At 37.0% G+C, this 144,179-nt stretch overlaps 1 pseudogene; it reads left to right on the forward strand.

The window, feature by feature from the left end:
- The first annotated feature begins 12,937 nt into the window (after positions 1 to 12,937).
- On the forward strand, positions 12,938 to 104,717 carry LOC131899998 (protein PPP4R3C-like; annotated as a pseudogene).
- The last annotated feature ends 39,462 nt before the right edge of the window (positions 104,718 to 144,179 follow it).

A 144,179-nucleotide genomic window follows, 5' to 3' on the forward strand; every position in this document is an offset into this window, starting at 1 on the left:
ATTTAGAACATGTTCATCTTGCATGACTTAAAGTATATACATATTGAACAACTACTGCTCTCCTTTTCTCTACACCCAGACAAATACCATTCTCCATTTTGTTTCTGTGAATTTAGTTAACTTAGATACCGTATGTAAGTGGGCTTTTCTAGTAGTTGTCTTTTTATGATTATCGTATGCTATGGACTAGATATAGTTTGAGTGAAGTCCGTCAAGGGTTCATATGTTGGAACCTTCTTCAGTGTGGGGATGTTGATAGGTGATGAAAACATTAGTAGTGGAGTATACTAGAAGGTGATTGTGTCAAGTGGGTCACTTTTTTGGGAATGTAATGTGTAGTACTTGTGAGACTCCATTTAGTTCTTTGATGGTGCATTGTGAGAGTAAGCCTGACTCTTGAGTTCCTTTCTTGTTTCTTGTTTTCCTGTGGTTCTGTCCCTCCTGTGTGTATTTCAGCCTTAACGCCACCTAGCAGGAGGTTATGAAGCTAAGAGGACAAACAGATGAAAATATCTGATCTTGTAGTTTCAGCCTTTAAATAAACCTGCTTTCCTTAGAAAATAGCAAGCTTTGAGTGTTTTATTTTAATATTAATTTAGTATTTTGTCCTCAAATTTGATTCCTGGGATGTCATATGATCCACATGACAGGATTTCCTTCTTTTTGTCGGGCAGGGATAAGAATTCATGGATGTAGTTCAGTGAGCCTTGAACTTTCTGTGTAATCGAGAATAACCTTAGATTTCTGATCTTCCTGCCTCCATCTCCAGAGTGCTGGAAATACAGATATGCATTACCCTTCCCGTGTTCTGAAATGATAGGGATCAAACTGTAGCAGGCTTTCTTTTGGGCCACCAACCAGCTCCCAAATCATGATATGGAGACTTGTTATTAGTTATGAATGCTCGGCCTTATCTTAGCGGCCTTATCTTAGCTCTCTTTTGGATCTGTTTCTCTTTATCTACGTTTTTGCCTTGGGGCTTTTACCTTTCATTCATTTTGTGTATCTTACCTTCCTGTTTCCTCTGGCTGGCTGGCGGCTGGCTGGCTTCTGGCCCCAAGCGTCTCCTTATCTTTCACCCTCTTCTCTTCCTACTTATACTCTGTGCCTTCCAGCCCCGCATGTCCCTCTACTGCCTAGCTACTTATTGGCTGTTCATGTTGTGGATTTTTTTTTTTTTTTTTGGTTTTCATTTTTCGAGACAGGATGTCTCTGTTTAGTCCTTGCTGTCCTGGGACTCACCTTGTAGACCAGGCTGGCCTCGAACTCAGAGATCCACTTGCCCCTGCCACCGGAGTGCTGGGGATTAAAAGCGCTGCCGCCACCACCATGCACCTGTTTTTTTTTTTTTTTTTCTTTTCACCATTCGAGTTTTTATTAGACCAATCAGGTTCCTTGTGCAGGCCAGGTAAAACAGCAACACATCTTTACATAATTAAACAAATGCAGCATAAACAAAACAACACACTTTTATATAGTTGAAGTAATATTCCACATCAAATCAAGGGCTTCATGCGTGAAGCACTCTACCAAATGTGCTACATCTCCAACCATAGGATTTCCTTATATTAAGATGCTGAATGAGATTCCACTGTTGTTTATTCATCTATCCATAAACATTAAGCTTATTTCTGTACCTTGACTATTGGGAATGATGGTATACTGAACATGAATGGAAAAATATTACTTTAAGAGCCTGTTTTCAGTTATTTTAGATACATATTCAGAAGTGAGATAACTAGAGCATATAAAATGTTTGCTTTCTTATTTCTGAGAAAATTGCACACTACTTTCCATGATGGTCATTCCATAGTAAATTTTTACAAAATATGTTTAAGGATAACACTCACTCCAGAGATATTGAAATTATTATTTTTTATTTATTTTATGGTGGTTATCCTAGTAGAAGTTATGTGAGATCTCACTGAAGCTTTGCCTTATTTCATTTTCCTTATTTTTATTTTTTTCCATTATTTATGTATATGATTAGTGATTTTGTTGTTAATGTGTTTGTGAATGTGTGTTTGCATGCATGATTCACGTGTGGAGGACAGAGGACAGTCTGTGGGAGCTGGTTTTTTTCTTCTGCTTTTGTGGCTCATGGGATTGAACTTTGGTCTTCAGGTTTAGCATCAATCACCCTTACCAATTGAGCCATCTTGCTGGCCTATTGATTGGCAATTTTTTTAGTGAAGTTGAATATATTTTCTTATAATGCTTAGTTTTATATGGTCTTTGTAGAAATGTCTGTTTGAGCCTTTGCCCATTTTATTGTTTTCATTTTTTTCTTCAGACAGGGTTTCCTTTAATATCCCTGGCTAGCCTTGAACTCACTCTGTGGACCAGGTTTGCCTCAATCTCACAGAGATACACCTGGTTCTGTCTCCTGAGTGTTGGGATTAAAGGCAAAAGGCATGTACCATTGCCCAGCTTGTTTTCAATTTTTAACATGTTTTTAATTGAAATAGAATTACTATCACTTTCTCTCTCCAATCCTTCCCAGATACCCTCCATTGAATATCTCCCATGTCCCCTTCAACTGTTGTTAATAGCCTCTTATTATTTGATTATTATTATTACATATATGTGTATGTATATGCACACACACAGCATACTGACTCATTTCTTGATGTTGGGGTTTATATTGTTTCAAGGCTGAGCATTCTGCATTGGACAACCAATAGAGGGCTCTTCCCTGGGAGAGCTAATTTTTCTTTCTGCAGTTATTAGTTGCTTGTGGTTCTTTGTCTAGATCACATAATGACATTTTCCAACAAATTCTCCTGATTACTCTCTTCTGCTTAATTAGAGATCTTCTACTCTGTGTGTGTGTGTGTGTGTGTGTGTGTGTGTGTGTATGTGTTGTATGCATGTGAGTCTGCTAGGGTAAAAGCATATACTGTCATGTGCTGCTTTTTATGTAAGTAGTGAAGTTTTGAACTCTGGTCCTCAGGTTTTCACCCAAGGACCTTTTCCCATTGAGCCACCTTCCCATCCCTTTTCTACTTGAAAAATGTGGTTGTTTACAACGGCAAATTTCCCTCTGTGATGTGTGATTTATTTTTTGCGTCACGTGTTTTCCAAACATGTTACTTTACTTCCACATATTTGTGAAATTTTTCATTTTCTTCACATATATTGTCTTCTTTCTAATTTCATTCTACCCTGCCTAGAAAAGTTGTTTGGTATGAGGTCAGATATTTGTTAAGACTTTTTTTGGGCCTAACATGATCTATCTTAGAGTATTTTCTGTGTGCTTAATACCAAACTCTTCAGTGGTTTATTCTCTATATGTCAGTTAGACTCAGTTGTTTTATGCTCTTGGTCACTCTTCTGTTTTCTTATAGATATCTGTCTGATTATTCTACCCATTATTTAGAATAAAGTTTTAAAATTGGTACATCTTCGTGGTGAATTTAATTAGGCGTCTCTCTTGGTCTATTTTTTAAATGCTCAGACCCCCCCCCCCCCCCGGTCTCCCTCCATTGCCTTCCATTCCTTGGTGCTGCATCAATAAGCTGCTATTTTCAGCAGCCCACTGTTGTCCTAAGTATACTGGTTCCCTGTTATCAACACCATGCATGGCAAGACAAATACAGTACCTCAGATAGCCTCAGGGCACTAGATGTAAGAAACATTCTACTTCCCCTGAAAGAGAGGCCATGAGCAGATGTTTGTCTTAGCCTTTCTTGCCTCTGGCTGCACCACAAATCTCCTTTGCTGTCTGAAGTTCCTATACATATAAATGATATTGGTTTATGTCAGTATTATAAGAAACAGGAAATAATGAAAGTGTACTGCTAAACTCCTGCAAACTAAGAATGTTGAGTGTATACCCTTTCTAAGCTATTCCATCTGGTGTGTGAGTCACTATTAAAGAAAACCAGCGTTTTGTTTTTTTGAGACAGGGTTTCTCTGTGTAGCTTTGTGCCTTTCCTGGAACTCACTTGGTAGCCCAGGCTGGCCTCGAACTCACAGATATCCACCTGCCTCTGCCTCCCCAGTGCTGGGATTAAAGGTGTGCGCCACCACCGCCCGGTAAAACCAGTGTTTCTTACCCAGCTTGTTGCATTGTTTTTGCTCACCTTGGGTACTGTAACCTCTTGTTCCACACGTTCTCATGAAGGTATTAAAATTCTTCTAGTTTTGTAGAGTGAGTACTTCAGGAGGGCAACAAGATCTGGGACGTCCTGTTACATCATCTTGCTGATACCGTTCCTGTAAAAACTAGTGTTTTTTTTGGATGTACAAATCATAAAATGGAACATGTGAGATGATCATCTACAAAAGCAAGCCTTTTGAGGTACTAATTGGAAGTGTACTCATGTTACACGTGGAATGTCCATCTTAGTGCTAATCAATCATCCATCATACCTCACTAGCACTTATTTTTGTAGTGAATACATGTTCAAGTATTTTTGCCTTCTATAAAAGTGATATGTGAAATTATAATAATCAGGTGATCTACATGATACTGAAAGCAATAGACTTGCCAAGTAGGAAGTAAATTAATGGAAGTAGTTTATATTTTTATTTTAAAAGTAAAGCCATGCACATGTCCACCAAAGATATTTGAAATGACATTCATCTTTAAGTAAAACCAAAGAACTGAAATGAATTTTTAAGTATATTTTTGAAATTCTGAAATATTTTATTTAACCATTTTTAGCTTTCATCCCTATTTATTTAGAATTGTAAAAATGTCCAGCCCCTGGTGACAGTGGTAAAGGTCAAATGAAACTGAGTAGTAAAATTATATACACTACTAAAATATACTACCTAAATATATTTAATAAATAATTAAAGGATGCAAATGTATTTAATTTTATATTGAATAGAAATATAAAGACAGAATAAACTATTTCTATTATCTTAAGTTAAAACATAAATAGAATAAAACATTTATAACTTTATTTTAATATGAAGGAAGGAAAGGGTATTCATTTTCAAAAAATATACAATCACAAAAGTAAAATATTGTGTAATTCAATACTAATCTTGAAAATAACTACTTGGGTATGAGACGAATTGCCAAATGGTCTTATTAATAAAAAACCTGGAGCCACATATTGGGGTGAATGCTGAAAGATCAGAGAGACAGAACAAGCCACAGCCAACCTCACCTCACCAAATCCTCAGCCAATCCTATTTCCTCAGACTGAAAGCCTCTGAGTCCTCACCCAGAAGGCTCTTAGCTGAACTGCTGAAAAGCTTCTAGTTCCTGGTCCTCATGCCTTGTATACTTTCTGCATCCTGCTATCACTTCCTGAGATTAAAGGAGTGTGTCCTTCCCAAGAAAAGACCTGGAATCTCAAGTGCTGTGATTAAAGGTATGTGCCACCACGCCTGGCTCTGTTCCCAGTGTGGCCTTGAACTCACAGAGATCCAGGTGAATCTCTACTTCCAGGGTGATAGGATTAAAGGTGTGTGCCACCACTGTCTGGCCTCTATGTCTAATCTAGTGGCTGGCTCTGTCCTCTGATCCCCAGATAAGTTTTATTTGTTAGAGCACAAATTAAATATCACCACATTTGGGTAGTCACATGCATACAGAAAGAAATTGGGGGAACATTTTTTTGAGACTAGATGTTAATAGATTAGGTTAAAATTGAATAAAATCATAAAATTGGATCAAGCCAAAAGCATTTGTATATACACACAATGCACAAATTCCACATTTAGTGTTGCAACTCCTAATGATAGAGGTTTAGCAGTTTGTTTGATTTTTCTGACTGAAAAATATCAAAAGATAGCCTATATCAAGACTGTTAGAAATACCATCTGTGCATTGGCTTTATGTAGAAGGAAGTCAAAAGCTCAGAAAGGATGGAATATTGTAGTATATTTGTCATTTAAGACTTACCCTCACCAATAAGATATATAAGATAGAACATTCACTGAAATTATTGAGAGTAGATTTGTGGTAATATACTGGAATTGTTGAATAGCTCTATGATTGCTCTTGTGTACAGGCCAGAAATCACATATAGATTGTTGTCATTGAACTGGGAAACATATACAAAATAGGATTAATTAGATATCAGGGAGGTAGGGACCAAGTAAAATGGGTAAGGCCAGTTTTGTTACCTTCGTTGTCAATGAAGCAGTCAGAATACTCTTAACTCAAATGGACCCATGGCATTGAAAAGTCTATGATATCTTCACTGGTTTCAGTTAGACCAGTGGTTCTTTCTTTTAATTAAGATATTTTTTATTCATTTTACATAACAATCACAGATCCCTCTCTCTTCCCTCCTCCCACCTCCCAGGCCTCCCACTTTTAACCCACCTCCCTATCCCCTCCTCCAAAAAGGTAAGGCCTCCCATGGGGAGTCAGCAGAGCCTGGTACATTCAGTTGAGGCAGGTCCAAGCCCCCCCTCCCGCATCAGGGCTGTGTAAGGTGTCCAACCATAAGTAGTGAGTGAGCTCCAAAAAGCCAGCTCACGCACCAGGGATGGATCCTAATCCTACTGCCAGGGGACCCCTTAAGCAGATCAAGCTACACAACTGTCTTGCTTATGCAAAGAGGCCCTAGTCCAGTCCCATGGAGGCTCCACAGCTGTTGGTTTAAAGTTTCATCATGGGGATAGGGAGAAAGCTGGTGCTAGGGAAGTTCCAAGGAATTCACAAGGATGACCCCAGCTTAGACTGCTAGTAATAGTGGAGAGGGTGTCTGAGTTGGCCTACCCGGGTAAACAGATTGGTGGATACTCTGTCATCATAGAACCTTCATCCAGTAACTGATGGAAGCAGACGCAGAGATCCACAGCCAAGCACCAGGCTGAGTTCCAGGAGTCCAGTAGAAGAGAGGGAAGAGGGATTTTATGAGAAAGGCGCATCAAGATTACGATGGGGAAACCTACAGAGACAGACAAACCAAGCTAGTGGGAACTCATGAACTTTAGACCAGTGGTTCTTAACCTTCCTAATGCTTCAACCGTTTAATACAGCTCTTCTTGTTGTGGTGACCCCCAACCATAAAATTATTTTCATTGCTACTTCACAATTCTAATTTTGCTAATGTTTTGAATCATTATATAAATATCCATGTTTTCCTATGGTCTTAAGCAACCCCTATGAAAGGGTCATTTTACCCCCAAAGGGATCATAATCCACAAGTTAGGAGCCACTGAATTAAGCTATTTTTTCTTAGTTTAGACCTTTCTGCATGAAAATTATGGCCACTCAATTAATGATCAAAATGAGCCCCGTTTTAGATCCAGAATACCTTGAATGGAGAGAGAAGGCCTTTATGGAAGAACCTAGATATGATGCCAAAATTCACAAGTAATTTGTTTTCTAGCATTTCTCAAATAGAAATAAACCCCTTTACCAATGTAATTACATTAAAGGAAAGAAAATAATCATATCTTTCAGAGATTACTGGGTGTTGACTGAGCTAATTTCAAAACATTACTGTGATGCACTTGTTAGAGTCAAGACTTAAAATGGTCATGTGATCAATGGAAGTTTAGTACAGTTCTATCTCACAATATGTGTGATATGTTTTTAAGTAAGTCTGATAGCTTTTTCTCTAGTTTAGGAATACACAATTGATTTAGGTATATGTGGCAGAATCCACATATTGTTTCCACGACCTATAATGTTGTTTCTGTTGAGGAGGACCAAGTGGAAACCAATAGAATATCTTCAACTGAGGAAGATAATAGTAAAAACACAGTATTACATTCTTGAAAGAACTCCAGAAATCACTGCAGTTATCCCTCAGTTTCTGAGAACTCATTTCAGGAATCCTTACAGATACCAAAATCATCAAAGGCTCAAGGTCCTCATATAAAATACTATATTTCAGGATAACCCATATATTCTTTGCATATGTATCAAATGCTCTCTAGATTTTTGATATTATTTAATAATGCATCTACACATCACAAATATTCATGGATTTATCATGGTGTTCAATGTATATAAAACTCAAATCTTGCTTTACAGACATGCTCAGATTTAAAAAAAATATTCTATGCATAAGTGGTTACATTTAAAACAATTGCTGTGAAGATTTATATGTATTTTAACACTCTCCAAGTGCACAAGACCTAGAACTTAAAACTAGTTCAATTAGTGAGGATGAAACACAAAATAATACATGAGGTACCTCCATTGATTTATATGTATTTAAGGCAGTAACAAAAGAAAAACCTATCTTTGCTTCAGCAACATTGGGCTTTTGTGTGGTTGCCTTAACACAAAATCTCTTGCTGGCTCGACCAACAGTCCAAAGGTTACTGGTTTGAAGTCAAGTCACTGTTCTACCTATTGTACCCATGGCACCTCATTACAAGTTGGATTATTTCAACAAGGATATGACTTTATGATGTGCCCATCAATATTCCATATAGCCTTAAAAATAGTGCTTCCAGGTTCTGTCCAATATTGCACAGTTCCAGAGGCCTCTTACAGTGGACATGCGAAGAGACATGAAAATACTCTACATAATTTACATAAAAGTAAGTTACAAAAGGGTTTGTGTATTGTTATATAACTGAATATTCTTTTTGTCTGTAGCCTCAGAAAAAATCCACCTAGATAATTACGTTATGGGCCAAACTTGTATATTATGAAAATATTTTGAGATGATCTAGCCTCACAACATATGGCATATATTCTATAGACTTCTGTATGTTCTATGTGTTCAGGGTGACTTTCTGTCATATATGCCTTAGAAACAACTTGTTCTAACAAAATGAAAATGAAAAATGTAAATCAGTTTAAGATTATAGAAATATTTAAATCTACCCTACAAAACTATAGATAAGAAAATAATTCTGAGCATATTCATCAGAAGCCCATGAGAGGCTATTACCTTTTATTAAAGTAGTTCGGACAGCCTTTGTAAAAAAAATTATGTAAGAATCCAATTGGTCTAAAAGAAAGGCTCGATGTTAAATATATTCAATATGATGTGATAATTCAATCTACTGTTTTTAAGACACCTTACCATATGGAACTTGCTTCCAAGGAAAACATTATAATTCTTCTGTGTCTTCAGAATCATGTTTTGATGGGTGTGTGTTCTTTTCTGTCTATGATTTCTTTTAACAGAGTGGAAGGGAGCTTTCACATCAAGTTCCCAGTACCAAAAGTCTCACAATACTTTCATACTCAGGGTGTCTTCAGCAATTAGGAATTCTTTAATCAGAATGTTAAAAATAACAGTGAAAATAGAATATCATTTGTTAGAATATCTGTATAAGTAAGCGTGTTAATAGAAAATTCAGTGAAACTATGGAGGAATAACTGTACATGGACTCCCATACTAGCTGCTGTCTTGTATTCTTTCAGTTGAGTATGCATGGAGAGGCAGTTTCTAATATTGAAAAAATGAACAGTCTTTCTTATGTGGTAGTTATTTGACGTCTTTATCCCCCATGTGGAGCTTAATAATTCAAATAATAATTCATATGATTGTTTTGTTTCAGACATATGTCATTTCACACCGAGTTACTATATCAGAGGTCATGGATGCAAATTTTTATGGGGCTTACAACGTATCACAAGACTCAGAGACAGAAATGACTCTCAGATTGGTCTCAGAATGACTAGAATTTCAAAGTCTTCCTTTCATATTCAAAGAAAAAGTCCAGCTTCAACAATTCCCAAGCACTTTCTTCTCCAACTTATCTCTTGTGTATTCAAGAGCCATCTCCCACTAGCTAGTTTGGAATAGTTGTTGTGAGCTCCTTGTTCTCCTGTGTTTCCTACCTTAGTTTCAAGATTGGTGCTGAATCACTATTGTTGTTCAAGGATAAGTTGAATCAATTTTTAGATATGAAAAATGAGAAAATGTTCTTTTAACAATCAGTTTTCAGGACTTTTTGTTACATAGAGATAGGAGAGGTGTATTCTCTATTTCTGTGAGGCAATGCTTCAATGCGTTTTCTTAAAAATGCATGACACATCTTTAAAGCTAAAGTATGTTTCTTGTAGACGACAGATGGGTAGACTTTAATTTTTCATCCATTCAGTCAGCTTGTCTTTTGAAATTGAGGTCATTAATTTTTACAATTATTCTTGGTGTATGTGTTAATTGCTGCAGACACCATGTTGTTAATCTTTGGTGGTGTTTGTATTCTCAGTGATGCTTTTGTGTTGTAGTGATCATGACTTCATATTTCTTTCCACAGTCTGTGCTCATTTCTCTCTTTAGCCTGAAATATTGCTCCCTGTATTTTCTTAAGGTTTGATTTGTTGGATATAATTTTTAAGGATATTTATATTATGGAGAGTTTTTCTTTCTCCTTCAACTGTGGCAGATAGTTTTGCTTATTATATTAGTCTAGTCTGGCCGTCATAGTCCTTTAGGACTTGGGATGCCTTACTCCAGGCTCTTCTGCCTTTCAAGGTTTCCACTGAGAAATCAGCTGTTATTCTTATGGGTTTTCCTTTATATATGACTTGTGTTTGTTTTTTGGGGGGGTTGAGACAAGGTTTCTCTGTGCAGCTTTGGCACCTTTCCTGGAACTCACTCTGTAGCCCAGTCTGGCCTCGAACTCACAGATATTCACCTGCTTCTGCTTCCCGCGTGTTGGGATTAAAGGCATGCACCACCACCACCCAGCTTGACATGTGTTTTTTTTCTGTTGAAGCTTTCCTGCACTTTCTTTGTTCTGTATACTTTATATTTTAATTATGATATGCTGTGGAGATGAATTTTTCTGGTCTAGCCTTTTTGGTGTTTTGGGTGCTTTTGTATCCTTATTTTGGGGAAATTTTCTTTTATGATCTTTTTGAAGAACCTAGTCTATGCCATTTTAACTTGGGATTCTTTTTTTTAGTTAAATTTATTTTGCATCCCAACTGCTGTTTCCCTGCCCTCCTCTTCTCCCATTCCCTCCTGCATCTCCTTTCTTTCCCCTCCCTCAATCCACTCCTGTTTCTGTTCAGAAAGGAGCAGGCCTCCCATGGATATCAACAAAACATGGTATATCTAGTTGCAGTAGGACTAAGTATATTCCCTGTATTAAGGCTGGGCAAGGCAACCCAGCATGAGGAATAGGTTCCCGAAAGCCAGCCGGAGTGTTAGGGACAGCCCCTGCTCCCATCGTCAGGAGTCTCACAAGTGGACACAGCTGTCATATATATGTGTAGAGGGTCTAGGTCTGTCCCATGCAAGCTCCCTAGTTGTTGGTTCAGGTTCTGTGAGCTCCTTTGAGCCCAGGTTAGTTGTTTCTGTGGGTTTTCTCGTGATATCCTTGACCCCCAGGCTTAACTTGGGTTCTTGTCCCTCACCTATGTCTATAATTCAAAGATTTCATCTGTTCATGGTGTTTCACATTTCCTGAATATATTCCTTTCTTGTGTACTTCTTTAAATGTTCTAATATTGTTTGCTTATTTAGTTTAGGCCCTCTACTTTCTGGTTGAGTCTTGATAGTCTCTCTTCTGCCTTATTCATTCTACTTGTAAGGCTTTTATTTTACTTTTCTAGTTGTATTATTGGCTTTTTCAATTACATCTTCATTTCAGCTTGAGTTCTCCTCAATGTTTATCTTTATTGGACTCCATTTATAAGTCCTAGATTATCTTTATCATTTCTATCAGCCTTATGTTTGTGTTTCTTGGACATCACTCAGTCATTTACTTTCCTTTAGTTTATTTTTTTCTTAACTTAATTGAGATGTTATTTTGTATCTTCTTTAAGCTCAATGAATTCTGTGAAGAAGTTTATGATTGTTTTTTTAAATTCTGTGTCCTGGGTTTCATTGAGGTAATTCTTATTGGCAAACATTTCTATAGGAGTGGTAAGTTTTAGAAGGAGCCTACTGGCTTGATCTTTTATGTTGTTTCTATTTTTGAAATCTGCCTGGACATGTGGACTTATTTTGTTATTTATATGTCTGATATGGGCAGAGTAGGTTTGGTCATAATAAGTTGTGCAGGTAGATTGGACCTAGAGATTTGAAATGGCTTAGGAAGAATGAAGTCAAGTGGAAAGAGGGTATTTGGTTGGTATGCAGGATGTTCATCCTGGTCCAAGCCTAGAGTATAGGGGTAGATCTCCTTGGGTTGAGAGGTTGGTTATATATCTTGGGGGTGTTCTATGTGTTAAGGGGCAGAGAGTGTGGGTTCTGGCAGAAGCCCATAGGTTGCTTGCAGTGTAGGCAGGGTTGGCCAGATTAAGCCAGAGCACTGCATGTGGGACCTACATAAGTTCTGGCCAGTTGGGGAGGGTGTGTAGATGTGAGGGTCAGGCAGACTTTGTCCTAAACCCTATTGCTGAGGACATCTTGTACTTCAGACAAAGGCCTCCTAGGCCCATGAGGTGAGGACCAGCTTTCACGGTATCAAAAGGTACTATGCATGCTTCCAAAGAAGAGAAGTAACAAACAGTCTGCCCAGCTATGATGCCTATAAATCACAAAAAATGGCTAGCATGCTGTGGCAACCTTAAGTGTATATTAGTGACATACGTATAATGGCAGTAGCCAACAGCTCTCTAACTGGACTCAATAACCACTCAACAAGATGGAACACATTTCTAGTACTAAAAAATTGGACAACTACCCAGTGTTAGTACAGTCATGGACCTTGGAGAACCTGCAACCATCATTTTACTAAGCAAGCATAATCCATAATTATATTCTAAATATTTGCCTTTATAGCCACAGATAAATATAGTTTTTATCCCTCATCAAGGGAACTTCTCTTTGCAATATACAGAGACCATTACTGAAAACCACAGCCAACCAAGATGCATAGATGTGGGGCCCAGTCCCAGAAGATACATCTACAAACAAATCTCACTCATAATGCTCTGGGATCACTGTAGAAAGAGGGAGTGAAAAGATTGTGAGAGCCAAAGGAACAGGGAATTTGCAATGAGATTGTATCTCCCATTGGTGTCAGAAGTTTCACCCATAAAGTCTCACAGGAGCTGAGCAAGGACAACAATAGGCATACCAAAGTGGATGGGGAAATGGCCATGAGGCCCCAACCATATCCAGATAACTACAGGCAGCTAAATAGTGTTGAGAGCAAGGTAAGTAGTCTTACCCAGGGAAGAGCACATCAAATGATTATCTGATACAAATGGTCAGCCATGAAAACATAATACAGTAACATCATAGAGACTGAGCAGGTTATATTTATGTATTTAGGAAAGCAATATACATTATATATAAACATATACAAATATGTATGGAACAATAATTAATGAAAAAAGAGGCCATGAGAAAAAGAACAAGGAGGGGTATATGGGAAGGTTTAGATGGATGGAGGAAAAGGAATGAGGAAGTGATGTAACTGTATTATAATCTCAAGAATTAATTTTTAAAATACCACTTCTACTCAGAACAAACAAATGCTGAATGAAGCTCAGTTGTTACTATTAATGATCCCATCCCTCATTTGCAGAAAAACCTTTTACAAATATACGTGTGCTTTTTTCTGAAATGATTACTTAAAGCCGTAGATGAACAATAGGAAGGTGTTCATTATTCTCAAAAGTAGTAGAATATTGAAGACAGCACTGTGAAGATTCATTTTAGTGCTTCTATATTCATTTATCAAACACATACACAGATGTACAAATCTTTGTACCAACTTCTCATCTCTGACATCAGTGGGCCTCACAGTCAGAACTACCTCCTTACACATAATATAATTTTCTTATATGTGTTAGTCTAGGCTGTGTCACAGTAGAGAAGTTGGACCACAGTGTTTTATTGTGAACCCTGTCTTCTTTGTTTCCAGACCACTTAATCTACTTTATCTAAGGAAAATTCCTTTTCATACCCAGTGAGTATCTTAGAGATGCTAGAAGATTCAGTTTGTAAAATGGACAGATATTAAGGGTGCAATGAAACAGACTCTGTGACATTTTATTTACCACCACAACAACCCCGATCCATGCCCATACACCAAGATGCCAGTACTGACTATGTAGAATCATAGTCCAGAGTCCTTCCTATTTCCCAACTGCCCTCAGGCAGCGGTGACATTTTACATAACTATTGATGTTATAACTTGAAGTCTTATACACGTAATAATTAGACGTTTTCACCATATTTCTTAGTTAAGGAGGAATTGGCAATCAATGGCTGCCAAGGAAGGGAGAGTCAGTTTTCTTGAAGAATGTTCCCGCCTGAGTATACCCATGCTCCAGTGGACGGTCCTATACCCATACACATATAGCAGCATTAAGTGGGCTCAGTGGGTTTAAAATAACGGAGAAGATATGCATATATGAACATATCAATAAAACAGATAGTCAAAGAAATGGTACTCCTTTTTCTTCCCAGGATTATTTAAAGAAAATAAAATAGAAAGAGCATGCTAAATTTGAATAAATTATTATTTTCTTCACATTGTTTAAATCTTACAACTTTTATTTAATAATGTCAGTGCATCAATATACATATTAATTCTGGCTGACAACTTCTTGTTGGTATTAATATTGATAATGTTAGTGATAAAACACTAAGGGATCTAGAATAAGTACTGCACTAACAAAGGTCCTAGTCAAGCTCAAAGATGAACTTCTCGAAAGCCACACTACACTCTGATAGCATCAGAGTTTCAGTAGCCAGAGTAATGTCAGAACACAACAGTGGTTATTAAGTATTCTTATTTAGGGGAGAAATTTATTGAAAGATTAAATTTGTTTGTTTTGTCAGCAAGATCTTTTATTTAATTAGTGGAAGTGAACACTTAGGTGTTTCATAGTACCAATGAAGTCATTTATTGAGGGAGGAACAAGATCTCATCATCCATTGCTTTATTGTTGAGAAAGTAATTAACTTGAGGGAAATATTTCATTGATAACTAATATTGAAATACTTTTCCCTGTGCTCCTTCACATCTGTCATATACCATGAGAATGTGTATGTGTGCATGTGTGTACGTGTGTGTGTATTTTGTGTGTGTATATGTGTGTGTGGAGAGAGCAAAAGAGGGAGCAAGTATGAAATAATGAGAATTACCTATCTAGAATGAACCTTCTTCTTTTAATAATCATCTTCTAAAGTTGTACACTGTAGATAACTGAGCCAAGCATGTGAAAGTAACAAGTTTTGTTCATATATGTGTTAACTCCAATGAAATGATGACAGAACAAATATTATTCATAAAATGGATAAAAAGATACACTAAAGTTTCTTTAGCTTTCCAGAAATTCATACTGTGATGGGAGATAACAGTAAACAAACATCTAATATGCAACATAGTTTACCAAATGCAACTGATTCAATAATTAAAACACTTTAGTTTTCTTGGAATATAGATATTGATATGAAAGGGAAAGAAATTCATACTGCTTAAGTGCATTCATCATAGAAAATAGATATTTTATAAAGTATAGCCTCTTCAGTCATTTTTAGATTTTAGTAATGAAAATGAATTTTAAAGGAGAAGGAGGGAGGGAGGAGGAAGAAGAGAAGGAAGAAGAGGAGGAAGAACAAGTTAAAAAGTAAAAAGCTGGGAAACCATATAAAATCAAAGAAACATGAACACATTTAGATGTTATGAAGGAACAGTCTTGCGAAAAAAAAGAGTCTATTTTAGATACTTGAATAGATTTAAAAGTCTTAAGTATTTTAGAATCCTTAAATATTTCAGAGTAAAATCATGCTAACTGTAATTTATCTAGAAATTATCATGAAAAAAATGTTTGATTATATACCAGTGAAACCAGATAAAAGCTAAGGGGTCGGTTTATTGTAGTTTTGGCTCTATAATTATATATTTTTATATTTCTCTCATAAAAAAATAATAAATGTACCTATATGTAAAGAATTGAAGTGATGGTAAGAATGTTATGAAGACTACATGAGATAATGTAAATTAGCACCGAGCCCTTTGCCACTTACCAAACACTTAAAAAATCCATTTAAATAGTGCACATCCATACTTTCAGAGAAGACCTTCCCAAATTTTTATCTGTATTTCAAATACCTACTCTTCTTGTAAAAAGGTAGATTCTGACACAAAAAGGTCAGGATAATACTTGTGAAGAACAATGATGTAAAAACTGGGAACTTTCCATCATATCTACTGTGGAAAAATCATGTATGTGAAGGCTCTTGTGATAGGCATGTAAATAGCTACCATCAAACAACAGATATCAAATCAACATTTTAAGAGGAGTCAAAATTTACTTGAAGTGCTCCACAATTTTCAAACACCATGGTCTAGAGATGATTGTATAGATATATTTAAGCAAGCAGTCTATTTTTAAAAGAAAATGGTGAAAATATTTTACTTATTCTAGATAAAAAGTGAAATGATAGAAACTTAAAAAGATAAAAGACTAAGATTAAATAATCTACATTTGCATTTCTAGCTTCATTATTGTCCCCTCATATTTGTTTATAATACAGTTCACAGGTAGTCAATTGAACAGAATGAGGCTTCCTAGAGTTTCATTAATTCAGATTCACAACTGTATTCATTTCAGTTTCCTATGGAATTAAATAATCTTTTAATAAAGTTTGCTTATAGAATAATTCTATGTGACTATGTATTTGCAAGGAATAGAGAGCACTTTTTGCTATAAATGTAGCATGGTAATCAATGCTCATGGCAGAATCTGCTAAGTAGTAATTAGAGAAAAGGGCAAAAACATCAATTCATCAAAGCGTAGGCTAGAAAATATTTTCGTAGGTGTTCTTAAAACTTTTCTTGACATCCTTATTTTCATTTAGTAGGTGTTTTTATTCTCTTAGGTATAATGTTCATGAGCAATTAGGCTCCATGATTACAGAATCAAAACTCCCAGTGTGCACCGTAAAACCTCTTCTAAAGAAAATTTAACCTTGTATTGGAAGGTAAGAATAAGATGTAGAGAGGACAAGAAAAGTCTGAACTCATGAGCCTTGATGAATCCAGACTTCAGTTTGCTACTATTAGATAAAGTACTTTTTTCCAATGTTTTTTTTTTTAAACATGATGACCAATAACTGAAGAAACCTAACTGAATAATGGGTAGTTCACCCTTTGTTTTTGGGTCTTCATTCTGAAGGCTATAGTACCATGATAATTATGTCCAAATGTCTTAGGGTTTCTATTGCTGTGAAGAGACAACATGGCCATGGCAACTCTTATAAAGGAAAGACATTTAATTGGGGTGGCTTCCATTTTCAGAGGTTTATTCCATTATCATCTTGGTCTGACACGTGGCATGCAGGCAGACATGATGTTGGAGAGGTAACTAACAGTTCTACATCTTGATTTGCAGGCAACAGGAAATGGTCTGTATCACTTGGCATAGCTTGAGACCTTAAAGCCCACCTCCATAGTATCACACTGCCTCCCACAATATCACACCTACTCCAACAAGACCACACCTCCTAATAGTGCCACTCCTTTTGGGGGCCATTTTCTTTCAAACCACAACACCAATTAAAATTGCCTTTTTCCTTATTAATTTGTCTCTTTTCAATATTTTTTGTGTGTATCTATGTTTATGTGTGTACATGTCATAATGCTTGAATGGAAAACTTGCTGGAGTAGGTGCCATGCTTCTACCATGTGTCGGATCCAGAGGTTGAACTCAGGTAGTTAGCCTTGATAGAAAACATCTTTACTCTCTGAGCCATTTCATCAGTATTTATCTGTAGCTCAAGTTTTCTCTAGTCCTAACCAGTCCTGTGGACCTCGCAGCCGCTTACAAAATAATCACTCAGAAGCTTATATTAATTAAAACTGCTCAGCCATTATCTCAGGCATACCACTGACTAGCTCTTACACTTAAACTCAGCCCATTTCTGTTAATCTATATGTTGCCACATGTTCTGTGGCTTTACCTGTGTGCCTGTTACATGCTGCACCCTGGACGGCAGGCTGGCATCTCCTGACTCAGCCTTCCACTTTCCAGAATTCTCCTTGTCTGTTTATCCCGCCTATACTTCCTGCCTGACTACTGGCCAATCAGCATTTTATTAACCAATCAGAGCAACACATTCGCAGCATACAGAACATCCTACAGCATTTATCTAGTGCTATTTTTGTTTAATAAGTATTGTAGTTTATGATGCATTTGGATGGACAGGAAAGAGAACACTTACTACTTCCCCATAGTAACAATACAACATAAATGGAAATCTTATTTTAATAAGATCAAATAAATTATTTGGATATGATTTAATTATTCTACTACCCTTGTTTCTTCTTGAGATGAAATCATGCCAGAAAAAGAATTGAAATGCAATGAAATTATGTTAGAAAGTAGAGAAGACCTTTAAACTCCATGTCTATCCTTGAAAGCAGTGAAATTCTCTGACTTATAGTATCATTGTGAGCCATCCTTACAATTTTGTGAACAAGGTCCTTCCTGCCATTTGTTTCATATTCAATGAGACATTTTTTTCATGTACATCTCATTTTACTGGCAAATTTCTATTCATTCTTCTTGATCAGTTTCATGTATCAGCTATCCTGTGTGCAATCATAGCGATGCATTCTTCATCTTCTAGAAAAAGCCATGGCCTTTCTATGCTTCAGAAATAAAATAAATTAATAAGATTATATGTTTTAGGACACTGTGGGCCTTAGCAAAGATTACCCTTTTAAGGAACATACTATTGAGTGCAAGATTATACCAGTAATAGGTTCTCTTAAAGGAGCAAGAGATGTGTTTTTCTTATTTATCTAAATTATACATATATATGATATATATTTTATATAGAATATATAGAGAGTATATTTTTAATGAGATTTTTCTCATCCATATGGAAGAAATATATATCACATAATTAACAGTATCATTATGAGCTGGAAGAGCCCTATGTAGTTTCATGCTTACTATGAATGTGTCTATTTTGAATGCAGGCACTGTGGTCTATATTCTATGTGTCTACAGACCTATACTTTGCACTATTGATGAATTATGCCCCTGGAAAGAGTGAATGAAATAGTAAATTTAACTTGTAGAGAATCAAAGCTACAAAATGGCAAACTTTAATATTTTCTGTAACCTCTATATTCTATAATATATTCTGTTATCTGATTTCCTTTAATAGTGTGCATATATGAAATTATTATAGATATAGAAAAATTTTAAATACTGTTTTAATCTGGTATATGGCATTTGAGATGCTGCTCCTTAGTAAGATATTATTGCCACAATTTTAGGTGGGATTTTGTAGGCCAAATAATAATATCATTGATAAAGAATTCAGAGAGTCCTACCTAATAATAAGTAACCAAGTATTAGCAAATATCTCTTTTAAAATATTTAAATGAATTGTGTGTGTATGAATAAACGTTGAAGTCACAGGACAATTTGTGAGAATGGGCTCTCATCTTCTACCTTGTGGGTCCTGTGGATTGACCTTAGGTCATAAGACTTGATGGCAAATGCACCCAATGTGCCATCTCACTGGCCCATGTAGTTCTTTTGTTACAATATCTTTGCCAATTATTTTTTTTTCTGTAATTACAATGAAAAAATGGTGAAGCAGGAAACTTTATATCACTCAACAAGGGTAACAGATGAAACAAAACAAAAAAAATTAGTTTATTTGTGATCCTAGAATCTATTGAAACACAGAAATGAGAGAAATTCTGGTAAAGAAACTACTGAATAATGGTAAGAGAGTGCTGTGGCATTTAATCTACTGCCGTTCTTGACAGCAGCCATGAATGTAACAGTATGTATTCCTGTTAAGTTTCTGGTTGCAGATAAAGCAATATAAATCTTATTCTCAGCCAAAAGTAATTTTATGTTTTTATGTGTTTGATAGATCCAGAAAGGATCAACTCAAAAGCTTGGATTTATCTTGTGTGAGCCATTGCCAATGCTGACATAACTTTCTGAATACCTTATATTGAAAACAAATGTTAAATGCAAATATATTTGCGATAGCCACCTGAGATAAAGAGCAAATATTACTGCAGATCATATAATGAAAGACATAGTAAGAAGATAGAACAATTAAGGACTTTGAAAAGTCTTCAGACATGATAATCAGTAAGGCCACATACATGTAAAAAGCAAAATTCATGCGTTGGAAATACCTATGAACACCACAATCTTCCTCTACTAGATGATACTTAGAGACTGTGCAAGGGCTAAAATAGAGTTGTAAATAACCCAGCTAAATTGTGTACTGACACAAATACAATATGCAAAGACTGGAAGATAATGTGTTTATTTTTTGAGTACTCTCATATGGTGATATTTTATTTGTACTGAAATGCGGTTTTATTTGTATGTTAATAAATAAAGTTGCCTGGGGGTCAGAGCTAATAGCAAGCCATAGCAGAGCCAGGCGTTGGTGGTGCATGCCTTTAATCCCAGCTCTTGGGAGGCAGAGCTAGGTGGATCTCTGTGTGTTCAAGGATACAGCCAGCATGGAGACACACGCCTTTAATCTCAATACCAACCATAGAAGACCTGGAGGTCTGTACAGATGGGCAGTGACAAGGAGGTCATGTGGTTGGGTTTACAACCAATGAGAAGGCAGGATAGGAAGTCAATAAAAAGCACAAACACACAGGAAGTAGGTCTCTTTCCGAGAGGTAGGACAACAGCGACAGTGAAGGGTAAGGCTTTTAGCTCTTAGCTATTGCTCTGACCTCTTGGCTTTCATCTCTGTATTAGCTCTGTGTTTCTTATTTAAAAGACGGTTACATCTACACTCTCATTTAAAGGACTTGTCAGAACAATAAATAACCAGCAACCAAGTATTAACTTCATGGAAATGAATAATATTTTATTTACTCAAATGGCAAAACACATGCACTGTAGAAAATAAATCATTCAGTCTATTATTTGCATTAAATTTTGTGGCACATATCTACATTTCCTAAATTGAGGGAACTAAGGCAACAGAATCATGGATTCAAACTGAGGTAAAGTTTGACCCTCACCAATGTGGGCTGATAGAACCCAATCTGTTGAGACACTTGATAGAACAAGAAAGTGGATATTTACTGCCTTTTTAATATGAGACATTCATCACCCACTCTGAAATATAAGAGGTCCTGAGTCTTAGATTGCATGACTTAAACTATCACGCCCCCTTCTTAGGCTTCCATCCTCAGGCAGAACATAACACCATAGGTTCTTGGGGCTTTTCGGTCTATAGAGTTATGCTGAATTATATTATTATTATTAATATATTATAATATTATATGTATTATTATATTGTATTAGCTTTCCTGATTCTCCAACTTGAGGATGGCATAGAGTAAGGCACCTCACTTCCATAAGAACATGAGTTGATTCTCAAAATAAAACACATATACCCATGTGCATATATAGCATACTTCTATGAAAAACACTTATATACAGTATTAAGAGAGAGTAAAATGGCAGCCACAGTATGTAAGAAAATTATTTTTGTGTTGATTGCTGACATTTGATGATATTTATTTTTCAGGCTTTCTTTCTTTTCTAACCTTAGAATTTCTACAAATCTTTCTGAGAATTTCTTAGATTTATTCTTCTTGTGATAAATCTTTAAGATTTTATTTGAAAGTTTAAATGGAACAGCTAAACAAAACAAATGGCATTTCCTGATAGCAATAGTAGTAGAAATATTTCTGTTGAACATTCATTAAACTGCCCAAACTGTAATTACTTTACAGGTCATTTGGGGTATACATTATTACTTCTTACTAGAAGTTATGAATGTTGCTAGGTGTGATGACACATGCCTTTAATCCCACCATTTGGGCAGCATTTGGGAGCCAGGGGCAGGAGGATCTCTATGAGATCAAGGTCAGCCTGGTCTATATGGCGAGTTGAGTTCCAGGATGGCCAGGACGACACAGGGAGACCTTGTTTCAAAAAACAAACAAACAAACAAACAAACAAACAAACAATAAACCTAGGAATGTTGACTGCACATCATGAAGCACATTTACTTCAAATCTTAGACATGTTCAAGAACATCTTCATTGAACTGCCTGTTAGACATAAACATACTAGTAGTTTTCCAAAAGGAAAATATTGGAAATGTGTAGAAAAAAATGGTATTATTTTAAATATTAATCGACAAACCGTAATGATAACTTGTGAGTGGCTTGATTTGCAATATGTTTTAAGACTTAAAAATCATGTGTGTTTATGTGTATATGCATATACTTCTTATGAAGGTGCCTAAAGAAACCTGAAGAGGGTGTTGGAATCTGTTGGAGTTTGAGTTACAAGCAGTTGTGAGTATACAGATGTGACTGCTGGGAACTTAACTCTGGTACTCTGTGAGAACAAAAAGGAACCACAGTTGTCAAGCTGTATCTATTTAAAATTATTTCTATGATCACCTAAATAAATAAATCAGACTGATATTTAATACCCAGAGCATTTCAAAGTATGTTATAATCTACATAGAAATAATTTCATAATTAAGAATTAGGTTTGTGACTTCTATTATGGCTTTTATAAACCACAGAATTTGTCTTCTGTGACTCATAAAAATAAATTTCTTTTAATGAATCCAAGCCAATCTCTTCCATATACTAGTTCTACATGGGAGGTCTTTGTTTAATAAAAATGGAAATAAGCATCAAAACTTTAGAATTATAAGTAAATCTGTGCTGTTCAAGATTTAATTCTCATTTTGATACCTATTTCTGAAAGATCTGTACTCCTTTCTTTGTCACATGGTACTAGTTCAGAGTTGTTAAAATAAGTGTGTTCAGACTTATATATCTGCATGGTATTAAGCTTCTGAAGTTTTAAGTACAGAAATAATATTTAGTCTCTCTCTTTCTCTCTCACACACTCAAATACATTTGACTTAGGCAGTGAGATTAGGGTTTTGATAATTTTTTCATAAACCCAAACAGCAATCAATTATCTTTATAATCCAGTTAAAATGTAGCGACACTTAGTAAATTGTGCTCCTTTAGGTCTACAATATAATTAAAAGAAATGTTTTACACTTAATAGTTGTTTGAAGTGTGTTATAATTCTGTCTCATTCATAAAATTATTATGGTTTGGGGATATATAAAATGAGATATTCCATCTTTCTAAGCCAAGTAATTTTCATTTCATACACGACATGAGAGAATTGATACTTTAAAGGGAATTTAGTGGTAGAAGTGTGTTCATTTTTCTGATATTCACCACAGCTAGATGGAAATTTTTTTTTTATTCCAAATGAAAAAAAGAACACTCTTACTAGTTTCTGCCTGAAACAGATGTTTGGCCCTTGGTAGAGCCATTTGTAAGTTGGACATAAATAAGGTCTATGGAAATGGCACACAGTTTAACTTCTTACTAAACTTACTGGCATAGTAGGAATATGTAAAATCCAACCTAGGAAGCACCTTATATAATCTAGTTGTGTAGATAGCTACCTCTAAGGAAAAGATGTTAGGCACCTGGTGAGCATAAGTTCATTATGATACTCAGTGATAGTTTGAAGTGGGAAGTATCAAATTATATGAGTAGCATGTTGACATGCTTCATTGAAGATTGAAAATCTGATGAGAGTTAAAGCTAGACATTTTGAAAGAAGGGATGTGAACTGTAAAGACTTTAATTCACTTTTTCATTCATCCAAAATAATACAGACTGAAGTATGCTGAAGATAAAATATGAACAGTTTGGCTACCATTTATAGATAAATCAAATTAACCATTTATATAGTTAAATGGTAAGGTTTACCAAAAGCAAAAAAGTAAGTTTACAGTTTGAAAAAAAAAAAACTAAGAATCATGGGGGGAGGCATTATAAGCAGAACATAAGCTCTATTTTATAAATTAAGATTTATTTATAACATATGCCTACACTCCTTTTATCTGTGGAGTTACTGAGATAATTATTTCTAGCATATAATCTTTCTAAATGCCAAAGTGAAAAAAACCCCATACTTACAGTTTTAACATTGACTTACAACACTCACAAGACTCCTGGCTTGTCTGAACTGTCTGATTCCTTACTAATGTGTTATATTAGCACTGTCCCAACCTCCTGGAGACGGGCTGCATTTTGCAAGCAAAGAAATACAGACCTTCCATGACACTGAGCCAGCTGCAAGCTTTAGAACATTTGGAATGGTACAGTGGTTTTCTAGAGTATCCATCTTTAATGTTACTGGATAACATAAGACAGGTGCTTGTATACTGTCTGAGAGTATGTACAAGGGTTCTAATGAAGACTGGATATCTTGTATCTTTGTTTTTTCATCTAATAAACTCGCCTCTTGAGATAGTCCATCTACTTGGCCATTAATGGCTATTTATTTAAATCTATTCATGCAATTTTGTCCAGAACCATCCACTGGATTCTTATTTTTCCCTTCCTGGGACATTTTTCACATAACACTGAATGCTGAATACAGAATCCTTCACTGGTATCTTTGGATTTGAGTTTTCACACAATTACTTTCAAAGGCTCTAGCCAAAGCTGTTCCCAATAGCTGAAGTTATCTTCTTTGGCTTTATTCCAAAAACTGTGCTTCTCGAGTGAAGAAATGTTGTGCTGACCTCAGATCATTAAAGCCTGCCCAGAAATGCTCTATTATTCTGGACATCACTGTAGCTTTATTCAAGTAAGCTTGTAATATGAATTGCTATTCACACTAAATGTATAACAGGGAAGTACAAATTAACTAATTGTTATAGAAACATTTTCCCATCCTTTGTTGAAGCATTATTTTAAAAATTAATAAAATTGCAATAATTATGTAGGTTATTAGCACATATTACTTTGTGGGAGTAGCATAAACATTTATGAAAATGAAAGTTGAAAATATTTGTAAAAATATAAAATTTTCCTATGTGCTTTAACTCAATTTCAAACCTATTGAAAATTTTCTTTCATAAATAATACAAATACACCCTATGATTAATTTCTGAAGTGTTGACTTCAGTTTCATAAATCATCTTAATAAATAGAAAGCAATTTAGTTGTCCATTAGTAGGATAGTGGTTAAATTAATTTTGGCAAATATAGTAACTGTATAACCAATACTACTCATAAATTTAGATACTGAGATTGTCTTATTAAAATTAACATCACTTGAGTAATCCCTTCAAATGATAAATTTTCAAGTCACTCTTGTAGGACAGGAAAACAAAGAGATTATACAGTATTTTGTTTTGAGACAAGGGCTTGATATATAGTTTTTTTTTTTTTGGCCTGAAACTCTAATGTATTTCATGCTGGTCTGGACTTCAGTGTTCCATTGCCCATCCTTCCCAAATTTTGGGATTAAAGGCATGCATCAACAGGACAAGCTATATACTGTTTAATTCCCTAAATCTCTACCCAGTCCTTCACTCTAGAATTTGTACTGCCTCATTCAGAAAGAGAAAGAAGACTCTATTTAAGCATTCAGTAAGGATGGGAGTACCTCTAGGATGTGGCACTGACTCTTACATTGTCTATGGCAATATAGCTGGCCTACCTGCAATACTGGTTCAGGCTTACTGCTCTTCATTGAAAGTGGTCTTAAAGTGAGATGGGAAATAAAGTATACATGACAATATACTCATTAGTCTTACTCAAAGCTCTAGAATGGAAATTCTGGTTTCATTTTTCTGGTTCATCCTATGTACTTGAATGCCAAAGGAGTCTAAGTTGTTCAGGTCCTTTAACTTCACCAAATGTTTGGTGATGAACTTCTTGAATTCTGATCACATACCCATATAATTTACCCAGATTTATCTAAAATATATGTCTATAGTATTCAGGACATCCAAGGCATCCTTCTCAGTAACACAGTGGACCTTCATGAAGATCACATACAAATTAAAAATCAGAAGTCTTGTCTTGGACCTGCATTCTTTCCCCTTCACCATTTCCTTATCATAGGTGGGGCTGAGATTATTGACTGAAGCATAGAAGTGGTTGGCAGATTATATTTTCTTTACTTCAAAGTTAAATTCAGTTCTTTGTGCTCATAGGCTGTCTTGAGGAGATCAGGAGATCAGAGATGTCCTCTTTTGATGACTTGCATGACTTTTCAATCATCTGCTTTTTTGAATAGTTCAATCATATGAAACATGAACAGAGCAAATTAAAAGTCTAACCTTTCAGCTAATCCAAAGGATCTCTGGGCAGATTCTCAGTATCTGGTAGAGAATGCAAAATGCTGAGATGTTTTGGCCTCTTCCTGGCTTCTTGAGACATCTTATTTTGTTCAAGGTCATAGTTCCATTGGTAGTGGATGAGAATCATAAACAATGCACTGAGACCCAGGGAGATGCAAGTCACAGAGGTGCACAACTTCCAGAAACTGTAGCTGAGGCTTTCTTTTATGTATCCTCTTAAAGCATAGAAGAATATCCAATTCCTTGGAAGTCTAGTATTCTCCAGGGTGTTCAGAGTATCTACTCCTGGTATTTGATGAGAAAGATGTTCAAGCTATATCCAAACCTCAAAGTCAGTGGGCTTTGTTAGGCATTTGTGTTCCAGGATACGCATAGTTTTCTCTCTCCTTTGTGTAGATCTTCAGTGATGGTTTAGTCCAATAACTATTTTTTTCTTTTAAAAATCTCTAAATTAGAATTTTCAAAATTATTTTAAATGTATTTTATTTCTTTGAAAATTTCACATAGTACAATTTTATCATATTCACTAACCTTCTTCTTTTTTTTTTTTTTTTTTGGTTTTTCGAGACAGGGTTTCTCTGTGTAGCTTTGCGCCTGTCCTGGAACTCACTTGGTAGCCCAGGCTGGCCTCGAACTCACAGAGATCCGCCTGCCTATGCCTCCCGAGTGCTGGGATTAAAGGCGTGCGCCACCACCGCCCGGCCACTAACCCTCTTCTAACTCCTCTTAGACATATCTCTTTATCAACCCAACTTTCTCTTCTTTTTCTTTTGTTTTTAAAGCTAGGTTTCTCTGTTTAGTCCTTACTGTCCTGGAACTCACTTTGTAGACCAGGCTGGCCCTGAACTCAGAGATCCACCTGCCTCCTCTGCCTTCTGAGTGCTGGGATTAAAGGTGTGTGCCACCACTGCCCAACACCAACCCAACTTTCTATCTTTATATTTTTGAAAATTTTGAGTCCAATTTGAGCTGCCCATGTACTCCTAGGTGTAGAGATATCCACTGGAGCATGGTCCACTTACCAGGGTCCACATCCTTATATAAATGGATTCTCCCTCTCCTAGCAACCGTCAACTGACAGTGTCTCCTCAGCTATGAGTAAGACATTGTGCCTATATCCATGCATGGATTTTCTCTGACTTGAGCTTGCATAGGACTTATTCATCCTGTCACAACCACTGTGAATTCAGATGTCCATCTGCCATGTTGTATCCAGAAAACATTGTTTCCTTTTAGTCATCTACCTCTGCTGGCTTTTACAGTCTTTTTGCCTCCTTTTTCACTGTGATCATTAATCCTCATGGGAGTATGATATAGATGTCCTTTTAGGGTTAAGCACTCTGTAGTCTTTTTCCCTGCACCTTGATGACTAATGAGTCTCTGTTAACTGTCATGCACTGCAAAGAAAAAGAAAGGCTTCTCTGATGATGGTTAGAGTTGTGCTAATCTATGAATATAGTGATAAGTCCCTAGAAGCCAGTTTAATGCTATGTCTGTCTAGTATAATAATAGCGGTAGGTTCTTCCTAGTGCCTATGACCTATCTATCCACATGTTCTTGGCCATAACAATGGTGCCAGGTGTGGGTTCTTACCTTGTCAAGTAGATCTTTCATCCTATCAGAAAGTGGCTAGTTATTCTCCAAGCATTAGTGCCATGACTGTCATTATTGCAGCTCACAAGATCTGCATCTGTTAAGACTGATCACTTCTTTTCTCCTCCAACAGTTTGAGTAACATCTTGCAGAACCATGAAAGGTAGCCAGTAGGGATGAAGCTTCCAGGACAGTGCCAGCTTGACTTCTCCATGTTCTATGACTAAAGTATGTGGTATCTTCAGCAATAGAGTCTTACTGTCAAGTTCTTGAGGTTAACCAAGAACAAAGGCAGCAGTCTGTAATGTTTGGAGGTCTATGGGACCCTGCTGACAAATAATGGTAACCCATTTTTTTTTTGCACTGGGATTTTTGTTTGTGGTATCTTAACTAGGGCCATTTTCACCATGTTATAGGGTAAGTCCATTTAAATTCTTTATATATATATATATATGTGTGTGTGTATATATATATAGCTATCTAGCTTAGGAATCTTCTAGAGTAGTAAGTTTCCATATGACTTTTTCCACAGGTATTCAGTGTTAGTTTTTCTTCTCATACTATCTCCTCTATCTGTTCTCCCACTCCCACTCCATTGAACTCTTCCTGTTCCATTAGTATCCTTTCTCCATTCATACCACTCTTTTCTATCCACACTTCCTTGAAAGCTCCTCCTCATGTCCCCTCACTAGCTTCCTGACTTACATAGGTATTCCAAATGAAAGATGCACATGTAAAGATCCAAAGTTAGCATTCATAAATGCTAGAAAACATGTGATGTTTCTTCTCTTTCTGGGTCTGAGTTACCTTACTTAGAATGATTATTTCCATGTTCACATCCATTTACCTGTAAATTTCATTTTCTTTTCTTTTCTTTCTTTTTTTTTTGTTTGTTTTTTGAGACAGGGTTTCTCTGTGTAGCTTTGTGCCTTTCCTGGAACTCACTTGGTAGCCCAGGCTGGCCTCGAACTCACAGAGATCCGCCTGGCTCTGCCTCCCAAGTGCTGGGATTAAAGGCGTGCGCCACCACCGCCCGGCTCATTTTATTTTCTTAACAGCTGAAAAATATTCTGTTGTGTTAATGTACCACATTTCACTGTCCATTTATCAGTTGATGGACATCTAGGCTACTTCTACTTCCTGATTGTTGTGAATAGAGCAGCAATGACCATGGATGAGAAAGTAGCTCTGTAGTAGGATATATCATAATTTTAACAAGATTCCTTTTGGGATGTTAGGAAGTAAGTTGAAATTACTTCCTAACTGTTGAAATTTCAGATATTATTGTAATTTAGAAGCCTTTCTTTCATATCATTTGATGCTTAAATTCAAGACTTTTACCCTACCAGAATGCCAGACACATAAATGAGAAAATAACATGATAATTGTATTTGTGATGGTTAGAGAACTAGAGAAAAATGAAAAAGAAACCTTTGATTGCTTTTAGAGAAATGAAGGAAAGGTTCATAGACAGTGACAGTGGTTAACAATATGCTTACAGAAAAAAAGATTTACATCTAACTAAATTCTGCTGCGTAGATGTGGATAGTGTTAGAACGTAATTCTATAAATAACTATTTTTCTCAAATGAGTAAATACTTTCATATCTTTTCATTTTTACAAAATGGACCTGGAAAAGGATGGGAACATGAGAGATCAGGTTGGAGAAATAGAGGGGGAGTGTACTGAAAGAGACTACTAGAAGCAGGGGTGGGGGTGCATTTCAGGGTCAGGTAAAAACCTGGCACAAAGGAAGCTCCCAGGAATCCTCAAGGATGACCCCAGGTAAGATTCCTAGCAATAGTGGACATATAGCCTGAACTGGCCATCTTCTGTGGCCAGGCAAGACTTCCAGTGGAGGGAGTGGAATACCAACCCAGCCACGTAATCTTCAACCTACAGTCGTCCTGCCTGTGGGATGCACTAGGGTAAGGTGGCCTAGAGATTGAAGGAGTGGCCAACCAATGACTGGTCTAGCCTAAAACCTGTGTCAGGAGAGTAAGCCTACCTCTGATGCTGCCTGGAGCATAGATTGGTGCCTAGCCGAATTGTCATCAGAGAAGCTTAATCCAGCAACTGATGGAAACAGATGTATACCAACAGCCGAACATCAGGAATTCAGGAAATCCCACTGAAGAAAAGGAGATACGATTTTAAGAGCCAGATGGGTCAAGGATACTACAAGAAAACTCACAGAATCAACTAACCCGGGCTCATAGGGGCTCACAGAGACTGAACTGACAACCAGGGAGCCTCCATAGGACTGACCTAGGCACTATGCATGTATGTTACAGTTGTATAGCCTGGTCCTCTTATGGGATTCCTAACAGTGGGAACAGGGGCTATCTCCTACTCTTTTACTTGGGACCCTACTCCTCATACTGGGTCACTTTGCCCAGCCTTAATACATGGGCAAATACATGCTTAGTCTTACTGCAACTTGATATGCCATGCTTTGTTGATATTCATGGGAGACCTGCCCGTTCCTGAACAGAAAGGAAGGAGGAGTTGATTGGAGGATGGGAACAGAAAGGGGTGGGGGAGGAGGCACTGAGAGGAGAGGAGTGAGGGGAAAATGCAGCCAGGTTATAAAATTAATTGATTAAGTATTAATTAAAAGACAAAAGCAACTCTGAACTACATCTTAGTCAAATGTTATATATTTCTCCATCAATTTACACCAGTGCCTGCCTTAAATTCTGTCCAATGCATAATTTGCAATAGTTCATTTTGTCAGCTGTGAATTTACATTCTATGATACAGTATTTATACAGAATAATTAAATAGCTACTCCAAAACTGGGAAAAATTAATGTCCTGAGTAAATGTCTAAATTTTGTACTCATACAGCTACTGTCATGAAAGTAAGTTTAGTTTTAGTAAATGATCCTGTCTCTTTTTCCTTTATTAATCATACTTAGCTATGTAGCCCTTGCCTTTGATATGCTATATGCATTATTCTCAGTCTTTTGTGAAGCTATTGGAATGCATTATAAATCATACATTCACTAGAAGGAAATCTCAGTTTTAGATAAAAAAACTGAAGTGAAAGTAAAATAGAAACTTAAAACAAAGATTCACAGAGGCTTGGGAAACTTAACTAAGTGGACTACATAATCAGTTTGATTTCCCTACACTTCCAGGAAGGAATACTAGTCATTTGGTAATCCATTGCAGCTACCAGTGTTTTTCAAAAGCATTTCTCTCATCAGTCCAGAGTTGTGTGTAGTGTTGAGGTCTCCTGGGCTTTTCCATATTGGAGTTAGCATGTGTATTATTGTCCTTGTTTGGCTCATGGTTAGAAAGACATGTTAGTTAGACTTTATGGGTGTAGGTTAAAAACTAGGAGACACAGTCTCACAGTCAACCACCTATCCTCTGGCTCTTATAATGTTTCCACTCTTTTCCTCTGTGAGTCCTGAGCTTTAGTTGTGGGAGTTGTTTTGTAGTGCATTCATTATGGTTTTCTGTAATAATGAAACAAGAGGCCATGAATTTGAAAGAGAACAATAAGGGAAGTTTTATGGTAGAAGTGGGAATTTGGGAAATTATGTAATTACATTATAATCCTAAAAAAGAAGACAATAATTAAAAAAGCTTTATCATTAAAAAATTGTTATACTTAAGGCCAGATAATCTTGATATTAAAGTTTGCCATTTATTGGCCTTATAAAAAAGATAATGTGGTACAAAATGTGTTTTGTAGGACTTCAATGTAGTACATAAAGGCATGGAAATCTATGTTATTTCAGTTTGACCATTCTATAACATTCCTTTTTTAACTGCTGATACTCTGATTTGATGTATTACTATATTGTATTAATTTTACCAAAAATATCTTCAATGTGTCCTATTTGCCCCTTCTCACTTCTTTCAGTCTGATTAATGTCTAATCAACATTATAGTAACTGCCACAATGAATTTAAATAAGTCTTCTCTGCCGTATATCTTCTGTATTAGAAACAGCAGTTTTAAAATGCAAATTTGATAATATTGTTCTTCTTCTTAAAACATCCTAATAGTTTTCTGTAGCAGGAATCTTAGAAGGTCTTATTAATAAAATCAAACCTGGAGCCAGGTATTGGGGTGAATGCTGGAAGGTCAGAGAGACAGAACAAGCCACAGCTAACCTTACTTGGCCAACATCTCAGCTGGTCTTGTTTCCTCAGACTGGAAGCCTCTGTGTCCTCATATCCGAGTGGTTCTCAGCTGAACTGTGCTGCTCAAAACCTGAAAGCTTAACCAGCCAAATGCTTCTAGTTTCTGGTCCTCACGCCTTATATGCCTTTCTGCTTTCTACCACTACTCCCTGGGATTAAAGGCTTGCTTTCTGGGATTAAAGGTGTGAGTCACCATGCGTGGCTGTATCCTTGAACAGATGGATTTCTGCCTCTGGAATGCTAGGATTAAAGGCGTGTGCTACCACTGCCTAACTTCTATGTTTAATATTGTGGCTGTTCTGTCTCTGACCCCAGATAAGTTTATTAGGGTACACAATATTTTGGGGAACACAATACCACCACAGTTTTCCATGAAAATTATTATAGAATATAGACTACATATCGTTTCATGTGACCTTTCACAGTTTCATCTTGCCTATATATGCATCATTTACTCCACCGCTTTCTAAGCTTCCATGGTACCATCTTTTTACTAGTTTTTATAATAAATTGTACTGGTTGCCTTGGATTCTGTCTTTCTTGCTTATTCTAGCTAACTCCTTCTTATCTCATCATATCACTTCATTAAACTCTTCAGAATGTATAATACTTCTTATTGTACACCTTTGTAGCACATACATAGTTTGTAATTTTCATATTTATTTTGTGATGGTATAATTAAGATCTGCCATATCCTATTAATTGTGAAGCTAGATTAGAAATAAATACTGACTTTTGATTATTACAACTAATAAACATAAAACAACATCTAGAATATTTCAAGTTATATATAAATATTGATTGAATAGAGAATATTTCTAATCTTATGGTGACTTTGAGGGTATCTAGAATTTAGGATATATGGCATAAATTAGATAAAAATGAACAAATGATAAACTCTTTTCCTGGAATATTATTTAATCACTGTAAAGCTAAAACTTATTGCAATGAAATTTTAAATCTTAATTTCTCCAAGTTGTCTGTCCAAGGTGTGATTTTTTTTCAGCAGTAAGGTTTCAACTTTCTATTTCTGGAAGGCAGCCAAGGGCAATGGCAATACGCTATATAGTTTTTGGAGTCTCCTGTACTCTTCTGATCAATAAGTAGAAGAGAGGTTTCCCATGCTTGATTCTGAAAGGCAGCATTATTACCACAAGTCGAATAACTTCATTCAAAGATGTATACACATGTAGTTATGTATTATATATGTATTTTAAGTACCATAAAATTATGTGCTAAATTATGGCTTTTTCAAACATTCTTAGCGTTCTTTGGCTTATATTCCAATTGGTTATCCCAAATCATGTATTCATATGATCAACACTAAAATGGATTCAGCAAGTTGTATGTATATATGTATACGTGTGTGTAAGAATAATAATTTAAGAGGATGTTATGCAGTAGAAAGGTAGTAGGGGAAAAGGGAGGAGTTGGAGGAGAGTGTGGAGTGAAAATTATGTAAATAGAGTACTCATGTATGAAATATTAAAAACAATAAAATTTATAAATGTCATCTATTTATTGATAATCACTATACTCCCAATCTTAAAGCAATATGAATAATTGACATATTTATTTCTAATTTCATTGTTTGTTAAATGCAGAATGAAAATAATAATTCAACCTGCAAATAAGCTTTTCCTTACAGCCTCGAGATCAGCTAAGGCTGTACATTCAATGTGTATTTGCTTGTCTGATAGAAAGACAATTAAATGCTTAAATATTCTTTAAGATACAACAGAAAGGCAAAACTAATTTAAAAGTATTAGTATGCTATTCCACACAAATTAATGCAATTTTTTTAAAAAGACAGATTATAGTATAAGGACCAAGAAAATGTCCAAATATGTGACATTAATCCAGTACCGAAATCTATCTTTGAATCAACCAAGTGTGTGATTGTGAATTTTTAGGGAAGAATGGAATGAATTTGCTTAGCATTTGACTTTTAGAATTGAAAATAGAGTAACTCTCCAGATTCCAGAAGTTAGTATATTAGAGTAATTTTGTTGGTTTTTAAATATGTATTTTTATTATTTTATATGTGTGTGTTTGCCTGCATGTATGCATGTGTTCCATGTGTGTGTATGGTGCCCATGAAAAACAGAAAAGGGTGTGGCAGCCCCTGGAACAGGAGTAATAGACAATGAGCCCTCATATGGGTACTGGGTATCAATCTTGGGTTCTCTATAAGAGTAAGAAGTGCTCTTAACTTCTAAGCCGTCTCTCCAGCTCCATCTTCTTTTCTTCTGTTTCTTATTTGTTTGTTTTTGTTTTGTTTTATGTTTTACAGCACATTTCAGAGTTATAATGATTACATCTTTGTGAGTTACATTTTGCAGTAAACAGCAACATTGACTAGGGAATTGTTACTTTGTCTTCATTGTATATTTTGGTCCTTTAAGAAGTAGGAATATAAATTCAAAGCCTGCATTAAAATAACAGAAAAAGTGTAACATCAATATTTTATGTTATCCTCATATTTCTTTTGTAATTTAAAAAGAAGATATTGAATGAGAGGCATTTAATGGCAATAAATAAATATAGAGATTATTATCCTACTGTAAATGACATAGGTTCTACATATTACTTTTCAAAATGATGTGCATTATGTGATTAGTTATAATCTCATTTTAAATGTACATGTTTTTAAAATGCCCACACATATTCTCTATAGTTAGGGAAAGCATAGTAACTACATAAAGTGCTGACTTTATTTTAAACATTACTTATAACAAATACCACAGAATAAGAATCTAGATTTAGCATATTATCCTATTAGCTTTTTGACTTCCCAGTCTCTGGCCTAAATTGTTCAAATCAGTTGTCTTCAGATTATTCTTTTGCTTGCTTTGTTGCTAACAGAGGCCAAAGTATTCTATATATTCAATCTTTCCAGTCAGTTGAAGCTGAAAGTTACATTCATTGAACATACTTGAATGTTGCTTTTTTTTTCTGTCCAATGAACAGTGGGTCCTATTTTTTTTTTTGAGACAGGGTTTCTCTGTGTAACAACCCTGGCTTCACCAGAACTCACTTTGTAGATCAGGCTGGCATCAAACTCACAGAGATCCACCTGCCTCTGCCTCCTGAGTGCTGGGATTAAAGGTGTGCGCCACCACTGCCCGGCTGGTGGGGCCTTTTTAGTTCAATATATTCAGACTCAGACTATGAACTTTTTTTGCTTATTGTAGAGTGAAAGTTTTACATAATTCAGTGGTATAGTGTACTGATTAAATTTTATTGTCAACTTAACACAAACTAGAGACACCTGGGAAGAGAGACTCTCCATAGTCTAATTGCACAGATCATATTGAACTGTACTCATGTCTGTGAGAAAATATCTTGATTAATGATTAATGTAAGAAGGCACAACCCATTGTGATACTGTCCCCAGGCAGGTGGGTCTGAACTGTATAAGCAAATTAGCTGAGCATGAGCTAGAGAGTGAGAAAGCAGTAGCTGCTCTCCATAGTTTGTGATCTAGTTTCTTGCTTTGAGTTCCTGCCCTAACTTTCCTCAGTGATAGATTCTGACCTTGAAATACAGCTTCTTCCCACAAGTTGCTTTGGTCATGGTGTTTATCACAGCAACTTAAAGCAGACTAGGACATATATTCATAAAGTAACTACGTTCTAGCACTTTTAAAAACACTAAAATTTTCACTGTACAAAATTAACCATAGTAAAATGTAATCTATGAATTATGCAAAACATATAAAAATTTCTAGATACGCCTATATCACTATTGTTAATGTTCAGGATGTTATTTAAATGCACTTCTTTTGAGAGGAGTCTGAAGACTGTTTCTAGGTGAAGCCAATACTTCAATCCTGAGATCATATTTTCCAAGTAAAATTCTCAATTCTAAACATTTATCAAAGATAAAACAGCCTCAAAGCTAAAGTAAAATAAATGATATCAAAGTCATTATAACAGTTAAATCACAGGGCAATGGTTACCAGCAAATAAATTAACTATATATTCCTGGAGTATGGGACTTGGGGTGAGTTGGAGGTTTTCCTTATGTAGTTTGGAAATAGAAACCTTATCAGACACATGATTAACAAATATTTTCTACCAGTCCACTGTTTACCTTTGAACTCTATTCATTGCCTATTTTGCTGTTCATAAACTTTTCAGCTTTCTGTAGTCCCACTTGCCTATTTCTCCTTTTGCTGCCCTTATGATGCCATATTCAAATAAACACAACACCCAAATTCCGAAGAATGTCACCAGTGTTTTCTTCCAAATATCTTAAATATAAAAATGTTAGGTATTGTGTCTCAGAAATGTCCAAACTGAAAAATATCCAAATGTCTCAATTGAAATCCATATGGCTCTTTTTACAGCAGTAGAAAAGCCATTCCTCAAATGCATGTGGAACCAACAAACACCCACAATATCTAAAGAGAGCTATAGAACAAGAAAGCTATAGAGACAGTACGTTATCTGACTTGAAAAGACACTGTGGTACTCTAATTACCATCATAGCACTATCAAATAGGACGTAATTAAACGCAAAATAGCGAGTATAATGCAAAATGCAGATTAGTCTTTTAAATATTAATGGTGAGCCTAAAAATGAGTACTGCTCTTACAGAAGACCAGAATTAAGTTCTCAGCATTTAAGTTGGCCAGCTCACAGACATCTGTTGCAGGGTGTCAATTGCCCTCTTTTGGCCTCCATAGGCAAATATACTCATATGCACATACCCCACATAGACATGTATGCACAGACATATTTAAAATTAAAATCATTAAAGCAACACAGTTGTGGAGAAATTGAATATCTATATAGAAAATAATGTTACTAAGGCTAAAGGTATAGCCTGTTAGTAAAGTGAATGCTTAACGTGTGTGATGCCTGGGTGTAATTTCTACTTGAATTTTTTTATTAGACCAAGAACAATATTGAACCACTGAAACATTTATTTTAAATTTCACATTAAAGACGTAACCAAATGAATTAGCTTGTTTTGAATGATTGATTTTTTTAATATGCAAATATCTTACTACACACTTATTATGTATGTTTGCCAGTATAGCTAATAAAGTTTTTGCCTAATATATATGAGGTATGCAAAATATGTAAATATATAAATAACAGTGATAAAATAGAAGATTGGTAGTTTATATCATATATATGTTATTCTTCCCATTACTTTTGGATTTTCTCCCTTTTATTTCACACAATAGACTGAGGGCACCAAACTGAATATGAAAATGTTGGTTGAATAAAGCTGTCTTTTCATCTTACTGTGAGATATCCCCCTTTGGCAGACTGACCATGTCAGGCAAAGAGTTATTGTCACAGTTGCAAAACTTGCCTTTGGAGTCTTATGAATAATACCGTTCTGTTCTTTGAAACTGTGTGTCACCTAGATTAAGAGCTTTTCCATATATACCAGTTGAAGTTCTCATTTTCCTTAAAATTTTCTCATGAGACTATATTGGGATATTTGTTTACAAAAAAAAATTCTGGAGCCCATTCCACACACACTGAATCAGACTTCCCAGATGAGCTTGGCAATCTGTGCTGCTTCATCTAACACAAGTATCTTTTGAGGTTCAGAATGAGATTTATTTTAAACTGCAATTCATTGAGTCTAATAGTTTTTTGTGAGTGATGACAAAAGGCACATTTTGTGGTCATATGCTCTTTGACGTAGTATAATTATAAATAATTGTTTATTTCAGTGTATTTTTGTGGAATCCTGAACATTTATAACTTCACCATAAACTTAATGAAAATTGGCAATTATTAAATACACTGTTGATGAGTTTGTAATTTATATACTCTTTTTTTAAATTTTTATTTAATTTTTTTTATTTTCATTTTGCAATACAATTCAGTTCTACATATCAGCCATGGATTCCCTTGTTCTCCCCCCTCCCGCCCCCCTCACCTTTCCCCTAGCCAACCCCCCATTCCCACCTCCTCCAGGGCAAAGCCTCCCCTGCGGACTGAGATCAACTTGGTAGACTCAGTCCAGGTAGGTCCAGTCCCCTCCTCCCAGGCCGAGCCAAGCGACCCTGCATAGGCCCCAGGTTTCAAACAGCCAACTCATGCAATGAGCACAGGACCCGGTCCCACTGCCTGGATGCCTCCCAAACAGATCAAGCCAATCAACTGTCTCACCCATTCAGAGGGCCTGATCCAGTTGGTGACCCCTCAGCCATTGGTTCATAGTTCATGTGTTTCGGTTCGTTTGGCTATTTTTCTCTGTGCTTTATCCAACCTTGGTCTCAACAATTCTCGCTCATATAAACCCTCCTCATTCTCGCTAATTGGACTCTCAGAGATCCACCCAGGGCCTAGCCATGGATCTCTGCATCCAGATCCCTCAGTAGTTGGATGAGGTTTCTAGCATGACAATTAGGGTGTTTGGCCATCCCATCACCAGAGTAGGTCAGTTTGGGCTGTATCTCGACCATTGCCAGCAGTCTGTTGTGGGGGTATCTTTGTGGATTTCTGTGGGCCTCTCTAGCACTTTGTTTCTTCCTATTCTCATGTGGTCTTCATTTACCATGGTCTCCTATTCCTTGTTCTCCCTCTCTGTTGTTGATCCAGCTGGGATCTCCCGCTCCCCCAAGCTCTCTTTCCCTCGACCCTCGCCCTTCACTACCCCCACTCATGTCCAGGCTGTTCATGTAGATCGCTTCCATTTCTCTGTCATTGGGCGATCCTTGTGTCTTTGTTGGGGTCCTGTTTTCCAGGTAGCCTCCCTGGTGATGTGAGTAGCAGTCCAGTCATCCTTGTTCCACATCTAGTATCCTCCTAGGAGTGAGTACATACCATGTTTGTCTTTCTGAGTCTTGGTTACATCACTCAGGATGATTTTTTTCTAGATCCATCCATTTGTCTGCAAACCTCATGATGTCATTGTTTTTCTCTGCAGAGTAGTATTCCATTGTGTATATGTACCACATTTTGTTTATCCATTCTTCAGTTGAAGGGCATCTAGGTTGTTTCCATGTTCTGGCTATTACAAACAATGCTGATATGAACATAGCTGAACAAGTGCTCTTGTGGTGTGGTTGAGCATTCCTCGGGTATAAGCCCAAGAGTGGTATAGCTGGATCTTGGGGGAGATGGATTCCCAATTTTCTAAGAAAGTGCCATATTGATTTCCAAAGTGGTTGTACAAGCTTGCATTCATATCAGCAGTGGAGGAGAGTTCCCCTAGCTCCACATCCTCTCCAGCATAAGGTGTCTTCTGTGTTTTTGATCTTAGCCATTCTGACAGGTGTAAGGTGGTATCTCAGAGTTGTTTTGATTTGCATTTCCCTGATGATTAGGGATGTTGAGCAATTCCTTAAATGTCTTTTAGCCATTTGAGTTTCCTCTGTTGAGAATTCACTGTTTATTTCTATAGCCCATTTCTTTTTTTTTTAATTTTTATTTTGCAATACAATTCAGTTCTACATATCAGCCACAGATTCCCTTGTTCTCCCACCTCCCCCCCCTCACCTTCCCCCCAGCCCGCCCCCCATTCCAATCTCCTGCAGGGCAAAGCCTTCCCCACAGACTGAGATCAACCTGGTGGACTCAGTCCAGGTAGGTCCAGTCCCCTCCTCCCAGGCCGAGCCAAGGGACCCTGCATAGGCCCCAGGTTTCAAACAGCTGACTCATGCAATGAGCACAGGACCCGGTGCCACTGCCTGGATGCCTCCCAAACAGATCAGGCCAATCAACTGTCTCACCCACTCAGAGGGCCTGATCCACTCAGCAGAGAAAAACAATGACATCATGAGGTTTGCAGACAAATGGATGGATCTAGAAAAAATCATCCTGAGTGAGGTATCCCAGACTCAGAAAGACAAACATGGTATGTACTCACTCATAACAGGATACTAGATGTGGAACAAGGATGACTGGACTGCTACTCACATCACCAGGCAGGCTACCTGGAAAACAGGACCCCAACAAAGACACAGGGATCGCCCAATGACAGAGAAATGGAATGAGATCTACATGAACAGCCTGGACATGAGTGGGGGTAGTGAAGGGCGAGGGTCGAGGGAAAGAGAGCTTGGGTGAGTGGGAGATCCCAGCTGGATCAACAACAGAGAGGGAGAAAAAGGAATAGGAGACCATGGTAAATGAAGACCACATGAGAATAGGAAGAAACAAAGTGCTAGAGAGGCCCACAGAAATCCACAAAGATACCCCCACAACAGACTGCTGGCAATGGTCGAGAGACAGTCCGAACTGACCTACTCTGGTGATGGGATGGCCAAACACCCTAATTGTCGTGCTAGAAACCTCATCCAACTACTGAGGGATCTGGATGCAGAGATCCATGACTAGGCCCCAGGTGGATCTCTGGGAGTCCAATTAGCAAGAATGAGGAGGGTTTATATGAGAGAGAATTGTTGAGACTAAGGTCGGATAAAGCACAGAGACAAATAGCCAAACAAACGGAAACACATGAAATATAGCCCATTTCTTAATTGGACTGTTGGGCATTTTGATGTCTAATTTCTTGACAAATGTCTAATTTCCTTATATATTCTGGATATCAGTCCTCTGTCAGATGTGGGGTTGGTGAAGATCTTTTCCCATTCTGTAGGCTGTCGCTTTGCCTTTTTGACTGTATCCTTTGCTCTAGAAAAGCTTCTCAGTTTCAAGAGGTCCCATTGATTGATTCTTTCTCTCAGTGTCTGTGCTACTGGTGTTCTATTTAGGAAGTGGTCTCCTATGCCAATGCGTTCAAGACTACTTCCTACTTTCTCTTCTAGCAGGTTCAGAGTAGCTGGATTTATGTTGAGTTCCTTGATCCACTTGGACTTAAGTTTTGTGCACGGTGATAGATATGGATCTATTTGCAGCCTTCTACATGTTGATATCCAGTTATGCCAGCACCATTTGTTGAAGATGCTTTCTTTTTTCCATTGTGCACTTTTGGCTTCTTTGTCAAAAATTATATGTTCATAGGTGTGCGGATTAATGTCAGGGTCTTCAATTAGATTCCATTGGTCCACATGTCAGTTTTTATGCCAGTACCAAGCTGTTTTTATTACTGTAGCTCTATAGTAGAGCTTGAAGTCAGGGATCGTGATGCCTCCAGAGGTTGTGTTATTGTACAGGATTCCTTTGGCTATCCTGTTTTTTTTGTTTTTCCATATGAAGTTGAGTATTATTCTTTCCAGGTCTGTGAAGAATTGTGTTGGTATTTTGATGGGGATTGCATTGAATCTGTAGATTGCTTTTGGTAAGATTGCCATTTTTACTATGTTAGTCCTGCCTATCCATGAGCATAGGAGATCTTTCCATTTTTTGACATCTTCTTCAATTTCTTTTTTCAGGGACTTAAAGTTCTTGTCATATAGGTCCTTCACTTGCTTGGTTAGTGTTACCCCAAGGTATTTTATGTCATTTGTGGCTGTAGTAAAGGGTGATGTATCTCTGATTTCCTTCTCAGCTTCTTTGTCCATTGTATATAGGAGGGCTACTGATTTTTTTTTGAGTTGATCTTGTATCCTGCTATGTTGCTGAAGGTGTTTATAAGCTGTATCAGTTCCTTGGTGGAATCTTTGGGGTCGCTCAAGTATACTATCATGTCATCTGCAAATAGGGAAAGCTTGACTTCTTCCTTTCCAATTTGTATCCCCTTAATCTCCTTATGTTGTCTTATTGCTCTGGCTAGAACTTCAAGTACTATATTGAATAAGTATGGGGAGAGCGGACAGCCTTGCCTCGTTCCTGATTTTAGTGGAATTGCTTTGAGTTTCTCTCCATTTAATTTGATGTTGGCTGTTGGCTTGCTGTAAATTGCCTTTATTATGTTTAGGTATGTTCCCTGTATTCCTGATCGCTCCAAGACCTTTATCATGAAGGGGTGTTGGATTTTGTCAAATGCCTTTTCAGCATCTAGTGAGATGATCATGTGGTTTTTTTTTCTTTGAGTTTGTTTATATGGTGTATTACATTGACGGACTTTCATATGTTGAACCACCTTTGCATCCCTGGAATGAAGCCTACTTGATCATGGTGGATAATTGTTTTGATGTGTTCTTGGAGTCTCTTTGCCAGTATTTTATTGAGTATTTTTGCATCAATGTTCATGAGGGAGATCGGTCTGTAGTTCTCTTTCTTTGTTGTATCCTTGTTTGGTTTAGGAATCAGGGTAATTATAGCCTCATAGAAGGAGTTTGGTAATGTTCCTTCTGTTTCTATTGTGTGGAACAATTTAGAGAGTATTGGTATTAACTCTTCTTTGAAGATCTGGTAGAATTCTGCACTGAAACCATCTGGTCCTGGGCTTTTTTTGGTTGGGAGACTTTTAATGACTGTTTCTATTTCATTAGGGGTTATTGGACTATTTAAATAGTTTATCTGGTCTTGATTTAACTTAGGTATGTGGTACCTATCCAGAAACTTATCCATTTCTTTTAGGTTTTCCAGTTTTGTGGAATAGAAGTTTTTGAAGTATGACCTGATGATTCTCTGGATTTCCTCAATGTCTGTTGTTATGTCCCCCTTTTCATTTCTGATTTTGTTGATTTGGATGCTCTCTCTCTGTCTTTTGGTTAGTTTGGATAGGGCTTGTCTATCTTGTTGATTTTCTCAAAGAACCAACTCTTTGTTTCATTAATTTTTTGTATTGTTCTCTTTGTTTCTATTTTATTGATTTCAGCTCTCAGTTTGATAATTTCCTGGTATCTATTTTTCCTGGGAGACTTTGCTGCTTCTTGTTCTAGAACTTTCAGGTGTGCTGTTAAGTCACTAGTGTGAGATTTCTCCAGCTTATTTATGTGGGCGTTTAGTGCTATGAATTTCCCTCTTAGTACTGCTTTCATAGTGTCCCATAGGTTTGGATATGTGGTGTCTTCATTTTCGTTGATCTCTAGGAAGTCTTTAATTTCTTTCTTTATTTCTTCCTTAACCCATTGGTGATTCAGTTGGGTATTATTCAGTTTCCATGAGATTGTAGGTTTTCTGTAGTTTTTCTTGTTGTTGAAATCCAACTTTAGACCATGGTGGTCTGATAGAACACAGGAGGTTATTCCAATTGTTTTGTATCTGTTTAGATTTGTTTTGTGGCCAAGTATATGGTCGATTTTAGAGAAGGTTCCATGGGGTGCTGAGAAGGTATATTCTTTTTTGTTAGGATGGAATGTTCTGTAGATGTTGATTAAGTCCATTTGAATCATGACATCAGTTAAGTCCTTTATTTCTCTGTTAAGTTTCGATTTGGGAGATCTGTCCAGTGGTGAAAGTGGGGTGTTGAGGTCTCCCACTATTAATGTGTGGGGTTTTATATGCGGTTTAAGCTTTAGTAATGTTTCTTTTACATATGTGGGTGCCCTTGTTTGGGGCATAAATGTTCAGAATTGAGACTTCATCTTGGTGGATCTTTCCTGTGATGAGTATGTAATGCCCTTCTTGATCTCTTTTGATTGATATTAGTTTGAAGTCTATTTTGCTGGATATCAGGATGGCTACACCCGCTTGTTTCTTAAGACCGTTTGATTGGAAAGTCTTTTCCCAGCCTTTTATTTTTAGGTAGTGTCTATCTTTGAATTTGAGATGTGTTTCTTGTATGCAGCAGAAAGAAGGGTCCTGCTTTTGTATCCATTCTGTAAGCCTATGCCTTTTTATAGGTGAATTAAGTCCATTGATATTGAGGGATATTAATGACCAGTGATTGTTCATTCCTGTTATTTTTTGGTGGTGATGTGTATGTACTTCTCTTCGTTGGGGTTTACTGCTGTAGCTTTATCTATTGCCTGTGTTTTCGAGGGTGTATCTGACTTCCTTAGGTTGGAGTTTTCCTTCTAGTGCTTTCTGTAGGGCTGGGTTTGTGGATAAGTATTGTTTAAATCTGGCTTTGTCATGGAATGTCTTGTTCACTCCATCTATGATGATTGAAAGTTTTGCTGGGTATATTATTCTAGGCTGGCATCCATGGTCTCTTAGTGTCTACATTACATCTGTCCAGGTCCTTCTGGCTTTCAAAGTCTCCATTGAGAAATCGGGTGTTATTCTGATGGGTTTGCCTTTATACGTCACGTGGCCTTTTTCCTTTGCTGCTCTTAATATTCTTTCTTTATTCTGTACGTTTAGTTGTTTAATTATTATTTGGCGAGGGGACTTTTTTGGGGGTCTAGTCTGTTTGGTGTTCTATAGGCTTCTTGTATCCTCATAGGCATTTCCTTCTTTAAGTTGGGAAAGTTTTCTTCTATGATCTTGTTGAATATATTTTCTGTGCCCTTGAGTGGGTATTCTTCTCCTTCTTCTACCCCTATTATTCGTAGGTTTGGTCTTTTCATGGTGTCCCAAATTTCTTGGACATTTTGGTTCATGACTTTTTTGGCTTTAGTGTTCTCTTTGACTGATGAATCTATTTCTTCTACTGTATCTTCAACGCCAGAGATCCTCTCTTCCATCTTTTGCATTCTGTTGATTATACTTGCATCTGAAGTTCCCAATCGTTTACTCAGATTTTCTATTTCCAGCATTCCCTTCTTCATTTTTTCTATTTCCCTTTTCAGGTCTTGGACTGTTTCCTTCATTTGTTTCATTGATTTTTATTGATTTTCTTTCAGTACTTTATTGTTTTCTTCCAGGACTTTATTGATTTCTTCTAATTTGTTTGCCCTTTCCTCTAGTTGTTTACAGCGTTCTTCCCATTTATTTTTGTCTTTTCCTCTACACAAGCCTCTAGCTTCTTCATGATGTCATTCATAAGGCTGTTTTCTTCTGCTTCTTCCAATTTCTGATGTTCAGGTCTAGGTGTTGGAGGAGGGCTAGGTCCTGGTGATGCTGTATTGTTATTCATTTTGTTGTATGTGTTTCTGCCTTGACGTCTGCCCATCTCCTTGTGGTTCGTTCTTGGCCTTATCCGCACACTTGGTTCAGATAGAGCTGACAGATTCAGGAAGTCTCTCTCTCTTGTCCAGATGGGAGCTCTCTTGTCCAAATTGGAAGTCTGGGGCAGGATGGGAGCTCTTATCCAGAAGGGAAGTCCGGGGCAAGATGGGAGCTCTTATCCAGAAGGGAAGTCCGGGGCAGGATGAGAGCTCTTCTCTCTCTCTCTCTCTCTCTCTCTCTCTCTCTCTCTCTCTCTCTCTCTCTCTCTGTGTGTGTGTGTGTGTGTGTGTGTGTGTGTGCTCCAGAAGGGAAGTCCAGGGCAGGATGGGAGCTGGGGGCCGGCCTCTAAGTCTCAGGAAGTGGCTGGGGTCTGGGCGGATGGGCGTGGGGGCAGGGCATGGAGATTGCAGGGTCTGCCAGGGGTCTTGGAGAAGGGCATCCTTCCCGGTGGGTCTAGAAGTGAACCTGTCAGGTGGCCAGAACCTGGGGCCAAGTTGGGCAGGTCTTCCCAGGAGTGGCTGGTGCCCAGGGATGGGGTCTGGGCCCAGGTAGGGCACTCACCTGTGCTCCAGAAGGGAATTCCGGGGCAAGATGAGAGCTGGGGGCCGGCCTCTAAGTCTCAGGAAATGCTGGGGTCTGGGCGGATGGGCGTGGGGGCAGGGTGTGGAGATTGCAGGGTCTGCCAGGGGTCTTGGAGAAGGAGATCCTTCCCAGTGGGGCTAGAAGGGAACCTGCCCGGTGGCCAGAACCTGGGGCCAAGTTGGGTAGGTCTTCCCAGGAGTGGCTGGTGCTCAGGGATGGGGTCCGGGCCCAGCTAGCGCACTCAACTGTGCTCCAGAAGGGAAGTCCAGGGCAGAATGGGAAGTCCAGGGCAGGATGGACATATATACTCTTAATTAGATATTATCTATACTGAATAAATTTACTTTAAATTTACATACTGATTTTAGTTTAACTGATTAATTTATATTATTCACATCTTTATTAAAATCCATTGATTATATGTTCCTAGGTTTATGTACATAGAAACTGAATAAGTATGCACCTGATGGTATTTAAGTGTATTTATCTAATTTCTAAAGTCAATATTATGGCTTATAAAAAGTATGTAAATTTTCAATAAACAAGCAGAGATTTTAAAGCCTAAATTACTTTATAATTCTAATGCCTTTAAATGTAGAAAACTGTGACATTAAAGCAAGCATATTTTAATTTCCAGAAAAAATTGTATTCAATCCAGTATTTTAGGAACTCATATACTATATATGTTATGCAATGTTTGATAGTCTTTGGTGGTTGTGGGAGAAAGTATGAAAACAGATTCAGATTTTATTTTTATCTTAATTTGTCTTCTTAAATGCTCATATTATGCAGGACTAGAGAATTTAAAGACTTGTTTTCCCAATTGACTTTAATAATGATCTTAAATTTATGCATTGACAAAGGGGGCATTATATTCACTAGAAATATAGGAGATTTTTGATATCTATATTAACTAATTTAAAGATATGAAATGGTATGGCCATCAACAGACTCTTTGGTAAAGAGACCTAGAAAGCTAACTCTTCAATTCTTTACTTTTTCTTGAAATAGTTTACATTTATCTAGTTTTTAATAATTTACAGCACTACATACTAAGCAAGTTAAAGTTAAAAGCAATGACAAAAATATTTGTGAGCATTATTAATGAAAATGTTGATTCATTTTATTAAACATCAGAACTAAATATATTTTCATGATTTGAAATACAATTCAGAAATGATGTCTTACAAATTTTTGGTGGTTTCCTGACCCATTTTCCAGAAAGTGCTTCACTATATCCAATGTTAAAAAATTACTGAAGTCATAGAATCTATATATAAAAAATGAAATCCACTAGTATAAAAGCATTGATAATTTAATTTTTGGTAGGAAAAGAAAAATACTCAAGTACTCATCTAAAATAATTACAGACTCAGCATAATACACAGCTTAAGAAGTATGTCTACCATATATGTTATTAAGTATTATTTATTATTCTTTTGCATAAAGTCTCTTCCACTCGCACATATAATAGTAAGATTTCTCCATTCTCTCCTGCTTTCCGTGGATAAAGGCAACATAAAGATGCAGAGACACTGAATACAGAAAAAGGTAGAACATGTTCAAATGTAAGGCAATCAGGCTCCTGCAGATAAACTATGAAAGAATAACCCAGAGCCATTCATTTAAAGAATTGAGGATTCACTGTTATGTACTTCTGTGAAGGCTCACTTCCAGATCAAAGGCATGGATGATACATTAAAAGGCAAAAAGGTTCTCAAGGAAAAAGTCTGGTAATTTATATAAATCATATATCAAACCCTACTGTTAAGCACCAAATCTATACGTTGAATGGAGATAACATAGTCACCAGCTCACAGAAAATGCTTTCCTTTTAAGAATAGTTCCCCTTTCTCCTAAGTTCTTAAATATTTGCTTTATGAAACTTACTGAATTTGGGGCATGTAGTAGAAAAATACACATGTCTCTGTTCAAGACTCTGCAAATTTCCAGAAGTCAGTCCATATTGCCACCTTTCAGAGAAAAGAGCAAGTCTAAGACTGTCTTCTTTCTTTTAAAAAAATCTTTCCAGAAATACCAATAACCCTTCTCCATATAACCCAATTTGCACTTCGTAAGTAGATCACCAACCTGGCTGGAAATTAAACTGAGATATTGCTTCACCATTTTAAAATGAATAAATTAAATCAAGGTTTTGTGAGTGAAGAAGAAGGGTTAAATCTTCAGGGGGAGTATGAAAATTCAGTCACTTCTGCGAGTTCCTATAAAAACAGTTTTATCACCAGTCAATCAAAGTTAATTTAATATTTCATGGATGTGGCACTGTAGGCATAATGACGATTTTTTATCTTTAAGTGCGTCTCAATAAGATGACATTTGTTAATGCTACATAATCAGATTTAACACAAAAATGTTTAATATTTGTTTTTGAAGAGCATTATAGAATCATACAAAATAAAGGAAGGCAAATTTTAAATCATGGCCAGAATGGAAATACTGCATTATACCAATGGAAAACCTGGCTTTCTGTCAGTCAAATACTACTACTAAGAAAAGAAATGTTTAAAATCTGTACCTGAATTCAGATGTGTGGCTTCTTCCTATGGTCTTGGCACTTGGGAGGCTAAAGCAGGAAGATTGCTGTTTGTTAGTTGAAGGCCAGTCTGAGCTATAGGAGTTCCAAGCTAGCCTAGGATATTGGAAAAGCCCTCACTCAACAAAGCAAAGCAAAACAAACAAAACAAAACAAAATAAAGCAGAAACAGAAAAAAGTACAAGTGAAAGTCTATATTTGATTGCATTGTTTTGTTAAATTTTACAAATATCCATGTTACTTTATTTTCAGGCCCATGATGATGCAGCAGCTTTGTGTAAATACACAACTTATTTGGCAAAAAATCAAAAGAGAGGCAGTGTTGCTGAGCAATATTATCAGGTTTCTGTCTCTTACAGTTCCTATGGCAACACACATGAGAAAGAAGTCTACTTCAGCATGAATTTTTGAGCTCATAGTCTTTACCGTGACCATACAATGTGAAAATAAGTAAATAATACTACGATACTGTGTTGCTAACTTTAGATGTTGGTTGTAATTACAACATTACCAAGCCTTTAGCATTTGATTTTCCTTCTCAAAATAAATTGGGTTAATGTATCCCAAACTGTTCTATTTTCTCTTCATGAATGAGTCTTATGATACATAAATTAGCTTAGATGTTTTATTAAAATATGATAGGAATTATTATCATTCTAAATGATCCTATCTCTCAGTTGTAAAATAGATGATAGGATTTGCAGTCATTGAAAATTTTGCTGTGTGGAAATATAAAGCAGTTGCATAAGCAAGAACAATAAACAAGTTTTTATTCTAGTCAGTCCCATAGGAATTAGATGGCAGAGATCAGCATAAAGCCAGGTTTTAGCCAAAATTAAAGATTAATCAACAGATCAATTACATTGAGAAAGGAGCTCTCTGAAAATAATTTTTAAAGTATAATTTGTTGTTTTTATCAGTAGTATTTAGTTATGTGGTCATTCAATGAGTACACATGTGGTACCATCTCAACCACCCTTTATTACAGGAAAAACATAGCATAACCATGAATAGGTCTAGTCACAGACCTGGCCTTGCATGCCCCATCACAAAGTAGAAGGAAAAACTACTCAGCTGTGCAGTGTCTGCCATTGTACAAACCAGCATGGATTTGACATTAGACCCTATATGGGAAAGTGTTTGGTGAGTTAAGAGAACAGCTATTTAATAAACCAAATTTAATAGAAAGGAGGCAATTGGTAAGTAAGATCATCATGTACTGTGCTCTTTTTGCCCACATTGTACTCTGTTGCTTTTTCTTATTACATGAAAATTGGGATTTGAAAATATATGAAAACTTGGTTGTCAGAGTGTTAAGGGAGAGGAAGAAAGTTTCCCACTAAGACAGGAAAGAACATGGAAAGGGGGAGTAGCAGGAACAATAGTGATAATAAGATACAGGAAGCATGAAACTTGCCCGCTGTCCTGGTTTGGTTTTCTCTTGCTGTGATACATCAAACATTCTAACCAAAAGCAACTTGGGAAGAAAAGAGTTCATTCAAACTTCAGATAAGAGTTCATCAGAGTGAAAACTCAAGCAGGAAGGAAAGCTGAAACCAGAGAGGAGCACTGCTTGCTTGATAGCTCTCTTTCTCTCTGGTTTTCTCTTTGCTTTCTTATATGCCTAGGCCCATCTATGTACGGCTGGTGACACACATACGGGAACTCACGTATCAATCATCAGTCACAACAGTTCATCAGACACAAAGTCACAGGCCATTCGGATTTAGGACCTTCTTTAGTTGAGGTACTCTCTTCCTACGTGGCTCTGGGGCAATAAAAACTAACCAAAGCACATGCAGACTATAGATGAGGAGGACGACAAAAGAGTGCAAATAAAGGCTGAAACACAGTTGAAGTGTCCCTCATTCTGGTTTTTAATTATTTCTTATAGAGCTACATTTTACACCATAAAGGATATTGGGGGGCTTCATTGTTCATTATTGTATCTGAGTGGCTTGACAAAGAGCCCAATGGAAGAATGCTAATCACTCCTAAATTATTATGGATATGATTTGATTCCTGTTTGAATGTGTCCTCTCCACAATTCATATGCTGGAATATTGGACCTTACAGTAGCAATGCTGGGGGATAGTAGATCACTTAGGAGATTTGGTGTTGAGGAATGCAGCCTTTGGTATAATTGCCCTCGGATTTGATATAGACTGCTTTTGTTAATTTTTCTTTTGAGATTGAGTTACTATAAAAAAGTAAGACTGATCCTTTAAATTTTTTGGCACTTATCTCCCTACTTTTAATTGTCTTCATTACAAGTATCCCTACTATTAGTCACCTATCTCTCTGCTTGTAACGGTCACAAGATCTTCCCTAGAGACTAAGCAAATGGGACTACATGGTCTCAAATTTTCAAGCTGACTGTAAGTGAAGCAAATAGTTTCTTTCAATTGATTTATTTCCTAGCCTCAATTATTTTTAGAAGACTGAAAACAGAATTGCATCCTTGCAAAAAGTGGGATTCTAGCAAAACCTTCATTCTACTATACAGAATAATTCATGTCTGTTGCAACTAAGTGAACTGCAGGAAATCACAGGCCAGGTTTGTATGCTACTTGTATGCTTGACCTTCTTGTTATATATTAGGGATTCTTAACATTTTGAAAGTATCATCAACTTTATTTGCAGTTTCAGGAAATCTGTGACTTCTAAATATATAAAATAATATGTAAGGAATATAGGGGAACTAATATTAAAATATGTACTTCATTAGCAAAATTGATAAAGTGATCAAATTTGAGGCCCACAAATTAATAAAGTTTGACACTGATGATGACTATGAATATTGTTGCAAGGTATCTTCAACAAATACATTTTGATATAAAAATTTATATAAATATTAAATTTTAATATAAATGTCCTTTGGTGACAAAGTTAACCATACTGATTAAGAAATACTGTATTGACATTCAAGATCAGTGAAAATAAAGATGGCCATCTTCCCTATTCAAACTCATCGGTCCTGTTATTAGGCTCCAGGTTAAATGAAAAGCTCTTGTATTATTCCTCAGCTTTTCAGAGGAAACATAGTGTGAAATACTCTTTAACTTTTCAGAGGAATCATAGTGTGAAATTCAGCACAAGTATTGTTGATATTGCCTTTCCTGTGGTCATAGTCTATGAATTCCTGGATTTCTAGAAAATGGTAAGATTTAAAATTTTTATTTTCTCATACTGCTTCACATGAAAATTGTTATTGTTATTGTTTTATATCAAGAAAACATCTGGGATAGTGCTTTTTATAAACAAGATGAGTTCATTGCTTATTTTGTAGACTTCAGAATACCAATCAGGAAAAAGTAGCATTTTTTGAAGACAAATTATTTTCCAAATAATTTTGTGACTTTGAAATAATCCTTATAGTAATGATAGACCTTATAAACACATCAATCAACACCCTAAGTTCTCAAGCTTCTCCTTATTTTGTTTTTAACTAACAGCAGTCACTATTAATTCAGTTTCATGGTTTCTAGAGTCGTCTGAGGTGGGGATAGCAGGGTTTATTTTTTATTTTTTTAACTTTCTTTTTATTTATTCTTTGTGTCTTTTACATCATGCATCTTGACTTCATTCATTTCTCTGTCCCTTCATATTCGCCTTCTGTCCTTGCAACCCCCCCCCCAACAAAATAAAATTTAAGAGAAAAAAAGAGAAAAAAGAAAAAAAAGGAAAAATCAATCTTGTCCTGGAAGCTGTAGTGTGACTCAGCGAGTCACGCAGTAAACCCTTTATCCATATATCTTTTTTTGCAAGTGTTCATTGCAAAGAGTCACTGATCTATTTTGAGGCCTCTGGTTTCTGCTGCATTATTGTTGGCCCTCACTGGGGCTGTTCTTGGTTATGCTGTTGTTGCCCCGTGTCATGGAGATCCTGCAGCTTTGGGTCTGCTGGACCAGCCCCTTTATGTGGTCCAGCAAATCATAGATGGGGTGGATGTTGAGGCGGGCCAACTCATTACCCTGGTTCTGGGCCTGGGTAGTTGCAGGGTTGGTCAGCCTGCCAGCTTTTCCTGGTTCTCACCACCAGGGTGAGTTCTCCAGCATTTACCCTGTCTAGTTCACCCCTTGCAGCGTGAGCAAGTGGTGGGGCCAGTTTTCCTACTTTCCTGCCCCCAGGTTTGGCTCTTCCACACCTATACAATCAGGGCCAGCTCTACTGTTCTGCCTAGGCAAGGTGCAGGGGCCACTCTCCCAAGTGCTGCAGCTGCTGGGGGGCAGAAATAGCTCTCCCATCCTTATGACCTCAGGGCCAGCTCTCCCACCTGCCATAGGTGGTGAGGGGCATGGAGAAGAGGACAACTTTCCCCTGCCCACACCACCATATGGCAGGTGAGGGATGGGGCTTCCCTGCACCCCTATCAGTAGGGTCATCTCTACTATGCTGCCCAGGGAGGTCAGGGACCACTTTCCTGAGTGGTGCCGCTGATAAGGGGGAGGGTCAGCTCATTGGCCCACCACAGGTGGTAGAGGCAAGAGGGGAGGCAGGTTCTTTTAAATAGAACTTTTAGAACATTTTTAGGTTCACAGGAAAAAAAAAAACCAAACCAAACCAAACCAAAAACAAAACAAAGCAAAACAAAACAAAACAAAACAAAACAAAAAAACAGAGGTACAGAATTCCCGTGGATTCTTTGTGCTCACAAAAACATAGCCTGTACATCAACATCCAGCACCACAGGGATACATTTATCACAACTGGTGAGACTACAGGGACACATCTTTATCATATGAAGACAATAGTCTACTTCAAGAATTGCTCTTGTTATTGCAAAGTCATTCCATCTGGGTTCCGATAAATGAGTATCGATAGGTTTCAACTGTTGTAATGACCCTGCTCTTTTCACTCTCTCTTTAGTTTTGCATTTCCAAAATGTCACAGAATTGGAGTCATGCACTGGATAGTGTTTTCAGTTTGATTTCTTTCAACTAGTTCTGTGCATTTAAGATTCTTTTATGTATGCCTTTCTTTGATTTGATAGCCTTTGGTTAGCAACCATAACTATATGGTAAGAACCTATTGCTGAAGACACTACACATTTTAGCCACATGAATATCAAATTGACTGAGACAATCCCCGACTTCTGGCTACCTTTCATGGTACAAGCTACTGGGAAAGAAAAGGCATCATTGGTTTTATCCAGAATTGGACCCTGGATGTTACAACACTAACCTATCAGGCAAGATATTTCTACTAGTGTGACAGTAGCATAGACTATCTAACAACTTTCTGATTGGATTTGATACCTGCTCCACCAGAGGCAATTTTATGCCAGGTACTGTAACCCTGGTCAAAAGTCCATGGCTGGGAACATTATAGGACCTATGGTAGAACATTTGTTTTTTGCTTAACGATCATGCTGTCAAATGGCCTTCTAAATACTTACATCTTTATGTTTGTATCCATATACCTGGTCTTCTCTCAACCTTGGACAGAGAAGCTTCTTTTTACAGTAGACAGTAGTCACTGGTAAGATATCTGGTGATCAAGGTTATCAAAATAAGAGACTTGGTTTCCAGACCTAGACAGAAATCTATATTAACTTCTCCTTCATCAAAACTTAGGGAACATCAGGGAAGAACATGTGGAAAGAATAAATGAGCCAAAGGATGTGGAGAAGTGCTATGAAATGCTATCTTCTGGATATCACTATCATGCTCTCACAGCAGTTATGGTTACCTGCATAAGACCCTACACAAAATCAGGCCAGCCACATCATTGGTGGGGTAGATTCTCTCCAGGCCATGACCCTTATTGATGAGCATTTGGCAGTGTATAGTTGTTAGGGGGGAAAATTTATTGAGGGTGTGCCAACTGATAGATATGTCCAAGCTACAGTGGATGGTCCCACATCCATGCACATATGAGCAGTACTAACTAGACTTACTGAGTAGTTAAAAAATAGAAATGAAATTGAGAATGGCATGACAGGGACACATGGGAGAGATTAGAAGGGGGGAAATTGGAGGTAGATATTATTGTATTTCATTGTATAGATTATGAAATCCTTAAAAATAAGAGTTCTTATAGGCTACAGGGCCTTATTTTCCATTAGATAGTAAAGAATTCATAGGCATCAAGAAAAATGAAGTATTATTCCTTTATTGGGTGATTATGCATGCATGTGAGTGTGGAAGTCAGAAGAAAATTGTCAGGAGTCTGTTCTCTCATGTATCATGTATCTAACTCAATCTATGAGACTTAATAGCAAGTAACCTTATCTACTAAACCATTTTGACAGTCCAATTTCTGGTTTTAATTAGGCAAGGATGCTACTCCAGATTGTCATTATCAAAAGACTGCAATGGAGAGATATAAATCTTATTTTACATAGTTTTCTCATTCCTATGACAAAATACTCAACAGAAATTGTTTATGAAAGAAAAGTATTGTGGCTCACAATTTTAGAAATATTTTAGTTCTTTAAGCTGGAAGATGTGGTAGGTCCATTCTATCTGTGGTGATGGAGCAGGTAGCCTTAGAATGCTCACATAACACTAATATGAAGAAAGAGGGGCAATCACAGTCATGAAGCAGACAAAAGCAGAGCCTTCAAAGGTCTGTCTCTATTAATCCACTTCTACCACCCATGCCCTAACACATGAAATATCCACATCCTTCAAAATAGTCCCAGAAACTGGGGAATGAATGTTTAGAAATAGGAGCATGAATAAAACATTTCAGTTCAAACTATAACAAATTTGTATTTCTTTTCTATCCCCTGTAAGTTTTGAGTCCCTTATAAATGCTGAAATGTCCAATTATCTTCTCTGTGACAATATTACATTAAGATGTGCATCAAACCTAAAAATAGATATCAAAGTCAAGTGTGATTTATGTTATGGAAACATGCCATCCAAACTGAAAACCAGAAAGCCTATGAATAGAAGTGCAGAATAATCAACATGATAGTGCATATTACCTTTTAAATAATGTGATGTTAGAATATATTATTCATAAAAATCAAACAGAAAATGAATTTTTTTGTGGAGAAAGATTCCTTTCCATGGAAATAATCAACAACACTGAGGTAAGAAAAAACTAATGTCTCCGTAATAAAATATATGGTTTTGTTTTTCAGAGATTGTTATTAAGCAAATAGTATCTGGAAGACCAACTACCATTTGACAACTTGTTGGGCATAGTGATGAGCAATGCTAACAGATGGGTAATTTGTCTAATTTGATGAGTTCTGTACATGATATTACCTTTCAAGGGAGGTCAATTCTTCAATTTTTTTCAGATAAGTAAACAATATAGTTACCAAAGTCTCATTTTAAGTTTTCAAGAAAGAAAAAATGCGAAAATAATAAACTTACTGAAGAGAAGTTTTCAAAAAAGGAAATTCTAGAAACATTGTTCGGAGGAATACTTACTTAGTTCTAACTGGAGACCATCTGCTTTTGAGTCATTGGACTGGGGTTATTAATATTGCTAGAAAATTTCGGATTCCTAATCATTATTGGAAAGTAAAAATTCATGATTTTCTTAACATTAAAAGTAGAATAATGTAACATGAATCTTAAAGGGTCTTATTAATAAAAACAAACCTGGAGCCAGATATTGGGGTAAATTCTGAAAGGTCAGAGAAGCAGAACAAGCCACAGCTAACCTCACCTTGCCCATGCCTCAGCTGATCCTGTTTCCTCAAACTGGAAGCCTCTGTGTCTTCATCCGAATGGAACTCAGCTGAACTGCTGCTAAAAGCCTACTAAAAGCCTAAAAGCTTAAAGAGGCTCTAGTTCCTGGTCCTCACGCCTTATATACCTTTCTGCTTCTGCCATCACTTCCTGGCATTAAAGGTGTGTGTCACCATGCCTGGCTGTTTCCAGTTGTGGCTTTGAACTCAGAGAGATCCAGATGGATCTCTGCCCCTAGAATGCTAGGATTAAAGGCGTGTGCTACCACTGCCTCACCTCTATGTTTAATATAGTGGCTGTTCTGTCTCTGACCCCAGATAAGTTTATTGGGATGCACAATATATCAACCACAGAAAAACATGGAATCTGATATGGTGATACTGCTAGCAATTTTCTTCTTGTTTTTGTTTGTTGTTATTGAGTATTGTTTTTACCATCATTTGTCTTTTGTATTTCAATATAAAATTTAAGGGTTTTTTTTTTTCAGTTTCTATGAAGAATTTTATTGGGACTTTGATGGAGATTGCTTTGAGTCTATAGATTGGGTTTGGTTGGTGGATGTTTCTGAAGTGTTTATCTTATCAATTCATGATCATGAGAGATCTTTACATCTTCTAGTATCATCGTTAATTTCTTTTTTCAGCCTTGAAGTTTTTGCTGTACAAGTCTTTTACTTTCTTGTATATATTTATTCAAAGACATTTTAATTTTTTGAGGCTATTTTGAATGGGATTGTTTCCTGATTTCTTTCTCAGTATATTAGTCATTTGTCTATAAGAAGGCTAGTGATTTGTGTATGGTAATTTTAATATCCTGCTGCTCTTTTAAATGTACTTATTAGATATATGAGCTTTTTAGTGGAAGCTAGAAAATGATATGTTTTAAAATTTTTGTCTTCTTATACTGCTTCTCATAAAATTTGTTATTGTTATTGTTGTATATCAAGAAAACATCTGTGATAGTGCTTTTTATAAACAAGATGAGTTCATTGCTTATTTTGTAGACTTCAGAATACCAATCAGGAAAAAGTAGCATTTTTTGAAGACAAATCATTTTTCAAATAATTTTGTGACTTTGAAATAATCCTTATAGTAATGATAGACCTTATAAACACATCAATCAACACCCTAAGTTCTCAAGCTTCTCCTTATTTTGTTTTTAACTAAGAGCAGTCACTATTAATTCAGCTTCATGGTTTCTAAAGTTGTCTGAGGTGAGGATAGCAGAGTTTATTTATTTTTTAACTTTTTAAAAATTTATTCTTTGTGTCTTTTACATCATGCATCTTGATTCCATTCATTTCTCTGTCCCTTCATATTCACCTTCTGTCCTTGCAACCCCCAACAAAATAAAATTTAAAAGAAAAAAAGGAAAAATCAATCTTGTCATGGAAATTGTAATATGATTCAGTGAATCATGCGGTAAACCCCTTTATCCACATATCTTTACTTCCAAGTGTTCATTGCAGAGTCATTTTCCAAATTCTACAAAGTGAAACCCATCCACCTGCCAGATTTCAGTCCTCTGACTACCCTCTGGGTTATATCCTACTGGTATGTGATTGTATAAAGAGCAAGTAGGACATTTCCTTGACTTGTTGCCAAGTTATGCAAAAAAAATGCTTTTTTAAACCCTTACTATTTGACATGATGTTTTTTATGAAATTAATGTGGTGATATATTTGTGTACTCTAATAAAATTTACCTGAAGATCACAGAACAGAACAAGCCACTAGATTATAGAGGCCAGGCAGTGGTGGCACACACTTTTAATTCCAGTACTGGGAAGCACACATGCCTTTAATCCCAGGAAGTGAAGGCTGGGCAGAGAAAGATGTATAAGGCTTGAGGAGACAGGAACTAAAGGCTTTTTGGCAGAAGCGTCCATTTGAGCTAGAGGCTATTTTGGCTGGAGCTTTCAGGTTGAGGAGTTGGTGAGGTAAGAGGTGGTGGCTGTGGCTTGCTCTGCTTCTTTGATCTTTCAGCTTTCACCCCAATATCAGGCTCTGTGTTTTTATTATCAGACTGTTTTGAATTCATACAACATTCAAGGCCCCTTGCTTTTTTTTTCTATGTCAGTAAAAGAGAACAGAGTAACTCCAGAGCAACTCCAGAGCAAAGGCCTTTGACCATTACTTCTTTGCAAAATGCCACTGTGGTGTGTGGACCTGTGAAAGGAATATCTGGTTCATAGGGTGCCTTAGATGCATAAAATATCTTTATACTGTGTCAAGTGTATATGCAATGAAATAATGGTAATTTGAAATTATCTGCAGTCTATAGGATTACTCATATGAAAAATTGTACATAATATATAAAATGAGATTAATTTTATAATTAAATTACTACTTTTAAAATATTATTTGGAATAATTATTATTTGCTCTCTGTTAAATATTTGATTTATAATAAATACAAACAACAGTGTGTTTGGTAATTTAGCAAAAATCTTCTACATCCCTTTGTATTATATTTCTAATATAATTTTTAAAATCCTACAGTTAATGTCAATAACATATTGAGGATGATGGTTTTGTTCCTTGAACTGAATTGCTGTAGGTATTGCATAAATTTGGTTCTATCTGGGGATGTTTTTCTTTCTCCTTTGATTGTGACTCATAGTTTATCTGGGTATAGAAGTCTGAGCTGGCATTTTTGGACTCTCAGAATTTGTAGCGTGTCTGTCCAGATCCTTCTGGCTTTTATAATGTTCATTGAGAAGTCAAGTTTGTTAGTCTAATATATCAGCCTTTATAGGCTACCTGATCTTTTTCTCTTACATCTTTTAATTATTCTTTCCTTGTTCTGTGCATTTAGTCTTTTGTTTTTTTATGTTATTGTTTTTTTTCCTCTTCGATGTTCCCTTGCTTTTACTCTCTCATTATTCAGCTTACTGTTTGAGATTTTATCCTTTGGTTCCAAGCAGTTTACCACCATGACAACAGAAAATGATGCAACAATGCTTTAAGGGTTCTTGTCAGAACTGAGCATATGTTGGTACCATGCGAACCTCTAGTACTGTGAGTAAAATAAACTTTCTTATAAGAATACTACTTCAGGAATAACAACAAAATCTATACAGATGATAGATGGATGGATAGATAGGTATCAGAAAGCCTAATAAATTCCACAATTGGCCACATGAAAGCTGGGGACCTTTGATTACTGATAGCTTAAAACCAGTAAAAACAATAATGTAACAAACACTCAATCCCAAGCTGTAAGCCTGAAAATCTGGTAGGGAGGTACTTGAGAACAAAGGCCAGAGAATCTAGATTTCTGACAGGAGAAGGCTATCCAAGCTCTTTGGCAGGCGTTGGGGGTTAGGGGAAGAGAGAATTTTGCTATTCTTGTTTTATCTGGCTTCTTTGACCAATTGAATGCTGTTCACATTGAGGCATCATTTTTTCATTCAGTCAGCTAATTCAAATGCTAATCTTCTCTGGAACCATTGTCACAGAAGCACCCAGAAAATTTACTATACTAGTCAAATGGACACCTAAAATTAACCATCACAGTGGTCCAACAATATTAGATTCATATATAAATTTGACTTAATATGTTTTCTGGCTTCACTAAATACTTTGTTGTCCCTAGATAATAAATGTTAAATAGGTGGAAATACTGATACATTTAGTTTTCCTACTATGTAAACACATCTCAAAATCATTTGCACATGATAAATCAAAGTATAGGAGGGTTTTGTTTACTGGTGGATTTTAATAAACTAAAAATTGCTCTACCTTCTTTATCTAAGTTCATTTACACATAGAAATTGATTTGTATTTAATCTTCTAAATTTGGGTTTGCACTCTTTAAGCCAGAAAATGTAGAGACAGAATTCTGACTTACAAATGTTAGTACCACTGTACTTCTAAGTAAATTCTTTCATACAAACTATTTGAATCAAATCATGAATCACCCATTTATGATATTACTAATTATCATTCCTCAAATTCCAAGGTTTATCTTTAGTATTGATATATGAATCTTCCTTTATTAATCTTTTGCTACTTTTTTTTATTATACAGTGGTACTGTTGTTGGATCCTGATGGCTCCCTCAGGGGAGGGGTTAGAAGATGTGGCGTCAACAACACAGACACCCGGAGTCAATTGACGGCAAACAGCAAACTTGTTTATTCAATAACAGGGAAGGCCTTATATATCCTCTTCCCAGCACCCAAACTGTGTCCCAATCTGATGGCATTGTGTGGTCACCCCTCATTGGCTGGGCATGATCAGGAACTCTGACAGTGACCAGGAACTCTGGCAGCACCTGTTGCTAGGCCCTCAGGCAGACTCCAGGTTGGCTCATAAGCAAGTACATTATGTGCATGCCTTGGCAACTGGTTCGAGCAAATTTCTTTAACACTATGAGCCTGTCCTACTACAGTGGTACTAACATTTGTAAGTCAGAATTCTGTCTCTACATTTTCTGGCTTAAAGAGTGCAAACCCAACAGATTCTTAACATCTAGTCTTTCTGTCAGTAACAACTCTTAATGAATTTTTCTTTGATTTAACAATGATTTATTGGAGATTCACAGATTTTAATAGGAGTTGCCATAGCAAGAGGCATATATGCTTGGGATTATTATACTTGAGTCATTCAACTGACTTGCTCACTAGGCTTTTCTAATTATAGTTGACTGCTATTTGATTTTTTTTCACAGGGAAAGAATGTGCTGGTCTTGTAGAACTGACTGTGTAGTCAGGTTGACAGTTGTTTTCTCACGGTAAATTAACAGGTCAGTCAGTGTTCAGGTTTACTCTGAAACATCCCTGGAAATTCATTATATGGATGAACATCTCTAAATCTAATGGCAAAGAAACAGGGAAAATATTGAGTTTCTAGGCCTGGATCATGATAAATACCTTAAAGAAATTCCACTGGGTGAGAGCCCTTTGCAGGCCATTACTTCTAGTAATATATGCATATATCAGAATGTTGTTTATCATTTTTACAACTTTCTATATAATATTCATAGTTAAGAAATAACAGATGACTTGACTTCAATCTTATATAAAATGATCACTATATTCTTATAATAAATTATGTTTTTCTTCATATAATATCACTTTGAATAAGCTTATATTATCTTCCGTATAGCCAAAAAATCAAACATAATTGTTATTAGGAAATCTTTGGAATAATTTCACAAAAAAATCATTATCAATTCTTTATTATTTGTAAAGGTGTGTTTTCTCTCTGTTTGACATTTTTTCACTGGGTGGTTGAGGTAAATTTTATTGGATTAGATTTATTTATTTTATTTTATGTATATGAGTGTTTTGCCTGCATGTATGCATGTTTACTACATGCATGCTTGGTGCCTGAGGCGCTCAGAAAAACATATTGTATTCCTTTTTTGGAATGCAATTGGAATTGGAGTTATCCAATAGGAATCCAATCCTATTGGAACTGGAATTACAGATGGTTGTGAACCACCGTGTGGGTGCTGGGAACTGATCCTAGGTGCTTTCAAGAGCAACAAGTGCCTTTAACCACTGAGCCATATCTCTAGCCTCTTAGTTTTTTATATTAAGAAATAAACCAGGGATAATTAAAAATTCTGAGGAAAAATAAATCCAGGTTATAATTTTGGAAAATAATTCAGGAAGTAAAGGTAATAAGCTATTGATAACATTTTCCTTTTTAACACATCATTTTGGCAAGCACAGGTACTTGTCATGAATATTGAGCCACACGCTCAATACAGACAGATGAATAGAAAAAAATGTTGTTTCCATTCTATAGGCAAAGGACTATGGATCTAAAGCAGTTCCATATTTTTTTTAAGTTCAGGAAGGTAGTATTACCTACATTGAGTTGACTCTGTGACCTTCCATCTCCAATTTTTCTATGCCTTGTAGTATTTAATACCTGGACTCTGAAATGGAAATAGAAGAACTTTGTTAAATGTGTTGCATAGATGTGAAGGAACAAGCCACAGATAAGCAATTTAATTGCATTTCAAGTTATTGCTACATTATATTGAATTAATCTGTAATCAAAATATTCTTACAACCTATACTTCAATGTATTAATGAAAATTTTTGAGTATCATCACTCCTCTTGTGGTCATCTATTTTGAGATGTCAGCACATGTGATTAATGCTTGATTTTACTTTGTTTTGCTCTCTCACAGGAATTTATGAAATTCAGTATATATTTTCAGTAAGATCTCCAAGAATGTGTTTCACAAAAATGATAGTACTTTGTTGTTTCAGCAGAATGTATACACTGAGGTACAATCCAGTGGGTTGATGTATAATGTATGCAAATTTTCAAACATTAACTCTTGTAGTTGTGGTACAGACTTTGTCTCCCTGTATCCATGAATAAGAATTAAGATAAAGACTTTTATTCATGTATTCATACCTTTGCCTAAGCAGGAAAATATCATGGTACATCTAGAAATACTTTTGTACTTTACCAAGATCATTCCTGAATGGAATGGATTTCAGCTGCAGCAAATTTTCATCTTATAATCTTAAGAAGCTGATCAATAGAAGAATATCCCAAAGTCTGCCTCCTGAATTCATACATTTAGAAGTGTTTTCTTCTGTGTCTATTTACAGTCCTTCAATGCTAAACTCCTTAGAGCATTTTAGATCACAGGAAGACTTCCATCTTACATGTACTTTTTTCAGCACTTTGTCAGTCTGAACACAAGTACAGATTTTTTTTTCTTTTTTTTTCTGGGAGCCATTCCTAAATAGGATGGCTAGATATGACTTTACTTGGAGGTGAGTAAAAAAACCACAAAAATATAGTCCAGTGAATCCATATCACATGTTGTCCAAATCACCTTCACTTCTACCATACCACTGGCACCTGACAGAAGAGAAATGTGAAAAAATGAACAAACAAAAAGCACATATTACAGTGGAAAGAAGCAGCTAACAAAAATTAGTCTTAAGTTATAAGTTTTATGCCATGAAAAAAACTAGGCAAATAAAGAACCTTAGAGGTAGGCTGGTCATATTTGTTTTTTAGTGTTGATATTTAATATGATGTAATTTATAGGTTATCATATATTTTTCTTTAACCTACATATTTCTTTATACCAACTTATTTGCCTTTCAAGACACATACAAAATCAAGTAAGCACAGTTTTTAGCATATTATCTCCAGTGTCACAAGGATCAAAGAGCTCTCACTGGCAAGGAATACTTTAGCCATTGCCGATTCCTGAAACATATCATCTGTTCCAATGTGTATTCCTTAGATCAAGGTACCTATTTGCTAATATGGTTTCGAAGTTCAATAATTATTGCAAATATAAATATGCTGTTTCACTGAAGTCCAAGTTTGATTTTTATCCATGTTCTGTCTTCTGGCATCAATGATTCAGTTTAACTGCTTTTACTGACTGTTTCTGGATAACAAATCCCTGGGCCCTGCACATAATTTCCCAGACATAAAAGACACTTATTTTTTTTCACATACAAGTAAATTGAAATTTTCTCTGTATCCGTGTCTTGCTGTTCTGTGTTGGCTTAATCTGGTGGCCTGACTCTGAAAAAAATGGCTTTATATGTGTTAGTCAGGACACTCCTATTCTCCTCAAAATATTCCTCTGTAGCCAGAGACCACCATAATAAAGTTGACTGAAACACTGAAAAATTCACAACAAATAGTCCTTGCCCTGTGTATGTGTATGGGTACTTATAAATTTGTTCTCTTATTTTCATATCTTTTAAAAGAAGGGAAATGAGTATAAACATCAATGTCAGCTTTTTAAAAAAAGTTAAAATAGTCTTATATTAGTATTGTCTGATGCTGACAATGTGTTTGTGGTTATACTGATGTAACTTACGGTATTTTTTCCAAATAATTGAAACCATAAGAACCAAAGCTTTTTATTTCTTGACTGTAGATAAGTGGAACACAGGAAATAATCCCTAATTCTAATGTATTAACAATGGGGAAGATTAATTCCAATAGAAGATCATTCTAGGAGAACTGACTCCTATTCATTGATTAGAAAAATAACTGCAGTGACTAAGCTCTCCTTATTTAATTTATGTTTTAGGACGTTCAAATATTTTAATAAAATACAGTCAGTGTAAGAACTCTAAGTAAGAAAGCATCAAATGAGTTTCAATACATAAAGGCCCATGGTTTTTTTTTTTTTAACTGCTGAGTAGTACTCGTTATGTATATGTACCACATTTTCCCTATTCATTCTTTGGGTGAGGGTCATCTAGGTTGTTTCCAGGTTCTGGCTATTACGAATAATACTGCTATGTAAAATGAACAAAAAATTTCTTAATTACAAAAAGGCCCATGTAGATGGGCTAAGGATCCTGGTATTTTATACAATTACATAAAGAATATAATGTATTGACATTTTCTTTCTTACATGCATTTAATGAACTGTATAATACTACTACAGCTTTGTTTTTAATTAATTAATTTAAAAAATTATAAATATACATGTGTGTTCACGTGTGAGTAAATGCACTTCTGAGCAGGTGCTCAAAGAGTCCAGAAGAAGGTATTGGATTCCCTGCAGGTGACCTGCCTGAGATGAGTCCTAGGAATTGAACTGGGGATCTCTGCAAGAGCAACAAGTGCTCTTAACCACTGAGCCATTTCTCCAGATCCAACAGCCTTATTTTTAAAGGAAAAAATGTATGGAAAGATATAGGACAATATACTTAACATTTTTGTTAATAACAGGATAAAACAGTGATCTTATTTATATTATGGCAAGAAAATTTTTTTAGCTCAACATATACTGTGTAGTTTGTTGTGGCCATATTTCTCACATGGAAGCTCAGCACTCCAGGAAAAAAATTGCATTAACTGCCATGAAAGGAGAAATTGCTTATTGAGCATTTTGGCATTTCTTAATGTGCCCAAATGACCTAACTGTGACATCTCCAAATTCTAATGTCTATGTCTGTATAGAAATACTTAGAATTTCTTCCTAATATAGTATTTAAATCCTCTACTATCCCCAGTAGTTACAGCCACAATTATTCCAGTACTCAAGGATAGTTATGTTTCACAGCTAGTTAAAAATTAGCAGCCTTATAGGTTATTAAATTAAACGTCTACTAGTGATATATTAGGAGTTTTTCTGTACTTTGGATGCCAATGTCCTCCGTAGGTCCATAGTTTTGAATACTTGTTTCCCAGTTGGTATTATCTGGGTATGTTAGGTAATGTGGCCCTGATGTATGTCATTGAAGGCAGGCTTTGAAACTTTAAAGACTTTCATTATTCCTAGTTCACTCTCTCTGTTTTGAGGTTATGGTAAAAGATATGAATTCTGAGCATTCTTCTCTAGCCACCATGTTTGATGCCATGTCTCTCCACCATGATGCGTACTTATCCCTCTGGAACCATAATGGCTTTTCCTTCTATAAGTTGCCTTGATCATGGTATTTTATCACAACAATAGAAAAGTAATATAAAGCTGTTACTCAAGGAGGCTCTTGAGATCCCCTCAAAATATGTAGTCTATTGTCACTGCTTCTGGTTGCCCACCTAAACTGTATGATGAGTCCCTATTGTTGATGACTGCTCATGCTGTACTTGCCGGACATAGAGAAATTAAGCAGAAAATAAGCTGGAAGCTTCCAGTATGTTGGCTATCTCTTACACTACTAAAATGCGTTTTGAAGGCTTCCAGGGGAGAAAAAGGAATCAACAGTCTTACCAGCTGTGCATCCTGTGCACTAAAAACCAAACTTCTCTACAGGGCATCATCATCTATGGCACTTACCTGGTGGGTGGGCTGGTCTAGTGGATCCAAGATGCCTGTACTCAGATGTTTACTATATTTCCCAGAGTCACTGGAGGGCTGGGTTCTGCTGGGTCACTCTCTTTACCATTAAGATCTTTGCACATGTTTTCCTAATAGGTAGAAGGGTTTTTTTTTAAATAAAACTTTATTAAATGTATTCTTGGACAATTCCTAGATGTACATAGTTCACTCCTACTCCTTTTTAACCTTTAAGTCTTTCCCCCTGTTTCTGTCTTTGTTTTGTAGCTTGCTCGGTTTAACTAGGGACATCTGTGGGAGCATGAATTTGGAACTAACCACTAGATCTCAAAAGAAAAGTTATTATTCTAGTTATTTTGAAGGTAGATGGCCTTAGATGGAAGGCGTGGTAGATTATCTGCTTTTATTCTTCAGAACCTTTCAAGATAAAATGTTTAAATCCTTACATTTGTAAAAATGTACTGAATAAGCTAGGAAGGACCTAGAGATGATCATCTGGAAAGATTGAAAGATACCAATTTACTTCCCTTGAAGGAAAGTAAAGGGGTCCAGGCTGTTGAACCACAATAAATGAATCCATTGAAGCTTAATAGATATCTTCAAATATATGAGGAAGGAAATTAGGCAGTTGATCCATTTAAAACTCAGAAGGAAATTAGGCAGTTGATCCATTTAAAACTCCAGTTAGAAAAAATGACTTACATCAAATCAGATCAGATAGAGATGTAATCTTTCTGTCTATTAGAGAATCAAAGCATTTGAAATAAGCTATTTTAAAAATAATTTTTCATTGGCTGTTAGCTATGTAGAATTAGTGTAATACAATTTACTGTCTAACTGTAAAGTTAAGGGGAAAATAAAATGAATAGCAGAATAAAGGAGAGGAAGAATACTGTGCTTTATACCATGTGACTCTTGAGATTGTTACAGCCTATTTGGGAAGACAGTAGACATGAAATAAGTAATTTTTACAGGAAACAGAGAGAATATATAAATATCTATGGAACTCCACCTGGGGAGAGCTGCACAAATGGACCATTGAAGGCACATACTTATTGTTTCTATATGGAATACTCATTATGTCTTCTTTTGATAGGTTCAGAGGATTCTCTTCAGTTTTAAAGTTAACACAAACATATGTATGATAGATTTTAAGTATGGTAAATGTGTTTTCAGTCACAATAGCATATATGGAAGTAACTTGAATAAATATGGTCACAAATATTCAGTAGATACCGTCCTTTCCAACCTGCTGAATTAGTTGCCACTTCACAACTTTTTGTTTGGTATTTGTCTAGTTTGAATGTTCTTTCTGGTTTTAAGACATAAAAATGTATGTTCACTCTCCCTGCCTTTTTTCTGTCCAAGTTTATGCTTCATTGAATATGTGTGAACCACTGTGTAGGAAGATGAACTAGGGAAATCTAATAAATTATACATAAGGAAAGAAATAACAGATTTTCTGTTTTCATTAACAAGTCTCTGAAGGTGTGGTGAGAAGGGAGTTTCTGAAAAGACAGACTTGAAAGAAATGACCATGACTCTGTTATCTAGTAGTCTGCATACAAAGTGCCATATCCATTTTAGGAAAAACTGTAAGAAAATTACCAGTGGCATATAATGCTTGAATCTTGGCAATAACCTAAAATATATTATACTTTAATCCTAATGACTGAGATTATAATAATTTTCTTACATGTTTTATAAATGTGAGGCTTTGAGACTAAAAAAACTTACTAAAGATAATTCACATTGTAAGACAGGAAACAAGTATAGTAGTAAGTTCTGTCATTTTTAAAGCCCTTCTTGCATTTTCTTTATACATGTGTCAACACGTGTTTACATTTTAAGTCATCCAAGTTTTATTTGACATAGATCTGGAAAGGCTTACTTCTATTTTAAGCATGACTTTACATTCCCCAGTGTTGACCAGCTATACCTCTGCTTGCAATTACAGGCCCGTACCACCACATGCATTTTATACCGTGCTGCCAATCTAACCTAGAGCTTCCTGCAAGCTAGGTGAGCGTTGTACTAACTAAGCTACAAGCACAGCCGCCATTCGACTTTATAACACAGTGCTTAATAATTGGCAGTTAATTCATAAATAATGAATTGAATTAGTATCCAGACAACAAAATTACTGAAAGGAGGTGTTAAAATTTAACATCCATGTGTTTAAGCTCCAAATGTTTAAGGGCTGTTGATAGAAAAATTAGGAACTAGGTGCAAACTAGTTCATGTGTCTTGATACTAGCTTTATATACTTCCTAACTATATTAAAATGTCATGAAAACATTTCAATATAAAGCCTCGTTTCTAGCTCTCATAACTGAGTTTAAGGTTTTTGAAAGTTCTTTGATATTTATTTTGCAGCCGTCTGTATGTATGATGGACAGTTGTGTGTCATAGCACAGGTATGGAGGTCAGAGGACAACTTGAGGGAGTTGGTTGACCTACAGTTCTATCTTGTCAGCCTGAGTCAAATCTGAGATACAGTGCTACTAGAAAAAAAAATGGGTATGTAGTGTAAGGACTCTAAAATGATAGCATACAACTTTAGGTTATTCAATTTAGAAAACTATTTATTTAAAGGCAGGACTTTAATTCACACCATGGTCTGAGGCTTAGTAACTTTAAAAGCTCATGGCAGAGGTAGATCAGATTTTTAAAAGACATTGAAGCTTGACTTCTTAAAATAAAGAATTTTATGAAAAAAAAAAAAACTTTTGTCTCCAAGAAACATCAAGAAGATTACTTCCTGGAGTTTTCTGCTCCTGGTTTTGATATAAAGCTTAGTTTCAAAGAAAGTTTTCTGCTGTAAAGAATGATATATGCAGCAGTAGCCATTCTTACATCATATAAAATATATTTGAAATAAAAAAACTATCTACAGAGACAAGAAAGGTTATGATACAAAGATAAAAAATTCAATTCAACAAGAAGATAGAACAGTTATAAGTATACACTCCATATCAGAGCCCTTAAATATACAAGCAAATACAGGCAGATCTGATGACAGTGATTGACAGCAATATGATCATGTTGTAGAATTTAAATATCCCTCCTATAACATAACAAACAGAACAGCCAGGCAGAAAAATCAATAAAAACACAGTTGACTAGAATACCATTATAGAGGAGATGCATCCACTTCACATATCCAAACCTTTCTAAAATGCATAAGGAATATTCTCCACTACATACCACGGGTTAGGTCACAATGTAAGTCTTAACACATATTAGAAGACCAAGTTATTTTACATGTCTTTTCTGACAAAAATAAAATGGAACTAGAAAGTTTTAACTGTTATAAAAACAGAAATACAAAAGCATATGGAAACTAAACAACACATTATTGAACAACCATAGAGTAAAATATGAAATCTAAAGGAAATTTAAAAGTATTGCATGATAAAGGAAAATGAAAACACAGTATAATAAAAACCATGGGATTCAGTAAATAAGCAGTATCCACATGGGAAATTATAATGATTAATGTCTACCTTAATTCATTCTAAGTGAATATTAGATGTTAAGTAAATGATAATCAAGCTACAGTCCACAGCCTGAGAGAGCTTTGATAAAGAGGAGGGCTCTAGGTAGTTACACATGGATTTCCTTGGGTTGAAGAAATAGAAGAGACATTTTTTGGGAGGACCAGGGGTGGTTGGGGACAGGAGAGGGAAGGATCAAGTGGAATGAGAGGGGATGGAGAGAGAGAGTTCAGGAAGAGATAGCTGGAATCTGAGGCAGGGGAAGTTCTTGGGGAGGTATAAAAACTTATTGCAATGAAAACTTACTGGAATCTATGAGTGATCACACTATGAGTGATCATATAGTGAGGACTCCCAGTAATGGAGGATATGGCATCTGAACTGGCCATACACAGGTAGCCAGGCAAGACTTACAGTGGTAGGGCAGGGTTGCATTCAGTTGAGTTGTTGGCTGAGCCTGTGGAGATCCCTAAACAGCCCAGGCTGATGTGAGGACAGAGGGTCACTCTCTGAAAACTAACAGCGGGGACCCACACAAATCATTGAATTAGGTGGAGCTGGTGCCTGCATGGAGACTTCACCCATACGTTCTAGTCTCATTGGCATGGGAAGGTACTTTACAGGCTATGGAAAGAGAAACCTGGACACCAACCCAGCCACAAAGCTCTTGAACTTCAATCTGTCCTGCCTGCAAGATGTGCAGGGGCAATGATGGCACAGAACTTGTGGGAGTGGCTAGCCAATGGTAGCCAATGGCTGGTTTAACTTGAGGCTCATACCACAAGACATGACCTCAACTGCCTGTGTGGCCAGGAAGCAGAGACTGAATAATGAAGAGAGACTTAGGATAGAACCAAACATGACAGGACAAATAAAAAAGAAATCAATAAAGTAATTCCTAATGATATTCCACTATTCTATAACCATAGACTGGTGCCTTGTCCAGTCATCATCACAGAGACTTCCTCTGGCAGCTGATGGGAGCAGATACAGAGACCCACAGCCAAACATGGGGGGAGTCTAAACTAGAGATTTCCATTGAGTTCTTCCCCTTTGAGCTCAGGGAACCCAGCAGAAGAGGGCAAGAAAAGACTGTAGGAGTCAGAGGGGATGGAGAACATCAGAAGAACACGACCCACAGAATCAATTAAGTAAGGTTCACATGAGCTCACAGAGACTGAAGCTGTAATCATGGACCCTGCATGGGCCTGCCTGAGGCCCTCTGTGTATATGTTATGGCTGTTAGCTTGTGTATATGAATGCTCTCGGGACTTTTTCCCTCCTATTGGGTTCCCTGTCCAGCCTTGATATGAAGGCTTTTGTCTTGTCTTATTGTATTGTTTTGCTGTGTTTGATTGTTGTCTGTTGGAGGCCTGCTCTTTTCTGAACAGAAACAGAGGGAAAGTGGATCTGGGTGAGAAGGATAGTGGGGAGCAGTTTGGAGGAGTGGAAGGAGGGGAAAATCTATTTTTCAGGAAAAATAGATAAAAAAGAAGAAAAAAATAGAAAAAAAAGAAAAAGATAAATAAATAACCGGACTTTACATCTCAAAAAACTATTAAATAATCATACTAAGTGCAGTATTTGAAGAAGGAATAAAATAATTAAATAAAATACACAAAGATATTAGAAAAAGGTCAATAAAACTAAAAGTTTGTTTCCTAAAACTCTAAAGAAAACTAGCAACTGCAAAGTGATGATGGTTCCTGAGACTACTTTAGGACAAAACAGAGAAGAATCAAATAAAATGAGAAATAAAATAGGAGAAATTTTAATGTATGCTTCAAAAATGGAAAGGGTAGGGGCCAAACATGTGGCTCACTAGGTAAAGACACTTGAGTGCCATACCTCATACCTGAATTAAATCCTGGAGTCCACATGATAGAAGAAGAGAATCAATTCCACAAGACGTCTTCTGAAATACACATCACGGAACAAGCTCTACCACACACATGTAAAATACAAACACACATATACATAGTCATTAATAAATAAATCCACAAACATATAAAAAAGTAGTAGTAAAATACTAGTGAAATACTAGTGGTAAAATACTAGTGAAAAGAGTAATGAGATACTATAAAAATGTGTATGTCAATAACTTGATAGCTTGTACATTTGTTTTAAGTTCTGAAAACATTCAACCTACTAAGCTTGAATAAAGAGGTAATAAAAAACTAATGAATTAGGAGATTTGATAACTAATAAAATACCACAAACAGAGAAAGATACAAAGCAAGATGATTTTATAACAAAAGTTTCAAAATAATTAGCTAATGATTAGCTAATTCATTTTAAATGATTGACCTCCTAATAGAATAGAATATAAGGCCTCATTTCAAAACCCGTTCTATCAGGTTAGTATCACCAGATACTAAAGACAGGGAAATACTGAAAAAGAAAATAAAACTACAAATCCATATCCATGATAATCATGAATGTAAAAATCCTTAATAAAATACCAGCAAATTGATTTCAACAGCATGTTAAAAAATTTCATACATACACCAGAACCAAATAGAATTCCCCCCTGGATGTGAGAATGTTTTAACAGATACCAATTAATGAATGTGATAGAGCATACTAACAAAACAGGAAAAAAAACAAAATATGGTCATCCAAATAAATGCAGAACAAACATTTGGCACATTTGTCAGACTTTACCACCCATTCCTGATTAAAACTCCCAACAGCAGAACCCCTGCACATGAGGCTCAGGGACCATCCCTGAAGAGTGGACAGAAGAATGGTTAGAGCAAGAGGACCAGAACATCTCCTGTGAGATAGCGTCTTCTAGAAACGCAGACAATATACACCCAGGAAATCTCAACAGTTTTTTTTGTTCCTAAATAAGGTTTGAAAAGGGACTCCAATTGGCATGTCAGTGTGGGTGGAGGAAATCTCACAAGACTTCACATTAAGAGGAGCTATAGGCAATTAATAGCTGTTCAGAGAGGAAGAATCAGAAATGAGGCCCTTAATTGGTTATCCAATCTCAAGTAGCTGGTCTTAAAATCACATGCATATGATATGAACAATATTAAAGTGACTTCAGTAGGTTGTATTTATAAGTTTACATACATATGTAACAATTATTAAAGAATAAGGCACTATTAATTTGAGAGACAACAGTGGTACATGGGAAGGGTCGAAGGGGGAAATAATGTAAATATAGTACTCATGTGTGAAGTTCTCAAAAAATTAAGTCAAGATTATACATACACTGGAGGAAATATGAAAGTACAGGAAAGAATACATAGGAAAATGTAATACTCTAGTTACTAAATTACCTAAAAATTATTTTAGCTACTAAATGTTTTTTATTCATGTGTGTTGTGCATACTGCTTAGAATTTATAAAATATTACACAAAAATATTTGAGTAAATACTAAGAACAAACAAACACAAATTCCTATCACAATACAGAGGGAAATTATCTCAGTATAATAAAGGTCACATATAAGTAATGGGAATTAACTCAAGATTTTCTTCTAAGACCTAGGGTAAGGCAATCAACAATGCCCATTCTTTCTGTTTCATTTTTAATTTGTATTTGAAGTCATATTCAGAGCAATTAAATTATTAAATGAAGTAAAAACCATAAATCAGAGAAAGCAATGTAAAATTATGCTCCTTATCAAATAGCACTATTATGGAAAAACATCTTTTTCAGTAAACTCTTAAATGAATTTAAAAAGTTGTAGGACACTGGGCGGTGGTGGTACAGCCTTTAATCCCAGCACTTGGGAGGCTGAGGCAGGCAGATCTCAGTGAGTTCCAGGCCAGCCTGGTCTACAAAGCGAGTTCCTGGACAGCCAGGACTGCTACACAGAGAAACTCTGTCTCAACCCCGCCCCCCCCAAATAAAAGTTGTAGGACATATAATTGCAACATATTCACAAAATAACATGTTTCATTAAAATATACATATATACTGTATTTTGATCATATCCACATTCCCCTGTCACTCAAAAGTTCCCAATCCCATTCTTCTGTGCTGCTTCCTCTTGCCCCTTCTATTATATCTTTTTAGAAATATAGATATCACACATGACAGAAAATATGTGACACTTGTTTTTCTCAGTCTCTGATTTTTGCTTGGCATGCTGATCTCAGTTTTATCTACTTCTCTGAAAATAATGTAATATCCTGTTTCTTTGTAGCCTTATAACTCCATGATATTTCCATACCACATATTCTTTATCTATTCATGTATTGGTGGACATATGAGTTGATACCATAACTTTGCTACTATGAAGAGGATTGCAATAAACATGGATATGTCTTTATCTGTGTGATATGCTAACTACTATTCTGTTGAGTAGAAAGATACTCAACAGTAGTATGTCTGGATAATATTGTGTTTCTTTTTTATGTTTTATTTTATTTTTTTAATAATTTGTTTTATTTTTGAGATCATAATATAATTACACCATATCCCCCTTCTCTCATCTCTCTCTAAACCCTATCATTTAACCCTCCTTGCTCTCTTTTAAATTCATAGCCTTTTATTTTCATTAACTGTTGCTAGATGCTTAAATGTATATGTATATATATACATATTTATATACATATTTATATATATTCCTAAATATATGAATAAAACTGCTCAGTTTGTATAATTTTACTTCTGTTTATGTGTGGTAATATTGTGTCTCCCAATATATTGTGCATCCTAATAAACTTATCTGGGGTCAGAAGACAGAACAGCCACTAGACAGACATAGAGGCCAGAAAATGATGGCACACGCCCCTTTAATCCTAGCATTCCGAAGGCAGAGATCCATCTGGATCTCTGTGAGTTCAAGGCCACACTGGAAACAGCCAGGCATGGTGACACACACCTTTAATCCCAGGAAGTGATGGCAGGAAGCAGAAAGGTATATAAGGCCTGAGGACCAGGAACTAAAGCCTGTTTAAGCTTTTAGGCTTTTGAGCAGCAGTTCAGCTGAGATCCATTTGGATGAGGACACAAAGACATCCAGTCTGAGGAAACAGGTTCAGCTGAGGAATTGGTGAGGTGAGGTTAGCTGTGGCTTGTTCTGCTTCTCTGATCTTCCAGCATTCACCCCAATACCTGGATTCAGGTTTGTTCTTATTAATAAGACCTTCTAACAATCCATGCTACATGTATGTTTTCATTGCTGACCATTTGGTGTTGGACAACTCATTTTGACAATGACCATTTTATCAAAAGCTACTTGCATATTCCGTGCAGTCCCACTCAAAATCCCCATCTAATCCCTCACATAGAGGAAACGATCCTAAAATTTACTTTTAACATTTCATTATTAATATTTTAATTGTGTGAATGTATGTGTGTGCATGCAGTGCCAGCAGAGGCCAGAAAACCAGATCCACTGGAGTTAGTGTTATTGATGGTTGTGAGCCACCATGTAGGTGCTGGAAACCAAATCCAGGTCCTCTGTAAGACCATCAAGTGCTCTTAACTGCTGAGCCATCTCTGCCGCACCTAGATTCTTTCTTTCTATCTATCTATCTATCTATCTATCTATCTATCTATCTATCTATCTATCTATTTTTTTCCTATTATCAGCTTGATACAGTACAAATTCTTAACCTAATAGTGAAATGTTTCATTGAGGCTTGTCCAGTAATTGAGTAAAACCAAAACTTATTATAAGCCACAGTCATCCTAGCCCCTAGATTCTTGATTTCAAACTATATTACAAAAGTAAAGAAAGTAATTGAAACAGTACTGTACTAGTATAAAAGCAGCTGGATTTGTTGACTTTTAATTCCAGCACTCTGGAGGCTGAGGCAGGATTTTCAAGGCCAGTCTTGGTTATATACTGAGTTCTAAGCCAGACTCAGATACATACTGAGATTCTGTGTCCAAAAGTGACAATATGACACTGGCTTAAACGTAACTGGCTTAAACATAGACAAGTGGAGCAGAATAGAGAATCTGGAAATAAACGCACATCACTGTGTTCATCTGGTCTTCACAAGAATGTCAAGCACACACAAAGGGAAGAAGATAATGCTGGCAACACATGATGTTGGAACTCATTGTCATGCAAACATATGAAACCAGACCCTTCTGTTACACTGTGCAAAAAAATCAACACAAAATGGAATTGAGGACACGGCCTCTAAAACAGTTAACAAAAGCAAAAGTGCTGATTGAGATAGTATCAAACTAAAAGGGTCAAGTACAGCAAAGGAATAAATCAAAAATTCGAAACAGCAAAAATACGCAGATTTCTCAAATAATTAAACACAGAAACAGTTATCACACAGAAATTTAGGTTATAGATATTCATCTCATGGAAATAAAAGTATTAACTTAAATACTTGTGCTCCATTTCCATAATCTTTCATAGTCAGTCTGATAAATGCTATGGATTTTATTTGAAATTCAAAAAGACTCTCAGATGTCCTGGTGGGGTATAAAAGTGCTCTCCCTCTCATTTTTGGTGCTAAAAGTTTGCTCATTTACCTTTCATTTCAATTCATGGTGATTCATTTTCTTTAAACAATACATATGGACAATCATTGCAGTCAAAGAGTAGAAAGCACAGGATAGTATAAATTACTTAGCATAAGAGACAGTCACTGAACCATCTTCAGAAAAAGTATAACCTATTAAATACTGAAGTCATTAAAGTGAATCTCCTCCTTGTGAAGAAGATCAAATGCACATTGTATGAGAAAGTCATTGCCGAATAAAAACATATTAATGTGTATCAAAAAAGTCGTTCTTGATATTTGTCTCTATAAACGTATTTGAAAACTACTTTATAGTAATGAAAAATGGGTAGTGTCCCTGCCACTTAATGTAAGAATTCCAGCATGATTTCCCTTTTTAGTACATTTCTTTCTCTGTAGCAAAATTGCCTAAATTGATTGTGATTCTTAAAAGTGTATATTGTAATACATTTTATTTTAGGTAATTCCACATCAAAGGGAAAATATCCAAGACTAGAAATATCAGTGCATTTGCAATATAGAAATAGATTATTTAAAGGGTCACAGCCAAATATATAAAGGTCAAATTACAGAAATGGTACAAAAATGTGAGCAATGTATCTATGCTTCCCCCTCAAGGCTAGTGAACTCTGGGAGAAAATTTACCTTTTGTTTAGTTTAAAATTAAATGACTTCCAGGGACAAGTGTTTTCAAATGAGAGAAAATCATTTTAAGCAATGTCTAATTTTACCATAAGTCAGGAATTTAAACAAACAAGTGTAGCCAGACGTTTTCTTTTTCTTTTTTAAATTCAAGGCTAGGTAAACCTCTCAGACTGTGAGATGTTATGTTTCATTATGAGAAACCATGTTGTGTTGTTATTTCTGCAAAATGATAGACAGAAAATATACATGGATATAAGTAAATAACTGAACAGAAATTAACTACATATGTTATCTATCAACACTATCATTGTTAATTTATTGTTTTAATTAGTGACTATTTGGAGATTACTTATCAGGATCATAAACTGTAATAAATTGAAACTATTGGAAAGACCTCCACATTGTGCTGAAGTATATAGCATATGTCCCAAGTCCAGTGGTGTGACACTTTGCTTGTCTAGAAGTAAAGTCCCAATATCTTACTTTGGGAGGTCAAGTAGACTGGATATACCTGTTCAGCTCTTTCTAGTTTTATCTAAGCTGCATAATGTAGCTTTAAATTAAAGTCATCTTCTTCTGAGGCCAACCCAATTCTGCTGTCTACCCTGGGGAAAGGTATAAACACTTGCTAGTTTCTGCCTAAATCCAGATGAAGTGATGAGCTGTTGTTGCTCTAGAGTACCCCACAATTTTTGATTGCTAGACTTGTTTTTCAGCTTGACTTCACCCTCCCTTTCTGTTAATACATGCTAATCTTAATAAATTCCTTATACATCAAATCTGTCTCACATCTACTTCGGAAAAATCTAGTCAGGAACATGTGGAATCTGGAATGATCTGAAAAGGAAGGCAATACAATAGTGTTTTACAGCAGTCATGTAGGGAAGAGAAGTTGGGGAACTCCAGGCACAAGGTGACTACTAAATTGCTCAAATTTCGCTAATAATGATTAAAAAGGTGTACCAGAAGAAAGCCTCAGCAAACACAGTACACTTGATTTGTAATACTCATCAAGAAAATATCAAAAAAGTATAATTGGTTACATGAAAATATAACATTGTAAATTATCAGGTAATGCAAATAAAAACCACAATAAAATGCAATTTTGAAGCCACTAGCATGGTACTAATTTAAAAAGATAGACAATAACAAATGCTTAAGGGCATTTGAAAGATATTGTTCTCCACCTACTCTGTTGAGAAAAATGTAAAATGGTACAATCATGTAAGAAAACAACTCTTTAAAATTCTAGCCATGATGCTACTATGCATCAGTTAATGAATTAAAGATAACCTCAGAGGGCACTAAACTACATGGGTGTTGCATTAAAGAATAAAAACAAAGCAACTTCCTCTTGAATTACTTAAACCAAGAATGAGACTAAATTTGAATTCTCCACTTCTCTCCAGGTGCCTCCCTTCTGTCTGTAGTTTGTGGTTACTGGCTTATCTGTAGTTTGTCCATTGTGTCTATGAGTAATGCCTGTTAGCCACGCCTGTGTCTATTCCTAGTACCTGTTCTGTGAGTGTGTGTGCACGCATGCATGCATGCGTGTGTGTGTGTGTGTGTGTGTGTGTGTGTCTGTCTGTCTGTCTGTCTGCCATTAACAAAGGGTTTTGCTTTGTAGTTACTGAACAACATAGAAAACATGATAGGTGTCTTAGGGTTTCTCTAGCTGTGATAAAACACCATGACCAATAGCAACTTGGGGAAGAAAGGATTTATTTCATCTTATGCTTCTAGGTAACAGTCCACCATTCGATGAAACAGGAGTTCAAGGCAGGACCTTGGAGGAAGGAACTTATGCAGAGGCCATAGAGGAGTGCTGCTTACTGGCTTGCTTCTCATGATCCATCGATCTGCTTTGTTACATTACCTAGCATCACCAGCATAGTAGTGGCCCTTCCATATTAATCACTATTTAAGAAAATGCCCTAGAGCCTCATCTTATATAGGCATTTTCTCAGTTGAAGTCCCCTCCTCTCAGATGAATCTAGCTTGTGTCGAGTTGACATAAAATTACCCAGGACAACATGGGAAAGGAATGAAAAAATTATTTACAGAAATCTTTAAGAGAATGTCACAAGGGAATAAGTTACTTTACTGAACCTGATAAAGCAAACATCACTGCAAATAGATGTTATCAAGTTATAGCTCATGTTGTTTGCAATATTTGGTGGGTATTTGTTGTATAAGATTGCTTTCAACCTATTTGCTGTTCTCAGCAAATGATTACCACTACATACAAATAGATTATTCTGGGTCTGGGACATCAAGAACTATGTAATTTAAGATTAAATCTATGTATTTGCCTTAGTTTGTAAAAGAAAACTGCAGGGGAAAAACAAGCCATCATAAGATTTGTTACATTGTTCTCTTAAGGACAAGTTAACTAAACCTGCTATCCTACTGTGTACTCAGCCCATTTAAGTGTATAGTCTTCTTTATTTAAGAATTTTTTTTATTCATTTTACATACCAAATACAGATCTGCCTCTCATCCCTCCTCCAGCTCCCCCTCCCAGTATTTCCCCCAACCTATCCCCCATCTCCTCCTCCAAAATGTTAGGGGCTCCCAGGAGGAGTCAGCAAAGCCTGGTACATTCAGTTGAGGTAGGACCAAGCCCCTCAACCCTGCATCAAGGATGAGTAAGGTGTCCCACCATAGGTAATGGGCTCCAGAAGGCCAGCTCATGCCCCAGGGATAGATCCTGATCTCACTGCCAGGGGCCTCTCAAACAGACCAAGCTACATAACTGTCTCCCATATGCAGAGGGCCTAATCTGGTCCCATGCAGGTTACACAGCTGTCAGTCTAAAGTTCATGAGTTCCTACCAGCTTGGTTCAGTTGTCTGTAGTAGATTTCCTTATCATGATCTTGACCCCCTTGCTCATATAATCCCTCTTCCCTCTCTTCAGCTGGGCTCCCAGAGCTCAGCCTGGTGCTTGGCTGTGGATCTCTGCATCTGCTTCCATCAGTTACTGGATGAGGGCTCTATGATGACAATTAGGGTATTCACCAATCTGATTACTGGGGTAGGCCAGTTCAGGCACCCTCTCCACTATTGCTAGTAGTATAACCTGGGGCTGTCTTTGTGGATTCCTGAGAATTTCCTTAGCACCAGGTTTCTCCATAATCCCTTAATGGCTCCCTATATCAAGATATCTCTTTTATTGCTCTCCCACTCCATTCCTCCCCTAGCTCAACCATCTTGTTCCCTCATGTTCTCATCCCCCATTCCCTCTATTGCCCCCTCATCCCCAGTTTACTCATGGAGATTGCATATGTTTCCCCTTCCCAAGATGATTCATGTGTCCCTCTTAGGGTCCTCCATGTTACCTAGCTTCTCTGGAGTGGTGGGTTGTAGTCTGCTTATCCTTTGCTTTACATCTAATATCCACTTATGAGTGAGTACATCCCATGTTTGTCTTTCTGAGTCTGTGTTACTTCACTCAGGATGATATTTTCTAGTTCCATCTATTTGCCTTCAAATTTGATGAAGTCCTTGTTGGTTTTTTTTTTTTTTTACAGCTGAGTAATACTCCATTGTGTATATGTACCACATTATGTACCACATTTTCTTTATCCATTCTTTGGCCGAGGGACATCTAGATTATTTCCAGGTTCTGGCTATTACACATAATGCTGTCATGAACATAATTGAGCAAGTGCTCTTGTGGTATGATTTAGCATCCCTTGGGTATATGCCCAAGAGTGATATTATTGGGTCTTGAGTTAGATTGATTCCCAATTTTTTGAGAAACTGCCATATTGATTTCCAAAGTGGCTGTATAAGTTTGCATTCCTACCAACAGTGGAGGAGTGTTCCCCTTGTTCCACATCCTCTCCAAAATAAGCTGTCTTCAGTGTTTTTGATCTTAGCCATTCTGACAGGTGTAAGATGGTATCTCAGAGTCATTTTGATTTGCATTTCCCTGATGACTAAGGATGTTGAGCAATTCCTTAAATGTTTTTTGGCCACTTAAGAATCTTCTGTTAAGAATTCTCTGTTTAGCTCTGTAGTCCAATTTTCAGTTATATTGTTTGGTATTTTGATGTTTAGTTTCTTGAGTTCTTTATATATTTTGGAGATCAGCCATCTGTCAGATGTGAGATTGATGAAGATCTTTTCCCATTCTGTAGGCTGTCATTTTGTCTTATTTACTGTGTCCTTTTCCTTATAGAAGCTTCTTAGTTTCAGGAGGTCCCATTTACTAATTGTTGTAGTGGGTAGTCATTCCAGCTTTGATCTGGAAGTTCTAACCCCCATTGAGGCTTCAGTAACTGTCACGCCTACAAGGCGGGGCCAAGAGAGGACCCTGAAGACCTGAGATCCAGATGACCGCTTCTCTTGTTTCCTGGACCCTGGACGCTAGAGGTAGACCAAGGAGAGTTCTCCAGAGAACACCACCGGACTGCGCTGTGTCTTTCCCAGAACCCACAACCTACCTATCCCTTCATTTATAAGTTACTCCACTAAATAAATCTCCCTTTTAACTACGTGGAGTGGCCTTAATAATTTCACCAATAAATTGTTGCTCTCAGGGTCTGTGTTCCTGGTGTTATACTTAGGAAGTGGTTTCCTGTACCAATGTGTTCAAGACTATTTCCTACTTTATCTTCTATCAGCTTCAATGTAACTGGATTTATGTTGAGGTCTTTGATCCAATTGGACTTGAGTTTTTTGCAGGGCAATGGATATGGATCCATTTGCAATCTTCTACATGTTGATGCGCAGTTATGGCAGCACCATTTGTTGAGATGCTTTCTTTTTTTCATTGTACAGTTTTGGCTTCTTTGTTAAGAATCAGGTGTTTGTAGGTGTGTGGGTTAATTTCCAGGTCTTCAATTTGATTCCATTGGTCCACATATTAGTTTTTATGCCAATACCAAGCTATTTTTATTACTATAGCTCTATTGTAGAGCTTGAAGTCAGAGATGGTGATGCCTCCAGAAGTTGTTTTATTGTAAAGGATTGTTTATCTTTCCTAGGCTTTTTGTTTTTCCATATGAAATTGAGTATTGTTCTTTCAGGATCTGTGAAGAACTGTGTTGGGATTTTGGTGGGGATTATATTGAATCTGTAGTTTGTTTTTGGTAAGATTGCCATTTTTACTATGTTAATATTACCTAACCATGAGAATGGGAGATCTTTCCATTTTCTGATATCTTCTTCAATTTCTTTCTTCAAGGACTTAAAGTTCCTGTCATACAGGTGTTTCACTTGCTTGGTTAGAGTTACCCCAAGGTATTTTATATTATTTGTGGCTATTGTAAAGGGTGATGTTTCTCTGATTTCTTTCTCAGCCCATTTATCATTTGTATATAGGAGGGCTACTGATTTTTTTGGGGGGTTACCCTTGTATCCCATCACATTACTAAAGGTGTTCATCAGTGGTAAGAGTTCCATGGTAGAATTTTTGAGGTCACTTATGTATACTATCGTATCATCTGCAAATAGTGAAAGTTTGACTTCTTCCTTTCCAATTTGAATTCCCGTGATCTCCTTTTGTTGTCTTATTGCTCTAGCTAGAACTTCAAGTACAATATTGAATAGATATGGGGAGAGTGGAAATCTTTGCCTTGGTCCTGATTTTAGTGGAGTTGTTTTGAGTTTCTCTCAATTTAATTTGATGTTGGATGTTGGCTTGCTGTAAACTAGGTTTATTATTTTCAAGTATGTTCAAGTTATATTCCTGATCTCTCCAAGACCTTTATCGTGAAGGGGTGTTGGATTTTGTCAAAGGCCTTTTCAGCATCTAATGAGATGATCATGTGGGTTTTTTTTCAATTTGTTTATATGATGGATTACATTGACAGATTTTCATATGTTGAACCGTTCCTGCATCTCTGGGATTAATCCTACTTGATCATGGTGGACAATTTTTTTGAAGTGTTCTTTGATTCAGTTTGTCAGTATTTTATTGAGTATTTTTGCATCAATGTTCATGATGGAGATTGGTCTGTAATTCTCTTTCATTGTGGCATCCTTGTGTGGTTTGGGTATCAGGGTAACTGTAGCCTCAGAGAAAGAGTTTGGCAATGTTCCTTCTGTTTCTATGGTGTGGAACAATTTGAAGAGTATTGGTACAGCTGGATCAAGAACAGAGAGGGAGAACAAGGAATAGGAGACCATGGTAAATGAAGACCACATGAGAATAGGAAGAAGAAAAGTGCTAGAGAGGCCCACAGAAATCCACAAAGATACCCCCACAATAGACTGCTGGCAATGGTCGAGAGACAGCCCGAACTGACCTACTCTGGTGATAGGATGGCCAAACACCCTAATTGTCGTGCTAGAAACCTCATCCAATGATTGAGGGAACTGGATGCAGAGATCCATGGCTAGGCCCTGGGTGGAGCTCTGGGAGTCCAATTAGTGAGAAAGAGGAGGGTTTATATGAGCGAGAATTGTTGAGACCAAGGTTGGATAAAGCACAGGGACAAATAGCCAAACGAATGGAAACACATGAACTATGAACCAATGGCTGAGGGGCCCCAACTGGATCAGGCCCTCTGAATGAGGGAGACTGTTGATTGGCTTGATCTGTTTGGGAGGCATCCAGGCAGTGGGACCGGGTCCTGTGCTCATTGCATGAGTTGGCTGTTTGAAACCTGGGGCCTATGCAGGGTCGCTTGGCTCGGCCTGGGAGGAGGGGACTGGACCTGCCTGGATTGAGTCTACCAGGTTGATCTCAATCCTCGGGGGAGGCTTTGCTCTGGAGGAAGTGGGAATGGGGGTGGGCTGGGGGGAAGGTGAGGGGGGCGGGAGGGGGGAGAACAAGGGAATCCGTGGCTGATATGTAGAACTAAATTATATTGTAAAATAAAATTTAAAAAAAATTCTAATGTAAGATTGCACTGATGTGTCACATTGATCTCAGGTAGTAGTGGGTACAAGTAAGATGCATGGCAGGTTCTTCAGACTGCCTTGCAAACTACCACTGTTCCATGAAGGTCACCCCTTCAGCTCACTTTTGAATACATGGGGGAATTCTATATTACTAGCTTAAGAAAAGAAGGCAACCCAAGATTCATTTACACATAGATTGCCTTAGTATTGGATACAAGTGAAAGTGGATGGTTGGTGAATTATAGTCTCCTATATTTCCATGGATAATTGTAAAGATTACTGTTAATAGGTAGAGCTTAAGGAGGTCCACCTGTAATTCTTTCATAGGGAACAAAAAAGCACCCTATGCTTAAATGACACAGTAGATATCGGCACTCTTCCTCCACTTGATCAAAGTTCATTTCTTCTATCAATAAAGTGGTTTTTCCTTGTGGAACATTATAGTTTAAAGCAATTTTTGCTGCATCTATGGTGAAACTATGTCCTTTTCTGAGAAAGATATTATAGAGAGTTGAAGTCTGGTGAATTGTCAGTTGCCTAGAGGGAGGGAGAAAGATAAAAGGGTTAGGAAAAAGTGAATTTTGACAAAAGGGTATTATAAAGTGTGAGTTATTGAATCTTGTGTTAACACATAACAAATATCACCCTTCATGGACATAACACTAAGCAGAAAAGCACTTTTCCACTTTAGGTTCATAAGTCCCTGTTATCAATGGCCCAGTGCTGGAAGTCTAGCTACATGAACAACCTAGCCACAGTGTTAGAAGAGGCTATTCTGCTTCTAGGTAAAAATGTGGACTCCCATTGACCAAGATTGCCCTTGTTACTGGAGCCAATAATTGCCAAACCTGATATTAGCCTTAATAGGTTCTTGTCCCTTAAGAACTATAACTTATCACTTGGTGGCAAGTGGACCACACTAGGCTCCTTCTATTCTGGCAAATACTTCATTTCCATAACAGATACTTAGTCGGGTTACTACTTTGTCTTTATTGCATGCAAGGCTTCCGCCAGCACCACTGTCCAAGGGTTTATATAGTACTGAAAATGGTGATTATACATAACAGAGTTGCAGACAAGAGGTATTTATTCACAGTAAAGGGACATGAGATTGGACAACTGATCATAATCATCATATTATAGTATATCAGTCATATTCTATATTTTATAACCAGGAATCTTTTATTCCCATATAGTATTGGAACAGCTTCCTGAATGCAGTTGAAGTATAAGCCCATACACTTCTGGATGTTGCATATGATCCAAATTAACAATTTTTAATGTAGTTTTCTTGCTCGTATGCAGACAACTTGGAAATCAAGAGATTAAATCAGCAGTTTCTGTTCACTTGTTGTTATCCTTACTGACCCACTGTGAGCTTGTGTTTTCTCTGATTCTTGCATCTCTGAACTCTGCATGGTTAGGAATCCTTTTGTTAGGAAAGGACACAAGTTCCTCAGTAACACAGTAGGATTCCAATCGAACTATAAAGTACAATATCACACAAGCAAGAACAGTCACTTTTGACAGGAGAAGCAATTTCTGACCTTATAAGAAGCAATGCTGCTTAAACCACAGGCCCATGCAGGAATGTGTGAAGTCCAGGTGCTGCACATGAGTGCGTCATCTTAGCCCCTTGCCCAAATGTAACTGTAAAGGGACAAGTATGACCACCCTGTTATGAGGAGGAAAGAGTGGCCAGATGCTCAGTGAACTAAGGGGTAAAAATTCAAGTTTATGTGTCATCAAATGGTAGGGTTATTTAAAGTGAAATTAGAAGAGGGAACTGGCTAGCAACTGTGATCAAGTATCTAAATGTAGGCAGTGGAACTATTGTTTGCCTTACTGATCTTCTTCTAAGCTTCCCCGAAGCAACAGGTAGTCATTGGAATTTTCTAGATCTTTCCCCAAATGAGAAAACAGGTCTATGTGACATAAGATGTGATTCTGATAGAGACTAAGATGTGACATGTGGTGGTATTGTGTTCCCCAAAATATTGTGCACCCTAATATATTTATCTGGGGTCAGAGAACAGACAGCCACTAGATACAGAGGCTAGAAAATGGTGTCACTCATGCCTTTAATCCTAGCATTCCAGAGACAGAAATCCCTTGATCTCTGTGAGTTCAAGGCCACATTGGAAACAGCCAGGCATGGTGACACACGCCTTTAATCCCAAGAAGTGAACCTTTAATCCCAGGGAGTGATGGCAAAAACAGAAAGGTATATAAGGCGTGAAGACCAGAAACTAGCAGCATTTGGCTAGTTAAGCTTTTAGGTTTTGAGCAGCACAGTTCAGCTGAGAGCAATTCGGATATGAGGACACAGAGGCTTCCAGTCTGAGGAAAACAAGATCAGCTGAGAAGTTGGGCAGGTGAGGTTAGCTGTGGCTTTTTCTGTCTCTCTGATCTTCCAGTGTTCACCCCAATACCTGGCTGAGGTTTGATGTTATTAATAAGAACTTTTAAGATTCCTGCTACAGTGACGTCTAGATCTACTTTCAAGGAAGGACATATTGCTCAACTCTGCATAAAACCGTCTCATCAGAGGTCACATTCTTTTGAGGAGTTCCAGTATGCCTCACTGAGCAAAACAAGAGTTCAAAAGCAGAGCCCTTACAGCCCTTTGTGAGACACTAGGAAAGCCTAAATCACAGTTTGTTATCTCTCTGCCCTAATAAACACTTGCTTCGGAACTCTAACAGAAATTGCCTTCAGAGAATCCAACCCGGAACAATAAATTTAATAGTATTTTTCTCTAATTCAGACATCTAGTAGAAATGCTTACATTATATTCTTTTCATTTAGTTTGATATTATTCTAGACTATTAAAATACCATGTTTAGTATAAATCAGCCTTTGGAAAGAATTTTTAATAACTAAAATATTAGAGAACTAAACATTTCAATTTTCAAATTTTATTTTCTTTGATGCTGGAAAGTGCTTCATTGAAGGTTATTTGATCAGTTCCTGAAGACAATATAACATGACAAAAATATCTAATATTTTGAGCATTCAAGTTGATAGATGCTTTGGACTAGAAAGATTAACATTTGAGTTTTGAATGTCTTTTTGTTATTTTTGACACCATATATTTTCAAATCATTTGAATACCTCAGGAACACTTACAGATTATTGAACCTATTTTTGTATTTTTCTATACTGCTGATTTTGAGACTTGGAAATATTTTAAAGCTATTAACCAAGGGAAAAATAACAGCATTTGTATATTTACGTACAATTGGAGTGTGAGTAATTATTTTTGGAGGTAAGGTGAAGTTAATGAGCGTTTATTCTCTCCCTAATATTATCTCATCATTTGCCACACACTTTCTTTAAAGGATGCATTTGTCAGATGAAAAGCATAGATGATGTATCCCATAGCATGCTCCTAACAGCTGCTTCTGACGCTGATGTGATCTTCCTAGCTACATTAGCATCCAAGTGTGTGATAAACATCAACTACCTGGGATATTTAAGCTCTATAAATTTACTTGGGTGCCCTTCTAGTCTTCTGTTCCTTATCCTGATCCTATGGCACTTCAGTCAGAATTCCTCCTCTAAGTAAAAGTTTATGGCAAGGAAAGGGAAGTTTTACCATATCACACAGTCTGGCATTCTCAGCTATTTTTTTGCATGAATGACAATGGTAATTTGGAAATAATCCATAAACAATGTATCACAATTTGAATCCAGACACCTATATCTCCATCATCATAGACTTTTTTTTATCAATAATGATATATTAGCTTTGCAAGGCTACCCTTTGATATTACTAATATAAAACTGAAAGAACTTATTATGTTCTTATTGAAATGTTGCACCTTACAAGGTATCTACACATATCTATATTTATATCTAATCTGTATCCATATCTATATCTATATCATCTATCTATATCAGCTGATCCACAGAACAAAATATGAGCATGACTAGGCAGACTTTAAATATTTTAGTTTTGTAGGAAGTACTGGGACCAAGAGAAAAAATGAAATTGAAAATGGGAAATGGTCATAAATAATTACTGGGTTGATAAATTTAATTCCTGATGCTGTGATAAAACATTCTGACTAAAATCAACTTAGGGGAAGAAAGCATTTGTTTCAGCTTTAGGTTACATTCCATCATTCAGAGAAGTTAAGGCAAGAGTTCAAGCAGGATCGTGAAGCCGAAGTCACAAAAGAATGCTGCTTGCTGGCTTGCTTGCAGGCTCATGCTTAACTAGCTGTCATATGCTACCCAAAACAAACTGTACAGGGAATGGTGCCACCCATGGTGGGCTGAGTGACAGGTCAGTCTTATCTGATATTCTTTTCCTACCTCTTTAGACAATCACATGCACATGCTACAGATACATATACTTGAGAACATAAAGTACAAATAAAATTAAAGAAATGTCTTTAAAACCAAGCTTATCATCAGAAATGGTGGCACACACCTTTAGTCCCAGCACTTGAGAGGCAGAAACAAGTGGATCTCTGAGTTCAAGGACAGTCTGGTTCCCAGAGGGAGTTCTAGGACAGACAGCACTACACAGAGAAACCCTGTCTGGAAAACCCAAAATAAATAAATAAAATGAAGCTTATGTATATAGTGAGTTAAAGTTACTCATCTAATGTCTGTGTACTCAGCTTGAGATACTCTCCTATTGGGCATAGTTCACAGCATTTAACAGTTTATAATGCAAGATTTTAACTTGTGCACACACTGGAAGATTGCTGTGTGTTTATTGTCATGGAAAAAAAATGAATAAGTGTAACTTTGTTCCTCATAGTCCCAGATATTCTCTAGTAACTTGTATCATCATCATCATCTCTTCCTCACTCTCCTCTTCCTCTTTACCTCAATATTTTATTGAAGTTTTTTAAACTTTTTCTTGAAAACCAAGCATTTCTAATTCAATACAATTATTGTTGGTGACACAGTAGTGATTATAGCTGCCTTCCAATTCAATATAATTATGTACTTAAATAATTTACACCTAAATCTTTTAAATATTTGCCACAATGAAAAAAAATGGGTTTATAATAGGATGAACTATTTTATGTTATAGTTATTCATAGCATTCAACATGTCAGAGAGCAGCAGCCCTGGTTTTAGTACATTTTAGTGGGGTGTAGTTTTAGGAGATACACATGCCTATTACTGGACTTAGTAAGGCAAAAACCTTGGCCTTTATAGGCTAGTAGCCATATTTGTATACCCAACCCTAATAAACCAATTAAAGAAACAAGTAATACTATAAAGCAGAAAATAGATTTATTCAATGTTTCTACATTGGGAAGAGAGTTAGCTAAGTCCAGTGGCCAACAGCCCATCCTCTGGTTCATCTTTCAAGATCCTGATATGAGGTTTAGGTTTAAGTAGAGAGCCATAGATATTCATAACTTAGCAATACCAGTCAAGAAATGGTCCAATCCACCATTGTTTAGGATCCAATCTATCCTGCAAGGTGGTCTGACAAGTTGTCAGAACTGTGTGAAATCTCTTTCCAGGTAACAAACAATCCTTTGACTGCCATCACATTTCAGTCTTTTCCTTTTGCCATTATGAGATTCCTGGGAGAAGTTCCAATTCACTGGAGTGCCTTATTTCAGTTGTCTGATAATCAAAGGAAGAGACATGAATATTCCTATAGATTATTTTTATGCCTGTCAGGATAGTTACATGGCTGCTTTAGATTCTCTGAATTGGAACTCCAAAGATATAATGGAAGCATTAGACAGGGACCACATACAATCCATTTTTTAATCCCCAGAAATTGCATTGTATGTGATAAAATTGGCATTCAGTAAATGTTTGTTAAATTGATAGTTTATAATTGATAGAAAATGTATTTTTGAAAATAATACACTTTTCAATCCAGAGTAAATGAGACCTCAAGTAGAAAAGATGTCATCCAGAAAAAGGCAGGCACAACTGGGAATTAGAATAGAGGAGAGTATTGGTGAAATTATTATGGCCACTCCACGTAGTTAAAAGGAGATTTATTTAATGGCGTAACTTACAAGTTAAGAGATAGGTAGGTCGCGGGGTCTGGGGAAGGTGTATGGCAGTCCAGCGGTGTTCTCTGGAGCTCTGCTTGGCCCACCTTCACCGTCAAAGGTCCCGGAACCCAGTGAGTGCGCCGCCCATCCAGATCTCAGGTCTCCAGGCGCCTCCCTTGGCCCCACCTTATAGGCGTGACAGTTGCTGAAGTCTCTATGGGGGTTGGAACTTCCAGATCAAAGCTGGAATGGCTACCCACTACAGGAGAGTGTGTAGTTAGTGTCACTGACAGTTCCAACATTTCCAGATGAGTGCAATAGCAAATGGGAAATGAAGCAGTCACACTGATTGACCTGGTACTACAGTTGATTAACCCTGTATCCAGGAAGAGAGACTTTAAGGAATGAAATGAATTCAACTGTAAGCAGAGGGGCACTGATAACTTACCACAATGAACCTTTCTGATAGCCTAAAGCAACCTGCACAGCATGATAAAATGTAGAACACGGAAGTTACGACAGCTGAGAGATACAGGCTTCAAGGGAGGCTAGAGACCAGTCTAGCTAAAGCCTCTCATGGATCTCCTGGCAAGGCAACATCCACATTCTGTTAAGAAGGAAAAAAGAAAATCTGTTTAAACTTTACACTAACTATGTATTATATAATTCTCCGCACTTTGCTCTGACTGACTTCACAAGCTGTGTGGTTATGCAAAGGCACAACCCCAGAGACAGCTGCCCTGGACACAATATGTATTCTCTTTGGAAAACATTTAATGATTTAACTGAGCCAGGATAGAAAGACATGGAAATTATAGGGACATGAGATAGGAAAGGAGCCCTACGACTCTAGCTGAAACCTCTCTCCAATAGCTAAGCTAGAATTACAACATAATTAACAATGGCTTAAGACCTTTCTCCCTTCCTAGGAATAAATTTAAGATGATCTAAGAATCTCACCAGAAACCCATTTATAAGAAAAAAACATGCACTAAACTCCTTGCACAATACAAATGGTTCACAATGTCACCCTGTTTATATTATATATTATGTTATATATACCATATTATAATTCTATTCATGGCATCCCTGGATCCACCTTACTTATCTAATTTATCAAAAGAGATAGAAAAGGAAAAATATAATGTCTTCACAACATCTTTGTTGTTGTTTATATCTAGGATTTAATTTATTTTATGCATATGTGTTATGCCTACATGTATGTATGTGTACCACATACATTCAATGACCATGGAAGGGAGAAGGAGTCAGAATCTTTAGAACTGGAGTTACAGATGGTGGTGAGCTACTGTATGGATGCTGGAAGCTGAACCCAAACCTTCTGTAAGAGCAGCAAGTGATATTAACCTCTGAATCATCTCTCCAGATGCAAAGATTTACTTATTTTTATTGTAGGCATATGTGTGTGCACCTGCGTGCCTATATGTGCACCATGTGCACGCAGGTGCTCATGGAGGCCAGAAGAAGACATAAGATTCCCCTGGAACTGAAGTTACAAACAATTGTGAGCTGCCCAATGTGGGTACTGGGAACTAAATCCAGGTTCTCTGCCAGGGCAGCAACTGCTCTTAACTACTGAGCCATCTCTCCAGCCCCTTACTTATACTTTGAGATGTAACTTGAAAACTGCCAAAGCTATATACATATCTAATTCTAAGGCAATTAGTTGTGACTGTGACTTGAGCATACATCTACAGATGCATATTTCTTACTTTCTGCAACTTCCTTTGTCAAATCTGAGTATGTCTTATCTTCTTAATTCCCATCTTCCCCCCAGGCTCAGTGTTCAAAGACTACATTAAACTATCTTAAATGAACTTTCCTACTCTGCCTCAAACTCAAAAAGTCTCAAGTTCTTCTCTTTGTCAAAGTCATGAATCCCTGTTTTCCTTGTTTCAAGTGCTCCAAAAGTTTAAGAGAACTTCTGGGGCTACTGAGGTTGACAATGTGGAACCATGTCTCTGTTACTTCACTGCTGGCAGGAGATATAGTGAAAATATATGAACCCAATGCATGCAGCATTCAATATCCAAGTGTTAAATGGTATATTCTAGGAAGTACATGTCAGATGAATAGAATGAAGATTCTGGAAAAGATGGTTTCTTTATGAATTTAGCTTCAGTTTGATTTCTCTAGTAGCTCAAGTTGATAAAGGGCAGCACAAAGATATTCCAGTCGAGAGGCACAAAGGCACCCTTCTGTTGCAATGGCTACCTCTGAATCTAGATTTCTCTGCTCATTTTTGCTTCTGCTGGAACTAGACTCCTTTTCTTTTTCCAGTCACATTCTGGCACACCCTAGTCTAAATGGTTTAAAGTCATAGCAAAGGCCAAGTCCTGCCCAGATATTTATCAAATTCTGAAGCTATTCTTTCAAAAAAGAGAAAGACTGTATTCTTTAATATCCACATGCAAAATACATTTTATATAAATCAAATATCTTTATAATCAAAAGGAATTTAATTACTGAGAAGTGTTAGTACAGGCAGTGTGAATGTCATTAATGCATTCTGCTAGATATATTAATACTTGGAATTACCTATTAGGATTATATTTTTCTGACATTCATTACGTTTGGTAAAAATATGTGCACTTATTTGGCCAACAAATCATGAAATATGAATGAAATATGCCTTTTCTCCTGTAGAGTTTAGAGATAATAAATGATTTTAATAACATTTGTTTAAAGTCTGCCATTAGTCTAGAAGTTAATTTCATAACTTGTTTTCTGAGTGCTGACAATGAGATCTTTTATTTCACCATGTCATATCACATGAGAAAAACCCTACTCTATTCTACAGGTGATTAAAAACATTGTCCATAGACAGGCAGACAGCTAGATATATTATAGGTAGGTAAGTAGATAGATAGATAGATAGAGATGGATAGATGGATGGATGGACAGATGGAAGGACGAACAGACAGACAGAAAGATAGAATTGAAATCACAATTATCTCTACTCTTTTTGACCTGTCTTTTGCTTACTATTATTGACAGAAATTTAACTTTTAAATGATGAGGAAAGAACATAGATTTCATGCAAGATATTTCCAACTTGTTCCAAGCAATAACTCTGTGGGTAGTAGAAGGAAAAAAGGAGGGTGACAATTTTCATATTTGTCAATCACAGTCTATAAAACAATTTTATTTGTTTATATACTGGTGCTTTGTCTGTCAGTCATTACATAGAGACAAGCCTGAAAATGGAAAACAAACAATAATGCAATAAAACTAGAATGTCACAAATGGTAGAATTAGGCTCAACATTTTAGTTGTACTTCTTCATTAACATGCATTGAAATTTCTCTTCAGTATTGAGCGTTACTTTACATTTTTCTGCAGGAACAACACTATGACATGGAAACATTCAGTTCATCATTGCTAAAGCTTCTTCCTCTTTTCTGAAGAGCATCATTGTGTTATACCCATATAAATAGAATCAAAAGATTAAATAGTCATTGTATCATACCATAACCACGTTATTATGATGTTCTAACTGTATTCTAAGTGCCACAACCTCAATTTGAAAGACATCAGCATCTCCCAAGTTGGTAATTATTTTTATTGTGTCTCAGCTCACCATTATTCTAATCAATCAGGAAGCTATGTTAATTAAAATCCTTAAATATCTCTTGAATTTATCTTCTCATCCTCACTGCTGACATTGCAGTTCAGATCACAGCCATGCCTTGCTAAGATATTTGCAGAATCCTTTATTAAAAGCCTAGGCTTGTTCTCATTCTCCACACAGTTCTGAAACAAGGAGGAAGCTGAAACACTCATCCTTTCAAGTTTAGTTACATGAATTTTATAATCTAGTACTTTCCCCCCTTTTCTTTCTAGCTCTGTTTCTTTCTCCTCTTGTCCCCTTGCCACCCTGTCTCCCACACACATCTGTAATCCTAACTCTACTTCAGTGTGCAGTACCATCATATTATCCCTGGGAAAACTTCTTTGATATACTTAGGTTGTCTTGTGAGGTGCTTACATTATAGGTGCTCAAGTCTTTCCCTTTCAACACTGACATTTCAAGAGGGAATAAAGGGAATATTTATTTTAGTATTACCTCTGTGTCACCAACAATTTTCCTAGTTCACAGTAGGAACTTAGAAAATGCTCATTTGATACTTGAAATAATCTTTATTAACTTTCATAAATATCAATTCCAGCTTTAAATATTGAATTATCAGCAATATGGTGATATTTATTTAGATATTAAGGATGATTTATGTTGTTAGATCAGCATGTAATGCATTTTCTCATATTTTTGGAATTTAAATAGAAAAAATAGATGCAAAATATTTTTAGCTTTTTTTTGGTTAAATATCAAATAGAGAACAAGGCATCAATTAATATTTGCTTAATTGCTTATTAAAATAATAGCTATTATTTCATCACACCACAATGGGAACTGAAGCAGAAGGTGAGTAAAGTGTAGGCCCTTCAGGTGGTCTGACAAGTGACACACTGAAAATATAAAATCCAAGATAAAACCTCACATTTGCTCTGAGTTTCAGATGAATGCTCAGCTTCCAAGTCCAGTAGCTTTCAAGAGACACTATATTCCGCTAAATTGAGATATTTTTAATAAATATTATTTTTATGTCAAACATGTACATATCTTCACTAATAAATTTCTGTAGACTGAAATTGTACCACTTTTTGTCTTTTATTTATTATTTTGTTTATTTTTATAATACAATATTTTTAATTCCTTGAGCGTTTCATATATGCATACAATGCATTTTCATTATATCTACACCCTAATCCATCCTCTGAGTCCTCCCAGATCTATCATCCCACCCTCAAACTTACAATCATCCTTTTTTATAACTTCACCCCAGATCAGGTGTGGGGCCATCCACTAGAACTTTGTCAATTTACCAGGGACCACACTCTTAAAGAAAAGTGACCCTATCCTGACATCATCAACTGTCAACAGATCTTCAGCTAAGAATAGGAACTTCTGAGCACCTCCTGAATCCACCAGTATTTTTTTTAAATTGAAAAGTGAGCCAATAAATAAGAAATTATACCTAATTTGGGAAACTTCACCCTAAAGATCAAAGCATCAGTATATGAAACTCCCCAACTCAGTGTTGAGTATTTAACCCCTAACTGATGAGTCATGAGCCTTAGCCACTTAATCGTTCACTCAGGTTGAAACACATGAAATGGCTGTATCCACACAGATTGACTCTTCTTTGGGGCCAGCCTATAAGAGAAATCACACAACTTGACCCATTTCACACAGAAATAATTATACTCAAGGGTAGTGAAAAATGCCAAGATTATCCAGAGCACCAAAAGCTGTTGAAGAGAAGGCCTACTATACATTACAGGGCACTCAGAATCTCACTCCAATAGTCACCTGAGACAAACCCCTTTTCTAAAGCATCTCAGGCATGAGCCAGTCACAAGAGCCCATTCTTTGTGATTCTCTTTTGCTGCCTTCACATCATCCAGTGCTCGGGCCAGGGACTTAAGGAGGGGGGAACTTTATGCTTCTTGTCTAGCTCCCCTGGGTTTCTAAACCATTCAAAGGCACATAAAGCTTCAATCAGTATGCAAATAACATCTAGCTACTTAGGGTAACAAAGACAAATATATTTAATTTTCTTGATCTTATTTATTCCGCTTTGAAGGGAATGAATTATGTTTAAGACGAAAGATTTTTTTTTTTTTTCGAGACAGGGTTTCTCTGTGTAGCTTTGCGCCTTTTCCTGGAACTCACTTGGTAGCCCAGGCTGGCCTCGAACTCACAGAGATCCGCCTGGCTCTGCCTCCCGAGTGCTGGGATTAAAGGCATGCGCCACCACCGCCTGGCGAAAGATTTTTAAAACAAACCAATATGTTTAAATGATTTCACCAGGTCCATTGTGCATATGTTTTAATCTTATAATAGGGGAATGAAGTATAAAATGATTTTACTTGAATGACATTTGTATTGAGACCCAAGTATACTAGGTATACTTTGGCCATGCCACACGACTAATGTCTGGCAAAACTTGGATTTCAACTTGAGATATCTGTTTTTCATGTTTGAACCCTTTTCCACCAAGCCTTCTTCCTTTCAATTACACATTCAGATAAAGGCAGAAATATGAATCTAGAAATGTATGTGTATGTGACTGAATAAATATGGATGGAAATGCTGATATAAATGAATATAGCTATGTGCTACTACCTCTATTTTAAATATGAAATGAAGAGTGATTATATGCTATGTCAATTTTGAAATGTGCTCTTTCATTTTCATTTCTTTGTAAACTTTCCTCTTTCAGTATCTTGCATCACTAACCAGGTTTCTTCCTGTCTTTTCTTGAACTATTGTCTGCATGGGATAATTGCTTCTTGTACCATGAGCAACCAACACTTCCCTGAAATAACCGAAAAGACCCAAGGGACAGATTTATAGTCAGAAGCCTTAGGCGTTAAAACACACTTGGGACTTCAATTGAGGTTGAACATTAGAGCCCTAGGGGATGGATATGCCTTAATTTTTCTTTGCTTCCCTTTCCTGTTTATTCTTAATAAATGGCAGGAGATTCCATAAGTATGTGCCCAGAGCGACTTCAAAAATATTGCAAAAGAGAAGCATATTCTTATCCTCGTATTTTCATTGTTAAAGTGAAAATATAAGCTGAAATTGCCAAGGGCAACATATGTGCCTATCACACAGATTGTGCAATTAGGTATGTGTAATTTTAGAACAATAATAAGCATTAAAGATAAGATAGCCACACGAGTCAGATTATCAGTTACAGGAGAAACAATAATTGTAACAGTTGGGTCAGATATGTTTGGCATGGGAAGATTAGCCCTTACCTTGTATGAAAGAAGTAACTTGAATCTATGTGAAATCTCATTCTCTGTCTTGGTCATTGGAAAGAAAACAGAAAGAAATTAAAACAGGGAAGTTTACTCAAAAGAAAAGGCACTAAATGTCCTATTGGTGCAAGTTAAATGATATTAGAAAATATTCTCTGTGGACATTGTTACATTGCCATTCCTGGTGGTCTTTAAAATTAAATAAAAAAGAATACTGGCTGAGAATAGCAATACTTATTCAGAAAATTCTGTTCTAGCTATGGACAGAAATCATTTTGATAAACTCATGTGAACAAAAATTTAAAGGGGTTCTCCCCCTACATGAGCTTAGGTGATGCTAAATGAGTGTCAGGCTCATATATGTAATTATCTCAGAGAATGACCTTACTTGATAAAAGAGTGTAATAGCTACACTGTCCATGTCTACAAAAGCAATTTCCGAGTCAAAGTAGAAAACAGAAAGGAAAGCATATGTAGAAAGAAAACACTAAAAGAGTAAAAGGAGCAAAATACTGCTGTTGTAAGTTCACTGATTATAATCCTGTAAAACTAATGTTTCTGCTGAACTTTATTTCAACCAGTATCATGAACAAAGAAGAAATAAGTTCCAAATTAGTTTACTTGCATTTGGAGAAAAATAATGACATTTCTAAGACTTTCTACTTGGAAAATTAAATTTTTTTTTTGCCAGAGAATTGAACAACTAGGCTCACTTGCTATCCAGTTGTCCTCTGTTTTTCATTAGGGAGAGAGGATGGAGATGAGGAATACAAAAAGGTATATGGAGACATATAATGTACATATTTAAGCTGGCTTCAGGACCCATATAAAGTGAAGATAAAGAGAAGAGTACCATGTACAAATCATTGAACTAACAAGGTTGAAATCTAAGGTGAAAATATTTACTTACAATTTAAATCATTACAGATTTTTCTAACCTCATTATCCTCATATAATAGACTTGAAAAAGTTTAGGGAAAAACTTGGGAAAACAGGACTGGTTAGTAAAACCAGATACTAACTTAAAATGCTTTAATGAAATTAAGGGAATTTTAATTCTTTATATACTGTAACAATAGAGTTACTTTGTAGAATAATTCATACACATTCATGCTATCTTATGAACGTCTATTGATGTTGAGTAAATCCATATAGAGGAGAATAATGCTAGGCAAGATCCTTCTTCACTTTTGAGGAGGTTGAGGGGGCAGCAGGGGGAGAAGTACAGAACAAAAGGGACACAAGCAATCAGTAGTCCTACTTCACTGTAAAGCCTATACATAGTAACAGAGACCAGAACGGCAAGCTATATTCAAGAGTGCAGTAGTAGCACTTATATGTTGGGGATAGACATCAGCAGTCTAATTGAATTTAAGGCTCACTTAATAGGAGAGAATTCATGCCTAGTGCTGCACCCATAGCTGGTGAGGTCACGGGATCCTGAAAAGAACTAGTCAAAATGTACAGAACCACTGACCATGGAATGCTCAGCCCTAACTGATACATTTGCAACACAACCCCTATACCTGAAGCCCAGAGGATATTTCAGAAGAGCGGTCAGAAAGAGTGTAAAATCTGTAGGACCAGGATATATGCTGTGAGATAGTAGTTTCTGTTTATAACAGGGAAGCTGTATCCATGAAATGTAAAAAATATGTTTGTCTACATAAGACCTGAACAATGGGATCACCAGCTGACATGTCAATGTAGATGGGGAAAATTTCTTAAGGTTCTACCCCTACTTGAAGAGCTACACTCATTTAATGGTTGCTGAGAGAAGAATAATTAGTCTTCTAGGAAAGCCCCCTTTCTAATTCCAAGCAGTCAGTCCTAAACATATATACATGCAAATAGCACTATATGGACTCAGAAGGCTGTATTTATATATACATGAATAATAAATATAGCATATATGTATATATTATATAAATTATATATAAAATATTTCAGATATATTATATAAACATATATAACATATCCATATATATCTCTGTGTGTATTTAGTTGCTGGAAAAATTACAAATGAAAAATTCTCTATAGATGAAAGTAGAATGATATTAGAAGAAGAAGATGCTGTCTCACATTGTATGAGAAGCATTTTTGAAGTACTGACATTTCAGACAAAATGTAAAATACCGTATTACCTGAAATATATAGTGTCAGGGAGTTCTGGTGCAGGTGCGCAGCACAACAGAAGGTTGGATGGACCACTATAATGCAACAAGGACAGTGAGCTGGAGCAACATGAACAGAGGGTAGTTGGAGATGATCATAAAGAGGTGAAACCTGGGGAGATAAAAATGAGTAAGGTATTATAAACAGTTTTGGGTGCTACAGTCAAAGTGCTGCAGTAGAACTAAAATAGGGTAGCTAAAGTAGCAAATTTTCCTAACTATTTTCCAGGAGAAAGGTCTGGTAATGAATGCCACTGCTGTTTTATAATGAATGTGCAGAAATTCTAGTTAAAGGAAATTTTGGATGGCAGAATTTCAAATATTTTCGTTTACGGTATTAGACATGAAAAAAGAAGCATAGAATTTGTCTTGATTTTTAATCCCTCTTGATTGCACACAGTCATTCTCAACATGAAGCACCTTTGCCCACCAGCCTGTGGATATTTGGCAGTATTGGTTGTTACAACAGGGGAATGAGGCTTTACTAGTTACCTAGTCATTAAATGTATCTACTGTATTTTAGTGTACTCCATAATTATCCAACCAACTAATCTATCCAAAAAAGCTTGTGCTTGCAGGTGTTTTATAAGAATGATATTTATTAAAATTTACTTTTTGGGATCTCTCAATATAACACATATGAGGTGCCTAAGGTATATATAAACTAAACAGTCATTACACTTAAGAAGTAATGAGATACTTTATCTCTGTTTAACATGATAGTCTAACTGGAATTTTGTAAATGTCTTAAGGGATTTTAACACATTTGGAGGTAACTATGTAAACAAAAGTGGGGTATTATTTTAAATTATTTTTATTGTAGAAATCAAAATTAAATTTTGGGACTGGAATGTTGACTCAGCTGGTGGAGGCACTTGTTACCAAGCTAGATGCTCTGAGTTCCATTCCTGGAATCCACATGGTGGAAGGAAAGGACCAACTATCACAAATGGTTTTCTGACGTTCACATATATACCATGGCACACGTATTTCTTCCGCCTATCACACACACAGAGAATAAATAAAAATGTACTGAAAACTTTTAAATAAATTCCTTACTGACATGTCATAACCTGCTTTAAAAATATGATACAGATCATACCAGTTAGCATTGTTAAACATACACGCAAACACACATGCACATCATTAGGAATGAGCCGCAGGAAGCAATGCATTTAGATCAATACTAGTCAACTGATATACTGGTTTCCAAAGACATAATTAATGAAATGTGAATGGTCAGAAAATGCTCACTGCTATGGAGAAAAGACACATTAAGGAAAACATGGTAATCCTTACATTTTCAAAGAAGTGGATAGAGTGAGCCTCTGAAAACAAAAGGAGAATTTGAATACATTTTTGAAGAAAATGAGTGCTTGAGATAAGTCCTTACTGAGAAATAGTAGATTCCTGGTTAAAACAGGTACAAAGGGACAACAGGTGTACAAACAGGTACAAAGGCCCTGAGATGCGAGTTATCTGATGTATTTTAGACACAGCTAGTAGCTCCCGAGATTGCAGCAGGATAAATGAGAGAGACACGATTAGCTAAAGAATTTAGTTCGGTTAAGGGGGAAAAGAAATGATTAGGCTGTAAAGATCCTAATTAGAACTATGGTTTTTATTATTAGTGATGTCTAAAAACATTATTTTTGCCTATGAAGTAGCATTTTATATTGGGAAGACAAAAGAGGAAAATTGAAAGTATAAAAGGCTTGGCTTCTTCAAGCCTTGATACCATCACTTTTTGTAGAATTTGCACCAAATGCTTGATGAAATTTTGTGTTTGGAAGGTTTTTTTCCCTCCACTGTAGCAGTAATATTCTCTTGTGGCCATGACTATATGATGATTGATTTTAAAAATAAAATAAGAGGAATTATAAATTTATTAGATTCCCTAGAACATGGCTGTTGCTTACATATATTTCTTTATTCCCTGGAAAACAACGGGGACCAAAACAGCAGTATAATATTCTTGGGTGGTATAATTAATAAAGCAAAGAGGAATATTATTTCCTTAAACAAGAAAGAAACTAAAGGAAACTGCTGCAGCAATAGCAATAACAACTGTGGCCTAGAGGCCCTTTTACATTGTAAAGCAACTCTTGTTAACCTAATTAAAATAAATGGACCTTTATTGGCCTAAAAGAAATTCCAAGGGATAAAACTGAGAATACATGGATTTATGCTGGTTGCATTTTACAGAATGGTTTGTGAGAACATATTCAGAGAATTGATGGTATTATAATTATTGTTAATGAGACAATATAAACACAGCAGGGACAAAAATTTGATGAATAACATAAATGTTATTTTTTATATTTCTAATTATTTCCTATTAAAATGAAGTATTTTAACTATACATGTAGCAGTTCTTAAAATAGTCATTTCTTGTTATATTTACACAATTCATAATTTTTGTTTCTAAACTTATATTATTCTACAACCAATTGAATTTTTTCATAAATAATTATTATTTACACTCAATATCCATAGTACCCAAGCTGTACTTTTCTTATTAATATTCTAGAGTATAGTCTACTGAATGTCATGTTTCAAGAGAAGCATACATTGACAGTGCCATGGAAAATTAAGTGATTACTACAAATAAGACTTTTCAAATAGGCTTAATGTGGTCAATTGTCAGTTTTTCTCTTGAAATAACAGGGTTAACATTTGGGAGAAATATTTCTTAAAAAAAAAAAAAGAAAGCTGCAGAAGCTGCTGTCAAATTAAAAAATCAACTTAGACACTATTAAGATATATGTAACAGAGTTGCCATATCAAACCTTCTATTTTTTCAATGTCTATCTATACACAGATGTGGATCTAAAGGAGGAAATATGTGACTTTCATCTTGTCTTGCTTATTTTACGTTGATTACAAATTATATAGATGGGATGAATGTGAAGTAGAGTGTTGTAGAGACGCACAGAGGTTTCCTAGTGAAAACTTACTTCGAGTTTGAGAATCTGAGCTTCCCAGCAGGGCTGCATAGAAGAATGATTGGACCACGGGTGTGGTTACCAGGTGTTTGGAAGGGTTTGCACTTGGCTGTGCAGTATGCTTTGATCTAGCAAGGGGAAGGTCTTTTGCCCCGCCCCTTGGCATTGTTATAAAAAGCCCTTTTGAAGAGCCAGAGGGGACTGATGGATTTTGACCAGATCCTCCCGAAGCTATCCTGTGTTTCTTTCTCCTCTATGCAATTTTTCTATCTAAACCGTTTGTTATTCTTCTCTCCTTTCCATAGGAACCCTTTAAAAGGTGGGAGCTGGCCTCCTACAAGTGTAATGAAAGACCAGGAAAAGGCAATAGCAGTTTAATTCCACACTTAACCAATTTTGAAATTGGAAAGATATGTACAAATTAGAACTCCTCAATTTATTAAATTGTGAACTCTGACAATTTATTTGACTTTTTTTGTCAATTTCCTGACCCTAAAGGGATTCTTATATTAATATACCTGTATTGCTAGACTATTATGAAAATTAGGCAAAAATGTAAATTCCTGTTTTAAATGTAGTAAACATTCAAGTATGACACTTGATCTATCACATTAATACTTTTCTTCATAACAAGTATTCACTGACATTTTGGCTGCTATGAGGTTATTCTTATCTTCATCATCATGACTAAATGCAGGCTAGTGATATAGTTTAGTTTTAGAGTCATTTCTTAGCATGTCTAAGACCTTCAGAAATGGCCATAGCATGTTCAAGGCAATACACAAAATTTAAAAAAAAAGAAAATGAAATAATTTACAGGTGTCAATTCTCAATCTTGGCAAAATTTCACTCACTTCCCTTTTTACTCAGTTTCCCAATAACAATATGCATAATTAGGCAAAGGAAAACGTTTGAGGAAATATTTCATCCACTGTACTGAAAGGTGAAACTTCAACCTGAATAGAATAGAGCTATACAGCTGATGTATTCCTTTTTAGAACAAGATCTTCCTTTAATATGTAGAAATGTGATAGATTTAGAGCACATCTTGTAGAGAAACTCAATCATTTTTATGATTCTTGTGAGGGCATTTTGTCTGTAGATGATGTATACTTGCTTCTTATTAGCCTCAGCCTTTCATTGAAATATATATGAAGTGTAGAATTGGCCAAAACATTGCTAATTAAATTTACTTTTGCTTAAGTGCCCAAGCCCCACATTTCTGATGAGTGAAAATACTTCTGAGAAACAAAATCTAAAAGAGTATCTTCTAGACTTTTATTTTTAAGAGAGGGGAAGCAGGTCCCTTTAACAATATCTACTATACAGGCACATTCTTTTTAGGAAGAATCTTGAGTGAATCACGAGCTTCTTGCCAGAACTAAGGCAGGCTCAGAGACTCAAGCACAAAGGAGAGAGATTTGTCAGGGATAGTTCAGTAGTGGAGGATTGAGAGGTTTCAGGGCCTTCCCCCCCGAAATTTTAATGACCTTGGGCCCTCTCTTAGCCTCTGTCATTCTTTGAATCCCCACTAATCTACTCCCTTATGATTTTTCAGAATTGCAACCTCTGAGACATTTCTGGCCACTTTGGCCAGAGTACTCTAAGCCAAGGTCTGCCCAACGATGTAGCCTAGCAAGACAAGGTCACAAATCCACAAGGATGATAGACTTCATAGTGTACAAATCTATGTCATGAGGAAAGATGAGCCATGGAAACGTATAGGCTCAGGACAAATTTCAACCAAATACATGGAATGATTCCACGACATGTGCCTGCTTGTTCACTCAAAATCAGATGGCTCACTGCTAGTAGAGGTTACAATCTGTCTTGATGTACGCTATAAGAAACCACGAAGGGATTTAATTATTTGGACTGAACCCTAATAACCATACTATGGCAATATATTTCTGAGACCCAGAGGGTTGTCAAGATATCTGGGAAGATATCTGCCAAGTTCAAGGTAAAGATCCAATTATATATATCACACAAGAATTTACAGATTATTTATACAGTTTTCAAGATCTGCCCCAGATCTGGACTCTGTTGGAGGAACCAACCTGTGAACTCCATATACTTGAAAACCTTGCAGATTTATTTAATGCTGTGGAAGAATCACCAATCTGCAAGGAACAGCTGGTTCTGCTCTTAGAAAATCAAGATTACATAAAAAAATTGCTACAGCTCTTCCACACTTGTGAAGACCAGCTGAACATGTTTTACATATTATTATTAAAGGAATCTTATTTCTCAACAATGTACATTTGTTTAATATCATGTTTTCTGATGAATGTGTCATGGATATGGTAGGATGCCTTGAGTATGACCCTGTTTTGAATTAACCATGTCAGCACAGGAAATTCTTGACTGAAAATGCAAAATTCAAGGAAGTTATGCCAATAACTTACCAGACCTACAGAATGCAATGTATTTGTGACATTCTATTACCTATACCATTCAAATTTCAGGAGAATTGTCTTTCTGATCTTACAACTTCATTTTTTTTAATTTTATAATTAATTTAATTTGATATATCAGCCACGGATTCCCCTGTCCTCCCTCCTCCCACCTACCCCTGCCCTCCCCCCAATCCACCCCCCATTCCCACCTCCTCCAAGGCAAGACTTCAATTTTTTCCAAAAAAATTGAAATAGTTGCCATGCTGCAGGAAGATGAAATGTTTTTGCTCGAAGTTTTCACTCAGTTAAAAGATAACACTGTAGGTGATGAAAGCGTGAACTGCTGCTACTTTTCTTCAAGGGATTCTGTGAATTTGCTAAGATATTAAATTCTCCAAAGAAAGATGCATTATTGAAAAACAATGATAAAGCTTGGAATCATAAGTGTTTTGAAAGCTTCAGTACATATGCAAGACTACCAAATAGAAGAAACTGCTCTAGAAATATTTACTTATCTAGTAGAATATAATCCGTGAGTAGTCTGAGTGTGTGAAATGGAAGAAGCTCAAAACAGCGAAAATGATGATGACTTTCTCATCAATATAATGATCAAACAAATAATTTCTTTTTTTTTTTCGAGACAGGTTTTCTCTGTGTAGCTTTGCGCCTTTTCCTGGAACTCACTTGGTAGCCCAGGCTGGCCTCGAACTCACAGAGATCTGCCTGGCTCTGCCTCCCGAGTGCTGGGATTAAAGGCGTGCGCCACCACTGCCTGGCCCATCAAACAAATAATTTCTGATCCTGATTCTGAATCTTCACATGTTTTAAGTTTAACAGCAGTTCTCCACATTCTTCTTGACCAGAAAACATGCGTGTAATGGTTAATGGATGTGAAAGAACAGACTTTATGAATTTCTTCTATACATACTGCATTAATAACTTGGCAGCACCAATTTTGTCTATCACAGGACAAAATGATAGTGATAACAGGGCCAAAATCTGTCCTGATAATTACCAAAATGCACAATTGCTTAGAGTAGTTTTAGAATTGCTCAGCTTTTGTGTAATCACCACATAACTTATATTAAAAATTATACTTTGAGCAACAACTTGCTCGGCAGAGTCCTGGTGCTGATGAGTTCAAAGCACACTTTTATGGTTTTATGTGCTCTCAGGTTTATGAGACAGATGATTGGTCTTAACGATGAAATTATTATCTTTACATAATTAGGAAAAATCTTTTTGAACCTGTTATAAATGTTTTTCTGCATAATGGAAAATTGTATAATATCTTAAACTCAGCTATTATTAGGCTATTTGAATTTATAAGAGCAGAAAAAAATCAAGTCTCTTATTGCGGAAATTTTTTGTGGCTTTTTTGAATCAATTGAGTATGTCCAGACATTTAAAGGGTTGAAGATTAAATTTGAAGAAGAGAAGGAAAGAGAAAGTAAAGTAAGAAGGGATTCACATAATATAATATACCAGAAAATATACTTCAGACATATGAAAGCTGTGGAGGTAAAAGTCAAGGAATAAATGCATTCCAGACAAAATACCAAAGTAATTCTACCAATGATAAGGGACTTCCCGAATCATTATGATGTGTTTATGAAAATTAATAAGACAAGTGAAAACAAAGTAGAACAGCCAGAAAGAAACTCATCTGAAGCATGTGACTGTTCTTCATCTCATTCTGATGCTTCTGCTAGTAGAATGAGTAGGCCACGCTACAGTAGCATGGTTCCTTTAGTGGACTACCCAGATGATGATGATGATGATGATGATGAAGAGGAAGAAGATGCACCTTCCAAAACAAAAGACCTAATCCTGGTTCATAAAAATTAGATGATGCCCTCAACTTTTGACTCAAATAAAATTCTATAAATATCACAAACTGTGAAATGTAATTAAACAACCTTTCTCTTATGTACATTTAGATATGGCAGAATAAGTAGAAAATATGATGAATAAAAGCCTCAACTTTGTATAAAGGAAATCCTCCATAATAGAGATGCATAGTATAAAATAACCAGCCCCTGAGTGACAATTTCTTATCAAGAACATCTTATTTTGGCAGCATGGTTTTGGAGGAGGAACGAGTTTGATAAAGTAATACAATTTTCACTCAGGTCTTTATATTACAAACAATTGCAAAAGTTTTATTGCAAAGCCTACTTTCAAAAAAGGTCTAGCAATGACATTTTTTCCATAAATTGGTTTGAAAGAACTTTTTGTATGTATAGAAGAAAAAGTCAATATTAAAGTAAAAATAAAGTCAGACTTTTCAACATTTCTGTGAGGATTTATCAGAACATCAGCATTATGAATAATAAGAGGGAAATAACATTTAGCACAATTAAGTGCATATGTTCATGAATAAAATGTTAAGCTGGATCCTAAATGAGCTGTTGTTAATGTACTTTTTGGATGAGAAATATCAAGTATCAGTAGCAATACATAACTATTCCTAGTGTGCATTTTCTAGGTCCTCCATGTAATAAATCAGAATGTACCAATTATCCAGATTGTTAACATTATTTCCTTATTCATTAATGAAGCTTTGTCTGTTTCCCCAGAGTAGGAGGTACATATTAGTATGCACACATTTCTTTCTGGTTGCTGAAACAAAGTAACTAACAAAAACAGCATAACAGAGGAAATTTTAATTTTGTCTCACAGTGTGTGGGAATACATTCTATCCTATTGGGAAAGGTATAGGAGTAGACTGTTCACTGGTGGGAGGAATCTAAAGCAGCATGTCACATTGCTCCCTATGGCACAGTGTCACACACATCAAAGGTGTATCTTTCTTTTTTTTTTTTTTTGGTTTTTCGAGACAGGGTTTCTCTGTGTAGCTTTGCGCCTTTTCCTGGAACTCACTTGGTAGCCCAGGCTGGCCTCGAACTCACAGAGATCTGCCTGGCTCTGCCTCCCAAGTGCTGGGATTAAAGGAGTGCGCCACCACCGCCCGGCTTAAAGGTGTATCTTTCATACTCAATTATTCCAGTCTTTAAACTGCCTCATAAATATGCCAACAACTTTGTCTCCTAAGTATAGATTCTGTTATTATCTATCACTAATTGACCCCTTGCCTACTTAACACTCAAGCATATAACTTTTAGGTCTTAACCTTCCACATCTCACCACAAAAGGCTCATGGCCATTTCATATTGCAAAATGTATTCAGCTTAATACACAGGCATGTTTGGATACTGAGTAGAAAACACAACCTTGCCCAGCTCCATTAAGACTGAGCAGGCAGGAGGAGACCCAGGACAGCCTGCTCTGGGTGCCGAGGAGAAAATATGGGCAGTCGGGCCCATGCCTTGGTCTGTGGCCTTCCTGGTTGTGGTCTGTGTTGATGTCCATAGCTCCGGATACCACTGAAGGTCAAGAGGATAGAGCTGCACAAAGTTAGCCCTGCCCTTCACTGGCTGCAACACTAGGGAGAACTGGTCCTGCTGCTTACTGGCCGCAGCACTGAGGGGAACAGGCCCTGTACCTCTCCTGGGGAGCACAGTAGGGCTGACCCTGTTGGTGGGGTCGGAGTCTTCTTTGCTATTTGTCTTGTCTAAGAGTGACTCTTAGCAGCCTTTTATTTTTTAATCTTGGGAAGGAGAGGCTTAGTGAATCTGATCAGTTTCAAGGACTTCTTGAAGCTGTTTAGAGTTGTTTCCCTTCTGTCTTAAAGCCCTTTTCTACAGGAGGGAATGCTTCAACTTCAGAGGAAACCGCTACAGAAAACTCCACCCCTTCTTCTGGCTCTTACATTTTTTTTTTCTTCCCCCTCTTCTACAATGATCTCTGAGCCTTGGAAGGCTGGTTACAGATGTTCACCTATGGCTAAGAATTAGGCCACCATGACGCAGCAACAGTCACTTGCTGTTTTAGGCTTATATTGCTATGATGAAACATTAAGACAAAAAGCAAGTCGGTGAGGAAAGCGTTTATTTAGTACACTCTTACACATTATAGTGCATCCTTAAATGAAATCAGGGCAGAAACTCAAACAGGGAAGGAACCTGGATCCAGAAACTAAAATGTAGAGGAGACAGAGTGGTGTAGCTTACTGGCTTGCTCTCTATGTCTTGCTCAGTTGATTTTCTTTTTTTTTTCTTTTGGTGGGTGGGGGGATTGAGACAGGGTTTCTCTGTATAGCTTTGGAGCCTGGCCTGGAACTCGTTCTGTAGACCAGGTTGTCCTGGAACTCACACAGATCTGCCTGCCTCTGCCTGCTTCCCAAGTGCTGGAATTAAACCGCCCAGCTTTTTTGTTTGTTTTTCTCTCAGTTGGCTTTCTAATATAACCCAGGACCACCAACCCAGAGACTGTCCCACACACAATGGACTGTGCCCTCCCATGTCAATCTGAACTCTCTCTTGTGGAGCAAACATTAAATTCAATCAGATGCTGTTAGTCTTACCCAAGCAGACACACCCTACCTGGCATGTCAGTATTTTATCATGCAGGGTCCATAACTGAACAGGAATGTTTGTGACAGTTCTCCACCAGAAGCCTGCATAGCACTATGGAAGCCAGCCAGCAGAGTGGAGCTTTCGAGTTCTTTCCCACCTTAATTTCTCCATGTCCTACAGTTAAAGCATGGTCTTCAGCAACAGGGTCTTATAGTATAGTTCTGACATGTAACCAACAGCAGTAGCATTAGACTTTATGGTTTGTGGGGTCTCAGGGATTTTCCTGGTCATGTTTGATGGTCCCATCTGTAGGTTGGATTACAGATTTTCACTCTTCTATTAAAGGTTGGACTTGAGGGGTATCTTCTATTGGTTTTACCACCTCTCTCTCATCCTCTTGTTTATCTAATTTACTTGCAAAATCAGAGGCTAACATGGAGGATTCTAACCTCATCTCCCTTTCTTGTTGCAATTGCTCCTTTATACAAAGAAGTTCCTGCTTGGCCACTGTCATAGCCTCAGATGCATTTATAAAAACACACGACAGACCAGTAGTCAACTTATCTCACTGTGGACAATCTTAACTTTTGTGTACTAAATACTGCAAAATTTTCTCTAAACTTTTAACTGTTTTCAGGGTATCTCTGTCTTCATGTGGTAGACCTTACTCACTCTTAATCCTGATGGCTCAGCATTAGTTGTATGTCTTCCTATTCATATAAAGAACCGTATAACCACTGTCATAGCACAAAGACACACTAACTCACACCATACAAGCAAGCAAAAACGGTATCAGAATTTTCTGTACAGATGCTCCTGCCTCAGGCTGCTCAGACTTAGTTTCATGCCTTATTACCCATAGCTAGGACCACATACCAATGCCTCCCAAACTTATCTTTGATTCTTTTGTGTCCCTGTTCAGGTGCCAGTTGTATGACAAAACTTTTCCTGAGGAGATTAAACACACATTTCTACTCACCCCAGATAGGGAACCTATGACAGACCCAAGTACAGACAGCACCAAAATCCAACTTGGTGTACCAGTGAGTTTTATTGGGTTACTTACAGGAGTGTGGGTGAAGTATTCTTTATAGGAGCATCAATGACTTAAAGGCAACTGCATTACCAAAGCCCACTCCAGGATGAGTGACAGCTGGAAACCTGAAGCACACTAAACAGCCTGCAGGCAGTTCAACAGCTTAGAGAGTGTCTTTTCCATGTGACTCAGTTGGTCTAAACTTCTACCAGACAGCTTGGCTAGTTTTTGCTTCTTCAGGCAGCTGATCGTATCCCAGAGTTTCCTTCCCAGCTTGTCTTGTCTGAGAGTGAATCTCAGCAGCTTTTGTTGTTTACTCCTGGGGGGAGGGGCCTAGTGAATCTCTGGTCAGCTGGCTTCCTGAAGCTATTTAGAGTTGTTTACCTTCTGCAGTAAAGCCCTTTTTTTCAGGAGGAAATGTTAAATATCAGAGGAAACTGCTACACAACAATGTCAAATGTACTTAATACTACTTCAAATATCCCTATAGTCTTTCACAGTCTCAACACTATTCAAAAGTTCAAAGTCCAAGGATGTTTTTTGAGACTCCAGACAGTCTCTTAATTGTCACCTCTGGAAAAAAAAAGAAAAAAAAAGTAAGAGCAAATCATGTACTTCTAACATGCAATGGCACAGAAAAATTATAATCATTCTAAAATGGAGGAATAAATGGGGACATAATAGGGAAACACTGGACCAAAGCAAGACCAAAACCTTGGAGCCAGGATACCAAATCCTGTGCTTCAATGTCCTGTGTCAAAGGTTTTAGATGTCCCCATCCTTCCAGCTTTGTTGCCTACAACATCTTTCTCTTGGGCTGTGTCTAGTCCCTGTATGCTACTCTCTTTGTCAGATGTCTCAGAGCCTAGGCATCTTCAAATCTTAGGATCTCCAGCACAATCCAGACTTCCCTTTCACAGCTTCATGCGATGGTCTTTCTTCACCTCTCTGCAGAGACTCTTCTGGCACCCTTTGCCTGACCCCCATAGCTCTCTCAAGAAAAATCCATGATCCCTTCACTCTTTCATTTGTCATGCCTCCAAAGCAAGGACCAGATGGATGATACTTTAGAAGCTCAGATTCCAACATTGGATGGACATTGGCCCCGTTAAATCTACATTAGCAGCAGCGTGTATATATGGCTGCTTTCTAGGATCAGCAAACTCCTTAGGCTCTCTTTCTTGAGATGGAAACTTTGCTGTATCTGGTCATGCTCTGAGGGTACCCTTCCTATCCCAACAGAGGAGAAGCCTGATTTTAAAGTCGCTAATCTCTGTGACAATTACTTTCTCCTTTTTAGTACATCTGTTTGATGTACCATTAAATTTCTGTGTGCTTTAGGTCTCTCTAGACTGTATGTTTTGTATTTCTTTCTACATTACTTACTCTTCTTCAATGTAGACCTGTACAAGTTTAGTCAGTAATAATTATTCACAGACTCCACATTATGCTGTCTTGAAATTTCTCCCAATAAAATCAAAACATTTTGTTTCATACTCACATAACTCATGAGGACATGGACAGAAAACAGCCTGATTCTGTGACAAAATGCCACATGACTGGGCTCTAGCTTAGTTTCTAACACAGATTTCTCTTCTGAAAACTCATGAGATAAACTTTGATAGTTGATTGTCTTTGTTACTTCTGTATTGCCTTGACAAACACCATGACCAATGAAATTTATAAAGGAAAGAATGTAATTGTGGCTCAGGGTTCTAGAGGGTAGTAGAGTCTATTAACACCATGGTGGGGTGCATGGCAGCAGGTAGGCAGGCATGATACTGAAGCAGTGGCTGAGAAAGCTAATATCAGATGCATAAGCAGAGAGAGCTAATTGAGAATGGCATAGGCTTTTGAAAGTTTGAAGCCCAGTCCCAGTAACACAGCTCCTCCAACAAGGCCACACCTGCTAATCCTTCCCAAACAGTTACACCAACTGGGAACCTGGGAACAGAACATTAAAATATACGAGCCTAACAGGGCATTCTCTTTCAAGCCACCATATCCACACTATACTTAGTACTGATGTCCTTCAGATTTCTTTTTTTTTTTTTTTTTTGGTTTTTTGAGACAGGGTTTCTCTGTGTAGCTTTGCGCCTCTCCTGGAACTCACTTGGTAGCCCAGGCTGTCTTCGAACTCACAGAGATCCGCCTGGCTCTGCCTCCCAAGTGCTGGGATTAAAGGCGTGCGCCACCACCGCCCGGCTCCTTCAGATTTCTTCCTAGAAGGACCCATTAAGATCCCTTACAGCATTCACCTGCTTTCTAGTCTGATGTCTTCCACATTCCTCCAAACAAAACATGGTTAGGTTCTTCAGGGCAACAACCTCACATCTCCTAGTAACAACTGTATTAGTTACATTTGTTGCTGTGGCAACATATCATAACCAAATGTGACTTATCAAAAAAAAAAAGAGCTTCTTTTTGTTGGCTTACAGGTCTAGAGGGAAGTCCATAATGGGTGGGGGGCAGGAAATAACAGCAGATGGCTGGAGTAGAAAGCTGGTTGATCATAACTTTATCCAAATTCAGGAAGTGCAGGGAGTCTATAAAGTCCAAAAGCTCCCACCCCCTTAGTAACACACATTGGCAAGGATCTACTTCTTAAAGATACAATAACCTCTGAAGACATTGAAAGTAACTGAGAAACAAGTGTCCAAATGCATGAGTTTATAGAGTATATTTCTCCTTTAATCACACCAAATCACATTCTTCCATCATACAGTGACACAAAGCATACATTTGCATCCTAGAGTGGCAGAACTGGGAATGTGGCCAGGAAATATCACACTGAAACAAGACAACAACAAAACAGTAAAAGAAATATTAAATCATGCAGTTTCATGTTGCACAGCTGTCTTGCGATAGAGTTTTATGGGTTCCAAAGGGCTTGTTTAACCCTGCCCCACCCTAATGCACATTGCAATGACTCTTCTTGAATGTCATCTACATCTGGAATCACCTAAAATCCAAAATTGGAGGGCATACCTGTGAGGGATTTTTGCTTAATTTGAAGTGGATAGATCTACACGTGTCTTTAAGCCAGATTTTGATGGGGGAAGACACACCTTTAATCTGGGGCACACCTTTATTGGTGAAATTATTTAGGCCACTCCACGTAGTTAAAAGGAGATTTATTTAATGGCATAACTTACAAATTAAGGGATAGGTAGGTCGCGGGGTCTGGGGAAGGTGTATCACAGTCCAGCGGTGTTCTCTGGAGCTCTGCTTTGTCCACCTCCACCATCCAGGGTCCTGGAACCAAGAGAGAGTGCCCCCCCATCCAGATCTCGGGTCCCCAGGCGCCTCCCTTGGCCCCGCCTTGTAGGTGTGACAGTTGCCGAAGTCTCAATGGGGGTTGGAACTTCCAGAACAAAGCTGGAATGGCTACCCACTACACACCTTCTCTTGGAAGCCTATACAAGGACATGGAAGAAAGTTTTGCTCTTTGCCTCCTTGCCCTTGCTTTGCTAGCAAGTCTATTCCTTGTGTATACTGAAAAACAGCTGAGACATCCAGCTTTGTGGACTGAACAACCACTAGATTCTTGGACTTCCATTCACAGAAGCCATTGTTGAATTAGTTGGACTGCAACCTGTAAGTCATTCTAATAAATTCCCTTTATATATATATATATATATATATATATATATATATATATATATATATATATATTCATTCTATAAATTCTGTTACTCTAGAGAACCCTGACTAATACAGAGTATATACTCTTAATAAGCAAACAATAATTTCATCAAATATGAAATCAATTTACCTGTAGTCATGACCTCGTGGGACTTACTGACACATTTGCAGAGGATCTAACACAGCAGAGAATATGCATATTTACACCACTTTCACTGTTTAGTTAAATTAAATGTTATAATGGGATTATGCACATTGTGATTGAATGTCAAAAAAGTTGTTTGTTAGAAAAATATGCCATGTTTTCCTCGTGTCTAGACCATCATAGCAAGAGTTATCTATTATACAAATCTACACTATGATTTGAATGAGAATGACCTCCATAGGCTCAAATATTTAAATGTTTGATCCTCAGTTGGTGGAACTATTTGGGAATAATTAGAATGTGTGGCCTATTGGAGGATGTGTGTCACTGGTGATGGGCTTTGATGTTCCAAAGCCCATGGGTCCAGTCTCACTGTGTCTCCCTCCTGCCTGTATATCAGGACGTAAACTTTCAGGTACTATTCCAACACCATGTCTGCCTGTGTGCTGCCATGCTCCCATCATGATGATCCTGGAATAGCCCCTGAAACTAAAGGAAAGTCCTCAATAAACTCTTACTTCAATAAATTGCTTTGGTCATGTTGTCTCTTCACAGCAATAAAAAACTAACTGAGATGTATATATAGACTTTGTTTTGAGAAAATATATATTTATACTTTTGTTGTAGGGGAAGTGTATATAATTCCTTAATGGAGTAGCTATTTAAAATTATATCATGGAGTAAATATATGTATGATATTATTGCTGTTTATTCTTTTATCAGCTAGTTTTAATTTTTAATAAAAATAGACAGTATAGGGGAAGAAATGTAATATTTACATTCCTTCTTGTGTTCTTTTTCCAGTGAATTTGTAGAGAAAGATTTAAAAGGCATATAAATAATGGGAAATGGAAGTAAATAAAGAATAAAAAAGATAAATAATAAAAAGAAGATGGACATTCTGTTGATCTGTATAATCTTTATGAGATTTGTCCTGTGTGTGTGTGTGTGTGTGTGTGTGTGTGTGTGTGTGTGTGTGTGAGTATAGAACAACAAATGAAAAAAAGAGTCCATTAATTTGAAAGAGCAAGAAGAGGTATATGGGGGACTGAAGTGAGGAAAGAGAAATGGTTAAAATGTTGTAATTATATTTGTGTTCATGTGTTTGAAAATTTGGTGCCCTGTTGGTAGTGCTGTTTGGAAAGATTATGGAGAGATGCACCTTTCTGGAGGAAATACATCATTATAGGTGGATTTAGAAATTTTATAGACCTTCCCTACTTCTAGTTCTCTCTTGTTCTCTCTCTCTCTTCTCTCTCTCTCTCTCTCTCTCTCTCTCTCTCTCTCTCTCCCTCCATGTTTATGGTTGAAGGGTATTCTCTTATCTTCTCATCTTCTTCTTCTTGCTCCTGTGCCTGCCCCTTGTGGTCATGTCTTCCTACCATGATGCTAACTTATGCCGCTAGAGCTGTAAACCAAAATGAAATCTTTCTTTCAAAAATCACTTTTTGTCATGGTGTTTTATCACAACTGAACAGTAACTAAAACAAAAATGGTACAGCAAACAACAGTAATCTCAATATCCATTTATTAAACAAAAGTAAAACAAACAAACAAACAAACAAACAAACAGTTTGCTTTTCATTCTGAAGTACTTACATGGAAAAAGAAAACATGAGGAATCCTCCAAGTTTTTTTTTTTAAACATAACAAAGTAAAATAATGAGGTCTATGCATAGAGGTAATCTCAACAGTACATATTAAAAATCTGTTACATCCAGAAAAAAAGGGTTGTAGTCAGAAGTTTTTCTGTGTCCCACCTGACCCATGGTGGGGACAAATCTCTCACCCACAGTCCTGCAGCCTTTTATAAAATAATCACACAAAGGCTTAATATTAATCACAACTGCTTGGCCATTTGCTCAGGCTTATTACTGACTAGCTGTTATACTTAAATTAACCCATAATTCTTATTTATGTTTAGCCACGTGGCTTGGTACCTTTTCTCAGTTCTGCCTTCACATCTTGCTTCCTCTGTGTCTGGCTGGTGACTCCTGACTCTGCTCTTCCTTTTCCAAGCATTCCTTTAGTCTGCTTTCCCAGCCTATACTTTCTGCCTGGCTACTGGCCAATCAGTGTTTTATTAAACCAATGTATAACAGCATTATCCCACAGCAGATTGTGATAAATTCAACCCTTGCTTTAAAATGTAAGTAATCTTTCTAAAAGATGAACATGAGAAACATAGCTCACTTTAAACACAATCCTGGCCTATGGCCAAGCTCAATATATTAGAAAAAGTGAAGAATTTAAAGCCCCATTAATTAATTAGTTTATTAATTGTTTGATTGATTTGATTTTTCAGTAGAAACAAGTAGAATGCCAAATTAGTGTTAATTTGAAAGCTGAATAAAAGTACATTTTTGCAGAATGTAATTTTTTTGGGGATACCATAGTATAGTATGAGAGTATGTTCTTCTAGCTTAAGGCCATTCATAAAGATGACTTTTAATAAATAAATTTCAATTATGATTCTCTTGGGGCTGCAATATAGCTCAAACAATAAAATGTTCACCTTGCAAGCATAAGGACCTGAGTTCAATTTCCAAAAGTTCTGTAAAAACGTTACCTGTGGTAGCACTGTCTTGTAATACCACTTTTGTGAAAGCAGAGACAGAAGGGTCCCTGGGGCTTGTTGATTCCTCAGTCTAGCCTAAATGTTCAGGTCTGGGCCAATAAGTGACAGTCTCAGGGAAGGTAGACAGCATTTCTGAAGACTGCACCCAAGTATCCTCTAGCCACCACACACATGTGCCCATGAACCCACACATGTTTCCACACACACAAATATGATACTGGCAGTCAGTAAGCAATTAAGTAAGTGTGTGTGTGTGTGTGTGTGTGTGTGTGTGTGTGTGCGTGTGTGTGTATGTGTGTACCAGGACAGAGTGTAAGTTTTACAAGTAACAACTTATAATGACAAAGTGCTCTAACATTTCAAACACACTTTACTTGTTCTATAGTTAAGAGGATAAAGTACAAATTTGATTTTATTTAGTCATTTCAATAAAGATCTGTGATATAGGCTATACTTCAGGTATGGTGAATATGAGGAATTTAATGGTTCACACATTTCTTTCTCAAATTTCAGTAAATACAGAGATAAATGAATAGCTGAATTGTATGATAGTAACATAACCACAGGTCTAGTGACATCCCAGCTAAATTATAAGATAGGGCAGCAATCTAGAAGTATGAAATTATTCAAGATATTAATGTGTCACATGTTGCTTAACAACACTAATACATTCTGAGAACTGTGTCATTAGACAGTGTCTGGTGTGAACCTCATAGGATGTACTTACAGAAACTTAGATGGTATAATCTGCTACACATTTAGGCATTGTGGTATGACTCATTACTCCTAGAGTGCAAACCTATAAAACATTGTGTTTAACAATGTATAGTGAAGGAAAGTGTAATATATTGACTACTATTTTGCATCTAAACCTATCCAAACATAGACAAGTTACAGCTAAATTAAGGTGTAAAGACTATATTGTCATCACTATTTCGAACACTGAATAGAAACCACAGAAAAGGAAGTTGTTCTGTATGAGTCAGTGAGTGGTGAGTGACTGTGAAGGACTAGAACATAACTGTGCAATGGGTTTATAAATACTGCATATAGGCTATGATAAATTTACAAGTTAAATATTGGGGTTGGGATCAGCATTACTGCTGTTGACATATCTTATCTTGCTGGAAGGTCTTCAGTAGCACTTCAACTCAGAGTTGACATCTATGATAACAGTGCTGCTTGTTCTGGAATACTTTGTAAAGTAACTTTCAGAGTTTTCTAATAGTTCATTTTCTTTTTATATAAGCATAAGAATTACATCATATAAAACAGTAATAAAAAGAATGCTATACTAAACACGTATACCAAGAATATCACCTGTCATTTATAAGTAATTATAGTACATAATTCTGTGTCCTGTTCTTTCTTCTGACTGACAGTGTAGCAATACTCTCAGAATTGCCACAAGTAATATATTGTAGTACCATGTTAGGATTGCTAAAACCTTACTAAGTCACAGGAATTTTTGTAAACATATGGAGAACTTAGAATCTACATAGTCTATGATTGGTGAGAATGTTATTATTCAGACTCCATAATTATGTATCAATTAAAGTATACCACATAGCATAAAAATTTTGTTTAAATATTACTTTGATTAAATACATATTGTACCTATAAGGCATACCAGGCAAAAGTTAAGCTGAAATGATTGTGTTGAGAAGTGAAAAATAGCTGGGCATAGTGTGCATGCCTTTAATCCTAGCACTCAGGAGGCAAAGGCAGATGAATCTCTTGAGTTCAAGGCCAGCTTTGTCTACAGAGTGAGTTCCAAGACAGACAGAACTATATCAGAGAAACCTTGTCTAAAAAATCAAAGAAAAGTGAAAATAATCTATTCAATCTAATTGATTATTATGTGTAACAATACTTTATGTGGCAAAGTATTATAATTAAGTTATTATTTTAATTATATTGAAAACCAGTTATATAATTACAGTTAATGTCCAAGTCGACATATTTGACATTTTTTCTTCTTAGACATGTATATATATTTCCTGTTAAGATTACCAGCTAAAAACTACAATTAAACATTGATTTGACAGCTTCCCTTATATAAACTGGAAACATTTCTATCACTGCTATCAAAATAGATGATTTGCTTCATTTTAGCTCTTCCATTTGAACATTCAAGTAAAAAGACAGTGATTTATGTAAAAGCTTTTTGTAAGAGCAGTTCTGAGAAATTCCCAGCAATAGTCACAGAAATGCTAAGGTGAAGGAAGGATCTACAAAAGCCTTTCAGATACACTGAATCAAATGCCAGAAATCCAAAGAAATGTCTACTGCCATTTAGATGGTGGCAAGTTGAGCCTATCCTATCTGGGTGAACCTCAAATATAATTGTGGCTGAATTCTTGAGGAAATATCATTTCTGGGAAGAGATGATAAAAGAATCCCATATGAATACTACAGAGTATATACCCAAAGGTTGATACCACCCACAGCCATGTGCTCACTGTGGTGCCCAACTTGTGAACCTTCCTGCCTACATCTTAATAAAAAATTGGGAAATTAACAGATATTGCTGGCACATCACTACAATGGATCTAAATGTCTGTCCATTTTGTCTTCTTAAAGAACCAGCTTGGGGCTGGAGAGATGGCTCAGCAGTTAAGAGCACTGAATGCTCTTCCAGAGGACCTGGATTCAATTCTCAGAACCCATGTGACAACTCTTAAATGTCTGTAACTCCAGTTCCATAGAAAACATCAATGCACATAAGAAAGTAAAAAATAAAAATAAAAACAATAAACAAAAAAGAACCAGCTCTTAAATTCATTAATTCTTTCTATTGTGGTCTTTGCAACTCAAATTTGTAAAAACAAGAACTAACCAATTCCACACCCAGTAATTTTACTTTTTTTTTTTTTTTTTTTGGTTTTTCGAGACAGGGTTTCTCTGTGTAGCTTTGCACCTTTCCTGGAACTCGCTTTGGAGACCAGGCTGGCCTCGAACTCACAGAGATCCGCCTGGCTCTGCCTCCCGAGTGCTGGGATCAAAGGTGTGCACCACCACCACCCGGCTCAGTAATTTTACTTTTAGCTCAACAATTTTAATTACATAAAAGGACTAAGTCTTACTAGGGGTGAAGCTTTCATTGGTAATGATAACTTCACTTCATCTGTGTTAGTTATTTGGCTGCGCTCTTACCCTGTGAGAAAATGTCACGAAACACGACAGAATCCACTAACAAGAGTTTTATTAAGATAAGAGAGATCCAGGAAATTATCAAAGTGAGAGCTGAAATCAATAAAATAGAAACAAAGAGAACAATACAAAAAATTAATGAAACAAAGAGTTGGTTCTTTGAGAAAATCAACAAGATAGACAAAGCCCTTATCCAAACTAACCAAAAGACAGAGAGAGAGCATCCAAATCAACAAAATCAGAAATGAAAAGGGGGACATAACAACAGACATTGAGGAAATCCAGAGAATCATCAGGTCATACTTCAAAAACCTCTATTCCACAAAACTGGAAAACCTAAAAGAAATGGATAATTTTCTGGATAGGTACCACATACCTAAATTAAATCAAGACCAGATAAACTATTTAAATAGTCCAATAACCCCTAACGAAATAGAAACAGTCATTAAAAGTCTCCCAACCAAAAAAAGCCCAGGACCAGATGGTTTCAGTGCAGAATTCTACCAGATCTTCAAAGAAGAGTTAATACCAATACTCTCTAAATTGTTCCATACAATAGAAACAGAAGGAACATTACCAAACTCCTTCTATGAGGCTACAATTACCCTGATTCCCAAACCAAACAAGGATACAACAAAGAAAGAGAACTACAGACCGATCTCCCTCATGAACATTGATGCAAAAATACTCAATAAAATACTGGCAAACAGACTCCAAGAACACATCAAAACAATTATCCACCATGATCAAGTAGGATTCATTCCAGGGATGCAAGGATGGTTCAACATACGAAAGTCTGTCAATGTGATACACCATATAAACAAACTCAAAGAAAAAAACCACATGATCATCTCACTAGATGCTGAAAAGGCATTTGACAAAATCCAACACCCCTTCATGATAAAGGTCTTGGAGCGATCAGGAATACAGGGAACATACCTAAACATAATAAAGGCAATTTACAGCAAGCCAACAGCCAACATCAAATTAAATGGAGAGAAACTCAAAGCAATTCCACTAAAATCAGGAACGAGGCAAGGCTGTCCGCTCTCCCCATACTTATTTAATATAGTACTTGAAGTTCTAGCCAGAGCAATAAGACAACATAAGGAGATTAAGGGGATACAAATTGGAAAGGAAGAAGTCAAGCTTTCCCTATTTGCAGATGACATGATAGTATACTTGAGCAACCCCAAAGATTCCACCAAGGAACTGATACAGCTTATAAACACCTTCAGCAACATAGCAGGATACAAGATCAACTCCAAAAAATCAGTAGCCCTCCTATATACAAAGGACAAAAAAGCGGAGAAGGAAATCAGAGATACATCACCCTTTACTATAGCCACAAATGACATAAAATACCTTGGGGTAATACTAACCAAGCAAGTGAAGGACCTATATGACAAGAACTTTAAGTCCCTGAAAAAAGAAATTGAAGAAGATGTCAGAAAATGGAAAGATCTCCCACGCTCATGGATAGGCAGAACTAACATAGTAAAAATGGCAATCTTACCAAAAGCAATCTACAGATTCAATGCAATCCCCATCAAAATACCAACACAATTCTTCACAGACCTGGAAAGAATAATACTCAACTTCATATGGAAAAACAAAAAACCCAGGATAGCCAAAAGAATCCTGTACAATAAAACAACCTCTGGAGGCATCACGATCCCTGACTTCAAGCTGTACTATAGAGCTACAGTAATAAAAACAGCTTGGTACTGGCATAAAAACCGACATGTGGACCAATGGAATCGAATTGAAGACCCTGATATTAATCCGCACACCTATGAACAAATAATTTTTGACAAAGAAGCCAAAAGTGCACAATGGAAAAAAGAAAGCATCTTCAACAAATGGTGCTGGCAAAACTGGATATCAACATGTAGAAGGCTGCAAATAGATCCATATCTATCACCGTGCACGAAACTTAAGTCCAAGTGGATCAAGGACCTCAACATAAATCCAGCTACTCTGAACCTGCTAGAAGAGAAAGTAGGAAGTAGTCTTGAACACATTGGCATAGGAGACCACTTTCTAAATAGAACACCAGTAGCACAGACACTGAGAGAAACAATCAATCAATGGGACCTCTTGAAACTGAGAAGCTTTTGTAGGGCAAAGGATACGGTCAACAAAGCAAAGCGACAGCCTACAGAATGGGAAAAGATCTTCACAAATCCCACATCTGACAGAGGACTGATATCCAGAATATATAAGGAACTCAAGAAATTAGACATCAAAATGCCCAACAGTCCAATTAAGAAATGGGCTATAGAACTAAACAGAGAATTCTCAACAGAGGAAACTCAAATGGCTGAAAGACATTTAAGGAATTGCTCAACATCCCTAATCATCAGGGAAATGCAAATCAAAACAACTCTGAGATACCACCTTACGCCTGTCAGAATGGCTAAGATCAAAAACACTGAAGACACCTTATGCTGGAGAGGATGTGGAGCTAGGGGAACTCTCCTCCACTGCTGGTGGGAATGCAAGCTTGTACAACCACTTTGGAAATCAATATGGCGATTTCTTAGAAAATTGGGAATCCATCTCCCCCAAGATCCAGCTATACCACTCTTGGGCATATACCCAAGGAATGCTCAACCACACCACAAGAGCACTTGTTCAGCTATGTTCATATCAGCGTTGTTTGTAATAGCCAGAACATGGAAACAACCTAGATGCCCTTCAACTGAAGAATGGATAAACAAAATGTGGTACATATACACAATGGAATACTACTCAGCAGAGAAAAACAATGACATCATGAGGTTTGCAGACAAATGGATGGATCTAGAAAAAATCATCCTGAGTGAGGTATCCCAGACTCAGAAAGACAAACATGGTATGTACTCACTCATAACAGGATACTAGATGTGGAACAAGGATGACTGGACTGCTACTCACATCACCAGGCAGGCTACCTGGAAAACAGGACCCCAAGAAAGACACAGGGATCGCCCAACGACAGAGAAATGGAATGAGATCTACATGAACAGCCTGGACATGAGTGGGGGTAGTGAAGGGTGAGGGTCGAGGGAAAGAGAGCTTGGGTGAGTGGGAGATCCCAGCTGGATCAAAAACAGAGAGGGAGAACAAGGAATAGGAGACCATGGTAAATGAAGACCACATGAGAATAGGAAGAAACAAAGTGCTAGAGAGGCCCACAGAAATCCACAAAGATACCCCCACAACAGACTGCTGGCAATGGTCGAGAGACAATCCGAACTGACCTACTCTGGTGATGGGATGGCCAAACACCCTAATTGTCGTGCTAGAAACCTCATCCAACTACTGATGGATCTGGAGGCAGAGATCCATGACTAGGCCCCAGGTGGATCTCTGGGAGTCCAATTAGCGAGAATGAGGAGGGTTTATATGAGAGAGAATTGTTGAGACCAAGGTCGGATAAAGCACAGAGACAAATAGCCAAACAAACGGAAACACATGAAATATGAACCAATGGCTGAGGGGTCACCAACTGGATCAGGCCCTCTGAGTGGGTGAGACAGTTGATTGGCCTGATCTGTTTGGGAGGCATCCAGGCAGTGGGACCGGGTCCTGTGCTCATTGCATGAGTTGGCTGTTTGAAACCTGGGGCCTATGCAGGGTCCCTTGGCTCAGCATGGGAGGAGGGGACTGGACCTACCTGGACTGAGTCCACCAGGTTGATCTCAGTCTGTGGGGAAGGCTTTGCCCTGGAGGAGATTGGAATGGGAGGCGGGCTGGGGGGAAGGTGAGGGGGGCGGGAGGGGGGAGAACAAGGGAATCTGTGGCTGATATGTAGAACTGAATTGTATTGCAAAATAAAAATTAAAAAAAAAAAGAAAGATAATAATGTTAGATTTTTACCTATTATCTAAGTTTTTAAAACAGTGACCCACTAACTGTATTTGTGACTTAATTTATGCAACATTTCAGATCCCTAAGAGAATGTGTTTTTCACTAGAAACAAACCATATAAGGTATGCTATTGGTAGAATATAGGTTCAAGCACACAGAATCATTTTAGCTAGGACTGAACTAAACATGTCACAAAGAAAGGATATAATGTCTTATTTCACCAATTTGTCATTAAAGATTAAAAGAACTTAACTTTTGAATGATAAAAGTATGTACTATATTTAGCTTTTTATTTCTCTCCAATTGTCATAATAAAATCAAATTTGCACTTAGAAAAAAAAAAAAAAAAAAGATAAGAGAGAAAGACAGGGGTGCTCAGGCCTGTTAAAGGGACACGTGCATGGAGAAGAAGAAGGAAGCCGGGAATATGGCGCCGGCTTATAAAGGCTGGGTCACGCACACGTACACAGGTCCATGTGGCTAATCCACGCATGTGCATTGATCACATGGTTGTGTTGCGCGCTCTTACGCAACCTTGTAAAGCCACTGGGTCCTGGTCACGCAAGACGCCTTGACCTGAAACTGGCTATTTTGACCCGGAACTGGCTATTTTGACCCGGGACTGGCTATTTTGACCCGGAACTGGCTAGGCAAAAGTGTCTCGGTCCAACGGGCTTGTGCAATTATGCCCAACCGTGGGGGAGTGTTGTGAATCTATCAATCTGCCCTTGGATTTCAGTTGAATTTGTTATTATGGCTTCTTCATTTTTGTAAGGAAATGCCTAACTACAAATATGTTAGTATCATGTGTTACAAAGAGAAAATGAAAGATCACCATTTATAAACTTGTGTTAACCTCATGATGTTCACTGGTAAGATAGACAGGTCACATGAAACCTGCTGTTTCAAGTAATATGGTAAATGTTGAGAAGACTACAATATTTTCAATTCCCTACATACTGCAAAACCTCCAATTTCAGTCATTTTCTGCACTACTAAATCTACTTGCTTATAATATGCCGGGTAGCATTTCAAAGAAATTATATGAGGAGAAATTTTTATATGAATGAGAATATTATAGCCTACTGGTGGCTTATCTTTGGAGATCTTATCTTTGTTCTTTATCAAGGCACTACAATTCATCTCGAAAGATCCATTTGTTTTTTATGTGTGCCACCATTTTAGCAATACTTATTATATATTACCTGAAATGCTTTTTAGTGGATGAGCTAATAGTAATTCTGATTTAACTGTACCTAATATTAATCATATGTATTCCAAGAAAAGTATGAAAACCTGTTCATATGGTAAACATGAATAAGCCTAGGGACATTATACTAAATGAAACAAGCCAGTAACAGAAAGACAAGAGAATGCCATGCAGCATTATTTAAGTGTTTATTAAGCAATTTATTTATTTTCTACAACATTCTGGTATCTATTGCTCTCAAATTATATAACATAATCTCTCAGAAACATAGTTGTGATTGTATTAACATTCTGTTAAAAATGACTTAACTTTTCATGGGAAGCATGCATATTCTTTTATGAGTCTTCTGATTAGCTCATCTCTCGAGCTTAATTATTATAAATTAGTCTATGCAAAACAGCATTTTTAAAAGTACTGTAATTATTTTTACTGGTCAGGTTCACATATAATTATGGCAGTGTTAAATAATGATTGTAATGATTAATGATCTCTCTAGTATATGATATTTAATATTTTGTAATTTCAACTTAGCCCAAATGTACCTGTATAGCCAGAGAAATCAAAGAATATTGATTAGCCAACTCAAGCTAGTAAGGTACAAGATTTTCAAAGATCTATGCTCTAGATAAGAGAAAAAGTGAAATTTGTTATAGAGAAGAGATTACAGAATTTATCTGTGTAAGTAAACGCCCCATTTTCTCATTGGAAATACATCAGTAAGCATCCCTGATTTCTTCAAAGTTATCCAATACCTTAATGATTGATGCATTTGAGTATTTTTTCTTACCAATGTATTTTTTTTTGTCCTTTCTAGGACATTACCAACAGATCTTCTTCTAATGTGGAATGCACATGCATAATTGTGAATTATATTCAACTATACCCAAAGAAACAAGATATTCTATGAGGGTTTTTTAGTATTTCTACATAATTAAAGTTAAGCATTGTCTCTAACATGGTATGTACTCACTCATAGCAGGATACTAGATGTGGAACAAGGATGACTGGACTGCTACTCACATCACCAGGGAGGTTACCTGGAAAACAGGACCCCAAGAAAGACACAGAGATCGCCCAATGACAGAGAAATGGAATGAGATCTACATGAACAGCCTGGACATGAGTGGGGGTAGTGAAGGGTGAGGGTCGAGGGAAAGAGAGCTTGGGTGAGCGGGAGATCCCAGCTGGATCAACAACAGAGAGGGAGAACAAGGAATAGGAGACCATGGTAAATGAAGACCACATGAGAATAGGAAGAAACAAAGTGCTAGAGAGGTCCACAGAAATCCACAAAGATACCCCCACAACAGACTGCTGGCAATGGTCGAGAGACAGTCCGAACTGACCTACTCTGGTGATGGGATGGCCAAACACCCTAATTGTCATGCTAGATACCCCATCCAACTACTGAGGGATCTGGATGCAGAGATCCATGACTAGGCCCCGGGTGGATCTCTGGGAGTCCAATTAGCGAGAATGAGGAGGGTTTATATGAGCGAGAATTGTTGAGACCAAGGTTGGATAAAGCACAGAGACAAATAGCCAAACGAACCGAAACACATGAAATATGAACCAATGGCTGAGGGGTCACCAACTGGATCAGGCCCTCTGAGTGGGTGAGACAGTTGATTGGCCTGATCTGTTTGGGAGGCATCCAGGCAGTGGGACCGGGTCCTGTGCTCATTGCATGAGTTGGCTATTTGAAACCTGGGGCCTATGCAGGGTCCCTTGGCTCGGCCTGGGAGGAGGGGACTGGACCTACCTGGACTGAGTCCACCAGGTTGATCTCAGTCTGTGGGGAAGGCTTTGCCCTGGAGGAGATTGGAATGGGGGGCGGACTGGGGGGAAGGTGAGGGGGGCGGGAGGGGGAAGAACAAGGGAATCTGTGGCTGATATGTAGAACTGAATTGTATTGCAAAATAAAAATTAAAAAAAGAAGTTAAGCATTGTCTCTAGAAAATAGTAAATTAGTAGAAGAAATGAACTGTTGAGTTGACTGCTAGAAAACTTTGCAATGAGTTTCACTAAATATTTTTTAGCCACAACTTATAAATTTATAACATAAATAGCTTTACTCTTTATAGAACTGATTCATTGAATTGTCTGTATTTTATTGAAAAGTTTTTTTTCACATAATATATTCTGATCACTCTTCCTTCACAATTCCTCCCAGATTTTTCCCACTTCCTCACCCACCCAACTCCTTTCCCCTTCTTTCTCTCTTTTTACAAAAACAACAGGCAAACAAATAAAATAAACCATAATTTTAAAAAGGCACTAGAAACACACACAAAGGCATAAACACACACAATACCAAAATCCATAAAAACACAAAATCAGAAACCATAATATACAAGCAAAAGACCAGTAAGACAAAAAAAAAAGGCCTAAAAAGGCAATATGAAATAACTCTACAAAAATAACATTGAATTCACTTTATGGTGGTCATCTGCTGATTGACATGGAGCCTACTATTAACTGTTCTTAGTATACCCAATGATACTCCTTTGAAGAAAAATATTTTTTTTTTGCCAGCAAGTATCAACTGGAGTCAATGTCTTTGTTAGGGATGGGAGCTTGGACTCCATCTGGCTAGTACCTATGTAGGCCCTTGCATGATGCCAAAGTCTCTGTGAGTTCATGTGTGCGTCATTGAATTTTCATTTGCAGTAGCTCTCATTTTATTTCAAGAAAAGATACATCTCTCCTGACAATTTTTACATAAACTAAGAACAATTTCTAAAATATCAACTATGAATGCATGCTGAAAATTAATGTTGTACATATTTTTGAGAAATAATATATCTATGGAAAATATGCAATTAAATGTAAATTTTAAATAGTGCCACTTTTAGTCCAGTCTCCATATAGTTGTGCCGTGTATTTGCTATCTAATTATCATTGAGAATATTCATCATTACTAACTTGATATATTTGTAGTAAACTAAAAATAGTAATATTGCCTGTTTCAGAATTTTTTGGCAGCATTTGTAGCTGTTTAAAAACAAATACTAAATGAAAATTCTATATAACGTACTATTTATTTCCAGTAGTATATGGAATTAAATCTTTAGCAATCAATCAAAGGAAATGTTAAATCTAAATAAGTCAAGCACAAAACATCAAGGAAATCTGGGGTACTATAAAAAGACCAAACCTATGAATAATGGAGGAGAAAAAAAAACAGAAATCCACAGAAACTATTTTGTTTTTTTTTAATTTTATTTTATTAAGAGATTTTGTTTTCATTTTACATATCAACCTCAGATTTCCCTGTCCTCCCTCCTCCCATCCCCCCAGACTTCCCCCTAACCCAACCCTCATTCCCACCTCCTCCAAGGAAAGGTCTCCCATGGGGAGTTAGCAGAGCCTGGTAAATTCAGTTGAGGCAGGTCCAAGCCCCTCCTCCCTGTACCAAGGCGGTACAAAGTGTCTCACCATAGGAACTAGGCTCCAAAAAGCTGGCTCATACACCAAGGACAGGTCTTGGTCCCACTGCCTGGGGGCCCCCTAAACAGTTCAAGCTAAACAAGTATCTCACTTATCCAAAGGGCCTAGTCCAGTACCATGGGGGCTCCTCAGCTATCGGTCCACAGTTCATGTGTTTCCACTAGTGCTGGGCATGTTTGGCTAGTTGTCTCTACTTTTTCCAATCATGGTCTTGATATCTCTTGCTCATAGAATCCCTCCTCTCTCTCATTGATTGGACTCCTGGATCTCTGCCCGGGACCCGGCCGTGGATCTCTGCATCTGCTTCCATCAGTCACTGGATGAGGGTTCTATCATGACAGTTAGGGTATTCAGCCATCCAATCAGATGCACAAACAGAATATGTTAGCTCAGGCACCCTCTCGACTATTGCCTGTAGTCTATGTTGGAGTCATCATTGGAGATTCCTGGGGACCTCTCTAGCACTCTGCTTCTTCCTATTCCCGTGGTGTCTTCATTTATCATGGTATCTCATTCCTTGCTCTCCTACTCTGTTCCTTATCCAGCTTGAACCTCCTGCTTCCCTAAACTCTCTTTCCCCAGACCCTTTCTCTCCATTATCCCCCTCACCCCCAGTTTGCTCCTGTAGATCTCACTCATTTCTCCACCGCTGGGCGATCCCTGTGTCTTTCCTAGGGTCCTCCTTACTAGCTAGCCTCCCCAGAGCTGTGGGTTGCAGTCTGGCCATCCCTTCCCTGACATCTAGTATCCACTTATGAGTGAGTACATACCATGTTTGTCTTTCTGAGTCTGGGTTACCTCACTCAGGATGGTATTTTCTAGTTCTATCCATTTGCCTGCAAACCTCATGATGTCATTGTTTTTCTCTGCTGAGTAGTACTCCATTGTGTATTGTAGCTAGAGTTTTCCTGGTCCTGCCTGGCCCACAGTCAGGACAAATCTCTCTCACCCGCCAGTCCTGCAGCCACTCAAACCCAATCAAGTAAACACACAGAGACTTATATTACTTATAAACTGTATGGCCATGGTAGGCTTCTTGCTATCTGGTTCTTATATCTTAAATTAACCCATTTCTATTAATCTATAAGTTGCCACATAGCTTGTGGCTTACTGGTATCTTAACATCTGCTTCTCATCATGGCGGGTGGCAGCGTCTCTCTGCCTCAGCCTTCCACTTCCCAGAATTCTCCTCTCTCCTTGTCCCACATATACTTCCTGCCTGGCTACTGGCCAATCAGTGTTTTATTTATTAACCAATCAGAACACATATTTAACATACAGAACATCCCACAGCAGTGTATATGTGCCATATTTTCTTTATCCATTCTTCAGTTGAGGGGCATCTAGGTTGTTTCCAGGTCTGGCTATTATAAATAATGCTGCTATGAACATAGTTGAGCATGTGTCATTGTGGTATGATTGAGCATTCCTTGGGTATATGCCTAGGAGTGGGATAGCTGGGTCTTGAGGGAGATTGATTCTCAATTTTCTGAGAAACCACCATACTGATTTCCAACGTGGCTGTACAAGTTTGCATTCCCACCAACAGTGGAGAAGTGTTCCCCTTGTTAACCATCCTCTCCAGCATACGCTGTCTTCAGTGTTTTTGATCTTAACCATTCTGACAGGTGTAAAATTGTATCTCAGAGTCATTTTGATTTGCATTTTCCTGATGACTAAGGGTGTTGAGCAATTTCTTAAATGTCTTTCAGCCATTTGAGATTCTTCTGTTGAGAATTCTCTGTTTAGCTCTGTAGCACATTTTTTAATTGGACTGTTAGGTATTTTGATGTCTAGTTTCTTGAGTTCTTTATATATTCTGGATATCAGCCCTCTGTCAGATGTGGGGTTGGTGAAGATCTTTTCCCATTCTGTAGGCTGTTGTTTTGTCTTATTGACTGTGTCCTTTGCGCTACAAAAGCTTCTCAGTTTCAAGAGGTCCCATTTATTAATTGTTGCTCTCAGTGTCTGTGCTACTGGTGTTATATTTAGGAAGTGATCTCTGGTGCCAATGCATTCAAGACTACAAATTGGAAAAGAAGAAGTCAAACTTTCACTATTTGCAGATGACATGATAGTATACATAAGTGACCCCAAAAATTTGACCAAGGAACTCCCACAACTGATAAACATCTTCAGTAATGTGACTGGATACATGATTAACTGAAAAAAATCAGTAGCCCTCCTATATACAAATAACAAATGGGCTGAGAAAGAAATCAGAGAAACATCACCCTTTACAATAGCCACAAATAATATTAAATACCTGGGGGTAACTCTAACTAAAAAAGTGAAGTACCTGTGTAACAAGAACTTTAAGTCTCTGAAGAAAGAAATTGAAGAAGATATCATAAAATGAAAAGATCTCCCATGCTCATGGATAGGTAGGATTAACATAGTAAAAATGACAATCTTACCAAAAGCAATCTACAGATTCAATGCAATCCCCATCAAAATACCAACACAATTCTTCACAGATCTGGAAAGAACAATACTCACCTTCATATGGAAAAAACAAAAAACCCAGGATAGCTGAAAGAATCTTGTACAATAAAACAACCTCTGGAAGCATCATGATCCCTGACTTCAAGCTGTACTATAGAGCTACAGTAATAAAAACAGCTTGGTACTGGCATAAAAACCGACATGTGGACCAATGGAATTGAATTGAAGACCCTGACATTAATCCACACACCTACAAACATATGATTTTCGACAAAGAAGCCAAACCTGTACAATGGAAAAAAGAAAGCATCTTCAACAAATGGTGCTGGCATAACTGGATATCAATGTGTAGAAGGCTACAAATAGATCCATAGCTATCACCATGCACAAAACTCAAGTCCAGGTGGATCAAAGACCTCAACATAAATCCAGCTACTCTGAATCTGATAGAAGACAAAGTAGGAAGTAGTCTTGAACACAGAAACTATTTTCAACCATATCATAGAAAAAAAATTCCCCAATATAAATAGGGTAGCAATATTTCCAGCAATTCTTTTATTATTCAGGATTGTTTTAACTATTTTAAGCTTTTTGTGTTACTATATGAAGTTGAAGATTGGTTTTTCAATTTCTGTGAAGAATATATTCCCTTTACCCTGTCCTCATGACAAGAAAATCTGTGTTCCATGTATTTTAATTTGTTCATGAGGCTTACTGCTGCAATTTCTGTTTGACATCTAAGATTTTCATTTCCAGTTTAATTTCAATTTGGATTTTCTCTTAATGATTCTGTTTGTTGTTGTTGTTAATTCCATTTCAATGTCTTTAATTGTCATAATTTCATTCAAATATCTGCTTATATTTTCACAATCCTTATTAAGGCATTTATTCATAACATTTTTAAGTCCTATAAGTGAAGTCCCTGGTTTGTGCTTCAGTTTAGTCACTTTAAAAGTGTTAGAAGGGCTTATTCCATGTTTGCTGACTTCTGGTGCAGACATATTTTCCTGGATGTTCATATTCATTTTCCCCCCTATGGAATCTAGTCTTCTGTAGTTTTGGAGTTTGACTATTTCTTGGCATAGATATCTATCTGGTCTTGTCTCTGTTGGGTGGGTGTTCTGTTCTTTGGTTGCTGTTGCCTAATTTGGATCCTAGACAAATATGGTGGCTGTGGAGTGCCTGGAAAAGTCTGTTTCTATGAGTTGGAGGGTGTCAAAAAAGAATGGGGATGGCCAAGAATAAAAGGCTGAAAGGGGCAGCAAGAAAGAAGTAGGGGAAAGTCTCCTTGGTCGACATGAAGAGACAGAGTCTCCAGGGGATGATGGTGGATTGCTAAGGTGTGCGTTCATTCACTTTTATGTAAATATGTATTGACTGCTCCAGACTATCTATGATAATTTCTCAAGTATTCAAATATATTACTATTGTTTTTAATAGTTGGTGACACTTCAGATTAGCTACAGTCTCTGCATGGAAACTGGATTTGATATTTGTTCTCTTCGTACTTATTGATAACCCTGGATGAGCCTCATGTTTCAAGCTTCTATACTATATCCTGAAACTGAATTCCTTAGCCTTTGTTTTCATAAGTATTGACCCTAAATTAGACCCTTTTTGACACACATGATCCCATATAATTTGTCTGCATATAAAAATTTGAGAAGTTCACTTATTTAGAAGAATAAATTCTCTCCATTTAAATGAACTTCTCAAATTCAAGCAAAGGGTTAAAATAGTCCTGATATATGTGGTTTCAAATTGTCCTCATTGTTTCCTTATTGTCATTATTATTCTTTTTTGAACATTCACTTTATTGTTATACTTTGATAACTTCATACATGAATAAGTAAATTATTTACATCATTCCCATCCCCATAGTCTCCACATTACTATTTTTTCCTATGTCCCCTGACTCCTCAACTTCATTGCCACACACACATATGTATTTATATAAACACATCCTGCTGAGTCCTTTTACTTTTGCTCATATGTGTGTGTTTAGAGATGACACTTCAGATTGAAGTGTCCATATCAAGGGACTCTTTCATGAAGAAGACTGATTCTTTATCTTAGCAGTCATTAATTGTGTATAGCTATTCTTCTAGAGAGTGGATCTTGTGTGATTTTCTCCATCCACATTTGGTCATTGTACAGGTCTTGGTTTGCTAATATTTGATGAGTGGAACTCCCTGACACATATTGAAGATGCTACCTTATAGCAGGCAACCCAGTCCTCTGTCTCTTTCAATCTTTCAACTCCCTCTTCTGTGATGTTCCCTGAGCTTTTGGTGTAGAAGCTGTGCTGTGGGTTCAGTTGTTATCCACATTTTGAACAATTATAGATTTCTGTGATGGTCTCTGTCTGCTACAATAAAAAGACGTCTTTGATTAAAGAGGTAGCAAAAATGGCTGGCTAATAAATACTTTTAAAAGTGTTCAACATCATCAGTTAGGGAAACAAAATTAAAACTACTATTTTGTCACAATCAGAATGGCTAAGACCAAGAAAACAACTGACAACAAATGCTGGTTGAAGATGTGGAAAATTTCATTCCCTCTTGGTTGGATTGAAAACTGGTACAGCCACAATGGAAATTGGTGTGGATAATTCTCAATAGGCTGAAAGTAGATCTACCATTTGACCCAGCTCTTCTTCTTGGAGGATGTCCAAATGATTCAACATCCTACTGCACAGATACTTGCTCAGGCATATTTATTGCTACTCTATTTACAACAGCTAGGAAATGAAAACAAACTAAATATCCTTCAACTAATGAATGAATAATAAAAATATGGTATATATATATACACAATGGAATTCCATTAAACTTAAAAAAAATAAAGTTGGGACTTGAGAGCTGGCTCTACAGTTAAGAACACTGACTTCCTCTTTAGAGGACCTAGATTCAATTCTCAACAACTTCATAGGAGCTTATAACTTGTAACACCAGTTCCAGGGGATATAATACACTCTTCTGGTCTCTGTGGGCACCATAGGGACATATAGCACATATGCATGTAAGCAAACCACATGCACACATGCTCATGCACACACACAAATAAAATTTAATAGAAAAATGAAATCATAAAATTTGCTGTTAAACAGATTGACTAGAACACATGCTAAGTGCTGTAAACCAGACCCAGAAAGACAAATGCCAGATGTTCTCCATTATTTGTAGATCCTAGCTTCAAATATTCAGATGTGAGTATATAACCTGGACTACCACTGGAAACTAGGGAAGAGAAAAAGAATCATATAGGAGGTAGAGAGAAAAGGTGCTCTAGAGAGAGGGTTAGTAAGACACAAGTGCTATGAAAGGGGTGTGGGAAAAATGACAGAAGGGTTTTATCTGGTAAAGCAGAGCCTTAGTGAGGGAGTGTGTGGGAGGAGGACAAAGAACACTAATGATTGAAAAAGCCATAAGGAAATGTTATTTTTTGTTTTCTTAAAATATATAAATATATATAATATACATAAGAGTGTATATATATATATATATATATATATAAATAAATAATTTAAATGAATTTATGCCATTTGGGGTGATAATGATCCTCCCAAAGCCATAGACTTCTTAACAAAACCCCTGTTCCTGGCAAGGGAAATAACACTAGAAGTTATTGACCAGGGGTATCCAAGAGACTCCCAAAACAATATAAGCTATTGGTATTGCTCTTGGTTCCCCCCAGAACTTGAAGGTAAGACCCTATTGTTGATGACAACATACACTTCAGATATAGTTCTTGGAGAAATCCAGGTGGAACTTGCCAGGACGTCTCCTCTGTGAGAATTGACTATCATAGCATCTGAAGGTGCTATGAAAGCTGCCAGGGGAGAAAGTCAATTTATAGTCCTCCTTAGCTGTAAAGCCTATGAACCACAACAATGACTAGCATGACAAGGTAAACCTAAGGATACAATAGTGACACTTAAATTTCAAGGGTAGCTGACACACTCCTAATTGCACTTAAGGCCTACTTAATAGGAGGTAGTTCATGTCTGTTACTGTACAGCTAGATGGTCTCTATAAGATTACCTACTACTGCCACATTCCTGAAGCAGTATAATTTCTAACTGCATTCTAAATACTTGTTTTTATATCCACAGACAAGTCATTGTCATTCTTTTTTGTTTGTTTGTTTGTTTATTTTTGATACAAGGTTTCTCTGTGTAGCTTTGTGCCTTTCCTGGAACTCACCCTGTAGACCAGGCTGGCCTCGAACTCACAGAGATCCACCTGGCTCTGCCTCCCAAGTGCTGGGATTAAAGTCGTGCACCACTGCCGCCTGGCGTCATTATCATTCTTAAGAGATAGGTATGCCATCAAAGAATTATAGAAATGATAGTGCTATGTTCTTCACATTGTTCTTAGCTTGACCAACCTTTTGTCTAACTTACCTACTTTCCACAGGCTCCTAAACTTTGCCTGGCCCCAAGTCTGAACAAGTGCTAAAATATAGAGCAATCTGTTTCAGCAGCTCATCCCTAGAACTGGCTCATCACAGTGAGAAACAAACAGTCCTGGTCATACTATCTGCTCACTCCCACTCATTTTGCTCAATTTCCCTTCAATTGTTTCTGCTATGTCTACTTATTTCTTTCTAGAAAAGAAACAATTTTGAGTCTGATTTAGTGATGCATATGCATCATGAGGTTAGAGAATTCTCCATGTTTCCATATTCCTCAGGCAAAAAACTTCCCATCTAAGTTCAGATTTATTTTTATTTGACAGTTGAAAGTTTAATTTGGCTTCTCCAAACCCACACAGTCCCAGGTAGTCCCCAGCCCTGCTGCTGGGCCCTCCTCACAACCCCAGGTTACAAAAGCCAGAACTAGCGAATGACCCACCCGCTAATGTAACTTTACCCTTCCCTGGATTCTACTTCCTTAGACCTTTCCCTAGGCCAATGTCATCCCAGCTTGTCCCTGACCCAGCTGGTGCTGGGACCCTACCCTCAACCCCACTTGGATTTCCTATACTGAGGTGCAGACCACACCAGTGGCCCTTCCCTAGAACTCCAGAAGATTTCATATGACCAGACACAGACCATACTAGTCAGGAGAACAGCCCTAGCACCTCTACCAGAGGCCAGGGTGATTGTTCCTAGGTACCAGAAGAAGATTCAGGCATTATTGGAGAAAGGCTAGATCTAGGGATCCAAGAAGATTTTCGCTTTACAGGAGGCCAGACCCAAGGACCCCAAATCCCAGTGGAGACACCCTACTGGACTTGAAGACTCAAGTCATCAGAACCCTTGGCCACTTAGGCAAAAGACCAGAGTGTAAACAGGAACCAAGGAACAAAATACCCATCCAACAGAGACAAACACAGGAATCAACACCTAGAACTATAATCATCCCAAATCCACATGCCTAAGCACCAGTGTAAGGATATGATCAATAACAAAAAGGGCAATATGTCACCACCAGAGCCCAGCTATCCTACAACAGCAAGACCTGAACATTCCAACACAGCTGAAGCACAAGAAAATGACCTTAAAAATAATTTTATGAGGGTGATAGAGGTCCTTAAAGAGGAAATGAAATAAGATTCCTTAAAGAAATTGAGGAAAAGACAACCAAAAAATCAGAGGAAATAAAAAAAATCTCTTAAAGAATGTCAAGAAAACCAAGAAAAAACAAACAGTTGACAGAAACAAATAAAACTGTTCAAGACCTGAAAATGTAAATAGAATCAATACAGAGAAAAACATGGAATTCTGGAAATGGAAAACATGGAATTCTAGAACTACAGATGTAAGCATCACCAACAGAATATAAGAGATGAAAGAGAAAATTTCAGGCATTGAAGATATGATAGAGGAAATAGATTAATCAGTCAAAGAAAATGTTAAATCTAAAAAATTCCTAACACAAAACATCCAGGAAATCTGGGACACTATGAAAAGACCAAACCTAAGAATAATAAGAATAGAAGAAGAAGAAGAATCATGGCTCAAAGACCCAGAAAATACATTTAACAAAATCATAGAAGAAAATTTTCTCACCTTAAAGAAAAACATACCTATAAAGGTACCAGAAGCTTACAGAACACGAAATAGACTACATCAGAAAAACAAACAAAAACAAACAAACAAAACAAAAAACCTTCCCCTTCCTATGTAATAATCAAACCACTAAATATATAGAATAAAGAAAGAATATTAAAGGATGCAAAGGAAAAAGGCCAAGTAACATATAAATTCAGACCTATCAGAATTACACCCAACTTCTCAATGGAGACTCTAAAAGCCAGAAGAGCCTGGATAGACATTTGGCAGATTCTAAGAGACCATGGATGCCAGCCAAGACCACTATACCCAGCAAAACTGTCAATCACCATAGATGGAGAAAAGAAGATATTTCATGACAAAGTCAAATTTAATCAATATCTATCCACAAGCCCATCTCTACAGAAGGAACACTCCAATCAAAGGAAGTTAGCCACACCCATGAAAACATAGGCAAGAGATAATCTCACACCAGCAAAATCCAAAGAAGGGAAACACACACACACACACACACACACACACACACACACACACACACCAGCATCACCACCACTACCACCACCAACAACAACCACAACAACAAATAACAAGAATTAACAATCACTGTTCATTAATATTTCTCAACATCAATGAACTCAATTCACCAATGAAAAAACACAGGCTAACAGAATAGATACCAAAACAGGATCCATCTTTCTGCACAAGTAACACACCTCAACATCAAAGACAAACATTACCTCAGAGTAAAGTGTTGGAAAAAGAGTTTCCAATCAAACAGACCTAAGATGCAATCTGGTGTAGCTATCTTAATATCTAACAAAATAGACATCAAATTAAAATTAATCAAAAGAGATGGAGAAGGATATTTCATATGCATCACAGGAAAATGCATCCAGAGGAAGTTGCAATTCTGAACATTTATGCCCCCAATACAAGGGCACCCACATTTGTAGAAGAAACATTACTAAAGCATAAATCACATATTGAACACTACACACTAATAATGGGAGACTTCAACACTCCACTCTCACCAATGGACAGGTCATCCAGACAGAATCTAAACAGAGAAATAAGGGAACTAACAGATGTCATGACTCAAATGAACCTAACCAATATTTATGGAACATTTCACCCAAACACCAAATAATGTATTTCTTTTCAGCACCTCATGGAAACTTCTCCAAAACTAACCACATACTCACTCACAAAACAAGTATTAACAGACACAAAAAATATAATAACCCCCATGTATTTGATCGGATCAACATGAATTGAAGTTGGGGTTCAACAGCAACACAAACTACAGAAAGCCTTCAAACTGAAGGAAACTGAGCAACTCTCAACTGAATCACCACTGAGTCAAGGAAGAAATAAGAAAGAAATTAATGACTTCCTAGAATTCAATGAAAATGAATGCACAACATACCCCAACTCCTGGGAGGAAAATTCATAGCACTAAGTACCATCAGAAGGAATTTGGAGAAGTCTTACTAGACTTAACAGCATACCTGAAAGCTCTAAAACAAAAAGAAGCAAACATGCTCAAAAAGAGTACATGGTAGGAAATAATCATAGGGCTAAAATCAATAAAATAGAAACAAAGAGAACAACCTAAGAAGAATCAATGAAACAAAGTGTTGATTCTTTGAGAAAATCAACAAGATAGACAAACCCTTACTGAAACTAACTAAAAAGAAGAGGGAAATATCCAAATTAACAAAATCAGAAAGGAAAAGAGGAAAATAACAACAGACACTGAGAAAATACAATCATTAGGTCAATATTTCAAAAACCTCTACACCACAAAATTTGAAAATCTAAAAGAAATGGACTAATTTATTGATAGATACCATATACCAAAATTAAACCAAGATCAGATAAACAATTTAACCCTTAAGAAAATAGAAGCAGTCATTAAAAGTTTCCCAACCACGAAAAGCCCAGGACCAGATGGTTTCAGCACAGAATTCTACCACACTGTCAAAGAAGAGCTAATACCAATACTCCTCAAATTATTCCACACAATAGAAAGAGAAGGAACATTGCCAAACTCCTTTTATGAGGTTACAGTGGCCTTGATACCCAAACCATACAAAGATGCAAAAGTTTGTGAAAGTAGAGAGGACAAATGGGGAGTAGAAAGGTTCAAGTAAGGATAGGTATTGGGGACAGGGGAGACATAGGAGATGCAAATACACAATTAAAGAATAAAATAAATCTTAAAAATAAAATACTCTGTGTGTGTATGTGTGTGTGTGTGTGTGTGTGTGTGTGTGTGTGTGTGTTAAAAATAGTGAGAAGGGAGGTATCTTGCATGGCCAGATGATCCTATATCTAGAAGTCTTTGTTTCTCAAACAAAATTCCCAGTCCTCTGTGTGGAGTGCTTTATGAGTTGTTGGTCAGGGAGGCTTCTATTTATTCCCTTTCACTGACTCCTTCACCTTCATTTATGTCATTCATTAATTATTTCCATACTTATCTTAAATAATATTTAACTGAATAACATTTTCCACTAATTTTGATATTTTCTGTCTTATAGACAATGGCGATGTCTTAGTGAGTTTCTGTCTTAGTTTCTTTTGCTGTTGTGATAAAATACATGGATAAAAGCAGTTAAGAGAGAAATAGCTTATCAGCTCATATTTCATGAATTCAGTCCATCATAGATGGCAAGAAAAGACACCAGGAGTTTAAAGCATCTGGTCACATTGCGTCCACAATCAGGAACAAAATGAGACAAATCCAAGTTAGCACTCAGCTCACATTCTCCACCTTATATATATTCTGAGATGCTCTCTCCAGGAACTGGCACATCCCCTAATTAAGATGAGTCTTCTATTGCTTAGTCCTGTCAGGAAGAAAATTCTCACAACAGATGGTAAATTTTTGTTACTGTATCTCATGGTATGAAAAATAAAATGAAAGGTAACCAGGAAGTAGGAAAAATAAATGTTAGAAGGATATAAGAATAAAAATATTTTGAGCAAAAAAGGATTTGTGTATAAAGATTAAAATAGCTGGATGTTTCTTCCAAAATGGTGAAAACAGCATGAAGGACTTAAGAAAGTTACAAAGCTCTGAGTATGCTATATAACATATATAAAATGTGAGACCTAGAGATGATATATGTATGATATTAAATCTAATTCTAAGGACAAAGTCAATACATTGTCATCAAATCTCTACTACTTCTATCAATGGAGTTATTTATGTGCTCTTGGTAATAGTTATAAGGACTGGCTAAGAGTAAAAAATAATGTCTAATTAAGGTTCATTTAAAAGTATTTAGTTTTGCCCAAGCTTTATACAAATATTGCACAATGGTTAAAAAAATACCAGACCTGAGTAACTGACCTCTGGGTGCTCAAAAATCATATTTGAAGGCCTATACTAATGTGATCAAAGGAAATAGAATGGCAATATGTTCCTCCTTGTCCTCCAAAGTCAACTAGCTTCCAGGGAACTCTGGGACATCACTCAAAATGTCCTGCAACTTTGGCAAGTCCCCTCTTCTCTTGCTTGAGGTGATCATGGAGAGCCTATCTGATAATTCTAACTGGTGTCATGTCTACAAAGAGGAGGATAAACCCAGAGGACAACATTTATTCAATGCTTCCAGGCAAAGCTTCAGTCAAGCTTTTTATTTATTTTTGGAAGAAGGGACAAATGATAAAAAGTGAGAGTAGAGGACCCAGAGTTTCCTTCTAATCCAAGTGACCCTAAGGACAAAATCCTAACTAGCCTTGAAAGAAAAATAAGAAGGGTTAATTTTGTCATATGCGTGATTTTAAGCACTCACTGGGAAGGTATAACCACAGATTAAACTGATTGATAGGTTTAACAGTCCAGGGGCCTACCCCGCCAACAGACTTGAGACTCAAATCCACATGATAAATTATTGAGACAAATAATTCTCACTAATGACTTTTTCCTTGATAAGGAAAACACTGCTCAGATATAAGACTTGGGATCTTAGTTCAATTCTCAATACTGTAGCACCTACCTGCAGCCAAAAGACACAGTCCCATTATTGTTTTAACCTAAAAATTGAATGATGGTTGAATTTCTTCTCTTCCTCCCACTCCAGAAACTATTTGGAAGGACCTTACACTCACCACTCGAACAACTATCAAATTCTCTAAAAGCAGAACCTGGGATCATAACTCTTAAATCCATTCTTTGAGGCCAAAACACAAAGTGAAAAAAAGTTCCAAATAGAGGGATGCCTTGGTAAGCCTATCAAGAAACTCTGGTGTACTTTGATTCAGACATTAAAAAATATCCCTTGTTCTGGCTTCTGATTCTCTGTGAGGGCCTGTAATGCTAATAACTCTTGCTTTGACTTCTTCACATCTCTTTCCAGGCATTAGTCAAGGGCTTCCTCTACTTCTTCCTCCTGGCTACTATACAAATAAATCTACCCATGTACTTTTGGTATCTTTAAGATAAGCTCACTAGAGGAGCACCACAATTCCCATACCTAATGCTCCCATTCATCTTAAGAAGCCAGATTAGTCATTACCCCAATTCTGTAATAACAGTTAGAGGTACCTCTTTTGGGGAGAGAACATTGAACAAGGGGTGGAAATTGACTAAGCAGTTTAGTGTAAGAATACCTCAGAGGAAATTAAGCAGTTTCTTTCTTGGCTAAAGACCACAAATTTTCTCGGGCATTTTGGCAGCCTTTCCTTTTTGGAGGTCAGAGATGCCAGAAGTGTTTATGAGATCTGATCACTGATCTGGTTCCTAAATGATTTTAAGGTTACCTCTTCAGAATGGGAAATGTTAGAGTAGATATAAAGGATCCTTCTGGCAAAGAGAATAGAATCTCTGGCCTGGGTGGAGATCTAAACTTCCAGTTGGACAGTGTGGTTTTTTAAATGAGAATTGTCCCCTATAGGCCCATGTATTTCAACAGTTGGTGATACTCTTTGGAGAGGTTATGGAACTTTTAGAACAAATAGCCTTGCCGGAAGAAATACATCACTGGACACTGAGCATAAGCTTTGAGAGTTTATAGCCTTGCTCCACTTCCAGTTAGTTCTCACTGTTTCTGCATGTGGACAATGATGCGATCTCTTAGCTTCCTAATCTGTCCATCTGCAAGTATGTTTTCTCAGCTACTATGGACTCTTTCTCTAGAACTGTAAGCCAAAAATAATCTCTTTCTTCTATAAGTCATTTTTGGTCATGGTATTTTATCACAGAAAGCAAAAGTAACTAATACAGTGTCATTGGCCTGGCTATGGGGTACCTCTGGAAGGTGGGTTCTCATTGAGAAACACTACAGAGATAGGAGAATAATAACTCTTCTTTTAAAGAATACTGAATTGTTCCTAGAATTTCCACAACTCCTATAACCCTAGGAGCCACGTGCTTTCACTGGGTCTGCCCAACTTTCTGAGTCCTAACTTTGCAACTTTTCCTTTTCCTTTGTTCTTTCTTCTTTCAAATGCTGGCCAAAAATCAAAGTGTGCTTTTTCTGATATGTTGGGATTACAATCTTTCTTTGAAGCTTCTCTGTAAACTCTCTACCATAGGGCTGCTGCCGCCACATGGTGGACCTTCCTGCCAGTAAATCAAAGAATATGGCTGTTTTCTTCTCCACCTCTATTATCTTCCTTTAGACAGATGTTGGTATTCACATCTTGGCAACTAAAGTTGTTTTATTTTAAGCTATAATAAAATTTTCCTTGAACTTCAAAAAAAAAATGTCTCTCTCTACATCAATTAATGAAATCAAAATCACCTGTTACACAGGCCCATCTCCTGGATGATTTTGGATTCTGTCAAGTGAAACACTGTTTTAATCAATTTTAAATGCATTTCCATATTGTATATGGTTTAATATTCTTATTAGAGCCGTTTGTTTTCTCCTCACTGAATAGTGCTGGATAGTTAACCTTCAAGAATAGGCTGTGCTAGAAAAATATTCCCCTCTAAATTAACACAAAATAATGAGAGACACGCAAGCCAACAGATGAATAAATCACAACATGGAAACACAAGAAACATAAAAATACAAGTTAACATGACTCTCTTAAGCAATATTAACTCCTCAACTACTGAACCCAAACATACTGAAGTGGATGAAATTCCAGATGTACTTTTCAAAAGTTTTCTAACAAAAATGAAAAATCGCCTGAAAGAAGATCCATGAACTGTCAAGGAAAGCCAGGCACAGTGAGTAAAAATTAAGCAGCATAGATGAGATCAATAATGTCAATGAAAAAGTTAGCAACATGAAAGAGAAAGCAACAGATAAACTGTGACTTTAAACAACAACAACGAAATAAAAAATGGTGAAGATCACAAAGTGACTCAAACAAGCAGAAGAAAGAATCCCAGGATGAATTACAAGTTTAAAGAAATACTACATTCAAACATCAAAAGAGAAACAACAACAAAAAACACAAACAAACAAAAAAAAGCATGAAAATAATGTTCAGGAACTCAAAAATAAAATGTAATAAAAGATAACGTGACAGCTGAGTAATACTCTATTGTATAAATGTGCCACATTTTCTTTATCCATTCCTCAGGTGAAGGGCATCTAGGTTGTTTCCAGGTTCTGGCTATTACACATAAAGCTGCTATGACCATAGTTGAGCAAGTGTCCTTGTGGTGTGACTGAGCATCCTTTGGGTAGATATCCAAGAGTAGTATAGCTGGGTCTTGTGATAGATTGATTTCCAGTTTTCTGAGAAACTGCCACACTGACTTCCAGGCAAATGGAGGGAACTAGAAAAAAACATTCTGAGTGAGGTAACACAGATCAAGAAGGACAAACATGGTATGCACTCACTCATAAGTAAAAGATAACTATGTCAGGCTTTTTCTTTTGGGTCACCGACCAGCTCCAAAATCATGACACAGAGACTTCTTACTGGTGATGAATGTTCAGCCTTATCTTAGCTCTTATTTTAATCTGTTTCTCTTTATGTACCTTTTGCCTCAGGGCTTTTTATCTTTCTTTCTGTATATTTTACTTTCCTGCTGTCTCTGTATCTGGCTGGCTGGCCCCAGGCATGTTCCTCCTTCTCCTATTCTTTTCTTCTCATTCTTTTTGAGCCTAGATTTCTCCTCCTACTTATTCTCTCTGCCTGCCAGCCCTGCCTATCCCTCTCCTGCCTAGCTATTGGCCGTTCAGCTTTTTATTAGATCTATCAGGTGCCTTAGGCAGGCAAGGTAAAACAGCAATACATCTTTGCATAATTAAACAAATACAGCATAAACAAATGTAACACATCTTTACATTGTTAACAAAAGCAGCATAAACAAAGGTAACACATCTTTGCCCAGTTAAAGTAATATTCCCCAACAGGTATCAATACTACAATCTACAGACCCAGAGAGACTAAGTAAAAAGGAGGGTTCATGGGGTGGTTGGGGGGAGGGGTGTTCAGATCTCTCTGGGAGGCAGAAATAGAAGAAACTTTGTGAGTGGACTAAGGGCAGGTGGGGGATGTGAACTTGAGCAATCAGGTTGGTTGCAGCGGCGGGGGAGGGGGGGCTACTGAAAGAGACGACTAGAAAAGGCAGGCATTTCAGGGAAAAACCTGGCACAAGGGAATCTCCCAGGAATCTACAAGGATGACCCCAGGTAAGACTCCTAGCAATAGCAGATACATAGCCTGAACTGGCCATCTCCTGTGACCAGATTGCTACCTAGCCCAACTGTCATCAGAGAGGCTTCATCCAAGAACTGATAGAAACAGATTCAGAGACCCACAGCGAAACATGAGGTAGAGCTTTGGGAATCCTTCAGAAGAGAGGAAGAAAGGATTGTAAGGGCCAGAGGGGTCAAGAATACAATAAGAAAACTCAGAGTCAGCTAACCTGGGCTCAGGTGCCCACAGAGACTGAACTGACAACCAAGGAGCCTTCATGGGACTGACCTAGGTACTCTGCATATATGTTACCGTTGTGTAGCTTGGTCCTCTTGTGGGACTCCTAACAGTGGGAAGAGGGGCTGTCTCCAGCTCTTTTACTGGCTCTTGGGGACCTTACTCCTCAAACTGGGTTGCCTTGTCCAGCCTTAATACATGAGAGGTGCTTGGTCTTATTGCAACTTGTTATGCCGTGTTTTGTTGATACTTGTGGGAGACCTGCCCTTTCCTGAATAGAAACAGAGGAGGAGTAAATTGATCAGTGGGAACAGAGGAGGGTGGGAAGAACTGAGAGGAGGAAAGGGAAATTGTGGCCAGGATGTAAAATACACAAATATATTATTTTTTTAAGATAAACAAAACCTTAAGTATCCAAGTGTTAAAAGAAGTAGCTGAGATTAAAAACTAAAAGCACTAAGAATGTAGTCAATGAAATTAAAACATATTTCTTGAGGTTTATAGAAATGAATATTCAAATGCAAGATGCATTTAGAATTCTAAATAGATATGAAAAGAGAAGAACCTCTCCATAGCATAGCATGCTCAAGATTTCAAAAATACAATCAAGGAGAATAGTAAGAGATGTAGAGCAGAAAACAGAACAAAACAATGAAATACAGAGGCAGAAACATCTCAGTAACACCAAATCCCTCACTGAAACCCCTTACAGCCAGAAAAGCACAGAATATCATCTTTGAAGTTCTTAAAGGGAGTGACTACCAACAAGAAGAGATGTCTTTTTTTAACTTACAAAGTAGTAAGGACATTCAAGACAAACACATAGAGGATGGTGACAGTTTTAATCATGAAGAAGGAATAATTTTATTGGAGGAGTACATGAACAAGGAAGAATCATGAAGAAACCCATCAAGTACAACACCCCCAATGATAAGATAAAAAGAAACAGTAAACAATAATCTAAAAAATCCAAAAAATCAACAAAATCACAAGAACTATTAAACATCTTTTAATAATAACTTTAAATATAAATGACTTCAAATCACCAATAAAAAGATGAAGACTAAGAAATAGATGGGAGGTGGGATGAGAGGAGGTGAGGAGGGGGGCAGGAGAAGAGTAGGGAGGGGAAACTGGGGTTGGTATGTAAAATGAAAAAAAATTTAAATAAGTAAGTAAAAGAACTAGGACTCATTGGTGTAATCTCTTATTGATAAGGAGCAAAAGGATAGAAGACTAGCTACCAACTGAGTAGATATGGAAAGCAAGCAGATATAGCTATTTTGGTATATGATAAAGTATACTTCAAATCAAAATTAGTGAGAATAAGACAGTAGTTAATTTTAGTAAAGTGAACTTTTACTAATCTACCAAGGATATGTAACTATTATGAAGAACATATAGATACCAAATCTTGGGACTTTCAATTTCATACAGTAAACACTAATAGAAAAAGTCCTATAGGTACTCTTATAGCACTAATTATTGATTTCAGTTCCTCATTCTCAT

The sequence above is a fragment of the Peromyscus eremicus genome, chromosome X (genome assembly GCF_949786415.1).
Source record: "Peromyscus eremicus chromosome X, PerEre_H2_v1, whole genome shotgun sequence".
Lineage (NCBI taxonomy): Eukaryota > Metazoa > Chordata > Mammalia > Rodentia > Cricetidae > Peromyscus > Peromyscus eremicus.